At 35.9% G+C, this 112,024-nt stretch overlaps 1 protein-coding gene across 1 annotated transcript; it reads left to right on the top strand.

Annotated features, from left to right (window-relative positions):
- Positions 1 to 2,357: 2,357 nt before the first annotated feature.
- VCAN (versican) lies at positions 2,358 to 86,880 on the top strand (the record flags this gene model as incomplete). The annotated part of the gene is made up of 14 exons (XM_083357246.1): positions 2,358 to 2,418; positions 14,038 to 14,415; positions 19,634 to 19,808; positions 19,932 to 20,059; positions 26,053 to 26,346; positions 33,372 to 35,546; positions 43,860 to 48,950; positions 50,731 to 50,844; positions 52,343 to 52,456; positions 63,825 to 63,983; positions 65,570 to 65,652; positions 83,731 to 83,875; positions 85,151 to 85,333; positions 85,719 to 86,880. The coding sequence occupies 14 exons, from the start codon at positions 2,358 to 2,360 to the stop codon at positions 85,847 to 85,849; spliced, it is 9,231 nt and encodes a 3,076-aa protein (XP_083213372.1). The 3' UTR covers positions 85,850 to 86,880.
- Between the last annotated feature and the right edge of the window lie 25,144 nt (positions 86,881 to 112,024).

The following is a 112,024-nucleotide window of genomic DNA, read 5'->3' as shown; positions in this document are numbered from 1 at the left end:
ATGTTTTTGGCAAGAATGTAGTAATTGGACTAAATTAGCTTGGAGCGGAGTTCTAGCTTTCATAGCTGATCTTATCTCTGCCTAAAGAATGTGTTAGATTTTTATAGGCTTATAAATTGGCAAACCAGGGTTGGTCCATTCCATTTACTTCCCTACTTTTAGGTACAAATTTCAGATTCAGAAATATTTTGTTATGGTAAATATTCATGCAAAAATTGGCTGATCATCAAGAGAAGTTTGCTTTGTATTTTGAAAATAATACAGAAATAACTTAATCTTCAAGAAGTTACAGCACTTCAGAAATTCAGAATTAAGTATCTGAAATTATGAAATCTATACAGGTAGTTCTTGACTTATAGCCACAACTAAGCCAACATTTCCATGACTAAACAAGGCAATGGTTGTGTAATTTTTTGTCCATTTTATGACCTTTTTTGCCACAGTTGTTAATTGAATCACTGCAATTTAGTGAATCATGTGATTATTAAGTAGATTTAAAGTTCCCCCCTCCCACTTTGACTTTGCTTGTTAGAAACTGGCTAGGAAGGTTATAAATGGTGATCATATGAATCTAGGGCAATGCATCTGTCACAAATACATCCCAGTTGCCAAGCCCCCCATGGATTTTGATCATATGACCATGAGGCTACAATGGACATAAGTCACCCTTTTTTTTTTACTGCTGCTGTAACTTCAAACGATCATGAAACAAGTTTTTGTAAGTGGAGGATTACCTATACCAGGGGTGTCAAACTGCTGGCCTGCTGGCCGGTTCCATCATATGAAATCCACACCCACCCCATCTCCAGCAATGTGAAAAAAGTCACACTATGTTGAGACACGTCATGTGACGCTGTGAGGTTTTTTTTATAAAAGGTTTTTTATTTTTTCCAACTCTCCCCCATACATATCGACAGATTAACATACATTCTTTTTACATTCTTGTCTATCAAATACTCTTAATAACATAAATAGGTAAAGGTAAAGGTTCCCCCGCACATGCGTGCTAGTCGTTTCCGACTCTAGGGGCCGGTGCTCATCTCCGTTTCCAAGCTGAAGAGCCAGTACTTGTCCGAGGATGTCTCCGTGGTCATGTGGCCGGCATGACTGGATGCCAAAGGCGCACGGAACGCTGTTACCTTCCCACCGTAGTGGTCCCTATTTTTCTACTTGCATTTTTACGTGCTTTCGAACTGCTAGATTGTCAGAAGCTGGGACGAGTAACAGGCGCTCACTCTGCTACACGGCACTCGGGATTCGACCCGCCAAACTGCCGACCTTCTGATCGACAAGCTCAGCGTCCTAACCCACTGAGCCACCACGTCCCTTTTAATAACATAAATACATACAGACAAATTTTTGATGTTGCTCGTCCATTTGCCCTTTCACTGTATCCACATTCCTTCTCTTTCTTCCCTTGTCTCTACCATCTTTCTCCCTTTCTTCTCTTTCTTTCCTACTTCCCTCTTCTTCCTTTCCTCTCCCCTTTCCTTCACCGCTCCCCTCCCAATTCTCCCAACTTCTCCTCCTCTTTTCTTCCAACCTTCCTACTTCCTTCCCCCTTCTCTCTTCTCTTCCCTCTCTCCTCTCCTTTCTTCTCTCTTATTTTTCTTCAGATACAATTCAGGGGTAATGTCTGAGCATCTCTTCACCCTAGATTGATTAAGTACCATCAAGTTGGTGTCAATTCTTAGTGACCACGTAGAAAGATTTTCTCTAGAATGGTCTAACCCCCAATATGGCCCTTCAAGTCTTCATGCAGTGTACCCATCCCTGCTATGTAATTGAGTCTATCTGCCTTACTGTTTGTTTTCCTCCTCTATTTCCTTACACTATTCCAAGCATTATAATTTTGTGAGGAGAGCGAGGATTGATTCATAGGAGAGTGAAATGAGCAGGAAAATCAGCCAACTGATTTAAGTTTTAAAGTCACAGCATTAGGAAACAGCAATTTAAAAAAAATTCACGATAAATATAGGTAGCTGACTACCTCCTCAACTTACAGCCACAATTGGAATCAGAATATCTGTTGCTAAGCAAGGTGGCTGTTAAGTGAGTTGCACTTGATTTTACATGGTTATAGTTGGTCTAAAACAATAGTCCTATTTTAATCTTTAGATTTTTTGGGACTTATTTTTTTTTGTTTTTGGTTTTACAAATCTGTGAATTGTGTTGGGAGGACAGAAAATGATGACCTAAAATCACCTAGCTGGCTTTCATGCCTAAAGTGGGATTAGAACTCTCAGTCTTTTAGTTTTTAGACAGTGCTTTAACCATTGTTAAGATATTTACTTTGATTGCTTTCTAAGGTTATGAAAATATACCTTGCGATTATTTTGTTCTGTTTTTAGGTCAAAATGTTAAAACATTTCTTGTGGATGTATTGGACCTTATCCATAACATGTGCTCTCCACAAAGGTAAGAAGTTACATATTGTATATAAATATAAATATAAATGCTGACATATTGAAACTGACTTCTGGAAAAAAATGATAATTTTTGATAGTGAAAATGTATCAGTTATTCTGCAGTTATAAATTGGAGAGCTATAACATATTTTATTTATTAGTTAAATTTATATGCCATCCATCACCCAGTCAGCTTTGAGCTGAAGCTGAGACTAGAACTCATGGTCTCCTGGTTTCTAGTCTGGTACCTTGAGAACTAAAGGTTTCTCCTTTAATTACTGAAATATAAAAATAAAACTTTCTTTTTTAATTATAACCACAATTTATTCTTATTTTGCAAAATGTTTTCCCATGCAGAAGGCCTGTTGTTACAACTGTAGAATTGTGATTGTTTTACAATACTTGTTATGACTATTATTACCATTTTATATTACTAGTATTAACTACTGGATGTACTATAGTATGGAGCTATCACCGTTGATTGATAGAAAGTTTATGGTATTGGTTTTACTTCTGAGGAGGTCTAGTTATAATTCAAATTCCATTTAATTATTTTGCTGATCTCCAGATACTTTGCATACTTTGTCTATTCCATGGTTAAGTGAAACCAGAGCCACAAAGTATCCCAGAGTGATAATATGCCTAATGGAGTTATTTGTTAATACCTCCCAGCTTCCTTCCTTAATTTTCTTAAGCTTCTTTTAATTTGTAGAAAATAACTGGGAACCCCATGTGCATCAAAGCACTAACTTCAAGAAGAAAATCTTTTATTTCCAAAAGCACCTGAAACAGACCTCAAAGTCCAATGCTTTTTTGCCTCTGGGAAAAGGTATTTTGCAACCACAACAAACACTGGTTGTATGCGACCTACTCTAAACATGCCCATTTGCCCAAATTGGTGAAAAACATGTAACTGGTTTTAATCTAATTTTGTATAAAAACATAAAGTTAACAGTGATTTAGTGCCACTTTGAACAATTCTCAATTGTTCTCAACAAAGAACAATCTGTTGTGATTTAATATCATCGAACTTAGAGGAACTTGCATCCAGGATAAGAGTTAAAAAAATCTATAGATAGCAGGGCCTATGTGGTGAAGCAAAGATGTTATGATGATAATCACAACCTGGTTATTAAAGTCCTTTCCTTTTGCATACACATGTAAAGTGGATAAATGCATGTGCAAATGAGTGGAACTTCAGTCATGCAATTATACTCATCATCTTGACTTTTTTGACCTTCCCTGTGGATGGCGGCTCCTCTGAGATTAAAAAGCTTGCTGTTGCTAAAGTTTTTTTTATTCCTTATTGCATCTGAGTTTTGCTATTAAGGTTCATGAGCAGTTTCTAATTGACTTTCAAGTTTTTAACAGCAGAATGAAGCTCCTTATGTGAACTGAACGTTGTTTACTATACAAAGATAAGAACTATTGTGTAAATCAAAGGGAAGTGTGTTGACAATAAGGCTGTACACATCATTTTATTCATATCCTTCCTTTCTTTCAATACCACAAGTTAAAGTGTTGTGGCAACTCACTGCAGAAGTATCTACTATGAATGAGCATGCATACACAGGCAGGCTAAAAAGGCCCTTGGATTGGCTGGAATGAATTTTTGGGAGGTGTAACCACTTTGACATTTAAATGACAGTATTTCTATGATTTAAGCAGCCCTATGAATTAGCAAAACTCTCGTGGATAATGTCTTTATACAGTCTAATGATTTGATAGTATTGGGTTTGATTGTTTCCTAATTATACATTGAGATACTCAACAATATGAAAACCATGTTTACAGACTGCATACATCAGCTTTTATGTAAATAGAGCTATGTGCATATGGACTTTTCATCGTAATTAGTTTGATTGACAAGTTGATAGAACCACCAGGTGAAATTTGCTTTCTGTTTCTGTACATATGCATGCACAGAGCTTAAGGAAAGTAGTTTTAGATGAATCCTAGAAGTCTTAATTGTAGAGTGTGTTGCTCTTTGAAGTGTGTTTGTAGAAGATTGGTGAGTTTTAATGAATAACCAAAGAATGCAGTGAAATGCTTTCAAAGTCATGCATATGTGTGCATGGGTAATTTCATGCCTCTACATTTAGATATATATGCTATTGCTGCAGATGGAATGTACATTTGGCTAGCTTTCCATGATTTACAGTGAGAATTTAAAGAGTAACTCATCCATCACTATGCCTGATTTATGCTCCCTCCCTTTCTTATACAGTAACTCAGACTGTAAGCCATCTGTTAGAACAAAAGAGATTTTGTTAAGATTAAATTTATTGCCTTCTCTGACAAGCTCTGAGCAAGTTTTTGCAAGTACATGGAATATCTACTTTATCAATTTGTATAGAAACAGATTGATCTCAAATATAATCTTACATCTTAATATAAAGGGAGTTCCATATAGGCCATTTTTGATAGTATAGCACCACTTGAGGTGTGGCCAGTGGGTGGTTTGTAAGGAGTATTTCTTTGAAATGTATGGTAGAATATGATTCACAAAAAAGTTGAAGGGACTTGAATATATATGAGATGACACTTTAAAAACTCAACTATTTTAGAAATATGTGTTATCAGGCCATTGAAGTATAATATATGTCGGTACTTTCAAGAATAATGGCATTTCATAAACAATAAATAGGCTAAAGTGGATAAATACGTTTTGCCCTTTCTGAACAATGTATTTACAATTGATATTATTGCTGGTATTAATGATATTAATAATTCACAGATTCATGTAACAAGACCTTTTTGGTGGTGAAATGCAAGGTTTTTTTTTAAAAAAAGCTATTCATTATAATTTGGCATTGCTTACTGGGCAGAATGTCAGAATAAGAAAGAGTCTGAAAGGCTGTATATTTTTTTATATGACTTAAGCTGGTAGCATTGCTGATCTCAAAAATTAAGCAGAGGAAGACTCAGATGGGTGACCACAATGAAATTCCAGAGCTGTAGACTAGGTTGGTAAAATAAATCAGTTTTTTAAAAAAATCTTGGAGGAAGTCGTCATGTATCATTTCAGTATTTGCCAAAAAGAACTATTTGTGTAGACACCAATGAGCTGATTTTGAAGGAGGCTTCATCTATGCCTTATGATTTTTATATTTTTCTACTTGTCTAAGTTTTGGTTTTTTATAGCAAATTTTTTGAGATTGGATTAAGATTTAGCTACAGAACAATTTAGAATTTTGCTAACAATTCAGCACTTCAAAAAGGCAGTGGGAGACCTGCTGATTGATTTCTTTTAAAAAAAATTTGGACAATCAATAACAGATCTGGCTTCCTCTTCCATTTGGTAAATCATATCTTTATTTAAGGGACATGTTCAGACATAGGCAGACTGAATCCACATTCCATGATGATTTTTTAAATGACAGTTTTAAACTAAACAATATTAACATAAGAATCACCTGGAAGTTACCTGACCAGGGTATTTGAGACTTTGATGGATTGGTTTGAATATCCCTCCTTGGAAATTATTCCCTCCATTATGAAGCCTCTCTTTGAAAAAAAATCTCTGTTTTGTCTTTGAGAGGCTGGTAGAGAATTAAGATTTTTAATAACTTGAGTTAGCTAACTTTGCTTAGTAGCATTCAGTTTTGTTTTAAGGTCAATGACCTTTATTTTAATGCACATCTGCTAGATGTTTAATACATTACTGGTTTGGGAATTGCAGTTGTTTTAGTTAGAGAAGATTCTTACTTATGTGCAAACTGTCTTTAAGGAAAAGAAATGCTGAAGGAAAGACCTATCTTTCCTTAAAAATGGAGCTATTGGATTACAGTGTTATAGCTGAGATTTTGTAATTGTAATTGTACAGTGTTCAAGCTGAGATTTTGTAATTGTAAATCATATGAATAGTGTCAGCATATCTTTCCCAGAAATATATAACGGTAGTGATGGTCTGGCTGCTTATCCTATCTTGTAGGAAGTACAAGTGCCTCTCAATTGTCATATATTTCATTCTTTTCTATTATTTATACAGGTAGTCCTCTACTTATGAATTTTGATTATATGACCATAGGGATGCTGCAACAGTCCTAACTGTAAAAAATGGTCATAAGGTATTTTTCCAATGTTCTTGTAACTTTGAACAGTTGCTAAATGAAAGTTTGTAAATTGAGGACTATCTGTATTTAGTTTTTCAAATAAATATTAATGTTAAAGATGATCACAAAGTCTACACAATAATATAATTTAAACATTAATAAAAGTTTGTAACATGTTGAAATCACAAGCATAAAACAAAAACAGAGAATAAGAGAGAGAAGCTATGTCTCTAGCTCCCTCTTATGGCCGTTGGAAAAACAGCGTTGGCCAATCATCACACATTTAAAGTGATACAATACAGTTTCTATTACTACAATACAATCATAGTTTATATATATTGCCAGCCCAACCAGTTAGGCCATAGTCATCTACCTAACAGTACAGATAGACTTATGTTCTGCATGCTATACTAATACAGTTTGATCTGACATTGGTATAGTGGGCTGAGTAGCCAAAGTAATGATAAACACACTGCTGGTCATACTTGAAACCTGTTCCATCTGAATTCAATAGGTTGTTTCTACACTAAGGTCACAACTTAGTGCAAGCTAAACTTTCTAAGGGAAAGCTTTTTTCCCTTTCAATCCTTAGTAAGTGTGTTGGTATACAGTATACTTCAAAAGGAAACAGCACATTTTTAGAAATAAGGATACAATGTTTAAAAGTATTAGTTTCGCGTAATAAAGGCTAGATATATGAGACCTCCTATAAAGGGGAGCTGGAATTCTGGTTAACATCAGAAGGAATATGGTGATAAAAATTCTGTTCCTGATTTTTAGGACATGAGATGTAAAGTACATACAGCTTTTTTCTGGATTGCCTGGATATAGAACTGTCTCTCTTTAAATTAAACTACACAGCTGTTTCAATTGCCTAGAAAGTGAATACATAGGCCTTTTTGGAAAAGGACTTGGTCAGGGGTGTCAAATGCCAGCCCATGGGCCAGATGCATCACGCGGAAGCCATGCCCACCCAAGCTCCAGCAAGGGGAAAAAGTCACAATACGTCGCGACATGTCACTTGACATGGCAAGTTTGACACCCCTGGAATAGATGTTCAAGAAATTCTTGTTCTAAGGCAGGGGTATCAAACTGCTGGCCAGATGCGTCATGCCAAAACTGCACCCACCCGGCAATGGAAAAAAAGTTGTGATACATTGCGACACGTTGCGAGTTTGACACCCCTGTTCTAAGGTGTATTCTATCTGTGCATACTAACTAAAGAACTATAATCAGACGGAATTCATAGTTGAAAACTAAGAGCTTTGGCACTTCACTTTATCCCATCAGCATGTACTGCAGCACTGACACACAACATATAAATGGAAAAATAATTCAGGAAATAAGTCTGATACAATGATATCTTTAAAATTGGAGTAGTTGTGTGGATAGCTATCAGACATTATTTGCAGCTATTTTTAGTGACTATCGCTCAAGATGAAAAATTAATTACAACAATGATTCCCATAAGGTAAATTCATAAATATCATTGGGACGTCTTAGGGTTATACTGTACACTGTACTTGTCAATTTTTCTTTGTCTATAGGTATGGAGCACTAGAACATAAGGATGCTGTTCAAAACGTCAGCCATAGGAAGGCAAGCGAGGCAAATAGTGTCCCTGCATTATGACATTAGCATGCAGATTATGTGATTTAGATAGTAGCATTAGATATCAGTATGTAATTGTTCCATTCATGGGATTTGTTCCCATTTTTATGTTATTTTTTTTCTTGCTGCTGACAGTGTTTTATTAGATTAACAATTTATTTGGTTCAGCATCTTGCTCCTATATTGGCTTATAAAAGGGTGTAAGAGCAGTAGCATTTTTCTGCTTTCATTCCCAATGACTACTAGTTTAGAAATATTACTGGCTCTAGACTTGACATTAGTTAATAGCTACCATAGCCTAAAAGCATGAACTTGATTAATGCCCATTTGAGCTGGTTGTCATTTTTTCATGGCAATGGTTTAGCACTAGTACAGAGAAATTTTTTTTTCTTTTAATTTGCTCCTTCATTGCTTATTTTGTAAAACTGTTAACCCTTTTCTGCTTACTTTTTTAAAAAACACCATCTTTCCCCAGTATCAGTAGTCTCGAAATGTAGAACTTCATAATCTCATAAATAGATTATTTGAAACTAGAAATGCAAGCTTATTTAAAATTCAGATCAATGTATGTGGCTCAGGGTAGATGAATAAGAAAGGTTCTTTGACCTTGATGTTAATCAGATCAAGCAACGCAAATTATGCTGATGACAGACAGTTCTTTAGTTCTGAATCATATTAATCAACAGTCACTGGATATTTCTTCGTCATCATCAGCAATTATTGTTGTGTTGTCCTCCTCCCTTGTGTTTTTCCCCCCTCATTTGATATTTCCATGTAGGTTAAAAGTCAGAGTCCATAACTACTGATTATATGTCAGTGGTCCAGATATAAGTAAACTTGCATATTATAAAAATGTTCTTTATAATCCAAGGGGAAAATCTGCTGAGGCTCCTAACTCTTGTCTCCTATGCAGTCATTTTCAGTAGCTTCAATTATTAATTCACACTCCGATGGAGCAATTTCCTTGCAGACCTGCTGTTAAATGAGCTTTCTGCAGTGGTCTGGCTTTCCAAGGTTACCTTTCAGGCCAGTCAGAGTGATTTTACTTCCTCAGCTTCTGATCTATTGTTATCAGTGTTGCCACTTGCCTTGGATATTATTTTAGCATGAATTGATATTATTTTAGCCTGATTAGATATTATTTTAGCATGATTTCAAATGACTGAAATAGTAGATTTCTGGCTCTCAGAGAGCATTTCACTTAGCCTGTCAGCAGCTCCTGTTGAACAGAAGCAGTTCAATTAACTGTGTTCCCTATATTCTTATTTCCTACTCTTGTAGTCCTTGACTTACAACCAGTTGTTTAATGACAGTTCAATTTTACAGCGGTTCTTAGAAAAAGTGACTTATGACCCATTCTCAAAAGTTACGACTGCTGCATTATCCTCCACAATAACTGATCACAGTTTCGGCACTTGGCAACCCGCTCACATGCTTGCAGCGTCTTGCAGTCACATAATTGTGATTTGTGACCTTCCCAGCTTGTTCCCAACAAGTTAAGTCAATTGGATTCATTTAAAGACTGTATGATTCGCTTAACAACCATGTGATTCTTTAAGACTATGGTAACATACAACTGGCTGCAGTCATATAATGGTGACTTGTTTAATAACACCATCATGTAGTGACTGAATTTCCAGTGCCAGTGGTCATAATTCCAGTAGTCATAACTTGAGGAGAATTTATATGCTCTAGAGTCCCCATGATGTAATTTTGCAAGCTTTGGCTTTCTCTTTTCTCCTCCAGGACCTGCCAGGGAATCTCCTTTGGCATGTGTTTTGGTGTGATGCAGATAAGCAACCATTTTCTGGGTAAAAAGGGACTATTCTGATGTTACCTTGCTTCCTCAACACACTTTCATTTGGAGAGATATCATTTACAGTTAATACAGATTCATTTTGAGATTAATGGCTTTAATTAAAAATCTGATATAGTTTAAGATTCCAACTTGCCCATGATCATGAGGAGAAGCTTGTCTGGATTCACACATATATTTTTTATCATGTATTCTGCACATTATGCTCCTATTATTGCTTTTCATTCCAAAGGGAAGCTGTAGAGTTACATTTAGTGACAGTGTTTTTAAATAGCACAGGTCAGACATCATGTCACCTAAGCGGGGAAGAAGTAGAACCTGCTTATTTCTTTCTTTCCTTCCTTCCTTCCTTCCTTCCTTCCTTCCTTCCTTCCTTCCTTCCTTCCATCCATCCATCCATCCATCCATCCTTGTTCTGCCTATCCTCTACAGAATTGGTTTTCCATTTTTCTCAGACCAACATCTTACAATGTTAGAAAAGTCCTTATTACTAACACTACAGACTGGCCATATTAGGGATAATAGATCTGGACTGCAGAACTGGACAACCCTAGCAACAAAATGGCTGCTGAGTGATGGTGCTGTTTTTGCAGATCATATTTGGCAGAAGGAGGCAGCTGCTAAGAGGAATTGAAGGAACAAAGTTCCAGGTTATGTAACAGGCAATTGTATTATGATATTATGTCACATTATGTTTAATCATGTCAGTTATCATTAAACATTGTGAGTCATATATGACCCTGCAACCTTCAAATGCAGTGCAAATTACTATTCTGTTGCTAGTCTTAAAATATGACTCGGTTTGCGATGTTTTTCCTGTTCTTGGAGAAGACAATATGTTACCCTTCACTTAAACAAGTATTTTTGGACAGCATAATCTGGCAAAGCTACAAGGGAAGAAGATGTCAAAAAAGTAAAAAAAAAAGGTGACTGACTATTGCATGATTATAGCCATCATTTTGACTTTTTTTGACACCCTCCAACAATGGATGCCATGTGCATAACTTTGCAGAATCTTTCCTCATTCATTGGGTGGAAGATTCATAGTAACTTTCTTTTAATTCCCTTCCTCAACATTTAATATATATGAATAAATATTCTTTTAATTAATTAATGTATTAATCTAATACAAGTTATATTTCTCATGTATTCTGTATTTCTAAGCATAGAATTAAAAAAGAAAAGAAATAATGTTTGCAAATAAGCAGTGTTCATTTTGTGCTGTAGTCAGGAATTATTTATAGATATGTGTGTTTCTCAATTATTCTCAATTAATGAAAAGAAAAGGGCAGAAACTGCTTTTATATCTTAATCTGCCAAACCACATTGAATAAATTCATGAGGGATTAAGGATTGGTAGATCTAGCAAATATGTAGTTCCTGTTCCAGATGCACAGCAGGCAGGTTATATGAACAGTAGCCAGCGCTATCCTTAGCCATATACTAATATTGGATGGAAACAGTCTACTGTAAAGTGTTTGCAGCTGCAGAGATATAAACGATGGTAAAAGTTCTTTAATCGTGTAGGAACCATCCATAAATTTTAATTTTCCCCTCCTTCCTTCCTTCCAAACTACTGAGGAATATTTTATTTGAGTGATACGTTAAGCCCTGAGGTTAGAAAGGAAATAATTAAAAGGGAACAACTGGCTGTCTGAAATATTTTTCTGAAAAGAAAGAAAACGTTCCTTTTTTCCTAGGATACATGGTAAATATGAATTAACTCTTGCATAGAATTACTCCATCATTTATTTTGCTGTAACATAAACCAACTCTTGGTCCATAGATCTTACCGGCTAATTTTTTTTCACTTGCTTTTGGCAAATGTCCTTCACGCCTTTCATTTAATATTGGATTTATGCGACAGGATAAATGGAATGGATTTTTACCAAGCCAGCTGTTCAGAGTGAAGAAAAAGCCAAATGATAAATTTTTATTGGGATCATTGAATTTCAATGGTCTTCTCTTATGTTGAAATCAGGAAGGAGAGTTAGATCTTGCCATGATTAAAGTATACACAAGAGTTCTGCACAGTTTAGTTCCAAACATGCACCTAAATCTTCCATTAGAAACATGCTGGCAACATGAACGGGATTATTTCTCATATGGAATCACTATGCATATCATTAGCATTAAGCCCTTTTAAAGGAGGCTTAAAGAGAATCAGATATGATTGAGCAGAATATAATATAAATATATTATGTTCTTCCACTATGTGTTGGAGTAATTTAATCTATTTAAATGAATGCGGCCAGGAAACACCAATTAATACATTTTTAAAATTCCTTTGTATAGAAGCATCCCATATAAAGAAACTGGAAGTTTCCATTGTTAATATAATGATACTTTTTTAACTTAGAAATTTATGTGATTAGGTTCACCATGCAAAATGAACTTGGAACTGCCTTGTTTTGCCCTTGCAGTGATGTGATGATGCCACTAGAGCACGGCTTAAACTTTGGGTCAGGGAATCAGCAAGTTAAACTCAAAATAGATCTATGAAACCTGTAAGAGGTTATTTTAGTGCTTCCTTGATTTTTAAAATAGGGGAGAAAGTCATAAATTAGAAACTATCATTTTGCCCCTGAATTTTGCCATTAGAATCTTCAAAAATCCCAGAAACAACAACAAAATGCCTGGAATTGATGGGTGGGCAGGGTTGGGTAAGGGGAATAATACAACCTGGGGATTGCCCAGCCCTGATCTACTTCAGTGACTGCTTAAAGCAGACATGTCAAACACAAGGCCCGGGGGCCGGATCCGGCCCACGAAGTGGTTTCATGCGGCCCGCGAAACCATCCTGGAAAAAGTGAGGGAACGGCCCCCACTGCCTTGGCCCTGGCCCAGAGACCCTCCTTCTGCCAGAGACCCTGAGATCTGTCCCACTCCTGCCCAGGCCCCCATAGGCACCCTTGATGCGAACGATGTAGAGCTGGCCATGCCCACCCAGTAGGCCATACGCACTCTAGCCACGCCCACCCAGTAGGCCACGCCCACCCAGGCCACACCCACCCGGCCCCTTGAGGGCAACCGCAATGCTGATGCGGCCCTCAATGAAATTGATTTTGACACCCCTGGCTTAAAGTAAAGCTATATGGGCAGTTCTCTTCATGATACACCATTTGGATAAGCTTGTCCATTTGCAGTTCAAGCATTCTATCAGGATACCAATAAAAATCTTTTCCCTTGCTAAAGAGTGGATGTGTTTCGAGTGGCAGTGACTATGTTGTTGTTAGCTGCGAAGTCATGTGCGACCCATCGCGACCCCATGGACAACGTTCCTCCAGGCCTTCCTGTCCTCTACCATCTTCTGGAGTCCATTTAAGCTCACACCTACTGCTTCAGTGACTCCATCCAGCCACTATAGTGACTATAGCTATGAAAAAAAGTTTAAGGGAAGGTCTTTAGTCATGTAATCTTTTCTTTTTTAATGTATATTAAAATAAATGTTGGCCATTCTCATGGTACGATTTTTAAAGAAAAAAATGGTGAGGTTGTACAAGGGAGTCCTCAACTACAACTGTGGCCAGCATTTCTGTCATAAGTCAAGTCAGAGTCAATTTTATGACTATGGTTGCTATTAAGCACATCTAACTTTCCCAGTTGGAAATCAGCAAAAGAGAATAGAAAATCATGACCATGTGACTGCAGGCGTCGGCAACCAGTCTTAAATGCAAGCCAGGTGCCAACTGCCTGAACTGTGATTAGGCAATGACAGATTGTAGGTGTGAGTACAGGTTGTAAGTCACTTTTTCCAAACCCTGACTTTGAACTGTTGTTAAACAATCACAAGTCAAGGACTACCTGCACATATTCTGCTTGCCATCTCCAGAACTCCATTATCAGTTTGAATATTCTTTGTTGAATGTTGACTTCATCTCATCCTAGAAAAGTTTTGAAATGTGATTTGAACCCGTGCTTAGAATCAAAGGTGTATTTTCCTGAAACCTTCATAATCTTACATTTATTTATGATTTTAAGTTTACAATGATAAAATCAGAATTTCATGTCTATAATTTCTTTCTCATTTACACTGCTGCTTAAGCTTTGAGTTGCAAAGAGAAAGGCTAATCTTACTATCCCTGCTTTGTGCATTGAATGTCGATCAACTTTCACTAGCTCACTTATACACTGTTATTTCTTTCAGTTAAAGTGGAGAAAAGCCCACCAGTGAAAGGCTCACTCTCTGGAAGAGCTACCCTCCCATGCTTTTTTTCAACTCTGCCGACTTTGCCTCCAAGCTATCACAACATAAGTGAGTTTCTCCGGATTAAGTGGTCAAAGATTGAACAGGACAAAGGTGGAAAAGATCTCAAAGAAACTACAGTATTGGTGGCCCAGAATGGGAATATCAAGATTGGACAAGGCTACAAGGGAAGAGTGTCAGTTCCAAGCCATCCAGAAGACATTGGTGATGCATCATTAACTATGGTGAAGTTACGTGCAAGTGATGCTGGGATTTATCGCTGTGATGTAATGTATGGAATTGAAGATACCCAAGACATTGTTTCACTGGCAGTTGATGGTGAGAATTCCATTTACCATACTATTGCATTACTTTGTGAAATTTAAATTACAGTTATCAAATAAAAATGAATTGAAATTTTAATATTCACCACAGAGAAATACTAATTTGGCAGCAATATTTTATGCCATTTTTCTTTCTCATGGTTTTACTTAGGGTCAGTAAGAATATGATTTATCAGACCTTTCCCTCTGCTGTCTTTGAGGACTTCCATTAAGTCCAATTGGCATAGTCAGTAGAAATTATGTATGTCCCTTGTTATGTTTCCTGTTTAGATGCATTGAACCTCAAACCTAATTTCTTTCCCATCATCACCAATTAACAGAGCAGCTTCCAAGTCAAGTTCAGTTGCTTTTGTTAAATCAACCATGCCCTCCCATGAGTTGCAACAGTTAATCTGGCCTTCAAACGTTAAAATAACTGTCCTTTGGAAACTCAAGACTTTCAGGACAACTTCAAAAGATTTGTGCAGGTCTAGACTGCCAGGGGGTGGCAGGTGACATCTTTATGTATAGCTTTTCTTTTCTTTTTTACAACCTCATTAAGTCAGAATGTCAGCAATATATCAACCTTTCTGTGTCTCCCTGACAAATATAAGGAGATGGGCTGTTTTCATGGAAATCTGGCTCCTTGTATTTGAATAAGCAGCACGTGGGAAAGATTAAGTAGCAAAAAGAAAAAATGGATATTGGAAAAGGGAGACAGAAGATAAAAAGCAAATATCTCCCTTTTTCAATTTTGGAAAAGTCCTTTGTTGCTGATTGTTTCCTTATTTTCTTTACATGCTGCTAAAAATAGGGATAATTAGCCCATAGGAATTTTTAAAATGTGATTTAGTGCATAGACATTCTGTGTCATTTTTAAACTATTTATAAAAGTTTGAAATGTGTACTTCTTTACTTTTATGCTGAGAAAGCAATTTAACTTAGAGGTGCATAGTGCTAAACACTTGATATGAAGTCTGTATTCAAAATATTGTTGCTAATGAATCAATCTCTTTTTTCTTTGTGTGTTCCATGTTTAGTTCCTCTTTCCTTTCTCAATAGATTACTTTTTTCCTTCTTATTCCAAATCTGCTAAACTTGAATCTCCATGATATGCTTCTGTGTACTGACCATCTCCTGCATATGTTATAGTCATCTATTTTTATTACTCCATGTTCTTCTGTCTCCATTTTCTATCTCAATTTATCTTTCTTTAACTTCCTTTGCACTCTGAACCATCTTTAGATTTTTATGCGTTCATATCATGTTTCTTTTGGAATCACATTATTCTATAAGTGCAAAAGATTCTCACCTTGAATATTTGTACAATGAACAGAGCATCTCTATTGCTTTCCAAGGACATAAATTTCTTTGCATTCTCCATTTGATCTTCTGTGAAACATCCATCCTATCTGTTGCTCCTTTTTATTAATAAATTGAAGATGTGTATATATTGTAGATCCTGCTTGGAAGATGTGTAAAGGATCTAAGACATTTAGACATCAAATGAATAGGAGCCAATGATGCAATACATCTGCTGAAAATACTGTATTACTGCACTCATGGTGCTAATTTGATATATTTGCACTTTATGTGAAGCCAACTTTTGGTGGAGACTTTGAACTTTGTGGAAGGGAGCTCTTATGAAAGGATAAATACAGGGAAGTTCTTTAAAAGAGCCTTGGTGGAGCAGTGGGCTAAAGCCTCCTTAAGTAGCACCAGCTGCCTGCAACTAGTGCAGGTTCGCATCCCACCAGGCTCAAGGTTGACTCAGCCTTCCATCCTTCCGAGGTAGGTAAAATGAGGACCCAGATTGTTGGGGGCAATAAGCTGACTTTGTAAAAATGCCGCTTGGGGGCCCCCCTGAAAGCCCTAATAAGCAGGCTTATACATAGAATGAAGGCTATTGCTAAGCACATTGATTTGTGCTTAGATTGTAAGCCGCCCTGAGTCTTCGGAGAAGGGCGGAATATAAATGGGATTAAATAAATAATATGTTACCTGCTGCTAAGAGATGGATCGTCAGAAGCCACTTTGTACATCAATAAAGCAGAGTTCAACCCAATAAATAAATAAATAAATAAATAAATAAATAAATAAATAAATAAATAAATAAATAAATAAAAATATAAATAAATAAATAAATGTTTTCATGACATGAATATAGAGATTAGAATTGCTTGATTTTATAGATCAGCCAACTTTTAGGGCTACTGCCTAAACGCATTTGGGATTCCATTCTCAAATTTCCATTGAATTCATATGCCTTCAGCACTTTTTCCTCAAAAAATGCAAAAGGATGAAGGGGAGTTTATGCTGAGTGAGAAATCCATTATCTGATTACTGCATATCAGAAAATTATGTCTGCTATCCTAGGAGTCACAAGTTTGTAATCTAAAAATGCATAATTAAAAATGACCATCTCCAATTAAAACCAAACTCAGGTACTAACTTTTCTTACCAATCAAAAGATTACCAGACTTTTTTCTTTTATAATGAAGAGAAGCTAAGAGAAAAAAGCTGGCATGGTTTGTCCAGAAATTTCAAAAGCTGGAAACAGACACACGTTCTTGTATTTATGTTAAATGTACTTGTCCCATGGTGGTGGGGATCATAAAGTCTTTAAATCATCTGAGTTAATAGGGAATTTTAGGCCATAGCAAACACTAGTTAGCTACTGGAAATGTTTAAACAATTCTTCCTACCATATATCCTTATGGGATTTATCCTACAGTACTTCTAATATAAACAAGTTTAATGTACTGGACAGTTCTAAATCTAGTAGTATTAAGACACAGGAATAGGCTGAATCACTTTTATATGTGATTAGCAAACTTTGAATTGCTACATTATCATTGCAAATTTTGAGGGCTGCTACGTAATGTAGCAATCCTAAAAATTTGCAATGATAATGTAGCAATTTAAAGTTTGCTGATGACATATAACAGTGATTCAGCCTATTCCTGTGTCTTAATACTACTATTAATGATGACTGTAGCAGTTTAATATTTGGCAACATTGCCAAATCTAAAAATATGAAGACATTTTTTCTGAAGCCTTTCAAGAGTTTGAGCAAGAAGACTAAAAAGTAAGTTTTGGTAGCTTTGTAAGGTTTCAACAACTTTTTAAAATTTTTTAGTGACAGCACTTAACTTGAAGTACCTTCATGGGCACCAGGGATTCCTGGATAGCAGAATAAAAACAGTTGTTTTAATCAAACTTTAAGCCTTTTTATCACTTTCTGTTATCACAGTATCAAACTGCTAAATATTTATTTAAAAATAAACTTACCAAATCGCTAAAATGAGTGAAATTTATACTTAAATAAATGTGCTTGTGATTTATCAAGATATAATTTATCAAAATATAAAAAGTGTTTCCATTTTTTATATTTAATTGTTTGTTTTCCTGTTGCAATGCTTTACACTTTATTTTTGATTTTAAAAAGATAGGTCCTTTGAAATGACCTTGTCTTGTGATGATTGAGAAAGGGAAAAAAAACCCCATTCTAATTAATCTGTCTATACAGCTGTGAAGATCTCTGAACTTAGTTTGCAACAACCTGTGAATTTGTGAGAAGAAATAAGTCATGAAACTAAATCAGGGTATTACATTTTAAGAAAAATAAAGAAGTATGCTGGGCAGATCAATAGCTTCATCTATTTACGACTAAAGTGCATTTGAAACCATTTTCCAGTTCATTAACTGAGACAGGAAATGTTATGGTCTATTGTGTCCAAGTAGCTGACACTAGGCTTGGTGAGAATGGATCAAGCTCTTTTATTGCTGGAGTGAATCTGGGACCCACTGAGTCTAAAACCTTCAAACTTTAGTGACACAAAGCTTGTGTCTTGCAAAGAAGTCACTTGAAAGAGTTATGGCATAGTTGCAGGTATACATACCGTATTTCAATACAAAATAGATTTTAGATTTAGATTTTATTAGATTTATATACCGCCCTTTCCCGAAGGACTCAGGGTGGTTTACACGGCATTTTAAAATCACATCAATATAAAATACAAAGTTAAAAGAGAATTAAAAGATTAAATTATCCCTGAAAATAAAACCCCAGTTAAAATTCTCAGCCGGGGTCAGAGAGCTCAAAGAGCCAAGTCTTCAGGTCCCGGCGGAATGAGCGAAGGTCAGGGGCAGTCCTGAGCTCCACAGGCAGCTGGTTCCAGAGGGCAGGCGCACCCACAGAAAAGGCCCTCTCCCTGGGTGTTATCCGCCAGCAATCTTTTACCAGCGGCACTCTGAGAAGACGCTCCCTCTGCGAGCGCACTGGACGAAGGGAACTTGATGCTGGCAGCAGGTGTTCCCTCAAAAATAGCAACATTGTGCCGTTGCAAGTGTAGGAGTTACTGTGCTAACAGCAAAATAAACAATGATACAATATACTGTATGGGAAATTCCACAGCAGTACATATATTTCTAACATATATTTGTCTTTTTCTCACAATAAGAACATGGTGGAATCTAGACTCTCCAAATACTGTTAAGAAATCTTAGCCGACTAATAGCAATATAGATTAATTATATACTTATGTGAACATTTTTGGTATCTTCTTTCATTACAGTGAAATGTTATGAGCTAAACTTTCCATTAATTTAGATCTCTTGATGCTTCCTATGTTAAAAATACACTCAAAATAATGATGAAAAATGCAAAAGAAAAGAATGGGATACTTGGTCATATTTTAAAATTCTGATTAAAGCCACAATCTCTATATAAGCGATTTAGCCACTGTTTTGTCCTTTTCAATTTTTTTTTAAACAGAAGAATAGAAATATGTCTGGAAGATATTTGCTCTACTCTTCACTGCTTTGTTCCTCAGACAAGGACCCAAATAGTTGTTGTCAGACTTTTATATAACTGTAATAATTCTACATGACTCTCATATTCCTTTAGAAGTCTTTTTATCTTGCAGTATAGAATAGAAGACAAAGAACTGACAATTTATTTTGCATGAAGTCTTCAGTTTTATTTCCATATAGGCCAGAGGCTATTGGAAAAATACAGAACTATGATGCAAAAAAAAATTGAATAATGATGGTTTCTGTAGCTTGCAGATTTCTAAACTGAGCAAAAGATAGTTATAAAAAATCTTTGTACTGTTAATAGGGGCATAGAATACAATCTGAAAACCTTTCTGAATGCTCTTTCTGACCTCACTGCCTAGGATAATTTAGTTTTAAATAAAAGTTGATGCAATATAAGTTTATTATCTTTGCAGGTGTTGTGTTTCACTATCGTGCGGCTACCAGTAGGTACACTATGACTTTCAAACAGGCTCAGGACACCTGTTTGGAGAATGGTGCTATGATTGCAAATCCTGAACAACTGAAAGCTGCATATGAAGATGGATTTGAGCAATGTGATGCTGGCTGGTTGGCTGATCAAACTGTTAGGTGAGATGATCAAGTGGCTTTTTGATGGTGTATCTAATAGCTTGATTACATTTATGGTAGCAAGATAACATGTTGTTCTCTATTATTCATTTACTTTACTTTATTTCACTTACTGTACTGCAGATATCCTATTAGGCAACCTAGAGCTGGCTGTTATGGGGACATGATGGGAAAAGAAGGAGTCAGATCCTATGGATATCGCCTTCCTAATGAAACTTATGATGTCTATTGCTACGTTGGAAGCATAAATGGTAAGCAACACATTTATTTCTTCTTTCTTTTTAGCACTATGCATTGTGGCTAACAAGTTGTGGAAGTGCTCAGTGGCGTAGCGTGGGGGGTGCAGGGGGGGCCGGCCGCACCGGGCGCAACATCTGGGGGGGCGCTCGCACTCACAGCTCTCTGCCCCTGCCTGGCTCACTCACTCTCTCTCACTGCAGTGCTGGCTGTGCGAATCCGATCCGAGCCGCCGGGTCGCTGCCCACTGTGGAGGGGGAGGTGCCAGGCGTGCGGTGCGGAGAGAGAGCGAGGGACTATCTGGGGGAGGGACAAACAATACATGTGCTTAGGGGCTAAGGGTTTCTTTAACTAATCTAGTGGAAGAGACTCGAGTGCTAAAATCCATGGGTTAGGGGGCGCAAATTACTTGCCTTGCCCCGGGTGCTGACAACCCACGCTACGCCACTGGAAGTGCTGCATTAGTGTCTGAATACATTAAAGGACAATTAAATTGAAAGTGAACCTTGATACAATTGTCTGTTGATAATTCCTGAGACTAGGAAATGGTGTACAACTTGTGCTGAATGGGGCTACGCTTCCCCTTAAGTAAGTAAAGACTTCAGCCTACTACTAGACAGTGTGAGTTGCATTGATAAGTGACCAATGTTGGAAATTGCATGGCAGGAATCCTAGCCTGTGGGCTGGGTGCCCCTTGTCTGACCCAAAGTTGCATTGCATTGTTGTTGTTGTTGTTGTTGTTATTGTTATTGTTGTTATTATTATTATTATTATTATTATTATTATTATTATTATTATTATTATTATTATTATTATTATTATTACAGATATTATTAATGGTTACCTTTCATACTGTTTCAGTCAGAATTCTGCTAGAACCTTTCCAGACACACCTAAGAAACTAATCCTCTGGTAGTTTTTGAATACATTATTGTTACCTTTCCCTTTGTAAAGAATTATAACAAACACTCTTCCAAACATTAGGGGTAAATGCCATCTTTCTACACATAAATATAACATATAACCCATAAGACTGCTCCATAACCAAAACCATTAGTTATCAAGAAAGACTGAAGAAATCCCTCTATTGATAATGAATGTTACATTGCAATTAATTACATTACAACAATATTCATGTTGAGGATGATTACATGAGTATTAAAAGGAGGTAGAATGCTTCATATTGGGAGAAATGATCAGTCAGGAGTGGAAAAAAATGTTCATATCCATTGAGTAAAGTGAGTTCAATGCCTCAGGAACCAATTTAGGCTCTTGAAATGTCAGCAGATTTTCGATTACTACATTTCATCTACTGTGTTTTTCCTTGGAGCAGGCAGTTGCTATTGGGATTTTCTGCTTCAGATCCCAATAAATTGGGCAGCATTGTGTACTATTAAGTTTGAAGTGTATATGTTGTAAAATATTTCTGATCTGCCTCTGCAGCAGAATGCCTTTGATGGATGCCTCCATATGGTTCAAGTTTAATCATGTCCAGTCACTGTGGCAAACGGCACATGAAGCTGTTTGAGATAAGAATATAGCTATTGAAGCTCTGCCTATTCCCATATAAGCTTAAGGTGTTCTTTGAATTTCTTAATTTGTCCCACCCAGAAAAGAGGTTATCATGGAAGGAACATGTGACAGAGCACTTTATTCATGCTATTGACTTCTCAAAGGTTTACTTTGTCTCTTTCCTTGTTTAGTTTTAGATATGGCTTAAAACATGATTTATCTATATATTATCTGTATATTTTTAAAATCTCTTGTCTTTTGTAACATTCAGTTGTGCAAAACAGTACATCATAGGGCAACATTTTTTAAATAAAGGTACCTCAAATGGGCTAACTTACAGAATGCATCCCAAATCCAGGACCTATTGCTCCTTTCTAATTGAAATTTGGAAAAGTTGAAACCACTTCATTGCTGCTATACTGCAATGATTACTGATTGTAATTTCCAGTGCTATCTGGCAGCTTCCCACATGTTGATGGGGAAACCAGCAGGAAATCTAAACTCTGTTTTGATCACTGACATTACCTGCTGGTTTCTCCCAAGCAAAGTCAGTGGGGAAGCCAGCAGGAAATTGCAACACCAAGCCAGTGGACAGATAAGTGGCTGCTCCTGGGATGGAGAAGGAAACAAGGTGTGCAAGAAGTGCAGTGAAGGTTGATGGGATAAGAAGCATGGCGGGGATCAGGGAGGATGCACAAGGGTGTGAAGGGTACTCAAGTTGCATGGTGATCATGGAAGGTGCTTGAAGGTGCAGTGCAAATTGGGAAAGGAGTGTGAGGATGTTGCATGGGTCAGGGAGGGTTCCTGGAGGTGTATGAATGGCTGGTGCAATATAAACACAAAAGAACTCAGGGAAATCCTACTCAAGCAACTTTTAACCTTCCCTGCTGGCTTCCCCATTGACTTTTTCCCTGCATGCTCCCCACAAACAATCAGTGGGGAAGAAGCTGAAAATCATTCCCACTCCCATTGCTTTTTGCCTGCCTGTGGTCATTCTGTTGATCTGTTTAGGTAAAAAATATCTATAAAATGATTGCACAATAGAAATGATGATACAACAGGTCACAGGTTGTCTAGTTTGTAAATCTCTTCTTTTCATTTACTATGCTAATTTGTTCGTTATGATTTATATAGTTTAATTTTTAATATTACCTTTGGGACTATGTTTAGTTTGAGTAGAAATTTTCAAATCATTTTATTATTAATAAAATAAACATTATTTCTGCATACAACAAAGTAATTGTATGTCACAGAAAGCATAATTAATCATCTATTTAGAGTTCAGGTTTTTTGGCATGAGAGGAAACAGAGTTTTTTGCTTTGTTGTTCTTCAGGCGAAACATTTGCCAGTGTCTTGCTTTTTGGGGGGGCCGGTGGAACAGGAGAAATAATGGCTATGGTTTTGATGATTGTGCAGCTGCTGTTGATAAAAAAAAAATCAGATGTCCTTTAAGTTGAATAGTCCAAATATGCACAACAATAAAATTTTGAAATTCTTAACAATGCTTTGACTTTAGGGAACAGGCAATTAACCTTGATTATGAGCCAAGCCAATAGAAATCACATTGCTGTATATATTCCAAAGAGTGTCTTGGTTTCCATGTCAGAGTTGTTATTGTAAGGCATAGGGAAAGCTAAACTATCTTGCTCCTGGCTCTGTTGTTTGCCTTAAAATTTTTGCTGAGTTACTCTCAGGATGGAGCCCAGCTATCAAAACATTGGAGATCACTTTTAACTCTCAAATCCCACTCCCTTCTTTCTAGCTACTTTACATTGCTTCTAATGTTTGTGGCTGTGTCATTCACAAGTTTGCCAGATGGATTTTCTCTATGTTTTCGTGGAACATGTGGGAAAAATACATCTAAACTGTTTTGTTTGGGAAACTTTCCTTGGCTCTGCAGATACAGTACATTATTCAGCATCTACATTTCTGCAATGGTAATAAATCCCCACCTCATTATAGACTGCAGTGCTGAATGCCTTAGTTGATTTTGCTAACATTTATTATAATTTGATGAATTCAATGGAATAGAAGTAAAAGTTCCCAACTTTTCCAAATCAGGTTGTATTTGAAATTTTGGAAAGCCTGTTTCATCACTATCATTTCTGGAAATAGAAAGCTTGACAGGATCATTTTGTTTTGTAGAATGCAAGCTTCACATTTATTTATTTTTAAATATAAAACAAAGAGAGAACTAGTGGGTCAAATTGAAAACCCAAGGGAATATTTATGAGCAGAAAATACTTGACAGAATAGCAGTGTTAGCAGTAATATAGTGTTGAAGTTAATGGCATTTTTATTGTTTTATTGAAAAGTGTTACTGTGATTTAGTCATCTGCATAAATAGTATCCTGTTATCAGAGATGTTGAGGATATATTCAGGTGTTCTGGCAGGAAAGCTGGTACTTCTGTCTTCACAGTACATAAACTCTGATCTATACATTGTTTTTTGAAATGACTCCCCCACCCCCACCCCCGAATTCAGCCATTCTAACAAGATGTGGATATCTCCAGTCATTTACTCATCTCCAATTATTGGGAAATACTCATCATGATGAATAGAATTTTCACAAGAGACTGTAAATTGCAAGGACCCTGAGGAATATTGTGCTCCCTTGAAATGATGTCTTTAGGGAAGACTGAATACCTCAGTGCTATGAATTTCAACTAGATTGTTTTCTTTTTTCCCTGTAGGAAGAAATGATAGAAATTAGTTTATATAGAAGAAATTGTATGTGGGACTATTAAGCATTAAATTTGCACATTCATGCCCTAATAATCCTGAACTATTAGGAATTCTTCTTGTTCTTTAAATATGACAAAGATATGATGATCATATTTATAAAATGCCTTTGCTGATTTATGGTTTGCAAAAGAGAAAGACTGCTAAACCAAGAAGCATATAGTATCTGAGATCTGACCATAGGAAAAATGAATGAGTGAAACTTGTTGAGGTGCTGCTGATCCAATGCCTGGAAACTATAGGTGGGGAAGAACCAGCTGCAACTCAACCCTAGCAACAGAGTGGCTTTAGTTTTTTGTGCCTGTCCCAAGGTCTCATAATGTGTTAACCTTGATCATTAGTGGGTCCCATTTCCCCAGACGGAGTCCATAACTTGGGAGTATTCCAGGACTCTTAACTCCTGCTCAAAGAGCAAGGTGGCAGCCATGACCAGAGGGGGCTTTCCCCAGATCCTGTGGGCCAATTGTGCCCTTTTATCCTGTGGAACAGGGAAGTCTTGCTCATGGTTATCGATGCTTTGCTTACTTCTTCATTATATTATAATGTGCTCTATTTGGGGCTGCTCTTGAACACCACCCAGAAGTTTCTCCTGAGAAATGCAGCAGTGCTTGTTTGTTCACATTACGCTGCTTTTTGTGCAACCTGCACTGGTTCCTAGTTCTTTCCAGATGAACTTCAAGGTGTTGGTTATCACCTTTAAAGCCCTACACACAAGATTATTGCAGGAGTACTTCCCCCTAAGGATATTTGTCCATCCTGCCAGGTCATATAGAATGACATGCTCCAGGTTCCTTCCCTTCAGTGTTGACATCTAGTGGGACCTAGTGTCAACCTCACCAACTAAGCTAATTCTACTTTATTGTAAAGCTACATTAGCAGAATCTTGCATAGCTGAAAGTACAATTCTGCCCCATCTCCTTTACAACCCAAAAAACTAGAGGTCTCTTCTGAGCTCTTGCCCTGCCCAGTAGTCAATTACAGACTGTACTGTCTCATATCTGACCTATCCCTGGACAGCCTTTTTTCGCTTCATCTCCCAACATCTTTTATGTACAATTACATCTTAAGAACCTAGGTTCCTGTGGAGCACCCTTCCCCATAGAATCTGGCAGACTCTCATTCTTTCAGCCTTCAGCTAGTTTTCCTCCCAGTTGCTGGAGACAGTGAGATGGAAACTTCATCCTGGGATAGGCTGGATGGTTTGCTGGAGGCATCCAAGGAGGATGGCTGAGGCTTTTAGATTCTGTACTGTGTTTTATGGCTTTTATTATTTCTTGGTTTTATTTTTGTTATGAGTTGCCCAGAGTTGTGAAAGATGAGTGGCCATATAGATATTTTATATAAATAAATAGTAAAGGAAATGGTTTTTCAGGAACACGGATCAATTAAAAATTTCTCAGGAAAGTTTTCATATTGATTTCTGCAATCAGTGGACCTAAATCAGTGGCCTAAATGGCCCTTTCCAAATCTACATTGTATAATGGTGCAATTTCAACAAGAATTGTTATATACAGAAGCAAATCAGAAGCTCATTCTAACATTGCATTTGTTCCTTCAAACTTGATTTCTGTTTATATACCACTATGCCACGTTGTGCTAAGGGTAAAGTTTATCAGAACAACAAATCAGACCAGTAGTACAAAAATAGCTTCATTTTATTACAGCAATAATGTTAAAAATAACTTTTCCATTTAAATCATTTGTGGCATGCATTCCTCTTTGAAAAAGTTAATTTGTTTTCATTTTTATAGGTGATGTCTTCCATGTAACTTCTCCCAACAAGGTAACATTCAAAGAAGCCCAAACTCTGTGTGAAGAACATGAGGCAGTTCTTGCTTCAGTTGGTGATCTGCATGCTGCCTGGAGAAATGGTTTTGACCAATGTGATTATGGCTGGCTGGCAGATGGCAGTGTGCGCTATCCGGCTTCTGTGGCAAGAATCCAGTGTGGTGGAGGTTTACTTGGAGTACGAACGCTATATCGCTTTGAGAATCAAACTGGCTTTCCTTACCCAGATAGCAAATTTGATGCATATTGTTTTAAACGTAAGGATATTTGATATTTATTTTAAGAATGCATTTCTACAACACATTTTAATTGTCATATTTATTCTAATTTACTGAGTTTTCTTTCTTGTAATAAAAGCAGCTCGTGAATTGTTGCATGCTAATGAAAAGAACTGATGTACTTTTTGTCTATGTTTGGGGAATCTCATCTTTACTTCCCTGATTTCTAGGAAAAACTTTTACATCACTTTTCCACAAATTAAGTACAATTTTCTATGACTAGACTACAGAATAGTAGCTTAGATGAACCTTGTTTTTTTGCATATCCAAGGAAAACCTTAACTGTTTCCAATGACTGTGTAACCTTGTCCAATCTAATGTGCTCCAAATGTGTTGGATTTCAACCACACAATTCTTACTGAAGCTTAGCAGAACTTGGTCACGGATGGGAGCTTGTTTAGAAGGATACAAATTGTTCCTTTCCCCCCAATAATTTTATTAGAGTTTACAAATACAAAATTTGAAAAAAGTAATACAAGGAAATATGCAAAGATATAAAAAGTAAAAAAAGTGAAAAGAAATGGAAAAAAGATAAATAAAATATGACTCCTTCTCCCTCCAGACAAGTGTAAAAAATTGAGTTAACTTAGTACCTTCCCTAGTACTTCAGTTAAAAAAGCTCTTCTTTCATACCTCACCCCTTATCAATAGTCAAATTACAAAAACACATCATTCCATCCTAATCAGCAAGATTATATTTTAATCTTAAAGAATTCAGTTTTGTAGTCCAAACTTAATCACTTAATCACCTAGCCATACTAATGGTGATTTTGAATACAAACCCAGCTTTTCATCTGCTGTCTTGTTTTCCTATTTTGTTGTTCCTTATCTGCCAAATGGCAAGTAGCTCAAACCTTCAGGAATGCCACCTGCCATCAACGTCCTCATCTATTTAAAACATGAATGGTATAAATGTGTTCTTGATTCGCCTTCGACCCTTCTATCCTTTGACTTTTTGAGGTGTGGGGTCAGAACCTTGAGCGTATGAACCTGAATAAAACATTGTTAAGAAGCAACTTGATCAAAGGTCTAATGTCCAAAGACAGCATGGTATTTTACATTGGAAGTGGAGCTTTGAAAATGAGTCAAGAGAGCTTTTCTTGGATTGCTGCTGCTGTTAGCTTTGTCCCCATCAAGTATTTTAAAAAAGAAACTCATTATTATAAAGAATAAATTTGGATTCCTCTGTTGTAAAGAATATATTTAGGATAGAAAACAAAGCACAGTTTATAATTATAGTAATTTAGAAATGGTTAATTGTGGGGTGGGGGAGGGATCGGAGATGTACATTCAGCTGCAGGAAAAAGTAGCTAAGAAAGCTTGCTAGCAGCAGTGCTTGGATTATGTAGGATGCATGTTTGTACAGTAAAAATCAAATTTTTTACTGGACCCCTTTATCAGTTATCTTGAAGTAGAAGTTCTTACTTACTCAATCCTTGAGTTACTTGTGTTACATATGTAGCATAATGTGAGAACCTCAAATTTTAGCTCAGTGCCACCAGGAATCAACAGACTCATATAATGTGTGTCACTATCAGCAAAGTCAGGAAATGATGAAGAGTGCTGATGCAGCAGAAATGAATTAGACCTCCAAGAAATTATCTAGATGATGGTGATCTCTCTGTGAGTCATGCAACAGATCTTTAGCAGAAAGGCATCTTTTTAATAAAGAGATATGCACACAATGTCAACCTTTCTGTTAAGTCCGGAAACTTTTTATGAAGTCTATAAATTCTATTTATATAAAAATAAAGCTTTGGAAAGTAAAAATAATTGTCACTAATTTTCCAGAACATGTAAAAGATCCTAAAATCTAGATGTTCTCCCTGATTGATGGCTGGGGTTCACATTGTTAATGATTTTTTCATAGACAGCTATTTGTTTCCTAGATTATGTTTTTATTTATTCCTCGATAGCAACAGTGATGTTCCCTGTGTCATAATTGTGCAAATGATGTAATTTCATCAAATCAAAATTTGCATAATAACATCATTTACATAATCGTGTCATATCATATCTGATATAATTTTAATCCTTTGTTGTTCTTGCAGGCATTCCCCAGTAAAGATTCTGGATTTATTTTCAGAGTTCTAATTCTCTTTTACCCTTTTTAATAGGAAGCAGTTTATTTTATAATGTTTGCATACTGTTCCAATTACACAAGACTAGGTGGTGCAGAGCATATAGACAAAAAGAAAATCCCAATTCTGGGACAGGCCCAATTACTCAATTAATATTTAGTATCCAACCAAACTAATCAACAAATAAACCAATATATTTTACATAGTGAATTGAGACCTGCTGTGCCAAGTTAAGTCCAAGTACACATGTTGGTATTACTTGGTTTTCTGGCTATTTAATGCCCCAAGCAGTTTTTAAAACGGAAACCACAACAATGATGGCAATCATTTTAATAATGAATTTATTTTTACTGACATAACATAGTTCAGTGGTTCTCAACCTGTGGTCCGTGGACCCCTAGGGGGACCATGATGTCACAGGCAGCCCGCAAAGGCTTGAAGTTTTATTATTTCAATCTTAAATTAAGTATTGGGGGTCTGTGGTGAAAAAAAAGTTGAGAACCACTGACATAGTTTCTAAAATACTAATAATTTGTTTCATGTTTGCTGTTGGTTTTAGACTCAGTTCATAAATCCTACACACTAGATCAGGGGTTTTCGAACTTGGCCCTTTTAGGACTTGTGGACTTCAACTCCCAGAATTCCTTAGCTAGCGTGCCTGGCTGAGGAATTCTGGGAGTTGAAGTCCACAAGTCATAAAAGGGCCACGTTTGAAGACCCCTGCACTAGATTATTAAAGCTTAGAGAAAAATTTTGTTTTTTATGGCCAGCCAACAACACTGTTCCAGAGGAAGACTTTCTGAATAGTATAGGGCACAATGAAATATATATGTACTACTCATTTTCAGAGCTGTCCTCAGATATCACATTATTTTGGGGCAACGTATTATTTAGCTGCAGTCATCAATGTTGCCATCACTGTCTCCCCAGTTGCTTGTTCATGTCCTTTCTCCTTTCTGCTGTCTATGTTTTCCTTTACACATGCTTCTCCCTATCCAACCATTTATTTATTTATTTATTTATTTATTTATTTATTTATTTATTTATTTATTTATTTAGACTTATATACCACCCTTCTCCCGTAGGAGCCAGGGCGGTTCACAAGGCGATTAAAACAATATAACAATACAAAAGTTAATAATAAATTAAATTATCCTTAATTAAAATTAAATGATTCATAGTCACTACTCACTCACAAATGCCCATACATGACATATTCAGTAGTTGTGACTACTAGCTTTGCTCTGAGAGAGTTTATGATCAATTATAGAGTGCGTTAGAATGGCTCTTAACAGTGGCCCTACTTTCCTTTTGAAAGGTATGAGCTTAGCTGGAGTTATAGGGATAAGGAGTAAGAATACACCCACCCCCACCCACACACCCATTATAAAATATTATATAAAAATATTAGTAATGACAATATCTTGACAGGTGCACTGATAAATGTATGAAATGTTCATCTTTTGACCCAATCACTATATATTATTATTGCCTATTTACGGCTTACAATAAAAACTATTTTCATTTTCAGGAAAAAGTTATATACGAAGCTAAGCTAAATCTAATTAGAAACAAATTCTCTGAAGTTGTGCTGGACTATGCAGTTTAAAGTATCTCACATATATATGTGTCCCTCAAAGAATTTTTCTTATGAATATGGAAGCATTAATAAAATAATGGTATAAGACCTTACCAGGGCTACTCATTAATTTTCAATACTGTAAAACAAGATACTACTTTAGAGCAAAACATATTCTTAATGGGCCCTGCTCTATACAAGACTATTTGATGCCATTTCCTTTTTTCTTTTTTAAGAGTAATTCAGTGAAATTAACCATATTTTTTTAACTGAGTTTACAAATTTTCACTGAACTCTACTAAAACAAATCGTGAAATCTAGATGCTGCAATGTAGGATATGTATTAGAACAGATTAATTGGTATTAGAATAGGCAATCATTTGGGACTGGAGCACATTTAGAATTTAAGAACATGTTGTGGATGTTCCCACAAAATAATTATCTTGGTGTAGAACTGGCTGGTACAGAAAATGGTTGCCATCGTGGGCATGTCTAGTGCCAAAATATATTTATAAGAGAGCAATCTGATAAGGTTACTACAGTCTTGTTCTCTTTATATCACATGGAATCTTACTACTCATTCCAGTTTATTTTGGGGGGAGAAGGGAACACTTTTTCAGGCACTTACTGTAGCAATCCATTTTTTTTGTCAGGATGCTCATAAAGTTAAATTTTGCTTTATTTTGCTTCAAGCAATCTTGCTTTCTTTTGATTAAGTTTTTTAAAAAAATCAGTTTAGACAATATTCAAGAGTTGTGGTCTCCAGCTCCATAAAATACATAATATAAAAGGGAGCATTTGTGACCAAGTGTTTAGGATATCAGATTATATCAGCAGGACTCAAATTCAGGGCCACCTTCCACCATAGAAGCTTACTGGGTGGCTTTGGGCCAATTGTTTTCTCTCCACATCACCAAGTTTTTGTGGGAAAAATGAGAGGATATCACATTTTGTGTACCACATTAAGTTCCTAAAGGAAATGCAGGACCACCTTTTCCAGTTCCAAAGAATCTCAAAGCAGCTTTTTTCAGGTTGTTAAAAAAGTACATAAATTAGGACAGTCTTTGATGTAACAAATGTTTAGTAAGATAATCGGATTTCTTGCTGTAAACAATCTGGATTTTTTTTATTAGGAACAAGTGTCTCATGTATTGCATCAGAAGAAGCACAAAAAGATATCCCCCAGAACACATGAATTAAGGAATTCAATAATGCAAAACATCTGTACAACAGCAATTGGTTAAAAGCGGTGTAAAACCTTTAAAAAAATTCCTCTAGATCATTTTTTTAGACAAAAGGCAGTTTAATTATACTGAATGTCTCCTTTGAGAAGAAACAGCTTGAACCTAAATCCTTTAAAAAAAAATCTTACAAATAAAATTCAGCTTCCTGAATGATGCTCATAATGATCATTCAGTACTCGGTAATAATAGTCAAATAAACCTGATTTTTGCAAATTGGCAAAAATCAGTTGAAATCCACCCAAGCATCTGGCTAAACTGGAATAAAGTTTTTTCCCAAATGGACATGTAATGTGACATTCTGGATTTTGTTAAACCTATTCATGAATATTAAGTATAAACAAGAATAATAAGGCAAGTTCCAAATATGAAATTCCTGTGGAAAATTAAGTGTACTGTACTGAGAAATTTAACAGGAAAAAATAAAGCAGAAGCTATTGACAGAATTGGGCAATGGTTCTCAACCTTATCAACTTTAAGATATGTGTGGACTTTAAATTCCAGAATTCCCTAACCACCAAGATTGAGAAATATTGGAATCGCCATTATCCATTTTATATATTTTTATTGACTGCAGCATGTATGTGGAGGGTGTTCAAAGATAAGATAACCTTTATTGTCATTTTTTTACTGTGGGCACAACAGCACTCATCAAAAATGAAACAAGATGGTGGATGCAGTATTGCAATCCCAAGTTTCATTAATATGACATGCACGTATAAAGGAGTGGGACTTGGATTACAACACCATATCTGTTATTTTTTCCTGCTAAATAGTGTAAAGAGCCTTCTTTAGATAGTTACAAAGTAGTCAGGAAGAAAATTATTTGGCCCTATTTCTTTGCACCCTTTGGTTCTAATTCTTCCTTGGGTTGGCTGTATACAACATGCTATAATTTATATCAGAGTTTCCCCAACTTTTTCGGGTTGGAGGCCCAGAGCTGGGGGAGGAGGGAAAGAGGGGAAGATTTTGTGGGTGGGGCAGGCACATGTGTACATGTGTCCACTGTGAGTGGTCGTAATGTTCACGGTGACTCTTGAGTGAGTGGGGCTGCAAGTACCCACAACAAAACTCGTGTGAGTAGGTGGTGTGCGCATGGATACGCATGCACCAACTGGGCACTCACATGGCCCGGTGGTGATTAGACCACGGCCCATTAGTGGGCCGCAGCCCACAGGTTGCGGATCCCCATTTATTTGGTTTTTCTAAAGCTGTTGCATGAAATTATTCTGTAAATCATTAGGACAGTGCAAGGTGCACTGTTCATTAGAATTACTGCTGGTTACAAGTTCCTATTTTTGCACTAAAACTGAACATTCTACAAAGTCAATGAAGTCCCTGCTTATGTGCATCCTTATAATGAAAGATACTGTTAAAAGAACTGTTCCTTTGAAATAAAGTGAACTGTTAGTATAATAAACTTGGGTAGATTGCTTCTATCAATTGCAGAATGGTTTATTACAGTGTTCAGTGTATAAAACACAAATTGTTCAATAATGCAGAATTCCTGACTTCAGATGAGTAACAATAATCATCAGTTCAGAGAACATAAGGGCAGCCACCTTTTCAGTCTTGTATAATATTTGCATCCAAAGAATAAAGGACAATAATTATGAATTTAATTTTGTTCTCATCTCAAAATGGCTGAAAATGACTGAATTTAAGTTTCATAAATTCTGCTGCAACTGGTGGCCCATCTTTCCCAGTTTTAAAAAAAATCTTAATTACTTAAATAACTATTTATTGCAGTATTAAAAAATTGCTTCATTGAATTTCCACAAGAATTGATGATGATGATAATGATGATGATTATACAAAGTATTACTAAGTCTGATTTTGTGTTCCTAAGAGACTTGACCTGTTCCATAAATCAACTAAATAGGTTACAGATTGATATATTGATTTACATGTGCGGTAAATTGATTCATTTAATTATAATTACTCTCTTCAAAGCATCAACAAATAATGTTTTAGGGTCATGGGCTGAGATAAAGAATGTGTGTTCAGTATCTCTAAAATTCATTCTGGATTCAAGCTATTGTAATGATAAAATACAAAACTAGTGTAAATATTTCTAATGTGTTTATTATTATCTTTTGCTAGGTAAAGAGAATGTATCTGATTCTTCAACTGTTGAACTGAATATTCCTTTGGAAAGTGGATCTGCCAAATCATTAACTGAACTAAATGTAATTCCTCCAAAAACTACACTTCATCCTTATATAACTTTATTCACATCAGAAACGGTTAAAGTAAAACAAGAAAAGAAGGCACCTCAAATCATTAATTTATCTACCCTTCTACCTCAAACTGTTACGGACATTTCTGATTTGTCAAAAACGACCCAATCAGAGACTGTGTTAAGTGACTTAGTGGAGAGTATACCTACCCAAGATATTTCTGATCTCCATGAAGCAAGTTCTGAAAGTCCAGTTGAACAAATAGAAGTAGCTCCAAAAAGAACTCATGTGGATGCTCTAGCAGGGAATAACCTGAGTGTACCTTTAGAAACAAAGGAAGAAACACATATTGGCACACAACCCACCAAAATACCAGTGGAAGCAAAAAGTGATGATAAACTCACAACTATTGTCATTCCAGAAGAATTGCTCACTAGTATTTATGAATCTGTAGAAGAAAAAGAGGTTGTTTTGCCTGATCAGAAGCTAATAACATCTAGTACCATTTCTAAGCTAGATAAAATTGTATCTTCTATGCCTATCTTAGATGAGAATGCCACAGATACCCCAGATTCAGTAACAACTTCACTTGAAAGCAAAACAATATCTGCCCCAGCTTATTCAACAGGCTTTGAAATACCAGTGCTTACAACATCTGACAGAATTAGAGTGGTACACTCAACAGATTCTGTAGAGAAGGAAGAAGAGCACACAGTGGCACCTGCAGTTTCAGAGAAGATAAAAGATACTGTGACATTTATTCCAGTACCCACAGCTTCAGATATATTTTCAGAATCAGAAGTATCAATAGGTGAAAAAAGCATGTTTGGGTCCGAGTCTGCCACAAGGCACATGCCTGTTGCTACAGATGTAAATGAAGTAGAAGGATTCTTTACCAGCTATGGAGTTGAAGTGTCAAGTCACCACCCAATAACACCAACACCAGATTGGCAACAAGAAACAATGGAAACAGATGCAAAATACATTTGGACTAATAAGGAGAATACAACTGAACAGCAACCAAACTTAGATACTTCAAGAGAAGATTACCCAGCAATGGTCACAGAAGGTATTGAAATAAATCAAACTTTTATATTTACAGATGCCACAAAGACCGCAACTCCTGTTGCAATTTCAGAGAAAGACTATAGCAGTTCTTTGATTTCAGACACCAAAGAAGATGAGATTTCTAAAGATTCAGGTATAGTTACTACTCATGCAGCACTCACAGAAGTCATACAAGTGATTCAACAGGAATCTGTTACCAGAGATCTAATTATGCAAACATTGGTCACTGACCCAGCTTTCCCCACTGTTGTTCCAGAATTATATTCATTACCTGAACATGACGTAGCTGCTGAAGGATCTGCATATGAAATAAATTATACCACTACAGAAACAAGTCCTGATATAAAAATGAGAGATTACAAAACAGTCACACTGTCTGAATTTTCTCCTGGAATCATTGATCCCAAGCAGATAGCAACAGGTGTTCCTCCCATAGAACCCACTACCAGAAGTGAACATAGCTCTTCCTTGGACAAATTGGTAGTCCCCATCTCTAGAGAAGAAGCTGCTCCTGTCACTAAAAAGTTTGATATGGGGGAAGTAGATACTTCAACTCATAGTCCAGAAGGATCAGGAACAAAAGAAGAGAACATAGGAATGGAACCCATTTCATTTTCAGTTAGTGCAACAAGCAAACCAATGGTGGTAACTGGCATTGCCACCACTGTCAGTACTGCAGTAGATAAAATCCCACCAACTTCAGCATCCAAACCTTTAATTATCAAAACGCAGCCACCTCTGATTGATAGGGAGCCTGATGAGGATACAAGTAAAGATGTGCTGATAATTGATGAATCTATTTCTCCCATTAAAACTACTGATGATGATTTTACAGGCAAAACGGTAGAGCCAGAAATAGATACTGAATATTTTACTTCATCAACTATCACTGCAGTTTCCCAGCCCACAGGACCACCCACAGAGGTTTTAGAGTCTCAAGAAGAGCCCCCAGCTACTTCAGAGGTTGATACAGGGTTGGAAAACCAAACTGACATAGTATATATTGTTGCTATTCCACAAAATGATACAGGTAAGATACAGGTAATACTGAGACTGGATGTTCAACCTAATATGGATATTTGGCTCAGAGACATATGACAAATTATATGTATAAACTAGTCCTCAATTATTGTATGCATCTTTTATATCTGAATATTGAAATACTTCATAATAGGATATTACTAATAGTTGCTGGTTAAGTGAATATGGAAATTATTACCATTGTTAAACACTGATACAATATTATTTGAGCTTACTGCTTAATATTACCATATCATTTGATTGAAATTCATTACCTGTGGAACAAGACATTATACTTTCATGGCTTCCACACCATGCATTACTACTTGAGTGTAGCATTGCCATATGTTAACATTCCATAGTTTGTAGCTATTAACAATGGCATTTGCAGTGCTATCAGCTAAACAAAATATGTACTAATTTTGTTTGTTTACATCCAAATATATTATGCAATTTGGGGAAAGTAAATAATATGTAAATTGGAAGGTTATAATCAAACCTTTTATTTATTCAGTTTTAGCTGAAGGCACTGTTTGTGCAGCTTTAATCTGGGTATTCAGAACAGAGATGTCATCAGATTCTGAATTAATGTGATGATTTCTTCTGAAAGGTGAATATATCATGACTAGTAAAAAAATCTTAATGACATTGTTTTGTAGAATTATATTATCCCCTTTTCACCTTCTCCCCCCCCCAAGCAACACATTACCCTTGTAAATTTCACAGAATATTCCTTTCTGATTATTCCATAAATAGAATATCTGTTGTTGCCTATGTCTGTTGTTCTTCATAGTGGGCATGAATAGATTGCTTAACCAAGAATTACTTTAAGTACTGTACTAGCTATTTATTTATTTATTTATTTATTTATTTATTTATTTATTTATTTATTTATTATATTTGCATAGCAGAAAGTGACTCTGGGTGATGTACAACATGAAAGTTTTTATATGGAAGTCTCATCTGTTTGGATTAGATTCTTGACCCTGAAAGTGCCTTTCCATTGTTAAATAAAGAATGTCTTATCTCTTCCCAATGATACAAAATGTATCCAGTTTGCAGATATCATAATTATAGTGGTTTGTACACTAGTTAGCATGATACTAACTTTTTCAGTAGTTGTAAACTACATTAGGAATTTAAAATATCCTGGAAGATGGTAAATGACATAGCATCTTTACAACACTGGATTTAAAAGAAATATTAATTCAGATTAATGATTGAAGGTCTGGGGTGTGTACGAGCAAACCCCCTCCCTCCACAGAAAAATGTCTACTTAAGTGTTTTATTAGGTGACGAGTTCATGGATTAAAGTGAGATTGTTGCTGAATCAGAAGGTACTGAGACTATGACTTCTGTTGTATTAGAAATAATTTACAAGCCAGCATCTTTACATACCGTAAATGATTGAAAAAGATGTTATAAAAAGATTCCACAGCAGATTTTGTTTTAAAATATATGCTTTCAAACAATCTGAAATTAAACTTTTTAAAATAGACTTACTTTATGAAAGCAGCTTCCTATTATTATTATTATTATTATTTGGTGTTATTGTTCTTTGGATACTGCCTGCATGTGAAATGCTATCTTAGTGTGTTGTAATATAAATTGTATATACAAAGTAATTGCCTTTTGCATGTTAATCACAACCAGATCCTTTAAAACAAAAAGAGTAAGCATCCTTTATTGCAGTCAGACTGTGGGTTAAAACTGAGCATTTTGTTGATTTGAATAAATTAAGCCCTTTGAGTCAAGTGCCAGGTATGTCACAGATTTCCACAATGTTGTGTTTTTGAAAATCCAGCCACAGGGTTTTCAAAGATCACTTGAAGACTTCAAAAGCTAGAAGATATGGACAATAGTCTTCTAAATCAAGGATAAGTTAAGTAGGAAAGAATCTTGAAGGGAGGGCAATGTGGCAAGATTAGGGACATATATATTTTAAGGTAGTACATTTGAATCCGTGACTTATTGTTAAACCTATTGGGTATCATATATTAGAGTTGTTTGAGGAATTGAGCTAGAACTTGTTTATGAAGGTTCAGCCTTTAATATAAAGAAAGCAATACAGGCTACCAAGCTTGAAAATTATTTATGGAAGTTCAAAATTCCCAGCAGTTATTTATTAGTTTGTTTGTTTATTTATTTATTACAAAATTTATATCGCTGTCTCACAAATGTGACTCTAGACCATAGGTGTCAAACTTGCCACATCACGTGACGTGTCGTGACATATCGCAAGTCTTTTGCATTGACGGAGCTGGGATGGGCACGGTTTCCATATGATGCAACCGGCCCATGGGCCGGCAGTTTGACACCCCTGCTCTAGACGCTGTATAATAAAATCAACAATTAAAGCATTCTTCAAAAACCATTTAAAAGCAATGAAGTATAAATAGAAGCAAGATCACAAAGAAAATCAGAATCTTACACATGAGTTTCCTGTTACCAGAGTATTCCCGGCCTCATGAAGAAAAAAAAACACATTACTAGTCATTAGTATTAGGACTAAATTCATTGGTGATGGTGGTTGATGTTCCAAAGGTGCCACAGTATAGTTCTGGACTATTCCTGAAAGCACATAGATGATAGCTAATTTGAAAGTTTTTACAAAAGTAATAGGCTTGATTTATGTATAATTAATAGAACCTATAAATCAGTCTGATAATGCCTTTAATTTTTTATAGGAACTCTGATAAAGGAAAGCTTTTTCTCTTGACAGAGTATTAATTGTTTAGTTATTCTCTGAGACAAAAGTAGTGAATCCTACATGTAGAATTATCCAGTTCTTTAAAAAGATAAAACCATGTGGAGAATTTCATTAGTTTGTCAGTAGAGACACTCTTAATTCTTTTTTAATAAGAAAGAGCCCTCCTTTACCTTTGAGAATTATCCCTAGATAGTTCATTACTATTGTAGGGATTGAATCTCATCTAACATTCAAATGAGTATTCTGTTTCATTCATATTTGATGAAAAATGCTTTTCAAATACTGTTAAGTATCATGAACAAAATTCTAAAACAATAAAAGTTAATGTTTATTAAAGTTCTTGAGAAAAGAAAGAGGTTATATAGACACAGAATACATTATGGTGCCAATCAAAAACATCTGAATAACTTAAATCATTTTTGAATTCTATGTGTTAAAACTTCTGTTTAATAACCTCCATAGACTTTTCTGATCCTAAAGATAATATACTTGTCAGAAGGTAATTTGCTTGTGATGGTCTTTTGTCAGATTATATTAACAAAAGCAATCCAATTGGTTTTAGGCTATGTGTTAGTGAAGGTGTCAAAATGACCAAATATTTGCTTTAATTTTGGGTAACCCAGTTCTAGATAGAAGCTGGAACAGTGTTAGAAATGCATTTGGGAGACTGAAAAAAACATATTAAAAATCTGATTAGATTTTTTTCCCCTAGTGGTTATAACAGACTTAGAGCAACATACTATTCCAAAATGGGACATTTTTTGACAGACATTACCTATCAGTAAAAGCCTTTGATATTAAAGTATATAATATATGTTATGTTATATTTCATATATATTTCATAACATAACAGTTTGCAGTGGATGTCAATATTTTAATAACAGATACATTGTGATGATATGAATCTGACATAGGTATTCACTATTAGCTTATTATATATAGAACTAAGCCAACCATCTCTCGCTCCCTTGCTCACTCCCCCCCCTCTCCCTGTGTGTGTATGAGAGAGAGAGAGAGAGAGAGATTATTTGAAATGTTTGAAAGATATGTCTGTTGTTGGAGAATTTATTATTCCCATTTTTCATATAACAGCAAGCAATAGGTTTTTAAGGTTAAATAGTGGAGTAAATAATCTTTTGCCTACCATTGTAAGTTGCTTTTGAGAAGCATATTATAAATGATTTTGTTTGTGTTCTTTCACATTACCAATAGTAATTATGAAACTGCATTGTTATGTAACATGTTACTCTGTGTATGTGTGTATTGCATTTTCCACTGTTGCCAAAAAAAAAGGCTATTACATACTGTAGAAATACCAGTGTTTTACTTGTGGCTTTTAAGATATCATGAACCCAATAACTCCTTATGATTATTTTACAACTTTATATACTACCACCTAAATGATTATGGGTAGCTTACAAAAACATAAATATGTAATTAGTGGTATAAGTTCTATTATTTTTTTAAAAAAATAGTTCATAACACGTACAACTTTTAAAATCATGCCTTTCACGTGGGTGAAACTCTTAATAAAAATTTCCAGTCAGAAAAAAATGTAATTGGAACAAGTCATTTCTCCTTTCAGACAGTATTAAAACACAAATGTTTTGTTCTTTCACATTGTGAAATTTTGGTCACAATAGTAAAAGACGAACAACCTGATACTAGATGTTACCAAACCAAGGAATTAATTAAACTCTATCTATCCAAAATAAATGATCTATAAGCGAAGGAGGTATAAGAAATATGAACATGATTATATATAGTGATAACATTTAATAATAGCAATTCCTGGAATTCTTTTGTGGTGAGTTCATAGTTTTGCTATCTGAACTCTTGTGTTATGGGAATGAACAGCAGTATTTTGCCTTGTGAGCCAAAAGAAGTCTGACATAGACAATGCAAGCTAAATGTTATTTCTGAAGAAATATCCTGAGGCAGCACAGATATGGGTCATTGCTCATTAAGCCAAAGTCAGAGCTAATGTTCTGTGTGGTACTATAAATATAAATAATTTCATACAATAAAAATACTTAAATAATATTAAACAATGCTTTTCAAACATATTTAATGAACTATTTTTAAAATTTAGTGTCATTTATTAAATAATTAACCTTACAAAATCTTTCGTTTTACATTAGCAATCAAAATCATAGATGAATACAGGAACTATATAGCACAACCCTTGTATTTGTTTTTTTCTTTTTAATTTAGTAGAATATCTAGAAGTGTCAATTTACAATTTTACAATGTGATGTTTAACATTGATAAGTTATTTTAAGCTTTGGCTTTGATAAATATGGTGATCATTACAACAATGACTTATTACATGAAATGTTGCCACCTAACATTTCTGGGGTAGGAATCATTATAATATAGTAATGTTCTTAAATTCCCTTTCAGAAAGGATTAGTTTCCCAATTTTTTCTTTGATCATAACTTTATGAAATTGAGACAAATATCTAAGCCTAACCTGAAACAATAGCTTTTTGGCTTGCCTGACTAAACAACAGGTAATGCTTAGTAAACAAATATTTTTTACTCAACTGAAATAATAAATAGGATCCATAAATGTGCAATACAGCAATATGCATATTTATTATTTATCTATTACATGTATTACATGATTTTACTTGCCACTGAATTATGATTTCCAGCCTTAGTTTTTCTTTAAAGTTATTGACTGTGCTAATAGTTCAAAATAAGAAATATATTTCCATTATTTAGGGTTCTGGTTAGTTTTTGTACTTTAAATTTTGCATCATATCAACATTTTCAAAACTTCCTTATATAAACCAATACACAGTCACTGAAATGACTGTATAATGCAGGCAAAGTAGTGTACCCCCTAAAGGTAAATATAGAAGACCTAAACTCTACTTTCATTTTTTCTACAGGATAAAACTCACGTGATTTTTACTTTGTGATTGCAAAGTGTCGTGATTATTTTTACTATTTCTGCCTAAAATATTACAAGATTTAGACACAAACTTCACACACTTGTAATCATATATGATATTGAACTGTGTTTAAAGAATTACAGAGGTGAGCTACAGTATGCTCTGAAACACCTCAGAACATGCACACACTCTCACACACCAGTGCTATTCTCTTGGACCACCATAAGTTATAAAGTACCACTATTATACTGTAAATTAATATTTTAATATTTTAAACTGACAGATTAGCTAATACTTTATTCAATGTATTTGTTCTCATATGGAAGTCCCACTGAATTCAGTGAATTACTTCCCAACAAATAGGCCCAAGTTTGCAGCTTTTGAGATAAAGACACTTAATTTCATCAATATTTTCCAGATTCTTGATTTCAGTGATACATTAACATCAGCTTCTTTAAAGAAAGGATGTGTTTTGGATTTCTTTCTATGACTTTATTATTATTATTATTATTTTATTTATTTATTAAATTTTTATACCGCCCTTCTCCCGAAGGACTCAGGGCGGTGTACAGGGCAATAAATATCAAAATATAAATACAAAAGTTAAAAGAAGTTAAAAGAATTAAATAATCATGCCCAATATAATACAATGCTTAAAAACTATGTTAAAATTAGATCCAACCCTAAACCCATCAAACCAGGCCAGATTGTTCAAATAAATAAGTTTTTAAATCGCGCCGGAAGGAGTGAAGGTCGGGGGCCATCCGGAGCTCAACCAGCAACCGGTTCCATAGGTCTGGCGTGCCCACAGAGAACGCCTTCCCCCTGGGGGCCACCAATCGACATTCTCTGATCGGAGGCACCCTGAGGAGGCCCACTCTGTGGGAGCGCACTGGACGGAGGGAAGTTGATGCCGGCAGCAGGTGCTGCTGTAGGTAATCCGGACCCATGCCATGTAGGGCTTTATAGGTCATTACCAGCACCTTGAACTTTAACTGATAAGCAGCTGCTAAGGAGTCTTTATTAACCTGTTCAGCAACATTTAGCTTTTTCCCAGCATTGAGAATTTTAAATGACCTTCCGCTTTCAATCTAAAGTAAATATACTTTACTTTCAATCAGACATGTCAAACTTGCAATGGCACGTGACATTTTGCAATATATCAGGACTGTTTTGCCATTGCTGGCAATGGGGTGGGTGTGGTTTCCTCGTGATACATCTGGCCCGCGGGCTGGCAGTTTGACACACCTGCTTTAGATTGAAGGAACACTGTTTCCACTAGTGATTCCAAGCATAATAAATACTTAGATATTTGACACTCTCATTTTACTTAAACCATGAACGTCTTTGATATATGATTAATTACAGTATGGGGTGAAATATTTAAAAACCTTTACTAAAATTGCTGAATGTAAATGAGGACCCAGATTGTTGGGGGCAATTAAGCTGACTTTGTAATAATGCCGCTTGGGGGGTGTATGAAAGCCCTAATAAGCAGGCATATACATAGAATGAAGGCTACTGCTAAGCTTGTAAGCCGCCCTGAGTCTTCGGAGAAGGGCGGGATATAAATGGAATTAAAATAAATAAATAAATAAAATAAATAAATAAATTTCATATAAAATGTGTTTGGAAAGATTCAGATTTGCTACTGAGTTCACTGATCCTTAAAGTGTTGCTTCCATGGTTAATGCATTCTTATATTTATCTCACTCACCAGCTATAATATACTATTTGGGAAATTCCACTGAACATTTTAGGTCAAGACTTAAAGCCATATAAAAGTTGCTGAGCTTACTAGAACCCTGACTTCCTTATTTTATAGCCACTGTCAAAATAAGAAAGGTAAACTGTACTGTATCTACATACAGTGATTTGATATAACTCTCATTACCAGTTTTGTCCCTTCCCCTCACCAACAAAATTCTTTGATTAACAGCAGTGTAAGAAACCATATTTTATCAATAAGGTCATAGATAGTATATTTATCAGTTTAGACACCATGATATTTCAAAATTTGAGAATCCCTAGTGTATTCTGAAGCAGATATTCACTAGTAATGTAAACTAGAATTCTAAAGATTTATGGTTTTTTTTAATGTGAAAGCTCCAGAGTGAAAAGTGCCCAGGGTGATAATCATCCCTGTTTATATCAACATTTCTTTATAAGGGAGCTGTGAAGAGGAATTGTTTGAATATTGCAAAAGAAAACATGGTTGCAAGTTTGTCTAAAATAAAGGGAATGTCATCCCAGAAAAGTTTATTTGTGCAAATTGTCTTTATATCAATTCAGTATTATAAAGACTAAGAAAAATGAATACCTACTTGATGTCGATAGCTTTGATACCTACTGAAATGTTTTGATATTCTACATATATCTAAAACAAAAGTTTTTATTACCTTCTATTAATCTTTAGACCAGGTCTGCATAACTGATAGAGAACCAAATTTAAAGTAATTGTGGTGTGTTGTTCAATGATTAGGAATACAATGGCAGCATTGTGTGTCTTTCAGAGCAGAAATGTCTGTGAAAACTTAAGAGATACTTAATGGACCCTTCCTGATGGCAAGAACATTTTATTGGATAAACATGGGATATTTGATACATTTTTCCTTTTAATGCATTTTATAATATTCCTGTTTATATTATATTAATTACTACCTATGACAAATTAAAATGCTAAAATTATTATTAAAGGTTCTTTGTTTTACAGATTCATTGCGTGGACTTTGGGATATGTTTGGTTACTACATCCATCATGAACTAGATGAACCCCCACTAGATGGTGAATCAGCCACTGATGAACCCTGTACAGCAAGTCCTGAGGATGTTTCTGAAGATACCCTAATTGTTGACCATTTCTATCCTGAAATATATCATCTGGAGGAAGATGATAGTGAAGAAGTTGATTGTGAGAATATTACTGCTATCACAACTCCTCCACCATTGCAGTTTATTAATGGAAAGCAGCAAGTGACCACTGCACCTAAAGATATAAAAGCTGAAGAAGCAAGAAGTGATCAAATTTTAGCACATTCCAAAAATGTAAATTTTCTGCATATCAATGAAACTAACATGGTGTCTGATAATGAGTTCTCGGCCACAATGCAGCCAAATGAATCAACGGGAGATACTGCTGTTACACAAAAGCTGAGCGCAGAATATGATATGATGGAAGAAGTCTTTAGTGGAGATTCAGAATCTACACATAAAGTTCATGAGATAATATATTTCCATGGCCAGTCTGAAACAGAACACTTAGAAGATTTAACTGTCCAGCCTGAATCAATAAGTTCTGCTTCTCCCCACACAATGAGCATAGAGATAAAAGAAGACTCTGAACCGTTAATTCTAACAGCTTCTACTCAAGACTGGTTACTTCATTCTACCACTGTATCCTTAGAAACAGGAGATGACATAGTAGCTCAACATGACACTTCTGTTCTGCAAGGAAATTATAATACAACAATTAGACATAATATACTTAATTCTTATATAAATTCATTGACAACAACTTCCAGTACTAATTTATTGAATATGCCAGAAGGGTCTATTCAGGAAGATGGTTATAAATCAACTAGTGCATTAACAAAACCAGGAGAACAAGAAAAATATTCTAGTAAGGAAATTTTCTCAATTGATGGAAAACCTATGCCACCTAAACCTATGCCTTCTGCTTCACAATCTCCTGCTTCTTTGTATAAAGAGACCATGTTTATTGCTGAACATACTGTTGCAGAATCTTTTACTACTGACTCTGTTACTGAAATAATTTTGAGCACTGCTGAAAATCAGATCAATATGGAGGAGGATAAGGAAGACAGTACAAGCTCTATGTCTTTAAATATGGAGAATTCAACTGCTGTCAACACAGAAAATTTGTTTAATAACAATGAATACTTCCATGATAACATCAGAGTTGTGAGTGAGGGATCCATAGCTCTTACCCAAACAATCATTCCTCTCAGAACCAAAGAAATCACAGAAAATAGATTATCCATTAATGAAGAATCTGGTGATGGAGAATTTTGGAGGAAACCTAATAGAGAAATACTTTTGGGGGGTCCTACCAGCCAAGTGGTAAGTATTGACTCCCAATTTCTAAATGCAGGTTTTGAAGGAATTGATAGTATGAGTCAAGCCACTACACAGACTTCAGTGAGGTCTGAATATGGAAGCAGTAAAGGAAAAGAAATAGGTAGGCTTTCAAGTGACCCCCATCATGCAATTCATACTAATCATACAATGGATGTGTTGGATGCTAAATTTTATGGGGAGGCTACAGACACTAAAATAGAAAGTCAAGAATCAAAAAATGAAACTTACAGCCAAAGAACATCAGATAAACCAGAGGCAGGTGTGCTATTGCCATTTAGTGACAAGTCTGTTGGGGAGACAAGTGAAGAAGTGATAACAAATATAGCAATAGAAGAGCAAACAAATTTGTTTGAAACATCTAGTATGACAAACATTTCTCCTGACCTCAGTGTAGGAATGAAGTTAATGCCAGAATCAAGAGAAACTGATAAGACTGTAAAACATTCCAGCAGTACTGCACAGTATTCCACAGTAGTGGCAAATAACAAAACTGTGCAGAAAGGAACTTCTGAATTCATAGTAAATGAAGGAATGGAATCTCTTCAGCTGGAAGATAGAAAAAATATTTCTCCAACTACCTTTGCCAAAAAAATTGAGCTTGTGGATATAGGCTCTGGAGAGGAATCAATTAATGACACAAGTAGTATGATGCTGGAAAGTTATAGTCCTACAGAAAAAGAAAATAATAGTAAATTACCATTGATTGAATCAGGTTCTGGAGACTTAGACCCTATAACATACTCTTCTGCCAAAAAACCAGTTTCGTCTGAATTTTTGATACAAGGATCTAAAAATCAGATAAACGAAAGTGAAGAACGTAGCATACTTCAGCATACACCAGTTACAACATTAAATATAAGTAGTACCACCATAGTAACATTAGTGAACCAAAGTACTACGGGAGAGTTTGTTAATAAATCAAAAGTGGAACAGGAAATGCCAAATGTATTGGAAACAAGAGCTTCTGATAAGCCCCCCCATTTGGAGGCAGAAATGTTTTATAAAGAAAAAAGAAAAATTATAGAAACAGACTCCATAACACAACAGCCAGGAATTACTGGTACTTCTACATTTAATCCACATGCAAAAGAACTACAGTTTGATATTAATTCTGTTACTGAATCTTTACAGAAATATCCCCCTTCATATGAAAAAACTGCAAGTACTTTATTAGTAAGTGCAGAGAAGGAATGGTTGGAAGAAAAGACTACTCCTTCCAAAGACAGTCACATGCTTTCCTCCCCATCTACAATGTATAGACCAATAACCAGAGAAGTGAATGTTCCATTTTTGTCAAAACAAGGCTCAGAAAATGAGTTCTTTATGGTTCATACTACTGCACCTGGGAATTCTGCTACATTAACAGAAAGTTTTAATGCATTAAAACTTGATACTCTTCATCCTAAAAGTTCAGAAGAACTTTTTTCAGAGGAAAAACAGGAAGAATTTGAGAGGCACACGGATGATTCCAAATATGAATTTAAATATCCACCCATGCTAGAAGACAATTTGTCTTCAGCCAGTGATGAAACCTTTCCAGTGTTATCTAATGTACCTACTGAGACATCTACCACAAATTGGTTCATTTCTGAAGATCAGAATAAAGAAAAGTCTTACCAGGAAGAAGAAAAAATACTAGCTGCAACAGATGGAACTTCCCAAGGGCAAGCCTGGATGTTTGTGAAGCATGAAAATAAAACTCCTGTTTCAGAGATATTTATTGAACCCTCTACTATTGGAACAATAGAAACACCAGAAACCACTTTATTGCCCAAAGTGCTGAGTGTTGGAAAACATGATGGTTCTGGAGAAGGATCTGGGTGGCAAGATGTAATAGAGAAAAAATCTGAATCATTTACTGAGTTGCCAAACTGGGAACTGCCACTTCTAACTCATCCTCCTCATTATTCAGACATTGAGAACACAAGTGCTGCAATGGATGGATCCCAAAAAGGACCACACACCCACACAGAGAACCATGAAAATACAGCAACATCTGATAGTGACATTTCAGAGAGCTTTTCATATGAGAGTTCCACAAACAACATAAAAGACTATGAAGATTTAATCCCTGTAGTTGGTTTCAAAAGAAATTATTCTGAGGATATTTCTAGCTTCATTGATGTTACTGGAACAGGGCATAGAGTACTACCTGATGAAACAACAATTATTGATGCTGATTATTTGAAATCAAGTGCAAGTATTGAAGACATTATAGATCATACAACTGAAAGGCCTGGAAGACACTCAACGTATAATATTTATACATCAGCAATGAAAATTCAAAATACAACACCCGAAATGTTAATTGATGATAAAATTACAGGTAACCAAGAAAGTTCTGTAGGTAATAAGTTCATACACAGTGAATCTATTTTATCTGATCATACCCCAGCATCAGAGGTGGGTTCAGGAGATGTTTCATTTTTCACAACAGAAACTGCAATTTCTCAGGACCCGCCTAAACTATCCATTCTGCTTCCAACACTACGACCTCTTCTTGTCAGTTCCACCATATCATCTCCAGTTAGTTCTAAAGAAAATACCACTGACTTAGGATATGGAACCGAACATACAAAATCTGGAAAAATGATGCAATCCAAATCTAAACACCCAACTGTGTCAGATGATCAAGTGGTAGCTGATGAAAGTGAAATTACCACTATGTCAGGAGAAGGACAAGTACAGATGGATAAACAGGAACCTGTGGTTCTTCCTTCAACGCTAGCATACATGCCTCTAAAAACAGGACAAACTTTGACAACACATCAGCCTGAAGAAAGTACTGCTTCAAATCAGTTTCTTTCACAAAATGTAACTAAATCTGAAGAAACAAGCTACAAGTTATATGAAGGAATGAAAACTGAACTCACAAAATCAGTAGAAACAGATATGAAGAACTTGCTTCTCACAACGCAAACACCCAAACTGCCTGTGACTGTGCATTTACTCAATGATGTTTCTGAACATCCAGAAGAAATCATGCGAAGTTCTTCATCGTCAACTGATTCTAACAAACATGGTTTGCCAGCACCAGAAACATTTAGAGAGGTTAGTGCTGACACAGCAGTAACTTACAAACCTGCTCTGAAAGATTTGTCCAATAATACAGCATTTCCTAATGTGGAACTGGAGAACAGATTCCTTGAAAGTATACCTACATCTGGTGGGCATCTACAGGAAACAGAGGAAATGCCAAAAGATGCTACAAAAGAAACAACTGTTTTAGAAGATCATCTTTCAAAAGGAGTGATACCATCAAGCTTTTTTCATTCTGATACTGAAGACCTTTTAGAAGAAGAAACTCCTGAGAAGATAAAGGAGCTAAATCAATTAGATGGAAATAGTGCTGATGGGAGTTTGTTATGGATACATAGCAGACCTTCTCCAATTCCACATGAGAGTAAAGCAGGTGGAGTTTTTGGTCCTGATGGGGAAGCCAGTGTTTGGCCAATCTCACCGCCACCATCTGCAGATAAACTTGTGAAACCTCAAACAGCCCAACCAGAATCAACAACTATTTCTTCTAACATTGTAAATGAATATTCAGTTCCTGATTATAACAAACAGACAATAAATACAGAGGATGTAAATGCAAATGAACTTGTAACTCCACCATTTTTGCTTCTGGATGTTACCAATGGATCAGATTTCCTGATTGGTCCAGGTGAAGGTTCAGTTGAAGGCTCAGCAATTCAGATCCCAGGTAAGGGAGAAGCTGTTTAAGTGCATTCTTTCCTCTGCCACAATTATTTATTTTTATTATTTATCAGAAAGTGCTTGCCTGAAGATAAACTGTGAAGATAATATATGTCACACATTATATGAACAACTGTAGTATGTGAACTGGATAATCATCGGAATGGTGACAGCAGTATCTATTATGATAGTTAGAACTAGTTGTCTAGTTCACCTGGTACATTTGTGCATGAAGGAAAAGATATTGCATGATTTAAATGTGAAATATTTGTCAATATTTTGGAATAGAAAAAATGATTACTAATACAATAATGTTAGCAGATTTTTGAAATTCACTGAACTGTAGTGATATTAAGAGATGCAGCAATCTATATGTGGCTAAATACGAAAGAGAAATAGTCATTTTGATGGCAAAAAGTGGAATTCACTTTTGTATCCAGATCTTGAGATGAAAGCTGTTCATATTGGACAGCAGATGTGAATACCAGTTCTCCCTTGTCTGCTTTGCCTTTCCTGGAATTTTCAATAGTTGTATTATTTTTCCATTGTGCCCACATTCAGTATGATTTAGAGTGAGTTTGCACATGTGAAATCAGTATTATTATGGATAAAGTATTCATATTGAGAAGAGATTCATGAATTGCATAGCTAGCTATGTTAAGACATTTTAACCACGGGTCCCTAGCAGCTTGCTAGCACAAACAAGCAAAGCCCCATCTGCGAGATGCAGCAGCACACAAAACCATGCACTCTCTGATCCATGGAAAAACCTTTCTCCACGGAACCGGTCCCTGGTGCCCAGAAGGTTGGAGACCTCTGATTTAAGCTATGTGGAATTTATTTGGGTTTTTTTTCCTACTTTTTATCTGTGGATATCCACCATATTTAGCTTAAATTGTTTTTCCTTATGGTAAGGATTTGAGAAGATTTCTCATAGTTTTCTATTGAAGGTTTTGCATAAAATAAGTAGTCAAAGCATAGAATATCTGCTCAGTAGTTATATTTAAAAACCTGCAATTTGGGCCTGATGTACTACTTTCGGACACAACAGATTCACATAATTACTTAATATGTGGGTGTCATTCTAGTAATAAGTGATAGTTTTATATATATGTAACCTTCACTTAAAAATACAAAAGCAACCTGAATTAAACTTTAGAAGATTTATTTGGCAAGACAATAGATTGAAAAAGTGATTTGACTTCTGAGTGATATTTTTTTTTAAAAAAATAGAATGTGCTTATAAATTGATTAAAAACAGTATGAACTGAATAGTTGCATTTATCCAAGGTCACAAGTCACACTGAGAAGATAACAAACAAAATGTATGCTATAAGAATTATTGTTCTGTCTACCCAGTCATTGCACATAAACTAACTTCGTTCAGATAATACTTGTTTCATTCACTGTGTACATGTTTTAACTATTTTGGCTATAATTAATTGTCATATCATATCAGCTAAATCCTCAACAGAATATTAAGGCAGCCAAAATCAAAACAAAATACCATTAGAAGAAAACAAAATATTGTTAAAAATAATTTTCCTGATGTAGTATAGTTTCATTCCCATTATGAAAGCATGATTTATTGCTACTGCTGCATACTGTGCTTAATTAATTATATTTGCTTGCATGTTTATAATGTTTAAATAAAATAAATAAAAATTGGTTACTTTAGCAGATTGTAGCACTTGAGATAAATTCAAAAAAGTTTTCTGCATAGATAGAACTGATCCAAATAAACTGATTATATATATATATATATATAAATGAACTCATTTTTACAGGCCAAGATCTATGTAAAAGCAATCCTTGCTTGCATGGGGGCACTTGTTACCCACGTGACACTTTCTATATCTGCACCTGCATGCCAGGTTTCAGTGGTGATCAGTGTGAAGTAGGTAAGTAGAACAAATCTTTTGCAATATTTGACTATTTTTGCTTAATATGCAGAATGTATATTAAAGTTCAGAGAATACTGAGATTTACATCATAGACTCAATAGACATTCATCTAGCCATTCAGTGAGTGCAAGCCATGTACCTACAAATGGAATATCTAAAAATGGATATCATTAGGGTTACAAAACATGCATTATTTGCTATACTTTGCTATTCATGTTCTATATAACGGTGTTGCATAGTAAGAAATTTTATCTGTATGTTTCTATTTTCCTTTTTCCTTCAATAAATAAAAGACTATGATCAGGTATAAATAATAGAGAAGCAAACTATAGTTATATTAATATCTTATTTTGATAAATGGGTGCTATAAGGAAAAATATTGACCTATTTCAAGTTTATGTGTGCCATCAATAACTTCAATTATTATAACCCAATTTGCTTCCAAACATAGTATCAGTTTAGCAGAGCCTTGGAAACAGAAAGATAAAATTTATTATTTTAAAAAAATAATCTTCTCCAGCGGGTGCTCTGCAGATATATTGAAATATGTTCTAGGTAGATGTTCTGAAATTTTAATCAAATATATTTAAAGGGGTACCAAATTAGGAAGGATATTTCAAAAATGCCCAGTTTTCCATTTCTATTTAAAAAATTTCTATCATCTTTATTTAATAAAATCTATTAAAAACTAAAGAGTTTTTGAAGTCACAAGAATGCTTATTAAATTAATGAAAGAGATGATCTTTTTGTTTGCTGAGTTGTTCAGCCAAAGGCATGGAGCAATTTTAGTAATGATAGATTTCCTTACACTGATGGGGTTTGAAGCTCATTTCCAGTTATTTCATTATTCCATATAACCTGCATTTCTACCTTTTGAAGAATTGTTACTTATTACTTCATACATTATTTATTTTGAATGGGCAGCAAAATAAAGATATAATAAACAGTATGAATGATAATGCCTACAGCCATTAAAGTTACAGAAGTTCTGTGTTTCATGTTGACAGGTTAGAATAAGTTGGACACTTTGCAGCAATAATTACCCAGATTTTCTTTTTCAAAAAGAAATTGCTGCAATATATCCCCCCCTCCCAGCAGTACAGGTAGTGACAGGTATACTGAATATGCAGGTTAGAGATCAAGGATGATTTTTAACAAGGGCAGGTTGATCTACTGCATTTAGAAATGTTCTCTGTGTGAGAAGTATAGTCAAATGTTGAAAAAAACCAATTATTTTTTATAAATTGGGATGCCTGAAATCCATTAATAAATTCTTCTACTTGCCACTATACATACATACATACATACATACATACATACATACATACATATGCAAGTAGAAATATTTATTAATGGATTTCATATAAATGATTATATATGTGTGTGTGTCTGTGTGTGCATACACACATACACGCACACACATACACACACACAATGTGCAAGTGAGAATAGTTGTTTTAAAACATTATTATTTATTTGTAATTGTCTTGAATAGATATCGATGAATGTCAATCCAATCCTTGCAGAAATGGTGCCACGTGCATTGATGGTGTCAGTACATTTACTTGTATTTGTCTCCCAAGCTATGTTGGAGCACTTTGTGAAAAAGGTGAGAGACCAGTTTGAAATGTGTAGTTAATCAATCCTACTTTTGAAATAATCAATGAAAAATACTCAATCCTTCTTTTCAAATAATCTATGAAAGGTGGCAAAAAGAATCATATGCCACAGGTATAGGATGAATGCATTTTATTTCTTTGTGTATTACTGTATATTATTAATTCTAAATATTTAATACTTCCTTTATGGAATCAGATTTCACACCTACACACAACAGGATAAATAAAAGTGACTCATCCTTTATATAGCTTTATTTTTTTCTTCTTGTGTTCAAACTTTTATTGTTGCTGATAATTAGAGATGAAGAGAGTAATTTAGTTACAACGTTTAGTTTAATAAACTACAAAAACTCACTAAACTAAATGCTGTAATATACTGTATTTTGTTACAAACAGTAATAAGTCCTAATGAGATCTGGAGTTTTTATCTTTGGGGATGGAGTTTGTACACCATCATGGAATTTGTACATGATGGTGATGTAAACATAAGAAGGATGATAAAAATAATCATGCTTTTTGACCCAAATGCCATGTTAAATTTTCACAGGATGTTAATAAAAGACTTTGTGAAATTTTGATGTGACATTTCTATATTAGTACACAGTATGATAGTTCTACTCTGCAACTTTATCACTGAATTGAATCCTGAACAAAGCAAAAACATTTCTGAACTAATACAATGTTTCTTTTGCTTCTAAATCTGAAGTCCTCCAATTATAAAATATTTCTTATATCTCTCTGATTTCCTTTTGTCAAAATGGTCTTAAGAATAAATACAAGTTTCTCAGCATAGGTTCAAGTCCTGTCCAAAGGTAATAAAGAAAGTTCGCCCAAAAAAGAAGGGAGTGAAAATGCTTCTTCTATAAGTTGCGTTCCTTTGCTCATAACTGTAGATGTAGGAAAATGGTATCTTATTTTTGAAATATCACTGTGACTGGATTTATTCTCACTAGAGAATAAATCATTGTATAGTATATAAAGTATATAAGTATATACTTACATATTCTATATTCTATGTAAATATATAATTTATAATTATATAATTATGAAGTATAAAAGGTAAAGTTTCCCCCGCACATGTGTGCTAGTCGTTTCCAACTCTAGGGGCCAGTGCTCATCTCCGTTTCAAAGCCAAAGAGCCAACACTTGTCTGAGGATGTCTCCATGGTCATGTGGCCGGCATGACTAGATGCCAAAGGCGCACGGACCGCTGTTACCTTCCCACCATAGTGGTCCCTATTTTTCTACTTGCATTTTTACGTGCTTTTGAACTGCTAGGTTGACAGAAGCTGGGACGAGTAACAGGCGCTCACTCTGTTACACAGCACTCGGGATTCGACCCACCAAACTGCCGACCTTCTGATCGACAAGCTCAGCATCCTAACCCACTGAGCCACCGCGTCCCTATGAAGTATATAAATATATAATTATATAAGTATATTATATAATTTCATAAATACTGGCAGGTTCCAAGCTTGTCCTTTTATCCTAAGCCTACTGGGTGAAAGGCTGTGTATTTAAAAGTGCTTTTGAGGGGAAAAAAATCTATGAGGCTGAGAGTACTTTTGTGATGCATTATTTTTAAAACCTAAAGCATAGGATTAGATTCATTGTAATTAATTTTTACTAGCCTCATTAATAATAGAAATAATTCTGAATTCAGCTCTTTAACATAAGACCATAAGTTGACAAATGTTTTTAGCAGTTAATTTGAAAATACATCTCCTAATAGATCCACAAAAGTTTCAAAATCATTATAGCTTTAAATTCTGCTTTATGACTACAGTGTCATACAGTTGAAAGGTTGACCTCATGAGTTTAGGTGCATTATTAGGAAGATCACCCCATCCACTTTAGGAACTAGGTCAGTGTCATTAGAATTGTGCTTTTTTCTAGAATAAAAATGAAAAGGAAAAGGTAAAAATATGTATTTAAATAGTCATATGCAAGGCATTCTGCGGCAGAGGAACTAAAAATATAAAACTTCTAAAATTATAGATGAAAGTCAGTTTGGTGTGGTGGTTAAAGTGCAGATTTAGAACCCAGAAATCTTGTGAGTTTGATTGCTGCCTTAGACATGAAAGCCAGTTGCTGTCTTCAACCCTGTAAAAGAGGTGCTGGCAGGTCACTTTGAAAAATTCTGCCAAGAAGACTGCACAGTCTTGATTTGGGGTCACCCAGAGTCAGGCTTAACTGGATGGATCATTTAAAAAAAATAATAAAACGCTTCTTAGAACCTCCAATGGAAAAATGTACAGGAAAAGATAAAGAAGTGACAGACCACAAACAGCTCTGATACAAAGAGATTCCAAGTTGGACACAAAAAATAGTTGGACAAACACACACACAAAAAACATGCAACGACTAAGCTTATATAAGATAAAAATGATGCTGGTGATCACAAAGCATTGACTAGCAATTGACTAGAAATCAAACTTAGCACAAACCTTAGATAATATTTTTCCATTTCCCATTTCTCTAGAGAGTAGGTGACTCTTGGAATACAGTTTCTTACCTCGGTAGTTCTGTAAAATCCTGCTTAAATCTGAGGCAAGATGTTAAATCTCTCTGATTTCCAGCCTCTCATTGAAGAACCTCTGCTCTTAATAGGGAATTACTAACAATAACTTTTCCTAACTAGTAAAAATAGAAGAATTGGGTAATCTGACTTTGTTGTGATTCAGAGCATGAAACTATCCCTTGTGTAGATGTGGATTAAGATATTGGTCTAAGAGGGTATTAGGAGTGTTTGAGATCTATTAGATAGTGAAGAATTCCATTTATAATGACTGACTGAGGGGTTCAAGTGAGATACTTAGTGAGCATATTTCCTTGTTTGTTATCTAGAAAATATCTTTATGCAATCTATATAAGGATAATTTCCTTCATCTAGTTTTTCTTTGTGAGTTGGAAGTTCTGAAGGGCACCAAGTACCAACTTTTCCATTCCATAAAAGAATTTAAAGGATATACTGTTTACCAAGCAGTCCCAATATCATGTAATTCATCCCAGTATCATATTTTTATTACCTAAAATAAAAAGGGTAAAACATAACTGTTTTAGAGAAAGAGCACAATGAAGCTTGTTGAAAATGACTGGAGTTTTTTTGTTTTGTTTTGTTTTTTACAACTTGAACTGCTATGTTCTCCAGAATTCATGCTATGTAAAGCACTTTAATTAATCCTCATTTCCCTGTTGGAAAGAACTGACCCACTCTGCAATTTATTGTATTTTTCAAATTTTACTTTTCCCATCAAATGCAGCAAGTAATATTGGATATTAACTATGAATAGCACTGGATTCTGTATATTCACACTTGGCCAGTTAGGCCTCCAGATTCTATTGCTGTGCCTTCAAATTTAACATTTTTCTATAATTTTGAAATGAAACAAAACACTAAACAGTATAATCTTGAAAATAGGCTTAAGACTAGTTTTATACATTCCAGAAAACTCTTGCACCTACTACTTAAGCAAAATTAAAATCCCAGTCCTGTCTATATCTTCTGGATCATGACCCTAACACATTGTCCTTTCAGTCCATACAGCAAAGTGGGTAGTTAACTGCAAAGAAAGATAGAATTCTGTATTTAGCCCTTATCACTTAGAACAGTGTTTCTCAAACTTGGTACCTTTAAGATATGTGGACATCATCTGACTGGGGAATGCTGGGAATTGAATTCCACATGTTGTTAGATTTGAAAAACATGCAGAGTATCAAATTTTATAAATGCTAACATGAATAGAAGCTGACCAAATCCATAGTTATTAATCAAGTTGGTAGAAAGGATTATGATTGTATTATTAGAGTAGATCTGTGACAGTAAACTTCATGATTAGTGGTTGGTCGTGCCTAAACCTGTTTGTGTTCCAATTTGCAATACTATTTGGCAATTTTTGCTGTTTGTCCAATTCTATCCCAATTCATCTTTTAAGTCCTTAGTTACTCCTCAGTGTCAGTAGCTATGAAATAGATACCTTTTAAGATATTTGCTGATGCTAAAGGGTTATATTAGTTTTACCCAATGTGCCTTTTTAATGTGGATTGTGTCACATTTTCCATTATCTCTAGTCAGTATAAGACATTAGCATTAAATGCTTTCAATGGTGCCACATGGCAGAATGTGAATAGTTCCCTTGTGTCAGAATGACATTTGTAGCTGATGCTATTAACACATGTTAAATCACCTCACTGAAATAACAGCTGTCTTTCATTTAAAAACAGTATTATTCAATCAGATCAGAGGCCTGGCCAGAGTTGCTGCCCACACTTGTGATTCCGCAGTGATCAGCCTGTGGACCATAGAAACTCTCTGGCAGCTAGTTCTAAAAATGACATTGCCCCAATGCTGGCAGTATGGTAATTATAGCTATTGGGAGTGATGTCTATAATAGCTTTGCCTAATTCCCTTTAAAAGCATTAGAATGGCTATGGCTCCATAGAGAAAGATGGCTGCAATGCATTGTGGGATCTCCAGTTTTTTAGTAGGCAAAGAGTTCTGTATTAAGGAGAGTTATTGGAGCACCAGATAGCAGTTTTAATATTTATTTATTTATTCTTATTTGGGTTAGGAAAATTTTAAGAGGGTTCTGTCAAGGGATTGAACTTCTGTTAGAATTTTGCCCTTCCCTAGTATATTCTTCAAAGGCATAGAAAGAGAAAGATATTACCAGTAAATGCATAGTAGACATTTTGATAAGCGTGTTTATTCTGCATGTGCTTCCATTGCGTGTAATTGTTGGAACATGTGCAAACTATCAGGGCAAGAATGACAATGTCACTAAGATTCCCAATAGTAGAAGAAATGAAGGAACATATAATCTGGTTTACAACTATTATTTCTTTACTGCTTAAATGTATGGGCTTGACTTTAGATAATAGTTTTTGGAAAAAGTAACTTCATACTCTGAAGAAAAGCAGTATGCCCTGTATAAATTATTCAAGAATTTTTAACCAGAACAGAAAACATAGTTTAATTTTGAATCTCTCTTGTCTTTTTTTCTCATTTCATTTTTTTCACTTTGCTTCTGTAGTTTGATTTTGTCTGTATGTGTAAGTTTTTCTTAATTTGATTTACTGTAGTTTGTAGTATTTATTGAATGCAGATATGGAGTTGAAGCTGCTAGGTTCAACTACACAGGTGTAATTGCAAGAAGACAAATCTTCAAGTATATCTAAAGATAACCAGTGTCATTTCATTTTTTGTGTTCTGTTCTTCATTTAAAGAGCAATACTTTTTATTTAAGGAGCTACTTTTTGAAATATTTGCAAGTACTGTCTTTGCCTGTAGGCTTAATTTTGAAAGTTGGGAGATAGCCATGCTGATTTTTAAAGGTGCGACAAGATTTTGCCGCATAAGATATTTTATCTCAGAGACATCAGCTTGGAAAATTGAGATTACTCTTGTTCTTAAAAACTCATGTATAAACTCTGATATTGACAGTTATTGAAATAGACTTTGCTATGGTATTTGGCTGCTGGTAAAGTTTTGTAAAGAAATGCTGCAATGTTTCCAGCTGCTTCATTTCTCTAATAGCTCTGTTAGAACACTTCTGTCTGCCATTCAGCTGCAGTCCAGTTCTCAAAGCCATTTAATCATGCTGTAGGTATAAAATTTGCTGTATTTGTAAAGATGTTTGTATACTGTACTCAACTTCCATAGATAAGAATGATTCTCTGCATTGGAATAACTTCTAGGTTTAGTGAAACATTCTAAATGACTGAAGCCACAAAGTCAACCTCAACTCCCAGTGACTTCTTGGAGTGATTCGTGTTTGTTTGCCTGCCTATGTCAAAGAGAGAGGGAGGATCAGAAGAACTTTTACCAGTGTTTTTCCCTGAGATGATTTTCAACTTTCAACTTTTCCTGGTAGCCTCCTATCCAAATACTAACCAGATCCAACACTTAACTGTTCATGATCAACTAAGTACTCCTATCTGAAATATCTATACACTAGTGAGTGTAGTAATTTTTAAAGTTCCAGAATACATACCAGTGAAAGCAAACTAGGCTGACACTTCTTTAGTACTTAAAACAAATGAACAATTTTTAAAGCCAGCGTGGTATAGGTAGTCATCCATTTATGACCATTATTGGGCCCAAAATCTCAGTTGTTGAGATAAGTGGTCATTAAGTAACGTGACTTCTTTGCAAAATGATTACAATCCTGGCTCTCCCAGTTGCAGTCATAAAGTGACCACATGGGTCATTATAATCTTGAGAACAATGGTGTTCGCTAGCATTTTACCAGGTTTGAGATCCATAGCTCCAGTGTACAGTGTACAACCTCAAATCCAACTTCCCCTCTGCTAGCAACCTTCCCTGTTGGCCTCCCCATTGACTTTCTGAGGAGCCAGCAGAGAAGATTTTTTTTATTAAAGAGTTTTAAAATAGATTTTATCTTTAACAAACAACAACAAAAAAACCCAGCCCCCTCCCCTCCCACCCTCCCCCACCCTCCCTCCCTTTTCCCTCCCCCCACTTTCCAGAGCAGAATACAGGGTATAAAAATACAAACAATCATAATCTAACACAAACAATCCTGAACTATATAAACTATCGAACTTTAACTCATATAGATAAACTCCAAACATATATATATATACATCATATCAATAATTATTCAAAAACAAGATAATAGTTTTCAATCTACCCAATAAAAACAATCACAAATAAAACAATTTATATCAATTGTCTAAAGCTGTTCTTCTTCCCAACTAAGCTTTAAATTCATATTATCCTGATATATTATACAAATTAAAATACCATAAATTATTTCCAAACTTAAATTTTTTTTATATAATCACATCATTCTTATATTCTTATATTCTATTACCTACTCCAATATTGCCCATAAAAGTATTACAAATTAATTTCAATCACACATAAAACAATTTATATCAGTTTTATAAAACTATTCTATCCAACTAAACTTTAACATACAAAAACCACATCCAAATAACAGAGCATAACCTACAGAATATCAATAAACAGTACTATAAATCTTCCCAATTAAATGTTCATAATCATCTTAAAACTAGAGCAACACAAAATATTATATAATTATTTTATAAGGGTGAAAAATGAATCCCCAAATACTTAATCCTTCTAGCATCCTTATTACATTATTATCTCTTGCAATTATGCAACTTAATCCTCAGGTTTGCTTCATTCTTCCAGAAGCAGCACGCCTCTTCCAATTTCTGGCCTTCTCCTGTGATAATGAAATTTGGCCTACTCCTGTAGCTTTCACATCTGTCTGCATTAACCCTTCAACATCTTGTGGATTCTCTCTGGAACGTTGAGACTCTCTGTCACCTTTTTTCTTTGTAGACTCCAAAGACGGTATGGGACTGCTTTTAAAACATTACTGTAAAAGTCACGTGCCTGAATCACCGTGGTAAAACAATGCCTCGTACCTTCATAAGTCACCACCATACCCTCTAGTATTTGCCATCTAAACTTAATATCACGTCGTCTCAGTTCTTGTGTCAAAAAAGCAAATTCCTTCCTTTTTCTTAAAATTCTTGCAGGAATCTCTTTTAAAATCAAAACTTTTTGCTCATCCATTACAAAATCAATATTATAGGAGGCCTGGATAACTTAATTTCTAATCTTTCTCTTTGTAAAATAAACCACCACATCTCTGGGTAATTTCCTTTGTCTTGCAATCCACGAATTAACACGGAAGATTTTATCTATATCTTCCATTATTTCATCTGCTGGTCGCTCCAACACCCCTTCCAAAACCTCAGAAACCATTTTCGTTAAATTTTCCTTAGGATTTTCTTTTAAGCCTCTGATTCTCAAAGCAAACTCCATCTGAGAATACTGTGTCAAAATCAAATCATAATCCATTTTCTCTATCACATTTTCAGTTTCTGTCATTTTGGCTTCCATTCTAATATCATTTTGAACAAGATCTTCCACTCTTTCATCCAAAATCTCAATGCTTTGACATTACAGATGTGATGTTTGCTCTCATTTCTGCTAATTTCTCTGTAAACTTCTCCTCCAACTTTTTCTCCATTATCTCAACAAATTGTTGCATTTGCTTTTCCATAGTCTCTTGCAGCAAACTCTGCAGATCTTTTACTGTAAAAGCTGATACAGGGGACAATAAAGTTTTCCCCGAAGACTGTTGCACCAAAGCAGGAACTTTAGAAGATAAAGACGCTATTTTCACCCACTATTGTTAGCTACACACTTTCACTTACAAGTTCAGCAAAGTCCATTGAGTTAAAGATCAAAACACCATCTTCACCAAAATCTCCTGCATCGCTCTGCCTGTGTCCTCGTTCTTAAAAGCTCTTCCTTGCTAGCAGGGATGGTTGCGAATGCCCTGTTCTGCTCCAAAAAACCCGGAGCAGAGACGCCTTGCAGTCCGGAGCATGCCCAGGCTTCGGGGGGGCTCAATCCTTCCGCTGCAAAAACTCTAAGTTCTTGCGGCCCCGGAGAGCTCTACCCCTACCTGGACGCTCACCCCCTCCTCTTCTCCTGAGGTGGGGGCTTCCGAGCCACCGAAACAGCTGATTGGCACTGTTTTCAGCGGCTCTATGGAGCCGCGAGGCTGACAGCCAAGAAATGGCTGCCTCCGGCGACGCCTTGCCATCCGGAAGTCCCCCAGCAGAGAAGATTTCAAATGGCAATCAAATGATTCCATGTAAAATGTAAATGTAAACAGGTTCCCAAGCACTCAATATATGCAGTCCTGTGGTAGGGCTGTAAAGCATCTGTTATGAGGACATCATGACTGTGAATAATTGTTAAATGTCCAGTTGTAAGATAAGGACTTCCTATATAATGGTTAAAGTATTAGACCAGTGGTTTTCAATCTGTGGTCTACAGACCTCTGGGGGGTTGCAATGTCATCACAGGAGATTTGCAAAGGCTTGAAAAAAATTGTTATTTAAATCTTGAGTTCAGTCTTGGGGGTACATGGCCATGGGCCATGGTGAATAAAAGTTTGAGAACCACTGTATTAGACTACTGAATGTGATGACACAAGTTACAGTTCCCCCATAGCTACAAAAGCTTTAGACTAGTCATTGTTTCTCAGTTCAACTTACCTCATAATCTTGGTTTTGTGAGGACAGGCTGCCCCCTCTTCTGGCTGGAAACTTCCTGCATTTAATGCAACATTTTTTTATTATGTACCAGTGACTTGCTTTTGAAATGTTCTGTGACTTTAGCATTTGCAGGACTGTCTGCTGCCAGGAACATTTTCCCATTGCCCTGTGCACTCACACAGAGAGGGCCTCCTCAGGGTGCCGTCGGCCAGACAATGTCGGCTGGGGACCCCCAGGGGGAGGGCCTTCTCTGTTGGGGCACCTGCTTGGTGGAATCAACTCCCCCGGGAGCTCCGGATGGTCCCAGACCTTCGGTCCTTTTGCCGTGACCTTAAGACATATCTTTTCCAACAGGCCAACCTGGACTGATGATAATGGGGTTTTTAATTATGATTTTAAATGTTTTTATTGGTTTTAGTGGGACTTTGACACAATTTAATTATTTTTTAATATTTGTATTTATTCGTATTTTATTGTTGTTAGCCGCCCTGAGTCCTTCAGGAGATAGGGCGGCATACAAGTCTCATTATAAATAAATAAATAAATGTCTACAGGAGAGATAAACATCCTCTTCTTTTTTCAATAAATATTCAAAACTCACCAGACTTTGTACTATACAGTATCTTTCTATAAGTATTTGTATATATTAAAATGTCTTATGAATGAAGGCAAATATACATGTCCCAAGGTAAGGTTGCAGGAACCAATTTGTGTTGTACACCGGGACCAGAGATTTAGTCTTCTGAGCTTTCAGACTTATGCTGGAGCCCACCCTCAGGGAACTTCTCTCACCAGAATGTGTACTTTGGACTGCTCTGTGCATATTCTCTATGTATATATAACACATAGAGCATCCCAAAGAACCCGTGCCTTTAGACGTTCCCTGAGGATGGACTCCAGCACAAGTCCAAAACCTTGGAATATTGAACCTCTGGTCCTGGTGTCCAACCCAGATTGGATCTTGTAACATAAAGCTGCACCACATACAGTATTTTGCTTACGGTCACTTCTTTTTCTGTTTCAGTCACACTGTTTTGGTCATGCTTAGCAACTATTTCCATTGTTTAGAGTTATTCTTGTTACTTTCGATTTTTTTTAGGGCAGCAGAATAGTAGTCTTCCAATTGTCATGTAAGGATGCAGTCATCAACGTTCATTAAACAAACCACACATAAAAAAGCCACACCTATATTTTAACATTTTTCCATCTGTATGACTGTTGCTTTGCCAGGGATTTTTTTTTATGTTCTCACAAAATCTGTTTTCCTATGGTCATTACTGGTATTAATTTGGAAGTATGATAGATGTCTTAATGCTAGATTTGATTTAGAGAGTTTAATTCCATCCTATGTGCTTAAGACAGAATAATTTATGATGCTTACTGTAAAAAATACTGCTTAATTGGAATTAAAGTAGCACTTTTCAATTTAAGTGTGGAAAATTTTCAGGCTTGCAGTTTTATTTCCGTTCCTGCCCACCAATGAAAATTTAAATCACTGTATGATCGTATTCTTAAATTTTGCTCAGTTAGATTATGTACCCCTCCACTCTACCCAACAATAATGCACAAAATCAAATGGCATCTGTGTAAAAATTTATACTACAGGAGATTGAGGGAGACACACTTGGAAGATATAAAGGGAAAAAGCTATACATGAATTCTGCTTTCTGTACAGATTTCACTGCAATAGCAGCCTCTGTTAAAAAGGCAATCCATTTCCTGTTCCATCTGGAAAACATTCTGCTTCTAAAATAGAGCTTAAAGTTTTGGCTCCAGAAATAGCAATACTTGTCTAAAAACGTCTTGTTCTCCACATGCTTTTGTATATATCAGTTGAAGTTTCTAGGCCAGTTTTCCTCAACCTGGTAAACTGCAGATATACTGAATTTGAATTGCCATTGTTCCAATACATCTGGAGGGCATCAGGTTGAAGAAGGCTGTTCTAGATGGTGGGATGATTTGCCAGACCACAATGGTCTCCTACAAAGTACCTTTTAATTTCCAGGCCAGAACTGAAGTTTCTTTTCAAGAATGCTCTTATTTTCCATCATACTATGTCTTGCTGAAAGCCAGGCATCAAATAATACATGTTGATGTTAAATAAAACACATAAATGACACACATGCCTTACAAAATTAGTATGTGCTACTATTCTTTTTCATATTTCTTTAGATGTAACTTGTCATTGGATATTTCTGTTTGATTTATTTCAATTTTACACGGTTAGTGGGCAATCCTGGTCATTGACTATGCAAGCTCACTGTACAATTTTATGTTCATTTGTTGCAGACACTGAGACCTGTGATTATGGATGGCATAAGTTTCAAGGGCAGTGCTACAAATACTTTGCCCATCGCAGGACGTGGGATGCAGCGGAGAGAGAGTGCCGCCTGCAGGGTGCCCATCTAACCAGCATCTTGTCTCACGAAGAACAGCTGTTTGTAAACCGTAGGTGCTTTCTGTTGGAGTACAGTGGGAGTAAATTACTGTAAAATAAATAATTCATAGGACACTAAACATTTTCATTATCATTTTCATTCCTGAGACATTTTATTCTTGATTGCTGTTCTGTTCTTCTCATTTCCAGCTCTGTAATAGCTGAGGTTGCAATATTTGCTGGTGTTGGAAAGAATATTCTTTACTCTGAATAATACTCTGAATCCTGAATAATTTAGTTCATGAAGGAAAAAAATAGTGTAAAACTAGAGTGAGACAAATCATTATGAAATGTTTATTTTGATCTTGCCACTTACACTGTTTCATCCTCAGGCACTTTTAAAATACTGACCCTTGGGGGCCAAATAGCCTCTTACAAATAGCTAGCATTTATGACTGTTACAATCCTGCCTGAAGACCTAATGCACATAAGCTTTGTTTGCAAATAGTATTCATTAGCTGGGTTAGTGTCTGGTGATGATATTCAATCTAAGTATTTTCTCAAAAGAAAATTCTCAGTATCAAGTGTGACTTCTCTTTTGAGAAGCTATGAATTGCTGATTTTCTGCCAAGCTGTTTGCCGTATCCATACCCCTGCAAACTGATCAATATTAGCAAGAAAAATACATGCTTGAAAAGAACAGTGTACACGCCATAGCGGAGCAGCAAATTAATTAGGAAATACAAGTAGTCCTTGTCTTACGACCATATGGTACAAGAATTTCTACTGCTAAGCAAGGTGGTCATTAAGTGAGTATGCCCAATTTTATGAGCTTTTTGTTAAGTGAATCACTGCAGTTGTTAAATGAATCCTATGGTTGCTAAGCAAATCATGCAGCTGTTAAGTTCCCCCCAGTGACTTTGCTTCTCAGAAGCCAGGTGGAAAGATCACAAATGGCAATCACATGACCTTAGAATTCTACACCCATCATAAATACATGCAGGTTACGAATTTTGATCATCTGACCATGGAGTAGCTACATTGGTCATAAATGTGAGGACCAATCATAAGTCACTTTTTGTCAGAGCCATTGTAATTTCAAATGGTTACTAAATGAATTTTTATAAGTCAAGGACTACCTGTAAAACTAGGAGCGTTGTGAAGGCTGCTTTTTTACTGAGCACTGAACATGAAAATCAACCTAGATATCCATGTGTTTTTATTTGTGCTAGTGGATGCTTTATTGATAGAAGGAATTTCTGTCATACATATATGCAAAGAGATAAATCAAAGCTGCAAATATTAACGCATCTGTATATCTGCTGAAGATGTAGATTTAAATATAACAAATTTCCAAAGCAAGCTTTTTCATGTAATTGCTACCACGTTCTATTTAACGGTGGTATATTGCTTTTTGAAACAATCTTGCCATTTAGACAAGTCAATAAGAAAAAAACAGAAGATCAGTTAAAATATTGTTAGTAAGAATATCTTTTATAAATATTCACAGCTCTTAGAAGAAAGAATAAACTCTTCTACAAGAAACAATAGAAATGGGTTTTAGAGAAATCATGAGGAGGCCGATTTTATTTCAGTTTCATCTTCAGAAAATTCACTTTAATGGTAAAAGGTTACTAAAAATACATTTTTGCTGTAGGTATAGGACATGACTATCAATGGATTGGCCTAAATGATAAGATGTATGAGAATGACTTCCGCTGGACAGATGGCAGCGTGCTGGTAAGAGACCACTTCTGGCAAATATTGTAATGATTGTGATACTGCTGGCTGTAATATATTACCCAAATCTGATATAACAGTATTGTTTCTTCTTACTATAATTGATGATGTCAAATAATATGTACATAGGTCATTTTGGGTTTGAGGGTGCGAAATCTTCCTCATTCCTGGTCCATTCTGTTATTTCAATTTTTTTCTTCTTTAATATCTAGCTGAATGTATTTCTCTTAAACTGTGCAAGTTCTGTTGAATTAAATGGAGTTCGCTCCCCCCCCCAAAAAAGGAATATAATTCCTGTGGTAAATGAAAGGGCAAGAACGTGTAAGGCTGTCTGCTTAAGTCCATCTGTTTTTTGCATTCTTTTACCTTGCTAGTCTCTGTTGTCCTACCAATCAAAACTTGATGTTGTATGTAGCATCCTGGTGCAATTTTGACTATGTTAATGTCAAATAAGAATAATAACAATAGCTCTTTCTCTGAACTCTTTAAAAAATTTTTAACATGTTTTCATTGATGTCTTAGACCATTCAGTCACTTACTTCAGTCTTCTGTAAATGAACTTAAGATATCACAATTCGTTCCAATTTCAGTAAAAAACTTTAATCCAACATTTTTCTATCACAAACACTAGCATGAATGCGTTCTTTTGCAGTCTGATGAAATCAGGTTCTAGAGAGACACTATTTTGCAATGTTCTGGGCTTTTAATAAAGAGTTGTTTCCAGGGCAAGACTTTACTGATGAAGCAGTAGAGAGTCTTGAACAAATCCACCCATGGTGTTGTCTCCTGCTTAAACTGCATTGTTTAATAAAATTGTTGGCCTGTAGTTCTAGGGGCAGAGATTCATTGTGTAATCCTAGCACAGCTGTATTGCACAGATTCTGCTTTAGAAAATTCTAGTTCAGCTCAGGTGGTATATGGCATACCTCAGGGGTTCCCAATCTATGGGCCGCATGGCCGCTTGGCCACCGGGCCACGGGAAGAGCTGGCCAATGCACACACACATGCGCGTGCACTCACCCCCCACACTCATGCTGCATCCCGCTGGCGCTAGCACCGCCCCTTCCCTGAGCGCCCCACCAGTGCTACCGCCACCCTACCCACAAAGCGTGGCAGTACATGAAACCACGCCCTCTCCGGTCCTCAGAAAAAACACACTCCCCAGAACCAGTCCCTGGTGCTCAAAAGGTTGGGGACCTCTGGCATACATAGTTTGAACTGCATAAATGAAGCTGCACCACTACCTTAAATGCAGAGACTTTAAAATAAAACATCACTTTACTTTACAGAACATAAAACAAAATGTAAAAATGAAGAAAACAAGACTTCAATGCATTCAGCAGTCTTTTTCATTTTAATATATAGGCTCATTTTTATCCCATTTAGGATACGCCCTTCCATACATAAAACAGATGTTTTATAGGAGCTGAATGTGTATTGTTGCAAGACTGTGCTTGATATTTGCCCTTCTCTCATTAAGAATTGAAGGAAACATCTGGTTCTTGTGTTTCAGGCTTATAAGAATGGTTCACTTCTACATATCACATATGGCAGCCTTAAAAAGAAGTTACTTTTAAAAAAAAATGTTTTGATTGATTTCCACAGGGTTAAGATGTATAGATTTCAGCTCCCAGAATTCCCCAGCCAGTTGAAATTCACACATCTTAAAGTTGCCAAGTTTGAGAAACATTGGATTAATCTAAGAGTAATGTATTTTAATTTGGGCTGAGTTGTGTTGGCTTTTTTCATGGGAGCAAGTTCTTTTATTCATGTTTTTTGAAGAGCTGCTACTTGTTGTAGATGACTGTGGAAAATGAAAAAGGCAAGCATGGTTTATTCTCTCATATGCTGGGATATTTTATGACTGGAACTAATATACTTTGTTATGTCTCAGACACAGTTTGTTTTGGATTGTGGTAGAAAGGAGTTTGTTACTAACCGGTATATCATAATTCTGTGGACTCAATTAACCTTGTTTTCCATCCATGCTGTTCCTCAACCCTTCAAATATACTGTATGTTGCCACTCTTTAGTAATTTATTCAGAAGATCACTTAGTCTTTACTCGGTGTTAAACATGTGATAAATCCTGTGTTAGGGAGCCAAGAGCCACATGACAATAACTTCCAGACTCCTGGAAATGAAATGTTAGTTCAAGCTTGTACCAAACCTTGGGTGTTAAATTTTAGTTTAAGCTTGAGCTGAAGAAGAAAAAAACATTTTGTCAAAAGGATATGGCTATCTGCCAACTAACATTTTTCTGATTGATCCCACTTTTTCATGCTTTTTAAATAATTTCTCTCCATTGTCATTTGTAGTGATTTGTCAGTAGTTTTATATGGTAAATAGTTCTTTCCAGTCTTTTGACAACTCTTTGTATGAGTCAAAATGAACTAGTACTACTATTATTAGATCTTAATTAATCTTCACAACACATTGATGTATTAGGTTTACACCTGGAATCATCTTTTTTTTCAATTTTACAGTGTAAAAGTGGCTGAACTCAATGATCTTTTATGGACCTTGTTCTATTGCTTCTGTTTTTCAGACAGGCAGAAAAACTTCATTTGATCTTAGAAAATTACAATAGCAAGTTAAAAAATAAGCACTGAGGGCTTGATGCATTGCTTTTCCCAATGCAGTTAGAAGCCATTTTCATTTTTGTCTATATAGTGCTCTTTTTTACATGAAAATAAACTACAGTAGTAGTAAGGGTTCTGAATGTCACTACGTGTATTCCAATTCTTTAATACCTTGAGAAGTCATGAATTGTGAACCTGGGCTAAAGCTTTTATTCCCAAGAATATTTACATTAGAAATTCTAACCCTAACAGTAAGCCTGATTGGAAGACCCCCCTCATCTTACAATTTGTTCCTGGAAATAATACCTAGTGTCATTAAATTTTAATTAAATAAAATGTAAGCTATAGTTCAACAACGGGTGTTTGTACAAAAAAAATCATTACAATTCTTTTACTTACATAAACTGCCGATAATTGCTGGTGACTCAATAAAGTGCTCTTCAAATTGCAGAGAATTCTAGAAGTTACAGCTCTGACTCATTTGGAATGCTCCAAAATAGGGATGGCTAACACAGCATGCCTTTTCCTCACAATTAAGTTTAATCTAAAATGGGACTAGAGTATGATCACAAAACAATGAATTAGATAACTTTTAAGAATCTATTTCTTCCTTTTTAGAATTTACAGGTTACATTTTCTCAGAATAAGTAATCAGCTGTTGTAAAGGTATTAGAATTAAAATAAAAATAGCAGTTTGCAATGCATTTTTAATATGCTGCACCATACTAAAAATAGTCCCAGCAAGTGCAATAAGAATCATTTGCTAGCAAAGCTTTGGAGATAAAAAATGTTAGGTTATTCAGAGGTAACCACAAGCCATAACTCTGATTTTTTGTGAGTGAAACAAGATTATTTATATCTATTTGCACAATAATGTCTCAATATTTTTAGATTAAGTAAGCCACCCAAAGAGCAGGTAAATATTTAAATTTATCTAGACAAGACAAGTATGAACCCACTTGGCTGTTTCTCTGGAGTTCTGTAATGTTGTGAAGGGCAGCCTCTAATATTCAGAGGAAACATTTTTGAAATAAAATCAAGTCTTGCTTCTTAATAAAAGAAACATCCAAGCTGATTCTGATTTTAATCCAAGCCAGATAGTTATATTTAAAGTCTCAGATTGGGAAGCTACCTTAGTAAACCATTTGTTTACTGTTTAATTTAAATGACTATATTTGGTTTTAAGACAACATCAGAAACTTTCCTGAAAACTGTAACTACGTTTCATAGAAATCTTAGTATTGCAGACAATGAGAAAAAAACATTGATGTTTCAGCTGATTCATTTGAGGCTATGGATATAGCCTAAATTCTAATTTAAAAACAGGCCATTCAAAGTGCTGTTAAAATTATGAGTTTCTATTACATCTAAATGCATAGGGTCTTCAGATTTACAAGCAACCTAATGAGTTGCTACCTTTTTCTTGCTGAATTTCTTATTGCTTCATTAGAAGGGTAGGGGAAAAAAACCATGCTTCAAAGCTTGAGAAACTTGGATTTATGCCAAAACCAGGAGAAATCCACCTATACATGAGCATACAAGGATAAGGGTGGGGGTACATAAGTGATGATTAAACACAGCCTAAAGTATGTTTTTTTTTAACCGAGGTTTTACTGAAGTTGGTTTCCAGTGGCTCAGGCCTCATAAAAAGCAGAATGATATATGTGTGTCATGAATCAGTGCAGCTCTTCAGACATCATTAGAATGTATTCAAAAACTTTGTTGGGAAACTGAATCTCAAATAATGCAGTAGGATTCCGGATTACCAACTTTGATACCATCAAAGCCTAACTATGTAAAGAGGGGACCCCCACCCACAACAACAGATACTGTTTTTTATCTTTTCCTACTGATCTTGTTTCACTATTCAGGACCTTTGCAAACAAGCATGGCAGTCTTAAGGAGCCATTCGTATTTCACATTAAGCAGAGTGACCCAGAGTGGTGCCTTGGGCCTTTTTCTCACAAGGGGGAGTTATTCACATCCTCTGGAAAATACTGCTGATAATTAGTACTTTGTATGGTGGTGAGCTCATTCTTATTATACAGGGCTTTATTAAATGCACAGGGCGGCTTCTGCAGCCAGATTGTGTCTTGCTTCTGGCTTGCTGGCAGCGACGAAACAGGCAAGTTCCACCTTAAAGCTGTCATGGGGCTTCCTTTTCAATGTAGACCCATTTCACATGTTTGTAACATGGGACTCCAGCACACCAATGTGAAGCCAAAATTACTCTCTCTCTCTCTCTCTCTCTCTCTCTCTCTCTCTCTCTCTCTCTCTCTCTCTCTCTCTTTCTCTTTCTCTTTCTTTTTCTTTCTTTCTTGGCAAAGAGAAAGCATAAGCTTGCTGTAGAGGAAAGTTGCTCTACATAAAACAAATAAACAAGCTTGAGAGTACTGTGGACAGATTGCACATAAAAGGACTGTTGTGTCAGACATCCTTGGAATCCTGTAATAAAGGGATTTTGAAAACTAAACAGAAATTTTGGTGTTCAAAATAGAGGGGTATATAAAATAAGACATTTGCTTTCCTCTAAAGAGGGGAAAGCCTATTGCTCTCATTACTTAAAATATATTGCTTAATATAAAAAAATCGCATCCCGGCTCAGAGTAGTACAGAGGCCTACCAAATAGGCTTTAGTCTATATTTTTGCTTAGCAAAACAAGGTAGGTGTCATGGTTCCGACAGACAAAAACAAATAAAACAGAACTTCAAGGCTTGGAAATTCCTCAAAGAACATGTTTATTAGTTACAAAGGATTGGCATGTCAAAAGTGAAACCAAGTCTGAAGACACATGTAACAATTCCTCATTACAAAGTTAAGAAATCCCACCCCTAAGGCTATGCAAGCAACTACGTTTCCCAATACATTTTCTTGGCGGGCTTCTCACGAAACGTCCAGCCTGCAGTCTCGGGAGCAGCCGATGACCTTGGTTCCCAGGGACAAAGGTTTATTTAGACTAGCAATGCACCTGGCAATTTTCCCCTCCCTACTTTCAATGTGTCAACCAAAAATGAATAAGGAAGATGGCTGCAGCCATGCTCATTTTTTAAAGTTGACAGTAGGCTCTTATCTTCAAGAGACATTAAACATAGATTTGTCCTGGAGCTCATTATTTTTTTAAAAAAACTGAAATAGCTGTGAAAAGAAATGTAAAAGATTAGCAATTTTGAGGGTAGGAATTTTTTTAATATACGTATTTATGTGGGTACAAGTAGTCCTCAGCTAACAATAGTAGTTGAGACTGGAATTTCCATTGCTAAGCAATGCAGTCTTAAAGTGTGAAGTCATGTGACTTGTTATTTAGCAATAGCAGTTCTAGCACTTCCTATTGTCATTGTTAAAGAAATCCTATGCTATCATTAAGCAGGATGTCACATGGTTGCCATTTGCTACCTCCTGCTGTCTTCTGCATTGATTTTGCTTTTGGATGCTGGCAGTGAAGGTCACAAATGCAGGTCACTATAGGATGCTGCAATATTGTGATTGTGAGCTAGTTGCTAAGCACCTCAGTTGTGATCATGTGGCTGCAGGGACTCTGTGGTGGCTGCAATTACAAGAAAACATAATTTGGACTCCTCATTCATTCAACACCACCTGATCTTTCAAGAGTTTCTGAATGTATGACTATTAAGCAAGGACCACCTGTATCAGGAATCTTTCACTTTTATTATTTTTAAACAGCAGGCTTTTTTAGCAACTTTTAAATGAAATTCTTATCTTACATCTGTTGTTTTGGCAACCATCTCAATATTATCCTCCACAGAAAACATTCATTTGAGTTTTATTATCTATGACCAATACTTTTCAAACATGCAACTCATCAAATTGTAATATAATACCTTAACAATTTGAAATGATGTAATGTTGATATTTATTTACTCTTTAGAAAAGGGGTGTCAAATTGCTAGCCCGTGGGCCAGTTGCATCACATGGAGGCCGTGCCCACCCCAGCTCCGGCAATGCGAAAAAAGTCACGATACATGGTGACACGTCACGTGACGCGGCGAGTTTGACACCTGTGCTTTAGATGATTTTGTAAGAGAGACCAGGATTTCTGTCTTTTAGATAATCCAATGTTTTCACAGGCTCCCATCTTAATCTCAAGGGAATCTCAAAGCAAGACAGCAAAAATAAAAATAATTCCAAGAGTGCCAAATCATCATCGTGCACTCATGAGAAATAATAGAGTGGGATAGAACAATGAGAATTAGGAATGAGACTCAAGAAAGGTGCATTTTATGCTAAAAATGAGGAAGATGCAAGGACAAAGCAATGTGTGGGGTCCAGTGATTTGCATAAAACACTATTTCCCAACCTGTACAATTTCCAGATGTGCGGTCTTGCAGTAACTTCCAGAATTCTTCACAATTGCTATGCTGGTTGCCGACTCTTGGAAGGTAGCACCTGCATAGCTAGATATTGACTACTGTTGATTTTAAAATTACAGTGTATTTTTATAGTGAAGGCTGGAATGCATGTTAATACAAAGGGTTAAACTTGGAGGTTTTAGCATTATGCAGTTGTAATCCCCACATAATACTATAAAGGAAATCAGTATTTTTTCCCCTGTGCAGTATGGAACATGGCGTGGGCTTATTTTTGGAAAACAAAATCTATAATCCTTTAGCCATAGTTCCATATTTTGTTGCCTAACAGTGATCTAAAATATACATTAACTGTGTATTTAAGCTGTTTGCATGGAGAATAAAGAATAGATTAATAAATTAATACTCCAAAATCATCAAGATTCTGAGCTTGCTATTTTGATCCATGTTTTTATACATTTTGATTTTCATACTGTATTCCATGTAATAGTGGATTGAACTTAATTCAGAGGTCATAGAAAGTGGTACTGCATGCCTCTTAATTAGGAATGGTAGCATAGACACATTTTGCGTGAAATATACCTTTTGCATTTTTTCATTATTTCTGAGACAATCCAAGTTCCTATTTTAAATTGTCTATTAAAACAAGCTGTGCTATGCAAAATTGTCTGATATGAAAATAAGGTTTTAACAATGAGCTTATGAAACTGATTGCTCTGCCCTTCCTGTCTTACTTTTAGGAAATATTGTAAGATTTCATTTTAATATTTCCATTTGATATGCTAAAATTAATTAGGGAATCATAAAGGAAATGGCTGTCTGGCTATTGATGCCATTCTGATGGAGGTTCATCTGGCATTATACATTAATAATAATAATAATAATAATAATAATAATAATAATAATAATAATAATAATAATAATAATAATAATTTGGAAGGGACCTTGGAGGTCATCTAGCCCAACCCCCTGCTAAGGCAGGAAACCCTATACCATTTCAGACAAATGGCTGTCTAGTCTCTTCTTAAAAACTTCTAGTGTTGGAGCATTCACCACTTCTGGAGGCAGGTTGTTCCACTGATTAATTGTTCTAACTGTCAGGAAATTTCTCCTTAGTTCTAGGTTGCTTCTCTCCTTGACTAGTTTCCATCCATTGCTTCTTGTCCTGCTCTCAGGTGCTCTGGAGAACAGCCTGTCTCCCTCTTCTTTGTGGCAGCCCCTGAGATATTGGAACACTGCTATCATGTCACCCCTCACCCTTCTCTTCATTAAACTACACATACCCGATTCCAGCAACCGTTCCCTATATGTTTTAGTCTCCAGTCCCCCAATCATCTTTGTTGCTCTTCTCTGTACTCTTTCTAGAGTCTCGACATCTTTTTTACATCGTGGTGACCAAAGCTGGATGCAGTATTCCAGTACATCTAATTTCTGTTTTCCTGTATATTTTATATTTCAATTGATTAGTTATGCTGGGACTAGTTTTTGTATTTGTTGTGTTTGTATTAATTAGCATTGCTTTTATTCATATTACTATTTATTAATGCTATTTATTTATTAATGCTGTTTATTTATATTAATATTAATATTACAGATATATTATCCCACAAACAGAAGTTTAAAGATTGCATAGAGAAAAATATAATCTATAAGTATTTTAGTTTTTGCAGAATTGTTAATGATAATCTCAATGTAAGACAGGCAGACTGACATACAGATTTTTGCAGTAAAAATAACCTATGAAATTCCTGTTAGCTTAACACCACCTCGATTGCATTTTGACAGTGAAAATATTCCATTTATATGTTCTTCCTTTTTAAAAAAATATATCATGTAATGTTTTAATTGTGTTCCTTTTAATTTTATGGTCTTGGTTTTTCATGTTTCGAGTAATAACATACTTTGTTCTATTTTGCAAACTGCTTTTCTTAATCTTGTTAGGACTCTCAAATAGCATTAAATGCTTCTGTAACTTGCTGGCATCTGGATTTAGACAATAAATGGGAAAAAAATACAGTAAGCACTGGCAACCATGTTTTGTATAGTTGTCAAGAAAGGGATATGGGTGTGCCCGTGTAGTCTCCAGAATTTGAGCTTGACATATGAGCATCTTTATTATTACGTTATACAGAAAAATGAAGTGTCCATTTGTTCTTCATACTTATAAGGTGGGAAATAATGGAAATGAGAATTCTAAGACTATGTGCTAAATATTTTGGTCAAACCATTAGTCCAACAATGAAAAATTGTTAAAACTTGTACAACTTGTCCTTCAAATCTTTCTCAGTTTCTTATTGACTATTATCACATTTAGCAAAAGATACCATTAAGATGAAAATATTCACCTAACGCACAAGGTAACATACAGTTAATTTCTACGGACATTTTACTGGGCAGCAAAGGAATGGTATATTTCTAGTATAATTTAATCAAGGACATTGATTAGCCTACAACAGTAATGATTAGACAGCACCATCTACTGGCTAATTTTAAAATATTTATTGTATTGAAGGGGATTGTTTAGATTTCAAACTGATTTTCAGATGCACGATATACTAAGTCTACTTTTTTTTTTACATAACACCCCTTCTTGTTTCTATAGACAGCTGCTCTGAAAGGTTGAAGATGTATGCAATATGCAATTACCTAAAAGCAATGGCTCTAGCTTCAGGAATGACAATTTTCCACTAGAGACTTAAGCCAGCTTAATATTTTTGGTGTAAACCTGGATTGGCTGCTATGCAGTGTGTAAGTGGCCCTTAAAATATATAGCATATATATTTAGAAGGATTGTAGGGGAAAAAGAATAAAATAGAATTGGGATAATGAGAGCCCTAATAGTGCAAAAGTATTTAAAGATAATAAAAGACATACTGATCCAAGAAAATAGAAGGCCAAGATATATGTTATACAAAGATACAGATGGAAAGGGTATTATAGGATGTTAGGTGTACAAGGGCATGCATAATACATACAGCTTCTGGTAAAGGTAAAGGTAAAGGTTCCCCCGCACATGCGTGCTAGTTGTTTCCGACTCTAGGGGCCGGTGCTCATCTCCATTTCAAAGCTTGTCTGAGGATGTCTCCGTGGTCATGTGGCCGGCATGACTAGACGCCAAAGGCGCACGGAACACTGTTACCTTCCCAGCGTAGTGGTACCTATTTTTCTACTTGCATTTTTACGTGCTTTCAAACTGCTAGGTTGGCAGAAGCTGGGACGAGTAACAGGCGCTCACTCTGCTACGCGGCACTCGGGATTTGACCCGCCAAACTGCCGACCTTCTGATCGACAAGCTCAGCGTCCTAACCCGCTGAGCCACCGCATCCCTTACAGCTTCTGTTAGGAATACTTAAATGTCTAGGACCTTGATATTTCCAAAATTGAATCTGTCCAGTGAAATATAGTAGGGAGAACTTGTTATTTTAGGGAATAGCACAAGGAGTATAAGACATTGTATTCAAGTCTTGTAAGTATTGATTCCCATATCTGGAATAACCTACATGTCCCCACCAACAAAGGTATCCAGACCACTTCCTGCTTATTATATTTTCAATAAAGCATAACAATATTTTTTTTCCAGAAAGATAGTGGAGGATGTTTAAACATTCTGCTGTCCATTAGCAACTAATCAAGCAAAGCTGTTCCCCCCCCAGATTGTGCTTCAGCTGTTGACAGCAGCCACACAAGAGCTAGAAAAAGAAAGAGCTACTGCAGTTACCTTAGCAAGTGTTATGTGTTTACTCAGCATATGATCTGACTCACTTCTGCTTTTCAAATCTGTATCTCTGCACCAGCTTTTTTGTAAATGTCCAAATTCAGGTGGCTCTAGTGATCATCTTGACTATGGCAGGTATGTGAGGCTAAATCAAGGGCATTATGGGAAATTTTAAAATGGAGTAAAGTAAAGGTAAAAAAACCTAGATTTTAAAGGACATGCTTTTCTGTAGTGTTTGTATTACAAAATTCCTGACCTTGAAGAATTTTGAAAGTAATTACTTAAAAAAAATCTTTTCATATCAGGACTTCATGCATTATGCAGCAATACAGCAGGATGTATTGTAGTTTGCAGTTTTATTAGCAAATTCAGCCGCTCAAGTTTCAAGGATATTTGTAACCATGCGTTTGACATTGAAAAATCTATTTATTTTTAAAAGTGTGCATTGAAATGAATTCTTTCAACAAGAAAACAAATTTACAAAAGATCTTCGATTGATTTTGTCTGTGGTAATCTCAGCAGGTCACTTGTCTAATAGATGGAATTTGGTCATGGAAAGACATTGTTACTAAATTATAGAGCACATTGATCAATATAAGAAATACACTGTCTAGATAACCAGCTCCAGACAAGTTTCTGGTACAATGGAAGAGTGTTTTTCAGAATATAGAGAGGATTATGGAAAAGGAAATTCTAGTTAGTGGCACCATATAATTAAGATTTCTGGCCGTGTTTTAAACTTGTTGCAAATAAACTCTATTTAACAATTGCTTAGTTTTAATTTACACAGCAGATAATTGTTTAGATACCGGTTCTGACTTGGGCAATATTCAACGATTGAAGAAGTATGAGGATTACTTATTAATTATCAAATCACTAAGCTGTTAAGAAGGCAGACTTACCTCTTTTGGCATGATATGGGTGTTAATGCAAATGGATAAAAATAGGAATGCAGTCATATAATTAATTCTACTAAAGTATATAATTTATTGAGTATCTTAACCTAGCCAGGGTTTCTCAGCAAAATTTATCATTTGGGATTGATAAAATGGGGGAAGAAACATGCACCCATTTAAAAAAGAGTAATCTGGGAAAATATAATTAATCCTAAACATGAAAAAGAAATTATTTACACATCTTCTGAAAGAATGTCCATCTCTTCTCCAGCTCTAGTTTTCCCTGGCCTATATCTTTTGTCATTTAATTGGGGCTGTTACCATGCAGAACAAAAGAAAAAGATCAGGGAACAGAAATCAGTATGTCAGTGTTGAGAAGCTCTGAATCCAATTGTAATGAATGTGGAATAGCTGATTTGAGTTTCCACATATCTATAGATATTCTGATTATTTGAATGAAGTAATTACTTAACAGATTGTGGGGCCATTCGTTGTTACTTTGTTTTTGGACAATTCAGGGAAACAGTTTGTACTTTGCCAACTCTTGTCATCTAAGACTTAAGAAAGACTTAAGAACAGAAAGAAGAGAGATATGAATATAGGATCTCTTGCTTTTTACATTGCTTGAAACAGCCCTAATTAAAGGCAAGCTGTCTTTAACACTGAGGACTAAGCCATAAGCTTTATATTGCACTGGTATTTTTTTTTTCTTTAATCAAATACAGACTTATCTTGGGGCAAGATTGCAGATCTGGAGTTTAAGAGGTGATATCTTGTCATGAAAGAAGGCCATTCACCTTTCTTCATTTTCTTCACATTAATTTGTGTAATCTATTTTCCAGTCAGTGGGAGAATTTAAGGGTTGGGTTGTCGCATGAGCTGTATGAGCCTTGGTGGAGCAGTGGGCTAATGCCTCCTTAAGTAACACCAGCTGCCTACAATTAGTGCAGGTTCGCATCCCACCAGGCTCAAGGTTGACTCAGCCTTCCATCCTTCCGAGGTAGGTAAAATGAGGACCCAGATTGTTGGGGGCAATAAGCTGACTTTGTAATAATGCCACTTGGGGAGAGGGGGCCGAAAGCCCTAATAAGCAGGCATATACATAGAATGAAGGCTATTGCTAAGCACACTGGTTTGTGCTTAAATTGTAAGCCGCCCTGAGTCAAGGTTTTGGTTATGATCTTTAAGTCCCTACATGGCATGGGTCCGCGATACCTCGAGGACCACCTGCTGCCGGCGTCGACTCCCCTCCGCCCTGTGCGCGCCCACAGAGAGGGCCTCCTCAGGGTGCCTCCTGTCAAGGAATGTCGACTGGTGGCCCCCAGGGGGATGGCCTTCTCTGTGGGTGCTCCGGCGTTATGGAACCAACTGCCGGTTGAGCTCCGGATGGCATCAGACCTCCGATCCTTCCGTCGCGGGTTGAACTCACAAAGAGTTGGTTTATATTTTAAAATGTTGTTGTATGAATTTATGCCCAAATAAGGTAATAAAAAATTAGTTTCTATGAAGCATGAAGAATTAAGAAAGCAGTTAAAGGGCCTGTATTAAGTGGGTCTGGCATTGGTAAAAACAATGTGAGAATTACAATGCCAAAGCAAATGTGCATAGTGATGATATCCAATATGAAACATATATTTTTGTTTGCAAAAATTTGCTAGTTTTTATTATTCTTGTTGTTTTGTAGCAAGATCATAAGATTTCCAAGACTTACCTGGAACTTAAATGCTCTGAGTTACAAACTGAATGTACACTCAGAGCATTTGTACAAACCCCATTTCATAGAGTCAACACAGTTTCATAACGAAAGCAATTTGTGCAATTGGAAAGGTATAGTTGAAATAATATAAATTAGTATCTTATCATTTTCAGCTGTTTCCTAAACTTTGAATACCATGAACTATACAGGTTGGATCAACAATATTCTAAAAATGAATTAAAGGAACTCTAGAAAATACTGCCTAAGAGCAGAATTGCAGGACTTAATGAAACCCACCAGAATTATTTAAAACTTTAGAAGACAATTAAATTAAAAATGCCACATAAGTATGTTTTCTATACTGGTATAGAAAGCTCAGGGAAAGATCAATTTATATCTCGGTAGCAAAAAAAAAGAGTACATTAAGTAATACTGGAATTACTAAACATTTGCACTAATATCTGGTGCTAGTCAGAAAATGTTCCTTATGTTTCCATCCAGACTTCAACAATCTAAAAATAAGAGCTACAAGAAGTACAACAAATAAATTGTTCAGCACTTGGAAGAAAGTATGCTAAGGTTATGAAATATTGCCCTATTATATTAACTTAGATGCAAAATATATAAAACTGCTGGGAGAAGCATTCACAACCTCAAATATGCTAATAATAATATCATTTTGATGTTTAAAAGCAAACAAAAAGATTTAAGAAAACTTGCTGAAAAAAGAGAATGCAAGAATTAATCTGCTCTATATCAATCAGTCAATCAATCAGCAGGCAAAACTACCTATCAATGCAAATAAGTAGAAATGAAACTGGTATCTTAGGCCTAGGAATGATATATTTCTAGGTTTAAAAATTCCAAGAGAAAGTGAAATAAAGATAGTGGTACTTAGGAGCAAAGCTATTATAGATTCAGAGTAAATTTTGAAATGCAGATATATCAGGCTGATACAAAGGTGCATGATGATCTTCATAGTTGTAATACATCACTGGAAAATATGGACCATTGGAAAATTGATACCTGTGAATAGTGGTGCTGGAGAAAATTATACTATAGGGCAGGGGTCTTCAAAGTTGACCCTTTTATGACTTGTGGACTTCAGCTCCCAGAATTCCTCAGCCACTGTCTCCTGCTTGAGCAGGGGTTTGACTGAAAGACCTCCAAGCTCCTTTCCAATTCTGTTATTTTAAATAATCTGAGAGAGGCAATCATTTAGCTCTCTTGAGCCAAAACTGAGGCTGAGGCTCTAAAATATAGAGAATGCAAGTCAAACAATGAATCTGAAATGATTCTTTCAGATTAAAGGAACAACTAGAACACGGGTGTCAAACTCGCCACGTCACGTGATGTGTCCTGAGGTATCACAACTCTTTTTGCATTGCCGACAATGGGATGGGCATGGCTTCGGTATGATACATCCGGCCTGTGGGCGGCAGTTTGACACCCCTAAACTAGAATTAAATCTTGAACAATTGGCAATATGAAACAATGTGTCATTGAATGCTATGTACTCAACCACATATGTAGGAAACAGCTGTAAAGCAGCCTTTTGAAATGAATTGACAGCTGCAACTTCAAAGTCCAGGCACGCTGTGGTTTGATCAAGCCTTGAAGAAAACTGCTTCATCTCTTTACAATAAAAATATGTTTTATTACCTGGCACTGGCAATAGGCTTAATGCATCCCAAATTAGAATATTGCAATTAACTTACTTAGATAATTAAAACATTGCATTTGATAAGCAAATTTAGTGTTAGAAAACCGGTAAAAAAGAATATGTACTATATGCATAAAGATATTTGATGGTTCCAGTAACTAAACAGCACATTTAGTTCATTAATAAAAATGTACTTAAAATACTGTGTTTGGATTACTTTTTAAAGATTAAAACAAAACAATTTGAACCTTTTACAAGTGTGTATATGAAACAACTCCAAGTGCTGAAATGAAAAAGAAAAAAAGCCGTTGAAATTCCTGTCTTTTACCCATTTATGGGATGGATTCGTTGATAAGTGCCTAGCATTTATAGACATGCTTGCTTTCCTTGAAATTATTTTTTTTAATCTCCATTAATTTCTAGTAGTAAAGAGAAAAGAAATAACATCCTAAAGAATAGTGAGGTAGATGTCTTCAAGCATTCCTTTTATTTATTCCCTTTCCTGATCATTTTTTTTAAAAGAAGAACCAAGGCAAAAATAATGTAGAGGTAGTCTGCGACTTACCACAGTTTGTTTAGTTCAAAGTTACAACAGCACTGAAAAAAGTGACTTTTCACACTTCTGACCGTTGCAGCATCCCCATGATCATGTGATCAAAATTCAGACACTTGGCCACTGACTCATATTTATGACGGTTGCAATGTCCTGAGGTCATGTGATCACCTTTGGTTATCTTTTGACAAGCCAAGTCAGTGGGGAAGCCAGATTTGCTTAACAACCGTGTTATTAGTTTAGTTTTAGTTTAGTTTAGTTTTATTTGATTTCTATACCGCCCTTCTCCCTAGGGACTCAGGGCGGTTCACAGGGCATATATAAATAGCGATACAAAAGTTAAAAGGAAATTAAACCAGTGCCCAGTTAAAAAACAACAATAATAAAGTACTAAAAAACACCAATTTAAAAACCCATATTCCCCCATCAGGCCAGACCAGCTAATTCAAATAAGTGGGTCTTCAGCCCGTGGCGGAAGGATCGGAGGTCAGGTGCCATCCGGAGCTCAACCGGCAGTTGGTTCCATAATGCCGGAGCGCCCACAGAGAAGGCCCTCCCCCTGGGGGCCAGCAGTCGACATTCCCTGACTGGAGGCACCCTGAGGAGGCCCTCTCTGTGGGCACGTACTGGGCGGAGGGAAGTTGACGCCGGCAGCAGGTGGTCCCCGAGGTAACCCGGACCCATGCCATGTAAGGACTTAAAGATCATGACCAAGACCTTGAACCTCACCCGGAAGACAACTGGTAACCAATGCAGCTCACGGAGCAAAGGTGTAACATGGGAGTACCGGGAAACTCCCAAGACAACTCTCGCGGCCGCATTCTGTACCAGTTGGAGCCTCCGAGTGGTCTTCAAGGGAAGCCCCATGTAGAGAGCATTACAGTAGTCAAGGCGAGAGGTCACGAGCGCATGAGTGACTGTACACAGGGCATCCCGGTCCAGATAGGGCCGCAACTGGCACACCAGGCGAACCTGGGCGAAAGCCGCCCTAGTCACGGCCACTATATGATCTTCCAGAGTAAGCCGTGAATCTAGGAGGACTCCCAAGTTGCGAGCCCTATCCACGGGGGGTAAGAGCTCACCCCCCATAGAAAGAGATGGAACATTTTGAATGTCCTGGGATGCCGGAATGTACAGCCACTCAGTCTTGTCAGGGTTGAGTTGAAGTCTGTTCCTCCCCATCCAGACCCGAACCGCCTCCAGGCAACGGGACATCACAGCGAGGGCATCACTGGGGTGGTTTGGGGTCGAAAAGAAAAGTTGGGTATCATCGGCATATTGATGATACCCAACTCCAAAACCACGAATGATCTCACCCAGCGGTTTCATGTAGTTGTTGAACAGGAGAGGCGAGAGAACCGACCCCTGAGGAACTCCACAAACGAGAGACCTAGGGGCCGATCTCTGCCCCCCTGCCAACACCGACTGTGAGCGTCCCAGGAGATAGGAGGAGAACCACTGAAGAACTGTGCCTCCCACTCCCAATCCCCTGAGGCGCCGCAGCAAGATACCATGGTCGATGGTATCAAAAGCCGCCGAGAGGTCTAATAGGACTAGGACAGAGGAATATCCCCTGTCCCGAGCCCTCCAGAGATCATTCACCAGAGCGACCAATGCCGTCTCCGTGCTGTACCCGGGCCTGAAACCCGATTGGTAGGGGTCCAAATAATCTGCTTCATCCAGGACCAGAGGGAGCTGATGCGCCACCACACTCTCAACAACCTTCGCAAGAAAGCGAAGGTTGGAGACTGGACGAAAGTTATTCAATACAGCTGGGTCCAAGGCAGGCTTCTTGAGGAGAGGTCTCACCACCGCCTCCTTCAAGACGGTGGGGAAATAACCCTCACTCAGAGAAGCGGATATTAACTTAACAACTGACGTATTCACTTAACAGATGTGGCAAGGAAAGTCATAAAATGGGACAAAATGCAAGTTAACAAATGTCTTGCTTAGCAACAGAAATTTTGGGCTCAGTCATATTTGTAAGTCGAGGACTGCTTGTAGTGCTGTTCTGACTGTGCCATTAAGAAAGACTTTTGATAACCTTTAGAGTAAATCAAGAACATTTTCAGGAAATACACACCCGACCAGAATTACAAAGGGATTACTTTTGAAAGGCAAACTCTTTTTTTTTTGGACAGAGTACAAGGTAGGATTAGATATAGTATTTTAACTTTATAAACAAGATAATGTTGCTGTAGACATCCATGGCAGATTTGCCTTGAGAAGAACACAAAGCATCTAAATTTACTTCACAGTAACTGTAGTATCATTTTACAGAAAAGTGAAGGCAAAAAACTCAAATATGTAAAAATGAGAAACCTTATAAATTAAATCTAAAAAGTACTGATTTGAAAGCTTTTTTAATTTTTCAGTATCAGCAGAAATTAGGTGGATACTGCTGCCACAATTTTGCTTTCACAGGAATAGAAAGTTTTGTACTCTCGTGCTGCGGTAAAAGTGATTTTCAGCCTCTCCTATTAGGTACATTTTTAAATGGTAAATTTTATATCTGTAGTGGACTAAAATATTCTGACTTTTTTTTCTGATGACAACATTTGCAGTTTGTTATTTGCTGCTCAGTTTTTTATTCAAATACAACTTTGCTGGGTTTCACATTCTGATTATTTGTGTTTTGTCTTCTGCAGCAATATGAAAACTGGAGACCAAAACAGCCAGATAGTTTCTTTTCTTCTGGAGAAGATTGTGTTGTTATAATTTGGCATGAAAATGGTCAGTGGAATGATGTACCATGCAATTATCATCTCACTTACACATGCAAGAAAGGAACAGGTAACTAAGTCCAATTTAGACCCATGCAATAAATGTACTGTTGCGTTTAAAACTTCAATAAACTTGTATGTGCAAGATTTTAATGCTTGAAAAATGAGCAACTCATTACAAGTTGAGCTATGGCAGTGAAAAAAAATTGGATATAGGAAATTATATATCCAGGAGCTCTTAAATAATATAAATATAAAGTTACTTGCTTGTCTTAAAAAAAGGAATATAACTGTATCAGAAGATTAGAATGTAGCTTAGAAGGAACAAAGAAACCAGTAAAAATTTCCATTCTAATTAAATTAGTGAGAAGCATTATTAAAAATAAAAATATCTTTAGAAGATATAAAGAACAACCTGGGTACTATAAAACTAAGACTTTTCAAATTCTTAGAATTGAGTAAGCATATGAACATGTAAGCTTTTGTGAGCATTGAAATTTCAGAGATTATTCACCAATCTGTGCCAGCATAGTAATTATCGAATATCTTATGACTCTTTTGTTGCTTAGAGAACAGAAAATAGAGAGGGAGTGGTCCATGTTTTCAACTAAGATATATAAGAGGAATAAGTCTGGTCAATGAATCTTATGTCTTCATAAATCATTTAAAGCTGACAAACTGATAGCTGGGTTTGCTGATGACACCAAATTACTTAGCGTGCTTACAAATAAATATTAAAGAACTCTAACATTATTTTTATAACTTGAAGGAATATGCATTGAAATGACGTGAATGACAAGGATATGCTATACACATTGAACAAATAATTCTAGGCTCTCAAACAAAACTTGGAATCATAACAATATTAATATATTCTGGCCACTTAGGTGCTTTATTACCACCAATAAGTAAAGTGTTTTTTTTATTCATGAATTAATTGTAACATTGGGCCAGTAGTGGAAACTTCATGTCATAGTGGACTATAGACTTGTATGAATGATTAGTTATTTGCATAAACAACCACTTTTATAGCACAAGGAAGTGCTATATCCAAGTATGTAACATGCAGTATAATATACACAATGCAGCTTTTTAGAAACATGTAGTCTTCTAGTGGAATAATGGACAAAAACTTTTCAAATAATGTATACAGGAATTGTACAAAAATGCACTTAAACTTATTTTCCCATGTTTTCTATTTTTATGATTGGTTTAAGTTTTATAGGTTTTTTTTGTGTGTGGTTAGAATATATGATCTGAAGACCCATCGATGAATGAGTAGAGATTGAGATTGACTGATACATAAAAACTTACAGTTTATAAAAATTGTAATTTATACTTTCAGTTGCTTGTGGCCAGCCACCAGTGGTAGAAAATGCAAAGACCTTTGGAAAAATGAAGCCCCGTTATGAAATTAACTCATTGATCAGATACCATTGTAAAGATGGCTTCATCCAGCGACATGTTCCAATAATCAGATGCCAAGGAAATGGGCGATGGGATTTACCTAAAATTAGCTGCATGAATCGTGAGTAGATTATGTGGAGGAAAATATGATTGCTTATGCTTAGATCATTTGCTATCCTGGTGAAAACCTTTACAGGATAAAGGAAGAACAACTTTTCTTTCCCATAAAGTATCTTCAATCATTACTCTACACAGTGATCTGACCACTGAATTTACTTTATTCAATATCTTTGTTCTACGAGTTGAAATAATTGAGTGAACTGGGCAACTGAATGATTTGATACTTACCAGGAGAATGGGAAAAAAAGTTTACTATGGAAGAGACTATAGTACACTAGCCAATGTCTGAATCTGACTATATATGTTATGCGTCGCATTCCTTCATCCTGCTTATACTTCGGTTAGCACATTTGTAAAGCTTTCCTTCTCTTTGTTTTTCTTTTCAGCATCTTCATTCCAAAGGACTTATTCTAAAAAATATTATTATAAAAATTATTCACCAGGAAAGATAAACTCATTTAATTCATCAAAACATTTTCATCGTTGGATCAGGACATGGCAGGATTCAAGGCGCTGAACCCACTCTGGTAAAAGTGGGACATTTGCCATGCCAGAATGCCCTAACTTATGGTGCCTTATAAAAGTAAAGGATTACCCAGCATTTTGGAATACATATGGACCTGAGTATTTACAACACATATCAATGATGGCTACAAATGAAAATATTGAAAATGGAATAATTTCCAGCCTATCTAGTATGTTAATTTCTGTATGTCATTGGTGAGGGATTATTTGATTCTTTCCCCCAGTACCTGTAGTAATTAAACTCTTCCATTTTAGCACCAATGATAATGTAAATAAGATGATTTAATAGTGTTTAAGTGTGTTGTATTTTTTAAAAAAACCTGTATATACAATAAGATGTCAGACTAAGTTCAGGCTTATTTATGACCATTTGGCTTCAGAGATCTTTAATCATTTATGTTGCTTGTCTTGGAGGTACTTTATTAGGCTGGAAATAATTTTAAACTGTTATCAGCAATCATTTTGTAAACATTGGAGACACAGCTATTACAAGCTGAAGATGAACTGTGAAAGTAGTATCTCGGTCAAGAAACAGCTATTTTCTAATGAAGAGCTGTAGAATTTATGGAATGAAAAGCTTTCACAAGGAACAGGAAAATAAGAGCAACTTAGAAGAAGTGACTCCAATATGGAACTTAACTTTTGTCCTTTCCAGCCTTGGCACTGATCACAAAGGACTTGAGGACTCTTAAAAAAGTCGACAAGGAGGGCCTGTAGGATTAATAATAATATTAATAGTAATAGTAATAAAGGCTAATACTTTAATTTTCATCCAGAGCCATTTTTTTTAAAAAACCAACTTTTCCAAAACTAATCATAGGTCTATTTTACAGCTCTCTGCATTTTAAGATGGAGATATATAGACCTACTTTTTTGTAAAATAAAAATTAAAAAAGTAAATAATTTTGTATATAAAATATATATAACCATTTTTAATCTTTTTATAAAGTAATGAATGTTTGTGTATGAATGCTGCAGCTGTGAAGCGTACATAAATAAATGAAGTAAGCCATACAGATATAATTTATTGGATGTTCTTTCTATCCTGACAGCTGTCAAACCCAACTGATACATTGGGAAGAGCAAGAATTGGTTTCAAATGTTTTTATGCTTGGAGGGAAAATAAAATCTAATAAATCAGATCATTTATTTATGGTAATATGAATGATAGTTGTGTGACAATCACAATCTTTGCCTCTGAAAAATATGAGCCCATAAATATATTGTATGCTTCTTTTTCATAGTACATTCAAATGTGGAAGACAGGAATTATCTTTTCTTCAATACTCAACCTCACACAATCTACTAGAATAATTAGGTATAGAAGAGGGTAATTTTAAAGTCTGTGATTATATTTATTGTTAAATGTATCCAGTATAAGACCCCACATTTATTCATCTAGCTTGCCTTTACATCTTCCAAAATGGTTATAAAGGTTATGAGTAGATTTCTTGGGCATTCTCAACTTCAACAAACTGGACTTGGATCAATGCGCAACTTTTTATGTAGGAAATATTTCCTTTGAATGCAAGCTCAAGTAGTATACATTTATAAGAGTTAATTTTGATTTGGTGTCTTTCATATATGGTATATTTCCTATATAATATTATTTAGCATTCATAATGCTATAATGAATCCACATAATAATGGATAAATTCCCTAATTTGTGATGAGCAAAAATTAAATTGATTAAATTGTGGAGGAAATCTGCATCTGAACCATCATTCTCTGAAACCGAGCAGTCTTATGGTGGTTATTCTGATATTGAATTAGAATGAGTACATCACAATTTTCCTCTTTGCTGTACTATTTCTTGTTAAAATTATCCATAAATTCAAATTATTTCAACCAACTTTATGAAATGTGAAATTAGAAAATCAGGCTGTACCTGATTATTCTGATCTTCATAATCTTATAAAAGATTATCACTTTTTAAACCATGCATATTTTCCTGGTTTTCTTTTAAAGTCCTTTTTTTGCTATTTATATTTTGCTTTTTATTGTGTATAATGTGGATCTTTCAAATTTATACCGTATATGATTCTGACTCACCAAAGAAATCTTACTTGCTCCTCTGCTTTCTCCTGTTGATTGAATGTCCTTGAAATTTAAGTCAATGTAAGGTCAATTTCTGCTAAAGAATGAAATCAGATAATTAAGAACAACAAATACTTAGATATACAAGCAATTTCATAGTGTTTTTATTACAGTTTAATAATAACTTTTTAACCCAAGTCGATAAACCTTTAATGCAAAATTGAGTAGATCACAATCATTAGTTAATGATTCATTAAAGCTGTTTTATAATATACCGTGTGTATATATATATAGTAAGTGTATAAACTAAGACTATTCTCAGTTAATGATATATTTTGTACTGTTTTATGCAAAAATACTTCAATGTAGACTTTGTCACTGTTTTTCAGTATTTGTATTTTGCTCTTTGTTTTATATGAGCACACAGTTCATAGCTTTTAAGCCAGAAATTTAGCAAAGAAAATTAGGGGAAATGTTTTTCAGTATTTGTATTTTGCTCTTTGATTTATATGAGCACACAGTTCGTAGCTTTTAAGCCAGAAATTTAGCAAAGAAAATTAGGGGAAATGAAAAGCTATTAAATTTTGACCTAACCCAATAGTAGCAAAATTTCTTCATTTGGGCTGCATTTCAAAAGAAGCAAATCAAACCTTGTGCTAAATGAAGAAATACATTTTCTTTCTTTGCCATATTGATTCAGAAAATGAACAAGAAAATAGATACTCGGATTTCTTTTTACAACTCTGCATTATAACAGCGCCATGATCTGTATAGAATTTCATATATACAGGCATTTCCTCCTCCTTTTTTTTCCTTGCTTTGCTCATCTGCCTTGAAGAAAATTATTCAAGATTTATAACTTCTCTCTGCTCAACTCTCAACTGACCATGTATATTGTAAGGAAGTGCAAAAGATCAATGCTTATTGTTCATACAGTTGCTTTCAAGCTGATCCACTTTTCCCTCGGTAGCCCATTAAAACTACCTAATATGGAAAAGGGATTCTAAAGATCAAGGATTGCTGGTCCCCAGTGAGAACATGGCTGCAACTAGATGTTGAATCCTGTGTCAGTGCTGTAACAATGAATGGTTCTTTGGTCAATATTGCCAGATTCCCCAGGATAATTAGATAATTATCCTAATGCAATCTCCACTCATTAATTGAACAATTGTAAAATAATATTTTTATTTTTTTAATGAAGAACAAATCTCTACACTCAAAAATCAGCACAGGAAGAAGAGGTCTTTCTGAGCTATAAACAGGAGCTTTAAATTGTCATCAGGTTTCAGAAGAACAAAGTGGTATTCCAGCATTATTTTTATTTTTTTTTATTTATTTATTTTAATTCCATTTATATCCCGCCCTTCTCTGAAGACTCAGGGCGGCTTACAAGCTTAGCAGTAGCCTTCATTCTATGTATATGCCTGCTTATTAGGGCTTTCACACACACCCCAAGCGGCATTATTACAAAGTCAGCTTATTGCCCCCAACAATCTGGGTCCTCATTTTACCTACCTCGGAAGGATGGAAGGCTGAGTCAACCTTGAGCCTGGTGGGATACGAACCTGCACTAATTGCAGGCAGCTGGTGTTACTTAAGGAGGCATTAGCCCACTGCTCCACCAAGGCTCATTAGGCTACTGTACTTCTATATTTGGCAAATAGTTCACAAAAGCAATGGATAGAAACTAATCAAGGAGCGAACCAACCTAGAACTAAGGAAAAATCTCCTAACCAGTGAGAAAAATAAACCAGTGGTATGAAATTGCCTCCAGAAATTGTGGGTGGTCCAATACTGAAGGTTTTTAAGAAGAGGGTGGACAACCATTTGTCTGAAATGGTATAGGATTTCCTGCTTGAGCAGTGGGTTGGACTAGAAGTCCTTCCAACTCTGTTATTCTGTTACAAGTGCTGCTTTGAATTGACTAAATCTGGTCTTTGGCATTTGCTTGGAATCTTTCAATAGGATGATGAACTCCAGGCAACCAAATCACAAGGAATCCCTGCCCATCCAATCTTAACACAAATATTTACATACACATATACAGGTTAGCTATTTAAGGCTTGTTTTATATAGAATAATAATATAATATATAATAATATAATACAATACAATATAATATAATACAATACAATATAATATAATATAATATACATATACATACATATGTGTGTGTATGTGTATATATGTGTGTATATAGTTAGTGTTTTACATTGTTGGCACACTTGGAATTAACATTTTGTGAGTGTTCTCATAAACTGCATATTGACAGCATAAACTTCAAGCAGCATAATCCAGTTAGATCGCCATTTAATTGTTTGACAGGCAATTAAATAAAAATATAGTAGATTTGTGAGAACCTTTATGATGGCAGGTGTCTGAAGTTGATATTCAACATGTCTATATTGCACCGCACATTTTTAAAAAAGTTTTCTTTGAGTTCAGCTTCATTTCTGTTGTCTTCATCGACATATCCATGAAATTTTCCTGGCAGGAATTAATGAGCATTTTTTTATATATGCTGCAAAACACAGAAGCAATCCAAATCAGTTCTTTGCTTAAATGTTCATTTTTATGCACATCAATGAAAGACAGAAATGTCAAGAACCCTGGTCTGAATAATTCTTTTTAGGAAAGAGTAAAATACAACCCTTTTCATTTAAGTTTCCAGGAAAAAATATTTCCTTTAAAAAAGGAACCATGATATATCTGAAAATAATAAAATAATGAAGTATAAAACACACAGTTATATGAGTGTATGGTTATTTATGATCAATAACCAGCAACCTTTCAAAAATACATTGTTAAAATACTGGTTGGTCATGTTTGCATTATGTATTTTCTTATTTTTACTTTAGATATGGAAATACTTCTTATGCACATCACAGTAGTTTGTGTCAAAAAGAAGCATCAACTTGCCCATTTTGGACATATGTTAATATTAATGCAAAAGGTGCCAAACCTCATATATATTATAGTAAAATACTGTAAAGCAGAATAAAATAGGATGTACTGTTTTAATCTCCCAGATTCAGATCAGTGATGAGCATTGAGCAAATGAGAAACGAGTATTTTGGAAAAAGTGCAGAAGGGAGAACACTGCATCTAGCCCTAACATTTATTTTCTCAACTTGAGGAAAGTAAGTATATTCAAGTAATTTTCATAGCCCAAATTCTCCTACATTGTGAGATTCTAATAACTTCATTCTGATACTCTATATCATTTAATTTAAATAAGGCAAAACCAGTTTATCCTGTTCATACACCTTAAATATAGGGCATTATATCAAAAGTTTGTAGGATATAATTTTCTTTTGATTGTTTTTCCCCCACCATGCTAAGTGGTTATCTGTCAGAGTGATTTATTTTTGGGGTGGGGAAGTTGGCTCATAAAGGTCATTTGCCTACACTGTTAGGCACTGTGATTTCCTAGTAGGGGTGTTTCATCACATTATGGAAACTTGTAGCTCAGCATTGTACAAGCATTACAAGTACAAGCATTAATGTAGAAAGATCAAAATTCATTGTAAGCTATTAATATACTGAAATTGACCATGGTTTGATTTTGGTAAAACATGGTGTACCAAATAACTAGTTGGTTGAGTTCACCAGATACTCATCTGTAAACCACAAAACCTGGATTACATATTTGTGCCCAAACACCAGGAAATCATATTTTGGCACACAATATATTAACAGCCATATTAAGGAATGTTGATAGGAGATCAGAAAAAGTTGCTTGAAGGTTAATTGCAATAGCAGTAGCACTTAGACTTATAAACTGCTTCATAGTGCTTTATAGCCCTCTCTAAGAGGTTTACAGAATCAGCATATTGCCGTGACAATCTGGTCCTCATTTTATCAACCTTGGAAGGATGGAAGGCTGAGTCAACTTTGAGCCAGGCAGAATCAAGCTCCTGGAGTGAGCAGTGAGTTAGCCTGCAATACTGCACTCTAACCACTGCACTATCATTATTATTATTATTATTATTATTATTATTATTATTATTATTATTATTATTATTATTATTATTATTATTTATTAAATTTTTATACCGCCCTTCTCCCGAAGGACTCAGGGCGGTGAACAGGGCATATCTTAAAACTACAAAAATACAAAAATTAAAAAAGAATTAAATTATTGCCCACAATAAAAACAATAAAAATATATATAAATATTAAAACCCTAAGTGATTCCCCATCAGGCCAGGCCAGCTTGTTCAAATAAATGGGTCTTTAACCCGCGACGGAAGGAGCGGAGATCCGGTGCCATCCGGAGCTCAACCGGCAGCTGGTTCCACAAAGCCGGAGCGCCCACAGAGAAGGCCCTCCCCCTGGGGGCCACCAGCCGACATTCCCTGACCGGAGGCACCCTGAGGAGGCCCTCTCTGTGGGAACGCACGGGGCGGAGGGGAGTTGACGCCGGCAGCAGGTGGTCCCCGAGGTATTCCGGACCCATGCCATGTAAGGACTTAAAAACCATCACTAAGACCTTGAACCTCACCCGGAAGACAACTGGTAACCAATGCAGCTCGCAGAGCAAAGGTGTAACATGGGAGTACCGGGAAACTCCCAAGACAACTCTCGCGGCCGCATTCTGTACCAGTTGGAGCCTCCGAGTGGTCTTCAAGGGAAGCCCCATGTAGAGAGCATTGCAATAGTCAAGACGAGAGGTCACGAGCGCATGAGTGACCGTACACAGGGCATCCCGGTCTAGATAGGGCTGCAACTGCCGCACCAGGCGAACCTGTGCGAAAGCCCCCCTGGTCACGGCTACTACATGATCTTCTAAGGTGAGCCGTGCATCAAGGAGGACTCCCAAGTTGCGAGCCCTATCTACGGGGGGTAAAGACTCACCCCCCATAGAAAGTGATGGAACGTTTTGAATGTCCTGGGATGCCGGAATGTACAGCCACTCAGTCTTGTCAGGGTTGAGTTGAAGTCTGTTCCTCCCCATCCAGACCCGAACCGCCTCCAGGCAACGGGACATCACAGCGAGGGCATCACTGGGGTGGTTTGGGGTCGAAATGAAAAGTTGGGTATCATCAGCATATTGATGATACCCAACTCCAAAACCACGAATGATCTCACCCAGCGGTTTCATGTAGATGTTGAACAGGAGAGGCGAGAGAACCGAACCCTGAGGAACTCCACAAACGAGAGACCTAGGGGCCGATCTCTGCCCCCCTGCCAACACCTGGAATAGTTGATGTAGAAAAAAAAGGAGTAGTACAGTTCCTGGAAGATTTGTTTATTTAAAACAGGCATGTCAAACTTGCGACGTCACGTGATGTCGCACAACGTATCGCGACTTTTTCCCCATTGGCAGCAATGGGAGGGGCGCGGTTTCATCGTGATGCATCAGGCCTGTGGGCCAGCAGTTTGACATGCCTGATTTAAAACATCTGTGGAGCACTCATCTTACAACCAGACCCAGGGTGCTGTCAATGAAAAATTAAAACAACCATATTGGCTTGATCCAGCAGAACTATTTCTTTTATAGTTATGTTCTTTCTAGTGAACTATGCATTATATAGAAGAGTATAGCATGAAGCCTTAATAGGGTGGCAATTTTAAATAGAGTAAAAGTAAAAGTAAAAGAACCCCTTTCAAGCTTTCTTAGAATCCCAATATGGATGAATGCAACCTGCCCATAAAAATTCCAAAGGGCAATTTCATTGTTTGTCTTCTGATAAATGAATGTATTTTAAAGATTCCGAATTCTGCTTTAGTCCCAAAAGATTATAGAGGTTGAAGTTTGGCAAACCATTGTTACTAGCATACTATAACATACAGATCCATCTAGTTGTGGCTTATTCAGTTAGCCATTGCTAAATATACCTTAATATGATGAATGAATGCAGGTAGACTTGGAGCTACACCAGTCCTTTGGCAGAGATGTCCACTGAAAATGGAATATGGATACCACTACTGAACCATACTCCTGTGCATTTGAATTATTAAATGTTCTTCCACTACGTCAAACAAAAAATAAGAATTTATTGCAGGCTCTTTATCTGTGTACTTTGTTCCTTATGTTACTAGAATTCATAAAACATGCTAATAATAGCTGAATCAAACAGTGACATTTTTTGGTCAGAGAATACAATTTGGGGAAGTAAATGGCATCATTTTTTTAAAGGTTAACTTTTGCAATGAAGGCAAAAAGCCAAAATTAACAAGGACATTTGCAAAGAACGATGGCTTGAGATAACTATTCAAGTTATGGAGCCAAAGTCTTTTCAAGATGTATCCAAGAAAAAGAGTAAAAGCCAAGAAACATCGTAACATATGGATGTCATTAAGTGTTTAAAGAAGTGCACTGCTGAAATGATGCCTCAGAGCTAATCTGGATCAGCCGTTGAACCATTGTTAAAAGAAAGGCTGTTAGAGAACCATCTACTGCCAGGCAATGACCTTGAAACTAAATAAAAGCAGTGTGTCTCTACCTTAGCTGAAATCTTTCTTTTCTCCAAGATGGCTGCAAATTTTCTAGAAATTAGAGTCATCTTTAATTTCTGCAGAGGTGTTGCTGTGGGTTTGCAGTATTGTCAGGAGTAAATATGGACAAATGTGACAGGGTTGATCTCAGTCTTTCTTTCTCTAAAAACTCAAGCAGTGGCTTTCCCAACTGGGGTAAAAAAAGTCAAGAATGGTAGTCAAGGAAATGCATAACAGCTCTAGCCCTTTGTATATGTGTCAGCACCACTCCCACTTGCAAAGCTTTGATTGTGCTCCAACAAATTGCCTTTTGGACATTTTTGACACTTACAACTATGCAAACAATGCTGCTCTTAAATTTATTCTGTTTTTTTCATTGGTTTGCTTGTTGTGGTTTTTACATCACTCATATTTTGGTAGAAATTCACACTGTACTTTGGGGAAAAGGTTTATATTATGCATGTTTTTGTATCATTGAAGCTTATTTTTGATTTAATGAGCATTCTCCACAATCACTTTTCTGCTCATTTTCCTGAAATAATATATGATTTTTTTAAACAGGCAAAGAACACAAAAAGTGCTCAAGAATGCAAATATTGATATATGAGTGTTCTTAAATTATGGATAATAAAAAGTGACTTAGCAGTTGGCAGTACCTGGCCAACTTTGTCTAGATTCAGAATTAAGCAGGGCTGGGCATGATTAGCCTTTGAACTGAAATCTTCAATAAATATTAGACCTGTAAGACATGTTGGGAGATCAAAAAGAAGAAAGCAATAGAAAACTACTATATCATTGCTAATCAAGGTGCATGCTTTTTGCCTTCTGAGCATTAGTAGTTAAACACAAATTGTACAATGTCTTGACGTTTTGCACTAAAATGGAAGCTGAGCAAGTTTCCCACTCATCTCTTCTTGGGAAGTATGATTTGCAAAGCTACTAGTATAAAGAAAGTAATATTTTAGCAAAAAGGTTTCTCATACAAGGATTTAAACATCTGTCACCTGCTGAATTCTTTTGTAACAATAGCTGTGCTCATTTAGATGATTCTTTGGGTAGTAATAGAATTCAGCTCTTTCAAAGGACAAGAAATGAGCTTTGGAATAACCAGCTGCTTTCTAATTCCACAAAGATATATATTTTTGTAAAAAAAAAAAAGTCCAAAGAAGCAAATTTTAGTGATCCAGAGAAAAGACACATCTAATAATTTTATCAAGCTACCACTAGATGTCAGACATAGGTGGCCTATGTTGCACTGGTTCTGTTTAAGAAATTAAACAATCCAATAGCTGAAGATCAGCCTTATTCTGTGCATTAAGAAGAATGGTAACATGAAAAGAGTTGTTCCCATGTCAATTGCAAGGGAGCGAAACACAATAAACCATAGAAACACATCTATTTAACCAGTGTTACAAAAGGGATGCTGTTGTGGGAACATATGCAGAAAGAATTATACCACTTTGAATTTCTGGAAGAAAATCATAATTTCTAACAACCCAAAAGATGGATGGATGGACAGATAGATAGACAGACAGTATTCCGGATCAGTCCTGGATACTATTTTGTTTATTCTTTATATATTTCCCTTGATTGCTGTATTTATGATAAGAGCTTTCAGATCATGATCAGCCATGATGGAATGTCATATTAGCCATTTCCTCTTGGATGCTTTCCCATTATTTTAAGAAGATTGTTTTTGTGTTTAAGATGGCAAATCTCATGTTTTGGTCTGATTAACAGTTTGATATTCTGCTGTCTGAATTTCTCTTCTGGACTCCTCAGTTGCCCCAGTTTTCTTCATTTGCAGGCATTGGATCTTGGCTGATAGCTAGCTGGTAAGGATCCCATTTACTATTATTTCCACAAGGACTGCTAATTTTTATTTAATGAATATTTGTAAATCCAGGAGCTTCTAATGCAGGGGTGTCAAACTGCCAGCCTGCGGGCCAGATGCTTCATTGGGAAACCATGTCCACCCCATTGCTGGCAATGGCGAAAAAGCTCCAATACGTTGCGCGACATCCCATGACATCGCAAGTTTGACATGTCTGTTCTAATGGAAGAAACTGCAAGTTCATTGGTGCATAGCTCTTTTGCTTCATGCTTAGATTATAACAGTAATCCCTGGGTCCTTCTGGAAAGCATGTCTATGCTAGCACCACAAAAATCTTTTGCTCAGTAAATAATGAAGTGTCACAGCCAAAGACACCATTTTGGAAGCTCTCACTTTGTTTTGGGTCTTATTACAGGTGGGGATGAGACAGCATACAGGGCAGAGGTACAAAAACTATCCATATGGTATAGTAACAACAACTTGCACCTAAACATCAGCAAGACGAAAGAGATGGTGTTAGACTTCAGAGAAAAAAGGAGGAACCTGCCCCACTTTACATCGGGGAGAACTGCTTGGAGAGAGTTTCCTCCTTTAAATTTCTGGGAGTCTACCTCTGTGAAGATCTGACCTGGAAAGTTAACACAACCCAGGTGGCTAGAAAGGCCCAACAGAGGCTTCACTTTCTTAGGATCTTGCGGAAGAACAGGGTAGAACAACAGCTAATGACCCTCTTTTACCGGTCTACCATAGAGAGCGTCCTCTCGTATGGTATTGTGGTTTGGTATGCCGGTCTGACAGCCGCGGATAGGAAAGTATTACAGAGGGTAGTGAGCACAGCACAAGACATTGTGGGCTGTTCCCTGACACCACTGGATGACATCGCCAGGGCTCATTGCCTTGGAAGAGTGAGGAAAATTCTCAGGGATGACTCACACCCTGGACGGTAACTCTTTACTCTCCTACCATCGGGTAGGAGATACAGGAGTATAGCCAGCTGTACCAACAGGCTGAAAAACAGCTTTTATCTGTGGGCAGTTAGGCTTTTGAATGGGATATAATGTCTGTGAACTTATGTAGAATTGACTTGGGAGGCCGGTGTGTGGTGTAGTTGGTTCACATGGTGTGGTAGGATGGAGGGTTTGTTGTCACTGTGTGTTGGGGGGAGGGAGCATGGGGGGAGGCTCAGCTAATCTCAATGTACACATGTTGTACTTTGACAATAAAGGTTTATTATTATTACTTTGTCCTGGATTAATAATAATAATCATTTATTAAATGTATGTCATCCTACTCCCAATTTCAGTATATGCAGCTGGTGAAAATTTTAAGCATCAGTACCAAAGGGACACTTTCAATTTTCCACTTCTCCTCTCTCTTTAATGAATACCAGATTTGTCAAAACATTGCAAAATTTCCTAAATTTTAGTAGCAATTTTCTCCAGTGTTCGTTCCATAGTGAGAAAATAATATGCAACTTAATACGTGATATTCCAAAAGACAGAATCTAATGCATTGTTGGGATAGTTCAGGGGCCACAGGTATTCCAAAGTGGAGATGCTTAACTCAGAATCCTCTGAGATGAGTCATAACAGTTTGGACATCTTTGCTATCAGACAGTTCCTGACACCTTGATCTAGATCTAGTTGTGAAAAAAACATTTCCCTCACCTCAGAACATGTAGTTACTGTAACTGTCTGCAGGTACTGGACATACATATTTAAACTACATTTACTCACCTTTCTGTTAGTTTTAGCATTGGTACAATGGGCCTATCTTGTTGGATCTCCTTGCTACTTTTTTCTCACACTAGGCAAAAAGCATGCCTCTGGCTTTCACAAAAGTTGCCACATGTAAGGCTCAGCTTCTAAAATGTTCCAAAATTCCAGAGTTGAGATAAGCTATGGAGATATTTGTGGTATAAACAGCTAATGGCTTTCTGATAAATTCTGTTGAACTCATGAAATGCACATGTTTTATCATCTGATGGTGCAGATGAGAAATCAGCTCCCAATAATTACTTGCACTTTCAGGAGTTCATGAAAAGTATTTGATGTTAGCAACACAGGAGCAAACAGAGTGCTTTTTATAGCAACTATCTGGCCTTCTGAGGGTAGCTCATTTATGGACTAGATTTACTACCTTGTTTGCTTCAAGATAAAGAGAGCACTTTTTTCCATACAATTGCAAGAAAGCAGGTTGAAAAACAGCAAACTTTTCAATGTGCTCAAGAACAGCACTTTTGTTTTATGTATACAAGGCAGAATCTGCTCAGGTTTTTATCCAGAGATTTCTTTCAGAGTACTTGAATGCCACACTAGTCTTTCCAGCTAGTCTTCAGCCCTCAGAAAATGTCATTCTTGCCTCAAAATGCTCTATTGTGGTGAAACAAATTGAAGCAACAAGGCCAAATTGCAATTGAAAAAGAATGCCATGGGCCAAAACATATTAATAATATCCATCACCCTACATAACACCCTACATAATGTTTTATGTGATGAGCATTTAGATGATCTAGATGTTCTGACAGAGGAGATTGCACATTCCTTAATTTTTTCATTGCTAGATTTCAATAGTCTACTAGGAATTGTTTTTACATCCTCTCTCAGACCCTGATCTTAGTCCAGAAGACTGGTGGTTGGGATGTTCTGAATCTTCCACACTCTTTTCTTGAAGTTTGTATTCAGATTTATGACAAGTAGATGACTTAAATTTTCTGCCCCATTTTTGTGGCATTGCAGGGATTGCTGGTATTTATTTTCCTTTCCACCATTTCAAAGAAGCTTCAAAGTGAAGACAGCATGGCATTTTCCAAAATGGAATATGAATTAGAACAACATCTGAGTCAAAACTAATTCTGTGACCCAAATTATAATATATATGGAGGCAAATTAAAAAGGCCAGCTCAAAATGGTATACAATTTTAATCTTTTGCATGGGCTAGCATAAGCTAATAAAATAGATAACATAAATTTAATTGTGTGCGATTGGGCATAGTCTTCACATAAATATGCAAAACAAGATCCCATTATTGACTGTGTATAACCTTTAGGCAGAAGTCTTATGTCTGTATATTAAAAGGTTATGCATCTATCATCTGACTGAGAAGAAGAGAAGGAAGATTTAATGGTTTTTTGCCCATGGATATGACCAAACAATTTCTGTCAAATAAACTTATTAAATAGCTTTTTATTCTGATCAATAATTTAGAATGGGTGAATAAAAACTGAGACTCAGGCATTCTAAGAATAATAGTGTCTATGAAATGTTGGTAGGGATAGTAGCATTATGGCTGGCAGTTCAGAGATCAACTCAGCTAAGGAAATATATTTGCATGGAAATTCTTTTTTTTACTACTTGACCTAAAAAAATAATCCTAAAAATTCATTACTTTTATCGTATTTATGATTCCCTGTTCATATAGCTAGAATTGTGAGAATTGATATATTGGTAGTTTTTCCATAACCATAATTTCTATATTCATCAGTTATCTTCAGTGTTACTACAAGCCAAGGTATAAGTCAAATTACAAAACCACCATTCTACTTTTTTGTTTGTAGGGAAGATCTGTCCTTATGGTTTTCCATGTGTTTAGTCAATGAAACACATAACAAATAGAAAAAAAAATAGAAAAAGAGGCATAGTGAATATAGAAAAATAGGAGCAGGAAGAAGTATTAAGAAGTATTATTAAGTCTGCCTCCTTGAGTTATTTATAAAGTAATAAAGTATTAAAATCTAATAAATAAAATAAAAAAGCAATCATTTACATAAAATCTGGGTTCAGAAAACCATGTTTTATATAGTATTATAATCTTTAGGTGGACAGGAAGGCCTGGAGGAACGTTGTCCATGGGGTCACAATGGGTTGGACACGACTTCGCAACTAACAACAACAACATAATCTTTAGGGAAACAATATTATTTTAACTATCAATTAAAAGGTAGGGCAGGGATAGGAGCATGCAGTATTTTAAATTCAGTTATTATGTTTATAACCAATGACAGAAATATCTTGCTGATGCATACTATGAGATATACCAGCTCTATAAAATAACCCCAGATAGTATATATGGGATTGTAGTCTATACTAAGAAATGTATGTTTCAGTGTTAGTTTAAAATATTGCAGGAAAAGGTTCTTATATTTTTGCATGGGACTGATTTTCCAAACATCTACCTTTCATGACTTTTGCCATATAAGGTGAAGGAACAAATGTCTGTCATAAAATGCTGATTATATTCAGAAAATGTAAAATCTTTCTATCCCGCCCTAGTGAAGTAGACTGAAAATCAACCTCAGACCAAGTAATTCCCTGTTGGATTTATTTTCCATGTTTTTAAGTTGTAAAACAGCCAATAACTACATGAGCATTAAGAGGTAAGGTGGCAGATGGTTTAAGCATTTTGCCATACTTACTTGGCCATAGAGTTTTCTTTCACTGTTGTGCAACAGCAAAAAAATAAAACCAGACAGAACTGAACTGCCAATTGTCATAAATGTTTTATAACGAAATAAAAAAATAGTCATATAAATTTGTTTGTACGATGGTATTCTACTCCCATTTATAACACATTTGCATTTTCCTTGACTTACAGCACTTTCTTTCTATCCCATCCTTCTTCAACTTGGTATCCTGGGTGAGAATTGTGGGTGGTCAGTTCAGTGCATCTGGAAGACACCAGAATGGGAAAATCTCTTTTATCCCAGCCATTTTTCATTCAACAGACAAGGAAGGCATGAGATTCATTTAAGAAATCTCTCCAGGGTTCATGTTGTGTCTTCTCTCTCCCTCTTCCCCACCTCCTTTTTACCAAGATATTCTGGACATAAAACAGAGAAGTACATTGTGAAGACCAAGTCATTTTTGAGTAATTGGAGTTGCTGTGGGACTGTGTATAAGTTATGTAAAACCAGCTGCAGATGCCAGACCAAACCAAATTGATCACAGCCAAAAATGTCAAGGAAAGCATTTCAGGGCTTGTTCCCTCTCTCTTTTTTGCCTTGCTTCTTTTTTCTTTACTGTAGCAAGTCTGAAATAGTCATAGAAAAGTTCTCTTGGAAGTAATTGCAGAAATGATCTGTGTAAATGTTTTAGTTAAGGGTGTGGAAGAGGGAATCACCTTTCTCACATGCCTGAGAAATATGTGGGAAAAAGTGGTATGTTGTTTTGGAGGTTTGCTTGAAAAATCGAAAAAAAAGGAGACACTGTTGCTTTATTTTGCTTCTTGGCTAAATTGCTTGAAAGATTTTGTGATGGAAAGCATGTATAATTGAGTATAAAAAAGAATTTGTTTAATACTTCCTTTTGAAATCAGGCAATACAACAGGGCTTTAACACTCAGAAAGGCATCTATAAGACACTTTATTCTGATTGTAATATTTTAAATTATAATTATGCTGCTGTGTGCTTTTCTTTGTAAGAATATTTCCTATGTGAAACCTGGTCCCTCTCAAGATGTATATACAAAGTAACACAGAGCTTGACTGACATTGTGACAATTTTAGGCAATGTTTGTGGCTTAAGAGTCTCAGTTACTGCTTCAAGAAGTAGACACACACACACCTCTAAAATAGGCAGATATTATTGTTTAATAACATTAATGGTGTTATTGCAGGATCTAAGCGCTCCAAAGTAAAACTGGCTTTTGCAAAGATACCAGCCCTCTCCAGTTGATAACCTCCAGGCCTGGGATGTTGGAGTTAAAGTCTGACATATCTGGAAGGCACCAATTTGGGGAAAGATGAGCTCTTTATCTATTTATTTCTGACATGCACAAAAATAAAGGGAAAAAACCCCCAAGGCTTTCAGATCTTGGTGTGAAAAAAAAAAGAAACATTTGCTTACATTGGGGTCAATTGAAGCAGAAATTGACACACTGAGTAGTTAATGCTTTCCTTGTACTCAGCAAAGCAAGAGTTGTGGGAAGAATGGCTATGCATAAAGGATTTTGGAATTTAAATAATCTACCCAAGAATGAAAAAGAGAAAAACCACAAAGAAAATATATAGGGGGAAAAAACATCTACAGTCTGGAATACACATAGAAAGAATAAACTATTCATTGAACATCTTTGAACAGCCATGAACAAGGAGTGTATATAAGAGGTGGTGACCCTTTGAGAGCTGTATGCAACGAAATTTCATTTTGATGTATGCCAAATGGTGTACATTCAAAGTGACAATAAAGTTGTTGCTGTTGTTGTTGTTGTTGTTGTTGTTGTTATTATTATTATTATTATTATTATTATTATTATTATTATTATTATGAATTTTTAATGTTACAGTCCTGACTCTTAGCCCAGCTCAGGTGGTTGACCTTAGTTTATGTTGAAAAAGCTAATCAGGCTTAAATCTGGATAGTTTTTTGGATTGAATGCTGCTAAAAGATCCTAAAGCTGTTGACTAGAGTTGGAAATTTAAATACATCCCTGAAGAAGGTAATAGCAAGCCACTTCTATATTTCTGTCTACAGCTGGTATCCCAGCTCAGCTCAGTTATTTTTTTTTCTTTTTCTGAATACTAATATCCACTGCTATTCAAATGGCTGAAAAGATGGACCTTGAAACTGTATGAAGTTTGTGATGTTATTGGCTATTTGTGTTCTACTTTACTGTATCCCATGGCCCATCAACTATCCTCTAAGACACAAGTGTCAAACTCACCATGTCATGTGACATGTAGCGATGTATTGCGACTCTTTTTGCATTGCTGGAAAAACCATTTAACCCGGGATGACCAGTCTTTTCAAAAAATGTGAAATGGATAGATAATGTGATAGTTTAGTAACACAATTCTTGAATCTTAGCATGATTTTTAGGACACCAAAGGATGTTATTCAGTTAAAGGATATTTGTAAAATATATGGGAATACAAACTGGGATCATAATTATTGAGAAATGCAAATTTTCTTAATTCCCCCCCCCAAAAAAAAGTTAAGATGGAATTCCATAGGGATAATGGATGTGACAATATCCAGAACAACTGAACTTCTACTATAATTTCATTTAAAGAATAATTTGGCAGATTATGTTTAATCAGAAGAAAGCCTTACAAAGTTTCATTGGACCTATGGCTTGGTAATACCGGAATTTGGAAATTAGGCAATATAAATGGAATTTTGATTTCTACTCTCATTTGGCTCACTAATTTATTAATTTTAGAAAAAGTTTGGGAGCACTTGCTTTGGCATCCTCTTCTTTCTTGGATTCCCAAGTTCTCCCAAGAGTCAACTAACTACTGGTAGCAGTCCTTAAAAGTAAATAGATTCTTGTGGATTAGTCTACAGAAAGGAGATCCAGAGTGGCACACTGATCAAAATGTTGAACTAGAACTGAGAATTCGAATTTAATACTGTCACCAGTCAGGCAAACTCACAGAGGGACTTTGGGCCACCACTCTCATCTCATAATACTGTGCACAATTGTTTCACAATTGCATTAAAGGAAGTACCCATGTCAATTGCCTTGTCCATGAAGCAAAGGTAGGATATGTGTTGGAGATTGAACTGTGTGTTTGCATGTGAGCATTCCTGACAGTGGGGATCTAGTCTGAACAAGGTTTAGTGAAGCAAGTTTTATAACTGGAAATAAATTTATTAACAAGAAATAGATTACTGGTCTATGTACACTTTAGCAACTAGCTAGGTACATGTTATCATGAAAGCAATTATGCCTGGGAAGAAAAGCAGAAAGAAATAAACTCAGATTAGCAAACTCTTAGAAAAAGGGCAGTTAGAAAATAGACAAGAATTCAATCTTTAATGTCCTGTCTTTCCCCTACTGCCCCTTTATGGGCATGAAATACAGAAGAGGTAGTGCATTGGTGTGGATCTCCAGCATATAAATATAATACAAATAGATTTTATTTACTGGATTCTGATTATTAAAAATAGGTCATATTTTTTCAAGTTTCAGAACACACTTGAGTGATATTTAATTTTTATTAAATTAAATATTAGATATAAATTTTTGTCCTTGCTTCTTCTTCTAGGCTTTGATTGAGACCAAAATCAATCATATAGTTCTAGTGTGTTCTGAGACTTGAAAACAATTTGAACATATTTTAAATAATCAGAATCCAATAGAATTTTAATCCAAATTGGATATCTTCCCAAAAAATATTGGTAACTTTATTTATTTATTTTCCCCATGGGTTTGCAAAACTCAGTACTATTCCTGTCATCTGTCCTGTTCATCTTTAATTGATAATAATTTTTATCTTTTGTTACCATAAAAATCCTAATTCACTGATAATTGGAAATGGTGGATAAAAGGATTTGGGGAAAAGACACAGAGTCTCTATGTTCTTGTATAAAACTTAAACAACAACATACTGGTATTCAAGTTTTCAGAAGGTTGCATCAAATTTCAACCCTTTGAACTCATCTACTTTTTAAAAAAAAGATAATGAAAAGCACTTCAGTTACAATCACAGTCCCTTGTTTGTATTGGCTGAGATCACAATTCCTAGGAATCAACAGAAAGGCTTTCCATGTACATCTGGATGGATGTTGCTGATTTTTCCCCCTACCTGCAACTGTTCATTTTCAACCACAGCTTATGGGGCTGAAAAAACCTCAGATCCTCCTTGTAACCTTTTGAAAACAGAAATTAATTTTAGGAACAGTAGACAGCAAATACAGTTGAGATGTTTCCAGCTAGAAGGCTTCTACACTACAAATAAAAAGACAAAGATTGACTGTTCTCCTGTTCTTTTCTTCTTTCATGTATTAAAAAGAGAGACCAAAAAAAAAAGGGTAGAAGAAACAGTGGTACAGCATGAGAAAATTGCCTATGGACAGTGGTGGGATTCAAATATGTGAACAACTGGCTCTCTGTGTGTATGCCGCTTCTGGAAATCCATTCAAAACAAAAAATGATCTACCAGTTCTGCTGAAGTGAGGCGAACTGGCTGAATCCCACCACTGCCTATGGAAGACAGCAGTGTCTAACCCAGGGGTAGGCAACCTCGGCCCTTTTATGACTCATGGACTTCAACTCCCAGAATTCCTGAGTCAGCATAGCTGACTCAGGAATTCTGGGAGTTGAAGTCCATGAGTCATAAAAGAGCCGAGGTTGCCTACCCATGGTCTAACCTATACTTCATGTGAAGTGCTTTCTTCCCAGACTTAAGTTGAAAGAACTGCAATGCTTTCCACAAGGGTCAGGTGTGGTTTCTTCTGCTGCTGCTGATGGAAAAGTAGGAAGAAGTATGCTGTATGCCTCTGTACCCTATCAGCCAGGCATGGAATCTTTTGATACCTTCAACCACTACAATATTTGCATTTACTTCTGTTCTTGCTGGTGAGCCCCATTGCCATCCCTGATGACAGCAGGACAGTATGAGTGCTACTAGTCAACAAGCACATAGCTAGTGCCAGTTTTTGTTACCTGGTGGTTGTCACTGCCTCCCTGTCATTATATTCCATGTAGCATTTTGAGGCAGGAGAAGAGTAAACTTCCAAACTCAGAATAACAGAATGACAGAGTTGGAAGGGACCTTGGAGGTCCAATCCCCTGTTCAAGCAGGAAAACCTATACCATTTCAGACAAATGGTTGTCCAGTTGCTTCTTAAAAACCTACAGTGTTGAAGCACTCACAGCTTCTGGAGGCAAGTCATTCCACTGATTAATTGTTCTGTCAGGTAATTTCTAGGTTGGTTTTCTGCTTGATTAATTTAATTAATTTAATTTAATAATTTAATTTGTATACCGCCCTTCTCCCGAAGGACTCAGGGCGGTGAACAGGGCAATACATAATAAAAAACCAGATACAAAAATTAAAAAGTAATTAAATAACAATGACCGTAATAAATTAATACATATTGAAGTTAAAACCGATTATAAAACCCAACCCCAACCCATTAGGTTGGTTTAGATTAGTTTAGATTAGATTAGTTTCCACCCATTGCTTCTTGTCCTGCCTTCAGCTGCTTTGGAGAATAGGTTAGCCTTCTCTTCTTTATGGCAGCCCCTTTGATATTATGATACTAATATCATGTCAGCTCTATTTCTTCCTTTCATTAAATTAGACATAACCAATTCCTGCAACCGTTCTTTGTATGTTTTAGCCTCCAGTCCCCTAATCATCTTTGTTGTTGTTCTCTGTACTCTTTCTAGAGTCTCAGCATTTTTTTTATATATTGTGGTGACCAAAATTGGATGCAATATTCCAAGTGTGGCCATACTAAGTCTTTGTAAAGCAGTGCCAATACTTCACATGTTCTCGATTCTATCCCTGTTAATGCAGCCTAGGTCTGTGTTTTTGTACCTACAGCACACTGCTGGTTCATATTTAAGTAATTGTCCACTAGGACTCCAAGTTCCCTCTTGCAGATACTACTATTGAACTACCTATTCTCTAGTTATTAACAGGTACTACCTATTCTGTACCTGTGTTTTTGGTTTTTCTTGCCTAAATATAGAACCTCATCATTGAATTTCACTTTGTTAGATAGAGTCCAGTGTTCCAGTCTGTCAAGCTCCTTCTGTATCCTCCTGACAGCTTGGTGTCATTTGCAAATTTGATGAGTTCCCTTCTATCCCTTTGTCTAAATCATTGATGAAAATAAATCATTGATGAACTCTAACACCTTAAGTATTCTTTGGGCTGCCTCATTTGTGGAAGACATGGAGATATAAGCAGAGAGATGTAGACATGTAGCCAGGAAATTGTTAGTAAGCTGTCCTTGTGTTGGGAGAAGGAGACTGTGTGGCTTTCCATTTTAAGGGTCACAGTGCCAATGCATTAATCCCATGTCCTTACATTTAAGACAGAAAATTCCCTTCTGTATTATGACCTAAATTTATTGCTTCTTTGATGTCGAAAAACTATGTGCAATTAATTAATAATGTAACACATTAATTATCAATGACTAATGAGACCTGGTCAGATGCAGCCTTATTTAATCAAGTGACTATTGGGCCCATGTCCAAGTTGTTCTTATTTACACACTGATGTTTTTTGTAAGTACACCTAGCTACCAACCTTTCTTTTGCCAAAGTTTACTTAAAAGTTTGTCAGAAAATTGTTTTTCGGCCTTCCTCCCATTTCTGCAAGACACTTGGTTTGGTTTGGTTTCAAATACTAACATAGAATAGCATTGGCTCAACATTTATAACATTTATAGTATCATTTCAAAGTTATTTCATCATACTAAATGCACATTTGTTTATCACTGGACTTATGGGAAAAGTAAATTTGGGCATTCTTGCTGTATAGAGAGATTGTTTTACAGTTTTAAGGTGCAATTCTATTTTATTAAAATATATGAAAATATACTGGAGTTTTTATTCTGACTTGACTAGTTTTATATTAATGGTCAGGCATGACACAAGATTTGTACTGAAAACTTATTTGTATCAGAGATCAGATGGCTCTTTACATTTGAAATAGTTTAGATGCAGCAGGAGAAGCTACAAAAAAGTGTGTAAATACAATGGACTAAGCTATTAAGAACTATTTTCTCAAATTGCTTTTGTTCTCCCTGGAGCCATTAGAAAGGGTGAGGCTGGGATAAGACTAGGTTTGAGCGTTTTTAGGAAAAAAATACAACTGTTTTTATTCCCATAACCATTTCAGACCAGAGTTTAGGTAAATAGGTTTTATCGTGGGAATTTACTCAGACTGCCAAAAATTATTGGACTAAGCATCCTGATTCTATACCTAATCTGCTTTATTGGTATTGTTATTTCAAGAGCTGGTTTTTTTTACACTTTTTCCTCCAACCACTGCAAATTTGCTAACACAGTTGGTGATCCTTATGGGAATTTGTCTCCTCTTCCTTCCTGCCATGAAATTGGTTAGTTAATGAAGCTGCATTTCACTTTGCAATGAACTGAGTACCAAAAATAGGAAATGATATGGAAAGACAAGAGTAAACAGTGGCAAAAAATAGCTCTATCTGTGATATATATCAAGAGATGCATGTGCATCTCTTAATACAATCAGCCATAGGATGCATGTTTGTTATTTCTATAGGTATTTTATGCTGTTTCTCAGTTATATTCCAAGATGGCTTCTGAGAATAAAACATTATTCTCATTTATGAATTATATATTCATAAAAAATGATAGAGCAGGAAACCATTCAGAATTATGTATGAAACATAAAACATAATAGTTAAAACTGAATCTATCTGGTGCTAGAAGATTCATCATGAGTGGCAGGAAGTCTCCATAGAAGAGTTTCAAAATTAGATCTTGGAAGATGACAGTGACTCCTGTAAAACAGTCTCCATCTAGGTCATTTATGGGAAGATTCATATGGTGACAAATGTTTTTCAAATATTTGATCTTAAGCTATGAATTTAGACATGGAATAGGACCCAAGGCAATGGGCATAATATACCAATTATATGTTCTCAATGCCTTGCCCATTTTGGTCCTAATCTTACACTTACTGTAGCTCTGCAAATATTTCCAAAAATAAATGAGATTATCAGCCAATAATAGGTAGGTATCTGCGTGAACAATTCAAGCAGAATGAGTACGCAAAATCATTTGTCACAAAATGTCTGTGCAACAGAGTGGGGAGAGAAAGGTACAAGACCAATCATATGGCACAGCCTGCTATATATCAAAAACATTTCGGAAGCTGTAGACTGCAGTTTCCAAGATCTGCAAGTAGGTAAGTGGACATCTACCATACGAGGACAAATATGACATATAAAGATTGCTTGGAGGTGGGAGATACTTCCAATGTAATCTACCGAATCCCCTGCATGGATTGCCCCTGTGAGTATGTAGAACAGACAGGGAGGAAGCTAACCACCAGATTGCAAGAACACAAGCAAGTGGTCAGGTGATGAGACCCGAACTCATTGGTAGATTCACACTGCAATGAACAAGGACATACATTCAGTTTTGCAGCTACTAAGATTGCTGTACAAGCAGGCACAAAAACAGCCAGGGAAGTGATTGAAGCCTGGGAAACAGTCTCCTTGTCAGTCAATGGGTGTGCTGATTTACCACCAGCCTATCAAGTACTTAAAAGGTGAGGGCTGGGCAGCACAAGCAGCTAATGACTTAAAGTCAGCCATCAACACACCCCAATCAACATCTAAAAGTCACGTACAACAGGCACTATAAATACAACATACAGAACAACTCACACTCTGCTAGAGAGAACTTCCCTGAAGATGGGCTCCAGTACGAGTTTGAAAGCTTGGAAGACTAAACTTCTGGTCCCGATGACTGACCCAGATTGGATCCTGCAACATTATCCTGGGACAAGTATTTTTGCCTTTGTTCATGTGTATTTTCTTGCCTCTTGCCTTAGTTAGAGCAGTGTTTCTCAACTTTGGTGACCAGAATTCACCAGGAAGACATACTGACTAGGGAATTCTGGAAGTCCACACATCTTAAAGTTACCAGGGTTGAGAGACACTGGGTTAGGTGTACTTATCCCATTACAGCCAATTAACATTACTTAGTTTTAAATGGTTTTGACTTTTGATTTATTGTACTAAATTGGAAGACTTGCATATTGGTCATAAAGCAAGTACTAAATTATCCTGAAATTTTAGTCTGTAGCTCCCATTATTTCAACAATCTTTTATTTACTTGGCATGATGACACTCATACACAACCTTTCTGTAGATGAAAAAGCCCTGTGTAAATTATGAAGACTAACCCACCAAGATTAACCTTTCCGAGGGCTGTGTATGATCAAATCCTTTATATTTAATCTTTGATCAAACTCCATTTTCAGAAAGTGTTTTACAATGTAGTGTGCATTAAAACATTAAAAGAATTGTTGTCTGCCACAGAAGAAAACAAGCTTTTGTGACAGGAACTGAACAGATTTCCGAAGAATGACACGAAATGTGAAATTTCAAAAGATAGAAAAGATTCAATGTAAGGAAATTAAGAAGGGAATTAGAAAACAATGACAGAACACTACCTTTGAGTGTGCACAGTATTCACAAATGTAGTCTGTCCTGTATTTTAAATGGTATAATCTAAGAGACCTAAGCTTGTTAACTGAGGCTGAATACTTGAATAAATGACCAACAGCAGTAGCAAAAATCTGGCTATTCATCTCCAAAGTATTCTACATGCACAAGATTAAAAAACAAAAATCCTAATAAGATCTTTCATCTGACTACATTGTTGAAGCATCTAATGTTTAATTTCAGTTAGAGTACACACTTAATACATGGCACTATAACTAGAATTATGGTTATCAAACTGGGTATAACATTTTATTTTTACATGAAAAAAATTAATTGCTACTCTGTCATGATTGGTTTTTTTTTATTCACCTACATGCAAATAGCTGCACTAAAATCTAAGGAACCTCCTGGATATACATTTAAAGAAGTTGCAACATTAATTATAATGTAATGGTTTTTCTATTAACAAAAATTTCATATTAATTCACTTAGTGTTAATAGTTGACCTATAAAATAAAAAAAAAATCAAAATAACAAATATGCTGCTACCTATTGGTTCTTTTATTCTTACTTTTTATTCTTTATTCTTACCTCTAAACATTAAATAGCTGAATTAATTTTAGAAACCCTATTCATAATATTGTATTTAAAAGAATTAATTACAAAATAGGTGTTTATCTCTGTGTTTTCATCAGTGTTGGGATTCAAACATGTGAACAACCAGTTCTCTGTGTGGATGCTGCTTCTGGAAGTCCATTCTGGGTCCGGGCAACAAAAAATTAGCTACCGAAGTGGTGTGAACTGGCTAAATCCCAACACTAGTTTTCATCATTAGTATGAAAAGCTGCAGTTAGGAAAACAAGTTCTATGTGAATAAATGGCAGTATAAAAGTTAAGCTTGTGTTCAAGTTTCTTTAAAAAAAAAGTTTCTAACGCAAAATAATAGCAAGCAATAAACCCGTCTATTCCCTTGCATGACCAGACAGGTTCTTTCAGTATACCCAAGAATGATAGTGATATTTGAAGAGAATACCAGATATATTTTGAATACAAGTACAGTGTAAGTACAGTCATTTAAAAAATATTGCTCTGTAGGATGTAGTACTAATTTTCCCACCGATATGACCATTATGTAAAGATCAAGTTTTTTGAAACTAGTTTATATTTGAATGGCAATAAAATATTCTTATAGTATAATACATTTCTAATGCAGAGATATCATATAGTGTACCACATAGCTGTCTCCAGAAAAGCAGCTACAAAATACAAGTTTTGTCTTAAAGTGATTAGCACTTGATCACATTGCAATTAATAGGAAATATAGACATTTTTTAAAAAAAAATGATCTTGAGATAGTTGAAGTCGGCAAGCATAAGGATAAGGAAAACATCCTTTGTTCTGAACTGCATGAATAAGTATTCACAACCTCCACTCTAGATGCTTCCCGGTCAACTGAAAAATACCACCTGAGGGTGCTCAGGTTGGGAAGAACAAATAATTTGTAGTAATTTGCCCTTCCAAGATCTGCAAGTAGGTAAGTGGACATCTACCATACGAGGACAAATATGACATATAAAGATTGCTTGGAGGTGGGAGATACTTCCAATGTAATCTACCGAATCCCCTGCATGGATTGCCCCTGTGAGTATGTAGAACAGACAGGGAGGAAGCTAACCACCAGATTGCAAGAACACAAGCAAGTGGTCAGGTGATGAGACCCGAACTCATTGGTAGATTCACACTGCAATGAACAAGGACATACATTCAGTTTTGCAGCTACTAAGATTGCTGTACAAGCAGGCACAAAAACAGCCAGGGAAGTGATTGAAGCCTGGGAAACAGTCTCCTTGTCAGTCAATGGGTGTGCTGATTTACCACCAGCCTATCAAGTACTTAAAAGGTGAGGGCTGGGCAGCACAAGCAGCTAATGACTTAAAGTCAGCCATCAACACACCCCAATCA

This window comes from Vipera ursinii (assembly GCF_947247035.1).
Source record: "Vipera ursinii genome assembly, chromosome: 2".
NCBI lineage: Eukaryota > Metazoa > Chordata > Lepidosauria > Squamata > Viperidae > Vipera > Vipera ursinii.
This window is presented reverse-complemented; position numbering and strand designations above follow the sequence as displayed.